The following is a 144,179-nucleotide window of genomic DNA, read 5'->3' on the forward strand; positions in this document are numbered from 1 at the left end:
TTATAATGTTCTTTGTAAAACTAACATAGTTATCGTACTGTGTTTTGCATAATGTGTTTCAAAATTTCAAGTTTCGAATGATTTAACATTAAGGAACATACTCAGATATTTTCCCATGTTCAGTGAAAGAAAACAGAACCATCAGACTTCCATCAGAAATCAACTCTTAGGAGCTGGCAATGTACCTTCACAGCAAAGGTGGCCAACAGCCTCCTGGTCTGGACTAGGAAGACCATCACCAGTAGACTGAAGGACAGGATCCTGCCCTTGTCCTCAGCACTGATGAGGCCACAGCTGGAGTGACCCAGGCATAGCTGGAAGCCACTATGATGATTAAGGGACTGGAGTATCTCTCATACAAGGAGTGGCTGAGGGAGATGAGATCGTGTGGAGAAGAGAAGGCTGAAGGGGATCTTATCAAGGTGGATAAATAATGGATGGGGGAGCAGTAAAGAAGGAGGAGCTATATTCTTCTCAGTGGTGCCTAGTGACAGGATGAGATGATATGGGTACCAACTGAAACACAGGAAATTTTATTTATTTTACATAAGAAAAAGCTTTTTTACTGTAAAGGTTATCAAACTCTGGAATGGGTTACCAGAGAGGTTGTGGAATCTCCATCCTTGGAGATATTCAGAACTGGATTGGGCATGGCCATGAGCAACTTGCTGTAGGCGACCCTGCTTTCAGCAGGGGATTTGGACTAGATGATCTTCAGTAGTTTCTTCCAACCTCAACTATTCTGTGATTCTATGATCTGTCTATCGTCCTGTATGGTGTTTATAACAACAGAGATTCAAACTTTTAAAATAAAGGGAACATAGTTTTGCAGTCTTTACATATTCACAACTCCTGCATGTTACTTCTCTGCATAATTCCAAGATCTGGCTCATGCTGTATGTTCAGTATATACATATTGTTTTTCTTGTCACTGTGATTCTTATATATATATTTGTCTGCATGTATATATGGATGTGTAATATAAAGAAACATGAAGGATATTCCTTATATTTCAAGAGAAACAGAGATTTGATATTGGTTAAATACAACCATAAAGATTTGCAGAACTGGGGCTTTTATTATCTTTTTAGGTATTCATTCATTCACTATATGTGTTCATATATGCATTCATTATCAACATTCACATGTATTCTTTACACATGTTATGATATTTCTACAGCATGTGTTACTTAATTCCTCCCTGAAATACATCCTCTTTCCTCAGTGGAATCTGTCATGATAAGCAACTCTAAACTAGAAACACTGCACAATGAGTTTCAGAAGCAAGAGCAAAAATAATCTCTTTTCAAGGAGAAATACACACGCACACACACACGTGCACACATGCACTAGTTCAAGAAGCTAGATACCAGTGATACCCTTGACCTTCCCTTTTCTCTTTGCATGCTATGTGATGCTTGAATTTTTTCATCTTTCACTGAATGTCTTTAGTTTGCTGTATATGGCATTAAAATGTGACTATCTGAATAGCTTTGACCTGCTGGCCAAATTTGTATTATTGAAGTGTCAAATTCATAGTCGTTTTGTGAAGACAAGGCAGAGGAGAAATACTTCTTAAATGGTCTGCTTCCACTTTAAAAAGTTGCATTCTATTAGAAAATCTGCATGAAATAATAGAAAGTCCCTATAAAAGTCTGAAATTCAACATTCAACAAAAGTTGTTTCTAAGTTAAATTTATCCACAAGAAAAACTACCTGAATCCATAGGATTAGTGTAGTACTAATTCAAAACTGAGATTTCCACAGAGTGAAACAAAGGTACAACAGCATAATTTAATGATCCAGTCTGCTTTGTATATAAGCCATGATGAATTAGGGTCTGAGATTCTCTCCACCACTACCTGATTTTTTGCTTATACAATGTTGCTTATGTACTTTTCTTTTTGATTAACCCTGACAGATCAAAGCCAACAAAAACACAATAGAAATAAAAAATACAAGACAAATGCATTGTTATTCATATGTTATTTTGTTTCATGTCAACAAGTCTATAAAAATCTGTGAAGTCGGAGGTTACAGCTCCAGTGAGGTTAGTGTTTGTTTTTTGGTGTCTTGGTGATTTTAGCATTTGGCAAATGCTGTACCTCAGAGAAAAAAAACTCTAAACAGTTACAATTAATACCTCCATAGTCCCTAACAAATTTAGTGACTATTCACAATAATCTGCATCATTGCATTGCAGTACACACAATTCCTCTGTTAAAAGAGTGGTTCAGAAAGAGAGGTTTAAACTCAGCCTAATATCCATCTATTCTTTTTAATCCAGTGACAAGCTAATGTGAAATAGAGAAATGGTTCTGAACAATTACCAGAATTTCAAGTTCTGTGTCCTGGATAAGTGACATCATCACTTCCTCATTTCTTTCCCTCTGAATAGCCTTCCTACCCCCTGCTCTTTTCTTTTTTATCTCCCCCCCCCATAGCTTCAATTGGAGACTTTGAATCCTGCTGAGGTTTAAGAACTACATGACAGTAGGATGCAGCCTGGATTTGGGAGACTATGTGCTTCCTGGAACACATGTAAAAGCCAAGTGACTTCTTAGATTATTTGGAGTTATAAGAAGGTGTGAGTTTTGAGGATATGGGTCTTAGGTATCTGAAGTGGCAATTAGGAGGCACTTCAGTCCTTTTGTTAACCTATGTGCGTGCTCCTCTCCAGATACGTCAAAAACAAATTGTATCAGGCCAGTCTAATCTCCTCATAAAACAACCTAATAGATCTTACAGATAGATGAAAGGTTGTAGATGCAAATATCAGAAATTTATTGAAATTTTTAACACTATTTAACAAATGAATTAAGGAAGAAGGTTTAGATAAAACACACTATAGGTTGGTATAGAACTGTAACCAGTTTTATTCAGGGCAATTATCACTGACTCAGAGTCAAAAGAGAGATGTACTAAGATAAACTTATCATGGGCCTGTCTTGGGAAAGATATTGTTTAATATTTGCTTTGAAGAGATGGATGATGGAAGAGACAGCATGGCTTATTAAATTCAAAGATAGTCTAGATGGAAGGGAACTAGCTTGTTGGAGGACAAGTTTTAATTCCGGATGGAGTCTTGACAAATGGGGATTTAATCTGAGAAAAATAGTGCATACTGACAAATGCAAATTAGTACATAAATACAGTGGAGTAAATCAACTAGCTTAGGATTTATCCTGCAGAGAAGGATCAGTGGGTTACCCCAAACGACTTCTAAACATAGTATCATACTGCTGCACAGAAAGTAAACATCAAATTAGGACTTTGATGTTAATGAATAAGTTAATGAATAGAAACAAAATATAAACAAATAATAATAGTTAAACCTGCAGAACATGTGGGTTCATCTTTTCACCCTACCCAGGAGTGGTAAGGCCATATTAGAATACTGTGTCCAGTTTTGGGCACCACATATCAAGAAAGATGTGGAGCAGTTGAACAGAACTGAAAGACATATGTTCAGTAGAGTCAAAATTCCACATGGAAAAATTGAACAAAAGGAGATTGTTTAGTCTAGGGAAAGGGACCACATGATGACATGATGCCAGTCAAATAAGTCAAAGGCAAGTGATACCTGCTGGTTAATCTGTTCTTCAGGCCCATAGTAGAGAAAAGAAGTAATGAGTGTAAACAGTAACTAGGAAGCATCAGATTAGATACTAGGACAAGCTTGGGTGGTTTGAAGTTTCCAAATTGGGAACTTCTTAGAAACAAGAATAATACCACTGAAGATAATCTTGCCTTAGGAATTTGGCTGGACTAGATGATCTCTTTAAAGCTCCTTCAGCTCATGATTGACTGTCTTATTGATGTCTAAATCTCAGCTACACTTTCCTTTTGCAAAAGCCTAAGTAATAGCAAAACTTAGACTTGAAAACTTCTTCATTTTTGTTAAATGTTATCCAAATCACAGTAATACTGCATATATATAATAGGCAGTGCTTACTTCATCTGTTGCTCTTCAGCCTCAGCCATAGCATAACTCATCAGTTATGAAGACTGTGGCTAGATTAATCTCACCTACCTTCCTAAGTCTATAGTATAAACATCTATATCTGAGCTACCCAAACTGATCTCCATTCATAGTGAATAGAAAAGACTAGGCAATTCATTTGACCTGTTTTGGATGTCTATATTAGGGTGAGATGAACAGAAGTGCTATTCCTCTCTGCTGACTACATGAAGGCAGACTAGATGCATAGCTCAGGCAGGGCAGTTACATGGCAAAAACGCTCTCATTTTGTCAGATAAACTCCACCAATGTGCCAATTTCTGTGTTCAACCATCTCCACACAACAACATTAGATGCACAACATTGCTGATTAGCAACTATTTGAAAGGGAAAGTAATAGAGAGGAGACATCACTCCACCTCTCAATGAACTCCTACACCTATTAATAGAAGATAAAGCTAGGACATAGCATTCATAAATTGTGCTGAAGTGACTGACCCCATGAGAAAGCATGAATAGTGTAATTTGAATCACCATTCAAATTATGTTAAAATCAGATAATGTATATGTAAGGTGAGGGCCGATATCCTTCAGCAGTGTACTGATGTTTATTTTAGATTACAATTCAACTTCTACTGAAAAAGATAATATTTCTTCCCTGGGGCAGTCCAGCCAAGGTCTTAAGACTATGTCCATGAAGCACCTGAGGCTGTATATTCATTATCAGATTGTTGTATTTTCAATCATTACAGAAAATTGCCTTTAAAGGTAGAAGCACTCTGTGTCACTTCTAGCCCTAAGGGTTTTTTTGGTGGAAAATGGCAGCCTTTGTTATTTCAGTATATTCAGTAAAACTGTGTTTTGCAATTGAGAAAAGAGCAGAATGCATTTTCCGACCTCAGTTTTAGGGGGACTTTAACCCTGCTCATCTCTTCCAGGTCAGTTTTCTTCTACTGTGAACGCAACAATTGTGTGAAAAGAAATAAAATTGAAATTTTACCAAGAACTCACATGGTATTACTATAAATTCCTCCTCCTGAAAAGCCAAGCAGCCTGACTGCTTCTATGACCCCTGAACTTCCTAACTCACCCTTCTCCCCTCTCCTCACTTCCTCCCTCTTCAGCATTTTCCACTTTTATATTTCACTCTTCTTGTATTTGTTCTGTTATGGGATTGCGTTTGCCACTTAGACACCATGCTAACAGCCAGAGTGGGTGAATCCAATTAATAGAAGCAGATGTAAATATTACTTCTGGTTGGAGTGCAGCTTCTCACCTGGCTCAGGCTACAGTATGTGTGCTACAAGGTGAACACTACGACTCTATGCAAATACCCCTAAAGCAACCACACATCCGGGCCATGGCTGATGAGTGAGATCAAATGTTATTTTTACAGCCTGCAATACCAACTGGTCCCATTTTCCTGGATCCTGCAAAAGAACCTATATGATATTACAGGTAAACAACACTGAGTTTCTGTTTCCCAGCAGAATCTGAGTTCTGATCTGAGAACATCTGAGAAATGAGTTGTCCAGTGAAGTCCAACAGTGTTGAGAGTTTTTAATGCATGAGGATAGGTTTCAAACATCATCAGTATACTAAATGATACATTTTCTGATACTAAATGATACATTTTCTGACAGAAGCAGATATCTCTGCAAAACAGTACAGCTGTACTCCAGAAAAACTCCCTCTACATACAAATCTGACACCAGTAAAGCACAAAAGACAGAACTGCCGGTAATGGTTGCATAGCAAATGAGATTTTTAATGCTTTATATTAAACAAGCAAAAAGCCAAACTCAAAAAAGCCCCTGTTACGTAAGACAAATCCAAAAATCCCTAACATTTTGTCAGAAAACGATCTTTTTTTTCCAGGATTACACTGATTGCAAAGCTAGAAACAAATGGAACAAAGTAGCATAAGAATTTTCATCTCACAGCTGCTAAACCACAGCTGCAGACTCCTCCTGTGGCAGCCCACATGCAATTTGTGCATCTTTCTAACTGCCACGTTTGGTGGTCTGACCTTTAAAGGAGATACTGGAGAAGGAATACTCTGTTGTCTACCTGACAGAGGATGGCAAAAATGCTGAAAATCTTTTAAGGCTGCAGTGTATCCCAAAGATAAATTACTAGCTAACAGTTTGCTAGAGAGAATAAAAACTCTGACAAATTAAACATATCCTTAAAACTTCTACAGCCAAATTCTGTAACATTACTGCTCATGCAAAGAGCTTTTTATTAGTATTAGAATATTACCTATTCCATTAGGTATGGCTAATAGAATGACTTTATTATTAATGTTTCTTCGTATTTTGCATTAGGAATTTTTATTCCACTTGCATGTAGTTTTTCCAGATTATTTTTTTCAAGTAATGGCTTGACATTTTTCCATGCCCTAATGTCCAGCATTTTGTCTTTAGTGTAGTCAAAAGATGCTAATGCTTCTCTTTAGGAACTGCTAGGTTCTTTTATCCATTGGACAAGGACTTGTCATTTGAGAAGGAGGTAGTTTTTTTGCACTGTTTCATAACTTTGACTCAAACTTGGGCAAACTGACTGCCCAAGGGAATAAAGACTGCTTCTGCTTTACAAGTTAAAGGTGAGTCAGTTTGATTGAGCCTCTCAGACTATATTCAGGCTAACAAATTAAACATGCCTGGTATCTGGTGCAGACACCAGCTGGCCTGGCATTGCCCGCATTATTATTCTAGTTTCTTTCTCCCTAAAGCAAGGGTGCCTCATCTCAGCTGCCTGCTGCAAAAGGTCCCTGGCCATGCTAACTTCCAAATTGTGTGAGTTATTTGTCAGTGCTAGTCAACCCAAGGCAAAACTAGGCCAGGGACTCTTCTAATCACCTGATCATGTAGACCACTGAGTTTCTGTGCCCTGAGATTGTTTAACTAACTAGTACAGCTTTAGCCTCAGAGGTCCTGCCAGATTTTATCCRTGTGTCATCCTCACATTCAAGCATGCTCTTGCCTCAAGCAGGCTCTCACTGTTCCTATATAAGATTGAACTGCACATGAACGATCCCCACACTTTTAGGCCCAGACTTACCAGCAGAAAGCCAAATATTACTTGAAATGTACTTGAAATGTCCTTTTGCCCTTCCAGAAAACCCTGCTCCCCACTTGGAGTCCTGGCATTGTGCAGAAAGCTACCCCCTCACCCAGTTCATGGAGGGGTAACTACACACTAGATCTGGGGGGGGGGGGCTCTGAGCAAGATGGAGCAAAGGACACCATGAGAGGACATCACCAGGAGATGGAAGAGGAGTATTCCCTCCTGAGAAGTCCCAACCTGTCCCCATCATGTAACTGAGTAGCTTCTTGATGCTACTCTGTGTTCTATTCAGGATGCTAGAGGAGGGAAGATCTTGGTGGAAAAAAATAATCGATGGTCATATTATCAAAAATTATTATAATTCACACATAGAAAGGGCAAATCCAGGTTTCACAGGAGAGCTTGATTTTGCCATAGTTTGCCTTTCCAATATTAATAATATACTTTTGGAACAGATTTTCTGACTTATTTTTCATTTAAGATAAAAATGCACATGTGTCTGTAGGGGTGTACATTAAGATATATATACTTACCCACATGCAACTGCAAATGTGTATGTGCATTTGCTAGTGTGTACAATAGTTTTTACTCCTAAACTTTTCAATTTGTCCTTTGCATAAAGTTATTCTTTCCCTGTTCAAGGATAATATGAGTGTTTTGGGTAGTATGGCTTTTGTTAAATCTCAAGGAAATACCATTTAGAAACAGCAAATTTAACTAAAGAAATTTTGCAGTTAAATGGTTTAAAGGTTTTTTGCTTTTTTGTTTCAGATAAAATTGTCATCGATCRTCCTTTACATAGCATTTTGGAAGGATGGAACTATTGCATTACTTTGTACCTGCTAGCATCACCAAATTACAGCAGTGGGAATGAGCTGCTGACCAGGGTTTTGCTTTAATATAGAAAAAAATGAGTTTAAAGCAAAAACAGTTTGTGGTTAATTACAAACATAACAATAGGGATTGAAACTAACATTTTATATATGATACCAGACATAGTGGAGAAATTTGACACACAGTCTGTCTGAAGATAAAATTAAGGACTCACTGATGGTTAAATTTGTAAGGAATTGCCTTCAGATATGCTACTTGAACTCTTGTGCTAGTTAGGTATCAGCATCTGTGCAGCTTCAAAACTGAAGAAGCCAGTATTCATTTTATTCGTAAAGGAGACTGTCCTTCAACAATGCTTCCTGCATTTTTGGTAAGGAAGATGTGTCAAATTAGTTCAAAACTTTGCAGAGGTTTTCATATAGAAATATAAATGACGAGCTCTAGTGTGCTAAGAAAATAGAAAGGATTTGGAACTCTTTTAAATATTAAGTAAATAAGATCTTCTATAAACTAATTAATATAATCTAGCCTTTGCTTTACTGTAGCAATATGAGAGATTCACAGATAATAGGTCAGATGGACTGACTCAGGCTGAATGGCATGATCTTTTAATACAGAGTTTACTTTAAATTTTGTTTAATCATCAGTCCTCATACTTCAGTTAYGAGATTTGGATATACAGTAGGTACTCATTCTGTTGCAACAATATAATCCCCCTCCCAATCTTTAAAATGAATCATAAGTACATTTTAAATAAAAATCTAGCACATAAGATTAAAAATAGGGTCAAACTCAGGATAATTAATTTTTTTGTCACATCTGGCATTCAGTAATTATTTCCATGTCTTAAAATGCAAGAGTCCAATTCCATAAGAAATGGATTATCCATGCACATATCAGGAGGCAAATCCAGACGCTTCCCTAATAATAAAAACTGTCCTTTTATCTCGTAAGAACACACTTCATGATTCCCCACACTCTGCTGTATATTTTAGTCTCAGATGTACTGATGAAATTGCAGCGCCACGCTGAGGACACGGGTTAACATCGCTGTCAGACAACAGCACCATCTCCTGGCCTTGAACTGCCTTCATTTTTCTTGAAACATTTCGACATGTTGGTCATGATGCATTTTAAAAAGCCAGCAGACTCATGTGCATCTGGATAGTAGTTAAATACCATATGATGCTTAGAGTCTTGCAGCACTAGTACTAGACTTCGGGAAGTATTTCTGTTTCAAGGAAAGAAAAAAAATGGCCACAGCTAGGATTAAAATTCAAAATTATCAGTGGCCACATGCCCATTAAGGGAGCAATTACACAAACTGCATGGTTATGCCTGACTGTTTGAGAGAACTGATCTCAATGAATAGCAGAGGTTAGTAATACAACTGATAATCATTCAAATTACTGCTACATTAAAAACAGAGAAGTGTTCTCCCCACTCTCCCCTCAAGGAAATGATGTATTTTTTTTTTAACTATGCAAGGCTGTTATTCAGGCACTCCTGTCTCAGCCCTCTGGTTCCTCTTAGATATGGCTTAGGCCATATGTAGATGTTTATTTGCACTTCTAGGTACTTCAGTGCCTCTTAAAATCTGGGCTCTAAACTATTAAGTATCCTTTTACCAAAATGAATGTGGAATTTCTCTGCAGATGCAGATTTTTGGTGACTGGAAGGTTAGCATCCATTGCATGGTCTGGATAATATAGGGATGGGGATGTAGCTCTGATATCAGTTTACCTACAAGGGCAATGTGTGCACAGGGGCATCTTGGAGATACCCCCAACTTCAGGTTCACTTGGGTCCAGATAACTCAGCTAAACATAGGCAGATGATGGATCCACAGTGAATTCACAGCTTTGGTGAAAGGGAGCAGATATTCTCAGCAACAGATCCTATCTTATATCAYCTCCATGCTATCTCTGTAGCTCATCCTCCTTAAGACTGAAGGACATTATCTTACCTTACTAAATTCAAAGACTCCAGATTTGATTACTGTCCTTTCTGAGAAACTCTGGATATCTCACTTTACAGTAGTTTTCTTCAGATGAAACTAATGGTGTTTTACACCTGTGCAGCAGAAGCACTTCATTCATCAGTGTTGGGCTCAAAACCCTGCAGGCAAAATGGCCAAGACTGGCCTGAACTGTGGCGTCTTACTGCTCATAGAAGACATTCTGYCTGAGAAATATAGGTTATTGCAGTGCACTGGAAAAAAAATTAAGCTTAAACCAAGCAGAGCTCTGTTCAAAAGCAGAGCTACTGCTTTCAGGAAGGGCTAGTCTGCCACCCTCATTTTCACCAAGTCCAGCGGTGCTGAGGACAGCCAACACTTCCGTGCTAGATCCCTTCCATATGCTCATCCTGCCTCCAGAGCTCCCAGAAGCAAAATTCCCTATTGTCCTCTTGGCACAGGAATGCACAATGCACTGTGAAACAACTATAGAGAAAAGTAAGTCCATCTGCTAACCCCAATTTCCAGTCCTAGCCAGCTGCATGAAAATATAAATAGCAGGGTTTTGACTAATTCAGTTTTCAAAATCAGCGCACAGCCCCAGCAACAGAGCTCTCCAAGAAGTGCCATGTTGCTCAAGCCCTGCTATGGTTCCTGACAAGTTTCCAGCACCAACTGCTTGGCAACATCTTGTCAAGCATTTTCTGTATACYCTCACTGGGAGCTGTTTGAATCTTGTAGGCTAAATACTGGGTCAAGGCTGTCAAGGCTGGTAGGGACTGTGAAGGCACAGCAAAAAAGACCTGGAAAAAATTTGGATTTAATACAAGGTCTTGAGTGATTTTGGAATGGCCAACCTTAAAGACGCATGAGGAAGAGGAGGAGACTTAATGAAGGTGAACGAAAATGGCTTTGTGGGTCTTCTACCAACTCAGTTAGCTACATATAGCAACTGTGGCTGTGCTGTCTGCCATCATGAGGCAGCAAGAACCAGAAATTCTATCATCAGATGAATAAGAATTGCGAATTAAATGTCACAGTGAATATCTGGATCTTTTCACATGTACTTTAATTGTCTAATTAATTCCAACATTCAAAAGTGCACAACTCCACTGCAATTACTAGCTCTTTTCTGCCTACTCAGAGCAGTCACCCCCATCCTCAAGAAAAGCAGGTCTGTGCCAGTCCATTTATCTAGTGCTATCTATAAATAAGATGTATCTCCTCTCTGAAGAACCTCTCATCCTGAAAACCTTTATCCTTATGCCTGAAGAGAGAGCCGTGTAAACTGAGATTGACACGGTAGTCTATGGACTTGAATGCTAAATTTGTACTCACTCCTGTAAGAATTAAGGAAACAGGGCATTTCATAGGAATTTTGAATGAGATTATGTTAAAAGCTTTTGGTTTCATTATCGTTGCTGTGCCACACTGATAACGAGAAAGATATGCAATATTGCATGCAGCAGCAACAGGAAAAAAACCATGCAGTGGAGTAATACAGACTTATTGGAGCACATTTTCTATGACATTGACATGGTACATCAGGATATATAACCTGATTCTGCTCATTAGATKAATGCCAAAAGCAATAATCACACAGGCACTGGGAGCTGCTTCTGCACTCCTACAAAAGCTGCACTCATTTGCTTTCTAGCTGTGGCTACCAGCCAGGTTAAATGGGCAGCTTAAAATTGTTAAACAATAAGCTGCTTCTTCAGTTGTGAGAATCTCTTTTCCCACAGACCTTCAGTAGCTCCTGGAGCCATTAAATCAAAAGCCTGATCCATTTTATACTTATATATGGGAACTTGGTCATATTAGCTTCATTTGTCACTTGGCTTGTGTYGAGCTTTCAAACCAGCACAACAATATTTGAGAATTGCTGATAGTGCAATTCCTGTCTTCCTTATTTCTTAAAAATTGTTTTGCATTATGATAAGAAAAAATATTAACATAAAAGTATTTTGATGAACCGCAGTAAAAAAAAACATTGCTCTCTCATTGAGCTAAAACTTTTTTTCATCGGATTCACAAACTGTATTCATTTTATGTAATCTTCTTGGATTCTGTAGTTCAGCTTTTAAAAATCATTACCCTGCCTGGCCCCTGGCACTATTTCTCCACATCTGATCAGCAAGTCCTGAATACATGCATGTGTGAAAGGGTTCTTCGTGCTCCAGGGGATGTTGAAAATACAAGTAGCTATCAATATCCATTTCAAGCTAATGAAAACACCATCTCTACAGGGGCTGAACAAGCTGATGATTGGTTGTTAATTATATGGGGCAAGTTCAATTGCATTTCCCTGCAATGGGTTATATCTGTTTGGCCATGATATCTAGTTGATTTATGCACCCATTTAATTACATTACAGCCTTCATGCTTGCAAAATACAAACTCTTATTAAGTGAATAATTCTGAAATATACTGGTTATCTCATTTTTAAATGCTTATGTGCCAGTTTTATTATATAAACTCATAATGCATTTTCATTGTATATTTATGCAATAGACACACCAAAATACAAAGACCATTTTACCCTGTGCTTTAGTAGCTGATCTCTGCATTACAAAAGAGCGGTTCCTGGCCTTCTCCATTTCTCTCCCCCTTTTCACCTTACCTTTATAGCTCTASCAAATGAGCCATCTATGACCACTGCATTGAGTTCCTCTTCCCAGCTCTTTCCCACTTCCATTTAGTTTGATTCCACCTCCCTTTTGAAACTTCTCTGCCCAGGGTTTTTTACAACTTTTTTTTGGAGAAAGAGATACAGTTGGCATCATCTGCCTTTATATCTCTTCTGCATTCATCATAGTGGCTAGCGTCTTTTTTCTTGATATCTCAGCCTACTTCCATTTTTCTAATCCCTCTTTAATATTTCCTTCTCCTGTTTGGCTCATCCTCCTTTCGCCTACACTTCAGTACAGTTTTCTTCCTATGCTTACTTAATTCATCTCATTACTCAGAGTCCATTTCAGCTTCTAACCTGATGCCTTGCAGAGCTACTGCTGCTTGTTGCCTTCCTCCATTCAGTCTTGCATCTCAGCCAGTTTCTCTGCCTTATCTTGGATAGAGGACCAGCGTCTCAAACTTTGTTGTCTCAAAACTGAATACTTTATCATCTTTCCAGTCTCTCCCCCTGATCTGTATTGCTTGGCACAATTTAAAGCACTATTGTTACTGATCTCCCTCTAACACTTCCATAATCTGGTAGTCATATTTGAGTTTTCCTTTACATTTTATCCRAGTCCAAATATTTCTAGTTCTGTCAAATCTCTCTCTATCTCTTGGGGAAGAAAAGTTATCATCCTGACACTAATTGGAATTCTTTGAGGTGTTTTTTTTCCCATGTATTTCCATACTTGGTAATGTGGCTCCTTTGCCACTGCAGAGTCCAGATTTGTTATGTTTCCAAAGCATAACAAAAGAGTGCCAGGCTTAGTAGTAAAGACTGTAGGAGTGAAGGATGCATACACTCATATGACCAATTTGAAGCAAGAGCCATGAGAGCCACCCTTTGCTATAACACATGGTCTGGACCTGTTCAGGTGGTAAATAGTGATAATGGTTCAGCTGTAGTTCATCTTCCCAGAAATCATTCTATATTACTGGGAAAACATTTTGATTTTGATGATCTTGTCATCATACCATCAAGCTCTGCCCCTTGCAGTTATGTAGGATCTGCTCGGAACTGGAGTCTGAATAATGTTTTCATCTACTCTTTTAAGACCTTTATACAGCTTCGAAAGCTGACTACAGTAGCTGTATTCAGTGCTTGGAAAAACAGTTCCATTCATTATCATCCTTCCTTSGTTTTTCCAGTACTTTTTAGGTAGGCAAATTGCCATCAGTGTTTTTAGTCTTAGTTTATCTTTGCAKCCTGCTGGATCAGTTTGAACTATTTTTTGTTCTATGTTCTTTCAGGAATTGTAATTAAAAAACATATAATGTTAGAAATACTTTTTTAATAGGTAAGTCCAGGAGATGAGGGTGCTTATTTACTCGGATTCCTCGACTTAAAATTTGTCAAAGTGCTACACTATAAATCCTATCACTAATATCTATGGGCCCAGTTTGGAGAGGAACATGTGACCTGGGCGCTTTGCAGTGTCAATAGACCCCCCCCCCAAAAAAAAAAAAAAATAATAATAAAAAAAAAAAGAGAGTTGGGATTCTGCTTCCTATTCCACACCTTTAAGGGCAATTGGAAATTTTATAAAATTCTATGCATTGTTGGTAACTCAGGAATTTCTGATGTTACCTATAGGTTTACACTTAATACCTAGGATATTCGGTGATAGAATATCACTATCAATATAATCATTAAAACATTCTTATTATACCCAGGTGTTCTTGCAGCCATTTTATCTTGTTGGAGGTACTGACAGGCTATTTTTCAGATATATAACATGATTTATGCCCTTTCTATTAGATGGAAACTTATGTCACTGGAGTAATCACGGTTTCCAGTCTATCTTTTATCAATGCCATCAGCTTGCTCACCAGCCTATTGTTCCTTCATCCCAGGACTATCACATCGTTGTGGTATTATCTTTCCCTGGAGGGGGCCAAATTGCTTTTATTGCTTCCTGCTTGAGCAACTGCTAATCTCTTTTCTGGAGCTCTTCCAATAAGAGGGCTAGACTTCTGACACAACTAATTCAAATCACCCTTGTCAGGATTAAACAGATCAAAACACCTGTCTCACTTTTTCCAAGGTCATAGATTTGATTTCCTTTAGAATCAGTGATTTAGAAGCAAGTATGCTTTAGGTTTGAAATGCTTTGTGTGGTTGCTCATTTATCCTTCTACGCTGATGAACTTCCCCACATCCTGAGTTTTCTGATAYCAGACTGTAATCATTGATAGCTACAACCAGGCTATGGGTGTTTATAAGCTGTAAATTTCATTGATTTCTGTTACTATTCAGAATGTAAACTATCCAGAAGATGTTAAATTCATGTTTCCCTGAACTGATTTTTTAGAGCATGGCTCCAAAACTGGTTTGCTAACATGAGCAGCTAAATCATCCCCTTACTTTTCAATATAGTGTTGGGTTGTCTAAGCTTTCAGGAACTTAATTTGCTTTCATGAAGTTTTGTTAAACCAGTACCTGAACTTTATTGATGAATACAGAAGTCAAACCTTCTGGGGTCAAGAGCTTAACAGCCGTCACAAGACAAATACACACTGTTCACAGCCTTCACCAATTTACTATTGTGACTGTATGCCCAAAAGGTGCTAAAGGGAAGCTCACATTTCTAAACTAATAAATTAAATTCACTTGAGATCAAACAGTAAAACTGCTACAATGAACCAGCGTTCAGTTACCTTTGAAGGCAATGCCTGCAGCCCAAGACCRTTTGAGCCTCTACTTTTCCCACCTCGGCACCTCTCGGAGTTATCTTTTGTATGGCACACTGGTATTTTAACTTCATTCAGGTCAAGCCTGCTACTGTCCTAACCAGTCACTRAAAGATGGTATTATATATACAATGCCATGACAGTGATAATTGACAAAACGTGGGACCTCATTACACACTGCTGACRTTTGTGTGAGGATTCTTGCTTTTTAATTTAGCATGTGTCATTATTTTGAAGTACTTTATTCTTGCCTTGTGAGTCAGGCTCCTGTTGCTGTGAGTTGATGAACTGAAGTTTCAATAGCAGCTGGTGGCTTTTCAACAGGAYTTATGTGGCAATGTGTGAAGGAAAGCAGTTGTGGGGAAGGACAAAATAGTAGGGGATGAAAGGAAAAATACAGTGAAACTCTGTCATAGCTGAAAATACAGGGTTTTGTGGACACCAAGAGGCAGCASATAATTGTGTGTATGTGTGTGAATGTCTGAGATCAAATTTTTGAACTCTCAGGCCTGCTAGTTGCTAACTATGGCTGTCRTGGGCTGCACATAAATTCTGATAACTCTTGGACTAATCAGAAGGTACATGAAACAGAACCACCAGTTCACCACTGGTCATGCTTTGTGCTTTCRCCCATCAACTATTTAATTGGGAAAATGCAGGGCTTGAGCTTCTGGAAAGAAGAGGTGGTACCAAAAAGAGATGTTCCTGAAAAGAGGAAGCACTCCACAAAAGGACTGAAAAGGTGGAGATCTTGGCTGGAGGAAAGATCCTGGAAGTGGGGGGAGATCCTGGAGATCAGGGAGATGGACAGAGACAAATGCTGGGGGACGCCYAGAGACCTTGAGGAGATGTCCGAGGAAGGGGACAGAAGAAGAAAACCAGAGCCTTTCTCATGACTGCTGAGAACCTCTCATGATTCCACTTCTTCACTACCTTGTAACAGCCCCACAAACAGGCCCTTGAAGTCTCCCTGACCTTACAAGAATCCCACTATTTTTCTCCCCAGTTCACCCACACAAACCCCCAGAGAGCACAGCTATCCTGCTGCAGCAGCAGCAGCTGTGCTGCTATGCCCAGCCTGCCCAGGCATCTAGGAACTGTATCATTGAAGCAAACCATATACCTTAGCTTCTGCTTTCAGTTTGTGGTGAGTATTTTTTATATGTCCAGCCCTTGATCAAAACCCCTTTAGTTCTTGTTGAAGCACGGGAAAAATTAAAGAAGCTTCCTCCTGCTGAGGAGGCTGTTTACAATAAATCTCTCAGGTAAGTGGGGAGCTGCAAGTTTTAAGTCACTCCATTTCCTCTCCTAGTCTGTAATGTGCCTTATTACTCTTGCCAAAAGTATTTTAGTGACGGGCCTGAGTCTGATAGTTAGCTGCCACTTAATAGAATTGTCAAAACAAGAGAGAATGACTTATTTTCTGGAAATCCCTATCTGTYATCATTGAGTCTTGTGGGAGGACAAAGCTGAACTGAAAGAAGACAGCTAACTTTTTTACAGAACTTACATTAGATGGGATACGCCCTACCCTATGTTTGTAATAACACATTGGGATCTCATGAAGCCTCTCTGAGCTGCTGTAACATAAATAACAACAGCAACAATTAGAAAAGAGAAAAAACACAGATGCAGAAGAAAATGAAAGCCTGCCAGACAGAATTATTTTGAGATCTTTTTTTCAGAACTGCCTGGATTCTAATGGTCCAGATTTCCTATTAAAAAAAAAAAAAAAAAGTGTGTAGACTTAGCTACTCAGCTATTTTAAATCAGTCTGGTCCTACCAGCTCAGTGGAAGCAAGTTGATATGGACTAGCTGAAGATCTGCTTTTGCTACTAGAAGGATAAAAACATGATGAATTTTCTAGGAAGAACTTCTCTGCTGCTCAGTTTCATGACCACTGTGGGCCAAAGGCCCGAAGAAACTGTGCTTTGAAGTGATCCAGCATTTGGCTTCAGTGACAAAAGCTGCAGTCTCAGATATTAGGTCCACTAACAATGATGGTATTTTTAAAATGGAGAGTGTGACTTATTTGATTATCCATTTAGTCAGAATTTGATTGCTGAATACTCTTTAGAATAAAGTATTTAAATCAACCCAATTCTCTCCGGATGTAATATTAACTACCATTCAATAAAAGAGTGGCAATTACTTGGCTCTAAATTTGTTTTTTCTCCCTACAACAAAAACATTTTAAGGCATCACACAAGTGTACATGCAGCAGTGGGCAGGAAGTCTCGCTTTAGGTTTGGGCAATCAGCCATTCATCTGTTCTTTGTTTCCTCAAGGTTGATTCATTTCATTGTGCTTTAGTGGCAAGAAAGTCTTTCCAGGAATAAAAGTCTTTTATTCCTAATAAACCCAATGTGAAGTTCTTAACAGATGTATCGCAGAGCTCTATAAGTAACTTCATTTGTGATAGAAAAAGTCTTGTCTTGATAACTAGGAATTTATCTCTCTGCTCATTTTCTCTTCTGTTGCTCACCTAATCACAGGATCACAGAATCACAGAATGGTTGAGGTTGGAAGGGACCTCTGGAGATCATCTAGTCCAACACCCCTGCTCAAGCGAGGTCTCCTAGAGCACATCGCACAGGATCACATCCAGGTGGCATTTGAGTATCTCCAGAGAAGACTCCACAATCTCTACAGGTAACTTGTTCCTGTCACTCTCAAAGGAAATAARTTTTTCCTCATATTCATTGTCCRTATTCCTCCTGTGTCCTTTTCTTTAGCACCCACCCCTGAGTGCTGTTAAGGCACTAGTACTTAAATGTACCAGGGAGTATAATGCTTACATCAAACATACATAACTTACATCTGGTATTCCTACATCATATATTCTATATACCTGGTATGCATATAATACATTTATGTCCCCTGACTTGTGCACTTTTTCCTGCTTATTGCCACTGTTAATTTATGCCTTCCTAAATCAAAATATTTTGGCTTTCTTGAGATACACATTCTCACTGTAATCGTACAGATGTTCATGATCTCTTTGAAAAGTATACTTTAAATAAATGTATTTAACAGTACTAATTTCTTGTGTCACAAGCAARTAAAGAAGATATGCAATTAAATTCCTTAAGAAACAGATTATGCCCTATGAGTAAAGGAAGAGAGAGAGAGAAAAAAAACCCAATTTCTGATGATCTAACCTGTGGCAAAACTCATTGCTGATCGCAAATAGGGCAAAAGCTGAGCACAACACACTGGCCACAAGGAAACAGTTCATGTCACCAGGACCTCCCATGTCCTGTCTTTGGCTGTGCAGCATTTCCAGTGCTTCAGAGGAAAGCAGGATATTCTCAATGGTTACCACTTACAATTTTATCTTATTTTCTGATAAATTCTGCAGGGTTTGCTATCTCGCTTTCTGGTAAGTGTGGCCATTGCTCACCTTGGAATAAGAAAAATACACAGATGGGTTTTCTAAGAAAATTATTTTCTGGGTGGGGCCAGAAAATATGATTGGGTGGCTTTGGGCTATTTTGCTTAACGCCATTATTATTTGAGGGGAGTAGTCTCCCTTTCCCCCCACCCTGTTTTGAAGGGTAATACAGTTGCTACAGTTGTAACAGTTGAGGCAGTGAGCTTAATAAATGAGGAATAAACGTTACTTATGCTCTCGGATAAGAGAGAGCCAGGTAGCAGGTGGTGGCCCCCAGGCCAGGAGCACAGGTGGGTTTGTGCTGAGGCCGCACGGCCCCGCCGTGGCTCTGCAGCCTCAGGAGCCTTCCGTCAGCAGCCACAAACTCGCTGAGATCAGCCCAGAGGCAGCATCTCTGTCAAGAGAGCAAAGAAACTCTTGATGAGTTCATATGAAACCAACAGGAAYTGGACAGCTTCAGTTGTTTGCTCAAATGCAGCATTAGGAAAACTAACAGGTTTCAAAATCACATTAAGGCTTAGCAACTGATGAGTGCTTTCAGCCCTTTTTCCAGCTTTTTGAGAAATTATGACTAAAAATATGTATATGCATATTTTAGCAAAAATATACATACTCCAGATGCTGTTTCAGTATTCCTGTTGCAAAGGTAGGGGTGCAATAGGGAATTGCAATATCATGTTACTATCACTCCACCACATGCAGCTAGGCTATTTGACATTTACATTATTCAATTTATATTTCAAGGTTATCTGTTGCTTCATTCAAGAATACAACTCAAATATGATTTGGGATATCACTTCAACCTTCAGCATGTGTGTCTCTTATTAAGATCTCAGAAGGTGAAAAATCAGTACTGGAAATTTTAATGACATCAACAACACTTCCTGCAAAGATGATGCATAGACCCATAACATAATTGAACTAGGATGCCTGGGGTTATTCAATCTGGAGAATAACTTTTCAATGAACATATTTATCTAGCCATCCAATATAAAAACATTTGAGCTTTAGAAGATTTGCACTAATGCATTTTCAGTTTGTTGCGTGTTGTTCATCGGGGACACTACTAGATTTAGAGACCTCTTCTATGCAGCAACATGTGATGCACAGCATATGACTGTGGCCAGCCTGCTATGCGTCAGCAATGTCCTCCTGTTTGGTGCTTCCTGTATGACACAAGCTTTGTCATGATTTAGGGCTATGATTGTTTTATGTAGCCAGGACAAATAATCCCACATCATTTTAATCTCATATAACATAATGGTGTCTTCCTTTCTGAAGGGCATTTTCCCATTGAAAGTATACTGTAGTGTTAACTTGTTTACAAATTACAAAAATCCTTGATGATATATTTAAAGGTCCTTCACAGATGTCTAAARTGTCTCTATCAGAATTAAACAAAATTATTCTGTTTTTTAAATATTGTGCTATTGAACAGCACAACGAAATAAGACATAAATCAGAATCTCTTTATCACAAGGTCAATAACACTTACTTATTGATTGTGGCACAAAATATTCAGAGGATTCATTTTCAGTACTAAATTTGATTATCTGTCCTATCATTAGCTAACAAAGTAAGCATTTATTATGCACAACAGTATGAATTGCCAGGAAAGTCAGCACAACTAACCAGTGACCTGACTTCTGAAAAAAGTCARTGCTTATTCAAGGAGTCAAAAATAACCACTACAGAAATGCATAAACAATACTTAGGAAGAAACACAGCTCTTCCCACCAGAGCGTGCCCCATCTGGACTAACACGATGAGGCCAGGGGTGTCTGTCACCTGCTCTTAGCCTTTAGTCCAGTCCACTTGGAATCAGTTTTTGCAAGAGTGATTTAGTGTGGATTTAGGCRTATAATTCTGCTAAAGTCCTACTTTGGCAATCTAATTTCTTTCTGCCCTGGACCAGAGGGCCTGAATGCTCGCCAAGGTGAGAGCTTCCTGCCAGCCAGAAGGATGAGAGCACATCTGAAGTGGASGTCAGCAGTTGCCTCTTTCTTTTGAGCAGGTAAGCTATTCCCAGGCTGACAGAGGTACTGTGTCAACTAACTCCTTGGAAATAAATGCAGCAGTTTCTTTCCTTGTGCTAAGGCAGAGAATGATTCAATAATGCAAATCTGCAGTTAGTAAAGATTAAAATATGGAAGTGAAAAACTACAGGAAAATGGCAAGATAGTGCCTGGCAGACCCCAGAAACACGTACGGCAAGTCACCTATTGCCATGTACAGGATACCTGGCTCGCCAGCAGGAAGAAGGGCTCAGTAGCTGAGAAGGAATGCAACCGCATAAAACACTAAGCACTAAATACCTGAATATGTAAGCAGTTGCCACGAAGAGTCTGGGAAAGTTTTTCTTTGTACACACACTGTGACTAAACACAGCACAGAGGGATTTAATCTCTCTTTACTTCCTCTTCACTCCTCTCTTCCGCTCCACGCACGCTGAAATGCATGAGGAGTTGCTGGAGCTCCGCCAGCCCCTGCTTTGGCAGAGACCCCTGTGCCACCAAGAGCAATGCAGAGCCTGCAGCGAGGTGGAGGAACATTCTTTTTAAGAAGAAAAGCATGAAAGATGAGGCCAGCAGAGAAAAAGATACAGAGTTCCCAGCAACTAGGTATTCCTTAAAATCAGCCTTGCAGAGCATTTACTTGCTAAAATAAACCTACCTTTCCACATTTTTTATAACAGACCAGTTAAGTCTCATGTATCCTACCTCAGGCTCAAGCAGCCAGTGGCTGCTGCTTTTCCTCTCGTCCCTGTCCCAGCAAATCCTGTGATTCCCAGGCCCCCGGGCAGCGCTGCAGCCCCTCTCCTCCCCTGGGTCTCTCTGTCTTCATCCAGCTCTGCAGAGCGTGTATGGATGTGCGCGTGCACACGAGCGCCTGCGCCCACCCGCGGGCGTCTGCACAGGGTGCCATGGGCTGAGGCAGTTTCCATACGCGGGCTGTTCTCAGGGTGCCTTTGGCTTGGTGTCTACCAAGGCACCTGTTCATTTGTATTTGCCAGCCTGAGCAAAAGGTGCTAGGAACCTGGGTTTACTCTCCATTTCTTTGTCTGCTTGAAGAAATAATTCTAACTTAGTCAGTTCTTCATAAAGATACCAGTTATTTAAAGCACGTAATGAAATATTTATTAAAATAGTGGAGTGGTTGCAGCAGCAGTATTCATGGGAGCCACTTCCAGCAGCTGGCCCACTACTGACCAAAAGGTTTTGTACAGAGTTTTGAGACGGAAATGTGTAAGTGGAAGTACACAGAAATGCACTTCAAGCACTCACGTTATTTTACTGTCTCCTCGATAACTATTGCTCTAGGGAGTGTTTTCCCAGCTGTGGAATTTTGAGAATTGAAAACGCATGGACAMGCGTAGAGAAGAGCCAACTTCTCAGCATTGAGCATAGAATTAGAGGAAATACAACCGTTGTTGTTGAGCTGAGACATAACTTATGACAAAGTTATTAGTAAAGTTATCATTTCCGTTCCTATTGGCTTCACTTTACCTTGTCTTTGGTAGAAATCAAYCCTAAAAATTTGCCATATTTCCGTTGATTTTGAATTATAGCAATCCACATATTTCATACATTAGCCTTTATTTTYTCAGCTGAAGTAATTAAAATTTTCAGATTCAGTATGTGTGTATTTTATGTAACTTTAGGTCTCACATGGGAAGTTTACTTGAAATTAAAAAATGAATTACAGGAAAAGACTGATGCTAAATGTGGGAGCAGGCTGTATTGAYTGTCATAAATAGATCTGGTATTTAACAGAAATCTTCTGATGCTATATAGCCTTTTTCTCTGAACATCTTACTGAAAACCTCATCTTCCTGTGATGAATAGATCACTCTTGAGACCTATCTTACAGGATGCATTAGAAGAAAAAAAAGAAAGAAAGAAAGAAAAAAGCCTGTCAGGCAACCAAAACCAGAACCAAACCTGCAGAAAACTTTTAGATTGGTGACAAGGCAAAGTAATCTTATTCCTTCTGTCATCTTTTACAGACAAGATCAAATTTCAGTCATTAGAAACAAAGAATTTTATCTACAATTAGGAAGGATGCTACAGTGTTTCTTCCCAAGCTTTTGTGTGTAAGATTAAAATTTAGACTTTCCTCTGGAAAACATGGGCTATGCTTCTGCACTGGTTCTCTTATTTTGTTTTCATTATTATAGATCTTTAGTGACTAACTGACCAGTAATAATCTCACTAAAAATTACCACACAATTGAAGTGTTCTGCTTTTTCAACATTGGTAGTACAATGTTAGTATTCCGAAATACATAATTCAGAAAAGAAAGATCACTGTTCTGTGACTTGGCTGTCTCTAGCATATAAACTAGCTGTGGAAGTTATGACCCTGTTATGTTCCTGCTGGAGGCTGCTGTCATTAGTGGAAAAACCCTGACACTTTATTAGACAGTCATTCAGTAAAAAAAAAATATTCATTATGCAAACCTCTGCCCAAAGACCAGCATAAAAGACTTCTGCCACAAGCAACAGTCTCAGCTGGCGTAAATTAACACAGCTTTGCTGGCTTTGTCTCCATCTGAAAAATCTGCCCTCAATTCCAGATTTCAGCTACTCTGCTCTCATCCCCAGCAGAAGAAATAATTTAAAAGAATTAATTTGCTAGGCCTTCTTCGTTATTAAACATTAACCATGTTTACTCCCATCTCTAAGCTCAGACTTCTTACAGCTATGTATTTTGCGTGACACTGATACAAAACAATTTTTCCTTGTAGTTTGGTTTAGACCTTGACATAACATCTTGACAACTTTTATTTTCTTACCGTCTTAGGCTCTCTTGTTTTATTCCATCCATGCAACAAGCCTTCTGCTACAAAGCTGGGCACGTCCCATGAATCTCTTCCCCTCCACCTCTGCTGGCGTTGCRCAGACAGCGTGATGCTAATCCCAATGGGCAGAGCCTCTCTGCTCCTCCGAYGAAAGGTCCTGACAGCCTTGGACTGCTACTGCTGGCAGAGCTGCTCTGAAGATAATACTGTCTGACAGCGTGAATGGCTCRGGCCAGATCAACGTGTTGTTTCTCCATCTTTCAGACACAGGRGACTCCTCAGGTTGTGATATCAAAACCACACTGTTCGTTGCCCRAAAGGTGATGGGTAAGTGCTGTGCTACTCGAAGGGGTTATAGCAGTAACCCTTGGATGCACTTTGAAAGGAGAGACTTATAAAAGTCTCAGGCTTACAAGGCAGAGCAAGCACAGCACTCATCTTCACTTCCACTGTGGTGGTACCAGTGGTGACCCAAGCACATRTTATATGTGCCAAGCTATTCCGATCTTCGTGCTTTGAGACCTCAATCCTTTCTTCTTTTACACAGATAAAGCACAATCCTGGCAAAGTCTTCATGAGACCAAGTACCAGACCAAGTTCAGTGAGAGGAACTGCTAACGAAGGCAAGCTGGAAACCTGCACTTGTCGCAAGCTTGAGTGCGTCACCTTTACTTTTGCAAATTCAGCTGAGAGCAATACATCGCTTTTTTCTAAACACAGGCTGAGAGTTTGGAGTCTTTAACAAGATCTGAGCTAACTGGCTACAAACAAACAAAATCAACACCTTTTCTTTACCTTTACTATTTTACAGCTGCTAAACAGTGGTTCATATATACACTGGTCTGGGAACTGACCAAATAGAAAGGTACTCAGCTTGCTAATTCATTCCTTTGGTGGTTCTCCAGCTTTGATCTTCAACATCTTGTTAGGTAACCCACAGAGCAGCCTCTGCCATCAAAAATTGCCATTTCCACGTACCTTCGGTATTCTGGGACAGGGTGAGSTGCTGTATTGTGTTCAGGTCAAGCCTTCCCTTGCTCACAATCCTACACTTCTTACCAACTTACTTTTCAAACAGTTAAAAAATTTGACCCAAGCATCTGTTGTAAAATAGCCATGAAAAAAAAAAAAATCTTGCAGCTGAATAAAAGTTTCTGCTAGATGACTGGTTCACTAAAAGTTCGAGGTATGTAATTATACCTAAAACTATGGTTTCTGGATATCTGTAAAATTAAAGCTCCAGTATTCATTTATGGGAGGTGGAACTAACCACTCTTTCTCTTTCTTCCGTATGTGGCATTTCTAGAGACTGTCAGATGACYGAACAGTTTTCCCCTCCTTATGGAACATGAAAATATTCCAGTCTCTGTCAGCTTTACTCTCTACTCAATCTGTCCTCTGACTAGGTCTGAATTTGTTTCTATTAACTGCCCCTTTTTCCCCATTAATTTTCCTCAAGTTCTTCAAAAAAACACTGATTTCAGTATTCCAAGTTTGAAGATCTCATCATGCAGATCCTCTCATTTACCAAATAATTTGCAGGGCTCCCTTGTATCTTCCTGCAATTATCTAATGAGCTTGGGAAATCCCCACTTTCCTCACTCATCTTAAAGCAAAGCACTGTGTTTCCCAGATATAGTTTTATCTTGGCTTCCAGAAGTAAGGAAACTAAAACAACTGTCCACCTGAGCGTTTCACTCAAACCTATGAACCATTTTCAACTAAATATTATAGAAGTCTCAAGGACTAATCAAGGTTTTTTAAGGCTTTTGAAACAGTAGCTGGATAGATTAAAACAAAACAAAACAAAACAAAACATAATATTGCCTGCAAGGAAAGTTGAGGAAGCATTAATCTATTTTATGTTGTTTGTCAGCAACAGCTAATTAGGTCTATGTGCAGAGGATTGGGCAGGATGGTGGTCATGGGCCTCCAGACTAGCAGAGCTCCTGCAGTTTCCTGCATGGACAAGGGAGGTTACTGCTTGGGAGGGTAAATTAGCTGATAGAAGTCAACAGAAAATAAGGTTTTGACAGCTTTGATCATCACAAAGCTCATTTTTGATATAAGAAAAGTAGCCTTTGGCAACTTTCTTCTTTTGTGCCTTCAAATACCATCCTTTTGCTCTTTCATTTTCTGGGTCCAGTTTCATTTTCATTCCCTCTTTAAAAAGACTAGGGCCTGGATATTTTTCCTCTTTTTCACTTGTATCAAAAATGTAATAGAAAGCCAGGCACAATTAAAACCCAATTTAGACGAGTGGCTTATATTATTACTTGATGTCACGTTTGCTTCAGCTGACAGGGAAACAACACTATCTTTTAAATTTATTTTACCTGAGAACCTCAGGGAACAGCAGAACAGGATGAAAGCCTGGCCAGCTCCTGCGGACAGGAACTATCTACTGCCCTCTGCTATTCTTCAATTTGTAACATATGCAAATCCGTTACTTGCAAGCTGGCTTCAATTTTATCCTGCTGGTTTTCCCCAGAGGGCAAAGCCAATGCTGCCAAATTCACAGTTGGGCAAACTTCTCCAACCCCTAAATGAAGGTACCATTTTATAGGCATTATGCATGTTTTGAAAGCTTTATCAACTCACCTATGTTTCCAAACAACAAASAATTCTGTGTATTTTTTTGTTATCAAAGATTGTAGATCACAAGGGTCAAAACTGGCTTGTTTGCTTAGAATCACGGTGCATCACATCTACTATCTGTCAAAGTCCTGTTGACGTGTATTTATCCTGACAGTTTGATCTAAAGTTTCCACCTCACATGTACAATGAGCAGCAAGGGAAAACACTAACCCCGTCACAAGTACAACGGCCAGTTGTACTTGTGCATCCCGGAGAGYGTCGTGCAGGGCTAGATTCCTACCAGCAGCACATTCAGTTATTTCTGTCTTCTATGATACCACTCATTGCTTCTGCCAACTCTCTGAAATGTTCTTCCCTAAGGTGGTAGAAGAAAGGGGAAGACTGAGAGAGAGGGAGAGACAGGAACACACAACAAAGTACAATTACCTTTGAGAAATACTTGAAAATTCCATCCTCCTCCTGCTTCTTTCCTTTTTTTCTAACTCTTCTTTCAGAGAAAAAAAAATGCTTTCAAGCTATACACTATATTTCATCATATATTACTTCTCTAGGCCTCATCTTAAATATGGGTCAGATTGCAAATGAAGAGAATTTAGTTCACAAATCTTTTGCCACTTTGCTTCTGACATGAAAAGCACATGGAAACTGTATTTTCCAAGGAACAATGTGAGAAGATCACAAGAAAGGAATTTTTGTTGGGCTATCCTCTTCAGTTCCCTCTGGATTTGTACGACGACTTCAGTAAGAATAAAACCAAAAGCAAAAGCAAATCATTAGAAGGAAAATCCAGTGACATTATGCATTAATAMACTTTGGGGAAAAATCACAAAGGAATGTGTCTAAGGTGCATCTCCAAAAATAGTTATCATACGAAGTCTTTCATTCCAACAAAACTGCGGGAATTCAGATCCCTCTCTCTAGGAATTACCAAAACAGAAACAATTGTATTTCATACATCTCAATCAGCGCATATTGCTGGAAAAATCACCATACACCTGTACAGAAAACTAGGCAGCTCAGTTTTTGAAGGTGCCATAACTGTGACTAAGCAGATGACAGAGGCTGGAATAGCCAGAGGGTTTCAATTACAGGGCTAACTTGGTGAGCCAACAGCCTGGCTTCTGATAAAACCCTTCTTTCATGTATCATAGCCAAACATCCATTTTTTTTAATGTATTTTCTGAATCCACACTTCTCCTTTAGTCTTCAGAGTAACTGCGCTCCTGCCCTGTCCGTTTCCATTCAAACACAGAATAGACAAGATATGAAAAGAGCATCACACTGGATTTCCTGTACCGTAAGCGATGTTTCTCTCACTTTAYGTACTGTTGAACATATTATTTAAAAAATGAATGCTCAGCATTTTGTATGTCAGGCAATTTCCTCATTCACAATCCTTTCTGATGGTTCTCATTTTGGAATATATACCTTTATTTGTTCTTATTCACTCTTGCAGGTATGGAACATGTCCTTCCTCTTTGCCTTCGCCCTTGCTATTTTGACTAAAGCATTCATGGAAGGAAATGTAAATAGCACCTAATTTAAATGGGAAATGGTCAGAGACATTCACATTTTTTCAAATGGCATTAAGTAAAGATATGCAACATCTTGAAAATAATACAGTACATAAACTCCTGCAATATGATGGGAATAACTTCTGGCAGAGTTGTTTCATGTTTTTTCCACTTTTACTTCTTAATTATCTGATGTGATTTTTACTGCTAATGTAAACAGAACAAACAGCGAAATTTTAAAACCACATTTATTTTTAATACAAAATCTGTTGCACTATTACAGAAGTGAGCCTGTATGTTTACCCCCACTTGAACAGATTATTCAGCATCTACTATCAAATAAGGGTAAAATTATACTCTTTTACCAAAACCATTGACAAATCTTATCAGAAACGTTCTCTTTGTGCTTTGTAGTCAGTGTTKGCATTACTCATTTCTTATTTTTGCTCCCATTAAGAAAACCGATCAATGGAAGGCTCAGAGGTGCAAAAGAAGCTTCTTACAGCTAACTTAGATGTGTGATTACTGCAGTTGTGCTTTACCTACAAAATATACATGAAAGCTGCAAGAGGTACTACAGTCTAATGTAATGCACTGGCAAAAGCTCTGAGTGGTTTAATTAGGAATCTGCAGTAAATAAGTAGAACAGTTCACTATTTTGTTTTCACAGCAGAAAAAAAATATGTATTTAAGTAGATGCTTTAAAATACCATGCACACCATTGGCTATAGTACTTCTTACACAGTACAACATAAGATTTCTTGTTTTATTTGTAACATCTAGAAGCATATAGCATCTACATTTAAGTGTATTTACAAATTCAACAAAATATCTACATATAAAAAGCTTACTTAAAATTAAACTTGATGCAAGTTATGAAAAACCAATTTATTGGCAAATGAAACTGAGCATTCCTTCAACCATAGGTTGTTATAAAAATTTATATTTGGAGGTAAACATTTGATTGATATAATATGTCAGAAAATAATTTTGTAACTGATAAAGGTAATCTTTAACCACTAAACTTTGTTAGCACTTGTCAGATTCCTTGAATTCTGTGGTTCCCAGTGGTAACGCTCACGTTGCTTCCAGGTGTGGATAATTCCAAAGATGCCACGTTCATCTGGCCATGATACAGAGGGAAATGCACTCTTGCTGGTGTAGTCGGTTGGTTTGCTTTGGAATAATTTATTTTTCAAGAGTTTATAATTTTGCTGTGCTATTAAATAATTTATTTCTGACTTTTTTTTTCTTAAGAAATCTTCTAAGGCCATGAAAACTTGTTGTGCTCTGTCTATAAAGTGAGTATTTTATTTTCAAGGGGAAAATATCATACTGCTTTTTGTGTAATTTAAAACATTGAAAACCTTCCATTTTTYAGCACAACAGTTTCATAACACTTTTTTTTTTTAACATTGTTACTTTATTTGGCAATGATAGTAGTCCACTAATCACAGTTTACTGCACCAACTGATTGAATAGTACAGTGCATTATGGAATGCATATTGTAAAAAGGCACTGAATGTATTTTGCCCTGTGTTTTCTGGAATAGTTTCTCTCATTTTAAAGCATTTCTTTCAGTGACTGTACAAATTCCAAAATGCATTGCAATGCGTATCTTTCATGCCCTAAAATCAATCCAATGTATTTTGATGTAAAAATAGAACACTGTACTGCTGTAACACTTGATAGATTAAGAAGGCTGTAAAGTAAGAGGAGCAAAGAGCAGATAATAGGGTCTCATTAAGCATCAGCAAATGCAAGTGTCATACTTAAATCATTTAGCAATTATATACTGTACATACTGTTCCTAACTGTCTTACAAAAAGACATATGATAGCTAGACATTAAGTCACCAATTTCACAACAATGTCCACAAAGACATTGAAGTTCTATATAATACTACTATAACACTCTGACAATGAAAACAAATTCATATCCAGGGATTCAGCTGAGGACTGCATAACAAATTACCAAACCATAATTTATAGTGTACACAAGATTATCTGTGAATTGTGTAGCATTTTTTCCATGCATTATACTGTATTTTCAACAGGAAATATTATTATCAATGTTATTTTTGTGTCAGTTTCTTTAAAAACGATAAAGTGAGAATACTCAAGCTTGGAACCAAATTCGAATTTCTTGTTTTGATTCATAATAACATACTACTTAATGTGTGTCATTATACCGTATAATTAGATTGGCCTGCATATTCTCACAGCATAAATATCTGGTGGTGAGGACCTCTGTTACCTGCATGTTCATATTTCAAGAAGGAGGATGTACAAGTGCTTTAAATATAACTGAAGATACTGTGACAAGGGGACAAATTCTTTGATTACACAAAYGAATTCATGGCATTTACAGGAGAAGGAGCCTCAGAACTTTCATTTCCTTCTACAGGTTCTTTCTCTTTTTTACCACTGTATTGTCCAATAAAGGAGCCATCCTCATTGAACTGACCATTTACACCTTCTCCATAGTCAACTAAACTATCATCACTGTCTTCTTTTTTCACAGTCCTGTCTGAAGGTGTCCGGCTTCCTTTTTTTAGAGGTTTATGGTCCTCTGCATCACTGGAGACACACACACACAGGCACCAAGAAAAAAAAATTAATGAATATATTATTTATTCAGGCAAAATCAGCCATGCATGCAGAGTTTTAAAAAAAGCATGTGCACAGCCCTGTAACCCTTTAGCAATCCCATATCATATTGTAGAGACAAATCAATATGATGCAGCTGACATGAACACATGGTGTAGTAATGGTTTAAACAGAGAGCATCTTCAATGGAGGGAGGGGATTTTCGTGGTTTTTCTTTTTTTTTCTTTTTTCTTTTTTAATCGTGCATGATATTTCAATGGTAAGACTTGTGCCCTTGGCTTAGAAGCAATTTAGATGTAACTGCAAGCATTAAAATTGGGTTGTGAAGTTACATAAAAAACTATTTGTTCTTCAAAGAAAATAGCTTATAATGTGCTGTGAAGTTAGTCTGTTAAACTTCTTAATTTCTTTGACTCCTTGAATGTGAATGAAGAATGAATTTAGTTAAATGAAATATACTTTTTTTAAAACTAGTAAAAAGAAAATAAAAGTGCTGCATTTCAAATAATTTGTTATATAATGCAGGCCAGACTTGCAATTTTCAACCTTACCTTTCAAGAGACCTACATATTCCATTAAAAGGGTGCAGAAGAAACAAATGAAAATAGCCTAAGAAGAAAAGCAAAGTCCATATCCTGATAGTGATCAGTATTTTATGAAGCTGCTCTTAAAATTGCTAAAACATTTACTGTGTACAGGTAAAGCAACAATTTAGCTTATATTGGCTAGAAATGAGCAGTTATGAGCATGCTTAGTTTTTTTTTGGCAGGCATGAAGAAATGCTTTACTCTATTTGCTAACCTCACCCTGATGCTACTTCCACACTTTCATTACTTATCTGATCAACCTCCCTACCCTAATCTTCAACTGATAACATGTTCTAGCAATGATGATTATGATTTGGAGGACAACAGAAAAAGGAAAGGAAAGATAGGCCAGAACTTTACAGTATATGCAAGATCATATAGATTAATTAATGCCTATCTGAGAAGCATTTCACTAAAAATCATTACAACAATTTTCTGTTAAGCTGCTATTTCTCATAGATATTTCATCACCTTTTTTTTTGCTTTGGAAGATACTGAACTATTATATCCTAAAAAGATACATCTCTAATATGGATATACTTACAAAAAGAAAAGCGTAACAGAAGTTTTATTTTTCTATATAGGAAGAGAGAAATGGTAGGAATATAATCGTATTTCCATCTAAGAAAACCGTCTTGTTAAAATTAAAATACAAGAAGTCAAAAACTCTGAACTTGACTGTCAGTTTGACTTTGTGGCATGAGAATAAATATTGTATCACTGATCTTCTGTGCCCACTGGTATTGCAAACAGACAGTGTTTAACACTTACAAAAATTCAACTCCAAAATGCCAAGCCTCTGGAAGCAAGGTGAAAATGTTTGTAATAGTACAAACACAACTATCTTGCAAAGTATTTCTTAAGAGAGATCATTTTGGAAGGACATTGCATTTAATAGGTCAAAGAGAGAATACAGTATTTAAGCATTGTAGGTATGAATGCTCTTGTCAGAGAGAAATGTAGTTTGTCCGTCGTCCTCAGAGTGCATTAGAGTCATTAGAAACAGGCTATACAAACAAAATGAACACTAAGCCCTCACTTTCAAATAGTAGTAGGTTCTGCTCCCAAAGAGAAATGATCTGCAGTGTTCAAAGCTTGCTGTATGAGAGCGTCTAGTAAAGAGTATTGTACATACAATTTACTGTTTTACACCATAAGTAGGAATGAGAATAAATTAAAATTGCATTTGTATCATATTCCAAATTGACAGAAAAATGTGCAAATATTTTGAAGTATGATCCTATCCAATGTAATTCAGTAGGCTGGAATATACGATAAATAAAAAGTACTTCATCAATATTTTAAAATTATTTAGACATCTTTGTGTTTAATCCAAAACAAAACTAAAGGTTAATTTATAAACTAGATAAATCCGGATACAGGAACTTTTACTTTGTGTTGCTCTTACAGTTTTCTTGTTCACATTTTTTGTTTATAAATATTTTGCATTGGTTTCTAAATAAATAAAATTTATTTATAATCTAAACAAGGAAGAAATACAGTTGTCTGCATTGTATCTGTGATTTTTCTATATTTTAGTAATGATGCAGATTCTACTGTCTGTATAATTAAAAAACAAACAAACAAAACTGCAGATTTACCTAGGTGTACCTGCATGGATGTGACTACTGGTGTAACTGCACACATAGAGCAGATAAAAAAAAGAAATCAAGTTTGAACCTGGGGATTCCCTCCCTTCTTGCACCACAGAAGTCCAGAGAGAAGTTCTGCCCGGACTCTGGTGGTAAAAAGAGAAGTGGGATTACCCAGAGAGCTTTCCACTTGTTTAGGAAGAAGAAACATATGCCACCGCACCATGATTCTTTATCAAAGTGGACTATGATTGTGACTCCTGTACTAGATATGAATATAGAATTTTTGATGGAAGCAGAAGAAATTGAAGAAGAAACAGTAAGAAACAAATACGAGAGAGAGAGAGASAGASAGACAGACAGAGGCAGAGAAAGTSAAGACACCAGTGTTCTGGATGGCAATTTTATAACCCTCAGGGTGCGAAACAGAGAAGGGTCCCTGGTGCTATGGAGAAATAATGGATTTTCTGTGTGCCGCCAAGAAGCAATTTGAAAAAGTAGCTGGATTGTCTCATTGTGAATACTGAAGCACAAAGAACTGTAAAATACTGGCTATGGAACACATAATACTACACTGAAGAAACATGTTAAAGCCAGAAATTCTAATATATCTTCTCTGAGGCTTGCTAATCTTGTTTATGATCTTTCATAAAACTGTTCCAAAATGCAATCATGATAGATAATAATTTCTTTTGGTTTTTGCCCGTGGTTTTGTTTGCTGACTTTTATACTTACCTAGTGCAGTATTTGGAATGGAAAATAAAGTACAAGTTGGATTGAATATAATTACTATGGAAAATTTAAAAGTATTTTGAAATATATCACATAACTGTGCCTACAATTAATAGTGAGACAGTAAGTACTGGGAACCAAACAGGAGGTGAGTATGTGTATGAAATCTGCATGTAGATAAGACAGCCATGAAAGTTAAATCCAGCGATACTTTTACTATTTGTTGTCTTACAGATAAATTTCATATTATTAGCTTTTTAAGGATGACAGTATCTTAATGAAGACTGATATTTACAGATAATCAGGCCATTTCAGTAACTTGCCATTTTAGTAAGAACAGTGTGTTTAATATTAAAGTATACTCTGAAAGCATGATTTAAATATTTTTCATAAATTATTGCTAATATATGAATACATATTTCTTTTTCTTCTTAACTTCATGAAACAAATAGCAAACTTGCAGCTAATGATTAAAAGATATAAAGAAGTAGGAAGGTGATAATGGCAAGCATAAAACACAAATTTACTTTAAAAAACAGTACTTCTATWTCACAAGCTTATCACAGTTATCGAAAATGTGTTACCTTCAAATTTTTCTTCCTTCACCTTTCTAATTTTTCTTCCTTAGAAATGGGTACATGCAGCAACCAGTCAGAATGGGGAAGACAGCTCTATGATGCTTTTGCAGTCCAGCAGGCAATTAGTTCCCGCTAAACTTTGCCACATTAATAAACATGCAAAACAACTCAATATATGGTTAGCAATATACTACTTTTCCTTATAATACAGGTGTCGCATGAAAGTAACACAAAGCAAAGAAAATCCATTCTGGGCTACGGGACAAGAGGATGCGGAAAAGACCTGTTGGGAATATATTCCCTTCTTCTGTACCCTCAGGTCAACAGCCCAGAAATGTTTAGGCATAAACATTCACATAAAGCTACAGAAGTACCTTAGACTATGGCTTCTCTGTAAATTTTAAGAGGAACTCTGCTTTAATACTGAACATGTTTTTGCTCATGCTTATAAGTTGTTAGRGATCTTGAAGACAGGTAGATGAAAAACTCTTTCCCTGTACACCTATACTTTTTTTTCCCCTATGTGTTATGATTCAATCCAGGTTTCAGAACTGTTTACTATTTCTAATCCAGTTAAGATATACACACATCTATATTAGTTTTTTCCAAGTAGCTTGTGTCTAGCATCTCTGCAATACTGATCTTCAGTCTTAGCAGAAGCTGTAAAAACTGGAATACTGAGCTCTTCCTCTAACTGGCAATAGATTGAAAAAACTGTTTGTCAAATAATCTGACTCTCTCCTTGTGAAAATTCTAAAGAAAAATTTGCTTGAGATAAAGTCAATCAAATTTTTCATATTTACTATGTCTTCTGGACAAAAAACATATAAAATGAAATCAATGGAATGATTCAAAAAGCAGCGACATGGACGTTCCAGAATTAAGTTAGGAACCATCAAAGAAAGCATGTGTGTGTGAATGAGGACACAGTAAGACTGCTGCCAAATCCAATCAGACTATTCAGAGGTAAGACTCCTCAGGCAGTCTATTGACATTATTTCTTGTGTTAGAAGCAACTGAGCTTAGATGGAGAGTGGTGATGGCACAAGTTTTTGGCAGATCCTCCAGAAACAAACCTGTGTAGCAGTAAAATTTGAAAGAATACAATAGAGAAAAATACTATTGCAGCTATAAACTATATCCACATTGTTAATCAACCTAGAGAAAGGTGGAAGAGTAGTATATTACTTAACAATCTCAAAGTTGTCCACCAACCATTTCCAGAGCATCTCTCAGAGTAGCTAAGAATTTCTTGGAAAAAATACTTTGTGCATCAAAACACTTGAGAAAAGAGGCAAATGAATTCAGTTAAATGTGCAAACAGCCTGTGCAATGACACTAGCAGTCCTACCACTGTAGAGGCCTTGTCCTATTTGACCTTCCTGAGCACATTTCACAGACTTTATCTTATTAGAAGAAAAAAAAAACATAGATATCATGTAATAAAAGATGTGAAAAGCTTCCCTTTCATATCTCCCACAAAGTTTAACAAATTCATACTTGCAATCTCTCCCCATCCTCAAATCCAAAAGTCTGAAGATGTCTGAAGATAACTTAATTTCTCTTGATTCTTGTCCCAGCACAGAAATTTATTTAGGCTGATAGGTAGACCTGTGCTGACCTGAGCATGAGCTCTTTGTCTTTATTTTTTCTTTAAACAAACATTCATTTACAGCATTTCTTGCAGTGGTTTGGTATAATCATTCGCTGTTCACAATTAACTTTATCAATCTTCTATAACTCAAAACCATTAGGATTATAATGCAATTGCTTTGCTATGAAACAGACTTCCAGAGGCACTGTTTTCCCTTGTTATGTGAAGTCCCAGTTACATCTCCAGCCACAGGAGGATTGTGTATCCAGTTATTCAGTGGTTTCCAAAAAAAAAAAACAAGTTTCCTAAAGCATTATTTCCTTCATTAGACTGATATGGCAGAAAAATCCCATGTTGACAGGTTCTGCAGGAAGTATGCTCTCAGGTAAAGAAATACAGCTGAAGAGTGAAAAACTTCAAACAGGTCCGGACCATGTCAGGAATACTGGGAAGCCTACCGACTGAACATGAAAAAAGCTCCCCCTAAATCTGAGAGCTATGACTTTTCTGGAAAATGTTAATTAGTGGCAAAATTACTTAAATCTTACTTTGAAATGACTGATTTCCTAAGCATTGGGCTTACTTGCCCAAAAATACTGGTGCTTTTTCACCATAAGTTTCCAAATCTCCCACTTTTCCCAGTTCCTGAGAAAAACAGAAGCAAGTCTATATTGTCAGAAAGTTCCTCTTGATATCTCTGATGCCTCTATGCAAATGAGATGTCCTTCTGTAGTTGGTGTGAAAGGACTGTGAGACCTTATACTTTCCCTTCCCTCCTTTAAACTTAGGAGCAGAACGGAAAGAGCTCAGACAGCTGTGAGGATAAGAAAACAAAGAGCTTTCAACAGATCTTTTTTTCCTCAGATGGTAGAAGGAATGTCTGTGCTCTGAAAAATTCTTTATGATCTTTACCGCAGATTCGCCAAATAGTTTGCCACCTGTATATGGTAAGGACAGCAGTCGAGATTTTAGATCTAGTGATGAGGTCCAAGGCCGTAACCATATAGCTCTCCAGGCTACTGTGAGGCAGGCCATATTTTTAACTGTGAGTCTTAGAGAATCCTCAGCTGCATCATGGATGAAATTAGCTGCAATTTTACATAGCCTACGTGTCCTCTGCCTGGCAGTGGATTGGACCGATTTCTTTTTGGCTCTGTCTTGTTCCTCCTCCAGCCATACTAGCAAGGCTCTTGAAACATAGGTGCAGTAGATGGATACTCCAAGTTGGGCCGCAACTAGCTTGAAAGACCTTTTGATTGCTTCCTCAACCTTTCTATCAGTAGGATCTTCAGGCAGAGCATCCACATTAGCAGGTGCAGAATCTCCAGTAACCACTGCCCTGTCCACCTCAGGCAAGGCCCCCCACAAAGCAGCTTTATCTGCTGGAAGAGGATACACCTTATGTAGGACTGCTGGGGGTTCATGTTTTGCCTCAGGATTACTCCAAATCCTATGGACAAGATTTTCCACTGCTGAATGGATAGGAAGGGCATTGTCTACCTTGCCTTCTTCAGAGGGGATGGGCAGCTCCTCTGAAGGGCATTCAGATTTGGAAGATTTCAACATTAGCACTCGCTTAATGTGCTTGAAGAGGTAATTCTGATTCTCTATGTCAAACTTACGCACGTGATCCAGTTCCTCTTGGTCGTCTGTAASGGACTGAGATGACACCTCCACATCTTCAGAGGATGACTCCAAGGCCTTGTCAGCCTTAGATTTGTCCTGTCTAGAAGCCATTTGTTCTTTTAAACTGTCCACACAGTCAGACTCAAAACCTTGGGAACTGTTCCCAGTTGCTTCTAGAGGAACCACAGGAACTTCTGTAATTGGTACCCTGGGATGCTTTACTGAATGGGAGCTAGCTTGTGCCACAGAAGTTATACTTTGTCTGGCTGCTGTCAGTGCATCCTTTAACACAGTAGCCAACTCAGGCAATATTATAGATCTTACTATCGTATTTTTTTCAGATTCGGAGAAATGAGTAGTAGTAGAAGGTCTTACCTTCTTGTGGTAGGAACTTTGAGAGTCTTCTGAGTCTGAGCTGTAGTCTGGGGTCTGGTTGAAACACTGCTGGAGAGAAGAACGTTGCCTTGCCAGTGAGSCACGAACTGAGCGGCAGGCGAGCCGCTGCTGGAAAGGGGAAGGCTGTCCTACCTGAGAATCTGAGCCCTCCTCCGACCCCATTATCTGTTGCTTGGAAGCATGATGTCTAGAGCCATGCCTGTATTTCCATTCATCTGACCTCTTTTCCTCTTGGCAGAGGGAAGCAGAGACAGAACTAACCCTTGTAAGCTCTGAAGGCTGCCTAGCCCTCCTCCTGGAGWAGGAGGTCTCTGATCTGGTGCTGGAGTATTGATCCCCTGACCTTCTGAAGAAGTTGGATCTGTCAGATCTCACAGAAATTGCTTTGGTAAAGACAGAGTCTGCTTCAGGAGATTTGGCACAGCTACCTTGTCTTTTCTTGTCCATTTTCTTTACTGTCCAAGTAGACATGGACCTGAAGTGATGAAAAAAGTTCAAAATACTCGAATTCCTAGACTTTTCAAAAATTACTTTTTCTTTTTTTTYCTTTCTTTCTTTTTTTTTTTAAGCGAAAACCTAAACCCTTTTTCCTCAAAGAAGCACTGCATTGTGACTAGTGCCATATGAGACAGACAAACTGGGAACTGAGTGTCTGCAGTGATGCTGGGCTGCAGAGAGGATGCCATGATATCTTCTGTAATCTGACTGGTTGCTGCTGCTGCCCTGTCTCTAAGGAAAAAAGAGGAAAGCCCAATACAGACTAATTAAACAAAAAAACCATAYAGAAAAGAGGTTTTGCATGGTAAATAGGATGAGCTTCTTCATATGAACAACTTTGAAAAGCCATGCATGCAACTGTCCATATTCACCAGACAAAAGGTTGATAAATGCCTTATAAAATCATTTAATGATGCACTAGATGATTCTATAGATTAACTGAAGCCATTTAAATATGGAGACATACATTCAAATTTTGCTACAGACCACACATGAAAACAGGTTGAATAGTCTTATTCTACACCTGAGTAAATATGTATTCAAGCCACACAACTTGTACAACTCTGTAGATCAGCTGAAGATCAGTCTCAGCTAGTGAAAGATCCTGATATAGAAAAGCAGAGGAGCCATAAAGTAGAATGCAAACTGGACTACCTAGGAAATCTTATAAAATACTCATGTACATCTGCATCCAACCACTGCTTCACACCTCTCTTTTTATCAGATAAATTTAATTACCTCATACATGCTTAAAATAAAATACTGCAATAAATCACTATTCTGAACAACAGATTTTTTTTTTAATCAATAAAGAATTGAGAGAAACTGCTCTTTGGTATTCAAAACTGTGAACCTCTTCCAGCCTTACATAAAGAAACTACAAAACAGAGTGAATTCTTCTTAAAAAAAATCAATGAAAATAATTTCTTTCAATGCACTTTTGTAAATTTTACAGCTATAAAAAAATAAACTGCCTTTACAATTTTTTGACACAGGAACACACTTTAAAATGTTTCATAACACCCAAGTAAAATATAGTGGCATTGACATATTTAGAAAATAACAACATTATTTCCTGAGCTAATCAAAATACAGCAAATAAAATCCTTCTTTGTTAATAAACAACCGCACCCATATTTGTTATATGAACAGAGTTGCCAAAGTGTGTTTTCTGTGTTGCAAGGAGATTCAGTTAACATATATTTAGGATAAAGGAACACAACCAGGAAAAAAAGCTGGTGGCATGCTTTGAAGTAGCTTGCTATATTTCTTRCACAAAAAAAAGATGAAATAGAAATTTGTTTTTCTTTCAGGCCGTTCTCTCTTTATTTAACATCTCTTTTTTGCTATTGGATTAAGTGTTAGTATTGTTAGCTATTTGAAATTAGCTTATTTTCCAGGCAGTGGAACACYATGTTGTCTTTATTAATTTCTATAAGAAAAGTATTTTCCAAAAAAACGCAGTTATGTGCCATAACCCTAAGGATGCAAGCATGCATTATCTGAAAAGCACATAGTATCTGATATTTAATTATCTGAAAGATGGGCTTGTAAACAAAGATTCCTCACTTTCAGACACTTTCGAGTTGAATTTGGACTTCAACTTGAATTAGTGGACAATCCTTAGAATACATTCTAAGCTCTCTCAATTCAGAAATCTTGGGTGTTTAATATTGCTTCTAGCGGTCTAACTGAAATACCATCTACATATAGTACGATAAAACACTGAATACAGAATATTTGTCAAGAGTGAAAAATGTTACAATTTTGAATTAATAAGTGAGTTATTATATGAAGTATATGTGTGATATGAGTAGTGATCATGACAAATCACATCAGCTACTCACCTGTATTCTCCAAATGTTCCATCATCTTCTTTCATAGGTTGTATTTCTGGATCAGCATGTGCATCCTCCTTTTCCTTCACTAAAATATTTGAAATTGGAATTTTAATCATTAAATTGCAAGACTAGAAAGACTTAGGATCCTAATTTCACATACTGATCACATTTGGCAGGAACATATTTGAGTAAAGCCTGTTCTCTGAACTGAAGTCTTAGGCTGTTACATTTTTCATTTTTAAGGAAAAAAAATCTCATAATTAGTTACAGAATTTTATCTTAAATCAAGTTAAAAATATTGCATTTCAATTGGCATTAGTAAAACTTCCTTTCACCTCTAGCATTAAAGGGAGTTTTCTATTAAAAAGCCTACTAAAATACTTAAGTTATTAATAGAATTATTGTTTATTGCAATCTGAATAATTTTGTTTTACTTATCCATACTCTCTACTCACTCYTGATATTCCTTTCATACTGACCGATAAAATTGAATCAGTATCACATATGTTCACTGTTAGTTTGTAGCCATTCTCCTTTCACATTATGCAATGCAGTAAAGGTTCTCTAATAGACACTCCAGGGGAATATTATATCGTATTTTAAAAGTTACTAAACTTGGGAAAAAGCCTTTTAGTCTGTTCATTCCTTCTTTTATATAACATGATCAAGAGTAAAACAAGAATGCCTACACTAGACCTAAATTTAACATAATTGCGTCCCTTACAGAACTTGCAATTAAATACATCCTCCTGATAGGTTTAGTAAACTTGTAATCACTCACTGATAAGAATGCAACTAGTCCTAAAAATACCATGTATTTTTACTAYGTAAAAATACACAGTCTTTTGGCACTGAAACCCACTAGTCCCTGAGAAAACAGTTGTTTATATAAAATACATATTCCTATAAATTGAGACTGTTGACAAGAGGATAACAACRTATTGACTTCTGGAATTACTGTTAACAGTTCTCCTCTGTGCCTTTGCATTTATGTTTTTCTAGTTTTCATTCAAATCCTTTCCTTGTTTAAAAGATAATTACATCCAACATATAATCCAACATATAATCTCATAGTCCGGTAATTTATACACTTAATTTGCATATAATTAATTTACATATCATTTTTTAAGATAATATGAGTAATTACTGATGGTATTCTCCAACTGTGAAATGATGACAATGCATAACACCTTGAAATGTATCTGGCTGTTAAAATTTCGTATTGAAAAGCTCAAGATGAGATGCTAAAACTAAGACAAAAAAAGTATAAATAGTTGTGCTTTTCATTTGTCAGTTCATCTGCAGAACAGGACATTTGCAATGACACCAGAAATATAATTAGTTCTAGAGTCACTGGTACAAATGGATATAGGCTGACCCTGGAAATCTTATCAGACACAGCTGAAGTCCACCACAGTAAGAACTTCCACAAGCTGATGACGTTACCAGCATCCAACTGCCTTCTACACTTTTACTCTAGCTATGTTTTACCCTCTTCTGAAARATGGCTCACTCCAAGTCTTCCTCTGCTTTTGTTTTATCACTTCACTTATTCCACCCTCCTTCTAACTGTCCTTCTCATTTCTCTCAACTAATAGTCACTTCTCCTATACCCTCTCATTTTCTCTTAACAAACTCCAAATATTAGGAAAAATAACTGAAATTTCTTCAGCCTATCATTCAACTTTTACATAACACTGCATTCCTTAATCATCTGGCAAAAGCTTTTGGGTCAGAAGCTTCCCTTACTTTATTTTTGCTGTACTACAATTCTTCATCTGTACCATAAAACAATGAAATAGTTAGACTTTCTGGGCAGAGTAGGAGTCTTTTATTTATCAAGGTGATTTTATCTTCTTGTAAAAATCACCTGATATGTTAAGTTCTGCTATGAAAGATCTACCTATACACAGAAGAAAATCTTTAAATGCTCACTAACACTAGTTTTCAGAAGTGCTAATTGAAATAAGGCATTGATCAAAAAAGTGGCAGAAATTAAAATATAGTATGGATTTTTTTTGTATTTGTATAAGCATATCCATTGTGTTCATGTTCAAATTGAAATTATACACTTAAAGTTAAGCTTGAGTTGACTTTGACAAATATTCCAATGCCTGGATACTTATGTAATTTTCCAAACTTTTGAAGTCTATAGTACTGGACAGAAAATTTCATGAAATTATTGAKAAAAGATATATAAGACACAAACACATGAATGTATACATATACGTCTTTTACAAGAAACACATCCAGAGGGATTGGAGTTTTGATAGAGGAGGCACATTCTATAGGTCCTATCTTTAATTACAAATTATGAAACATATTTAGCCATTGCAGGGCCTAACACTCAAATAAACTATAAAGAAAAACCCTTCTAAAAGAAAAAAAAATCCTAACCGGAGGGTTAAGACTTCAAATTTAGCTCCAACAACACAGAGCTTGAAGAAGACATAGATTCTGAGTAAATCCAAATTTAAGGAGAGTAGAATATTTGAAACAAAATAATCTATGAAGGCAATTTTCCTATGAAATGCTGTTTTCCCAGCACATTAAATAACAAGGCAGGTATGATCTGGCATGTTTCCAGGCCTTCAGACTAACGAAATTCTAACTCAGCTCAATTTAGTGAGTTAAACCCATTTGTGTTAGACTTCAGAAACTGGGGCATATAGTACCTGCTGGGAGAGCCCTGTATTCCCAAACAAAGCATCAACCATGCTAGGGCGGTAATGTATAATACCCCCCTCCAGGAAAGAGGGAGATACCCTTCTTACACTTAAATAGATTGTAATTTTCTACCAATAGGCAGATTGCTCCCAACAAGCCTACCAAATGACAGGATTGATCTCCCATATACATAATGTAAATGTCAACCAGCAACAAATCTAATTTCTTCAATAAAACTGAGATCTGTCCTACTARGATTACCAGCAATTTTTACTTGTATTATTATATATCATACCTGGATATTTGCCACCTTTATTCCTCCTTATGAAGCAAACAATCAGTAAAATCAAGATAAGAAGAGCCACAGCACACATAAGACCAATGAACCATCCTTGAGTAGCAATGTCTACCTGCCGACTTGCCATTGCTGCAGAATAAAAGAAACATGAGATTTTTTGCTGCATTTAGATGTCAGAGTAATTCATATAAAAGCCAGTATCCATTGTTCATTAATTACACAAGAATAACACAAGAGTAACACTCACTATGAAGATCAGTAATAAGAAAAAACATGGTACTACATTTKGGGAATATTTCCATTATTTAAAATGTTTGCAAGTACAAATACACAGAACTTCCTTTTGAATATATAAGCATTCTGCCAACTTAGTTCATCATTTATGCTTCGCAACTATTACTACTGCTTTGCACATCCCACATTGCTTTTCACAAATCTCAAAACTATTCTGAACCATTTTACACTGATTAAATTACTGGAATGAAATTGCAATTATAATTAATACAAACATTTGGATTGCATTCTCAAAATGAACAAAAAGCCAATACTCATTAGCTAATGCACATCCATTAGTCGAAACAGGGCAACAGATGGGTCATTCAAGACCTTAACATTCAATTTCAACTAGTAATCAACAACAAAGCATCCTTTAAAGCCTTATTAAGCATTATGGTTTCTTCTTCTCCTCAATCTCATATCTCATCCTACAATTTTCACGATTGCCATGATTCAACATTACTGTATGACCTTGCACAGTGTGACTGAGAAGCCCTTCACTGGCACTCTTTCTGTCCAGATCTTGACTCTAGTTGGAAGATAATGCAAGTGAGAAACAAACTACAGAGGAAACACTATAGTCTTTAACAAGGGCAACAATTCTATCTATGAGATTTAGGGACAGGAATCTTACTGTTAGTCTCCAAGACATTAGGTAGAATTTCCTGGTGAARCCTATTCCTACTGTCCTATTTGGAAACCCACTACAGAAACCTGACCTTAGGATTTACTGTTGAGATAAAATCGGAAGGGTGAGGGGAGTGCTACAGATAGAAGTCAACAAGAAATGGGAGGAAGGTGGACCTCYGCCCAACCTTATTAGTTCGTTCTCTACCTTTGCCTCTAGCCCCAAATCTCCTAGRAAGTGTTGCCCAACAGAGCTCTCTCGAGATGGGGAGATAGAGACAAAGATCCTCTTYCCACACGAATACGGAAAGTCACATGCAAAAGGCTTTCTATGCATACCTCACATGGCCTTTTGGTTCAGCATTGTTTTTTTCTGGCTTCATGAAATAAGGTAAGATGGATCGCAGTCAGTAAATTACCCAGGATTTTAGTAAGGGTCAGAAGTGCTTTGGATATCAGCTTAGTGGACACTTTGCACTAGGATGAGTTATACTTTACACCTTCAGTCAATCTCTTTTTTGGTGTCTTTGAGCACATTAGCTCTTACTGCAAAACATATTTCACCCAGATCTTCTCCTTAAGAGAGAACTTGTCCACTCAAGTGGTGGGGACAATGCGAGTACATAGCCATACTCCCAGAAACGTCGAAGTCCCAGAGCCCCATAAAGATTTTCACCTCTCTTTACAGAAGATACATCTTTAAGTGAAAGCTCATGGTGACATGTCCCAGAGAAGCTCTTTTCAATGAAGCATTGACAGTTTTCTAGCCCCAAGTCCTGGTGATAGAGCTTAACTCTCTCCCCTTCCAAAACTTGGACTCTTGGGAAGAGTCACTGGCTGGGGTCATCCTTTGAACTACATGGGCATTGTTTGGCAGACAGCTGACTGGCACTGGGCTGGCAAGCACACTAACAATAAAATATAGTAATATTCAGTTACGGGCCAGAATTTAAACTCCTATCTCAGTCTCACTTCACTTATCAGTCATGTATCTCAGAGCCTGGGATTGACCTAGTCTGGAAACATGGGCTGTGTGTGGTCCTAGACCCCTGAGGATTTTCCATGGGCTGTATGAAAACTAAAAGTACGTGTGACATTCGGAGATAGTACCTAGTCTCCATTCTATATAGAAATTTCATAGAATTACTAGGCAAAAATTAACTCTTTATTTTGCTGCCTATTTTTGTCTTTATTGAGCACAGTTATGATTTGATTTTCAGTTAAACAGATAATAAATTAATGTGTTTGGTTATTATAGGATTACATTTAGGAGATTTCTCAGACATTGGTAAAGACTGTGCTTTCTGATATTTGATAAATTGTTTCCTATATTCCTGACAATTTAAACCATTTTTGTATAAAAATGTCTAAAAGTTTTTTATATATGTGTGTGTATATACATATATATAAAGGCAATCTTAAAAAACAAAATCACAAAGGCAATCTACCTCTGAACTATAAATCAAATTAATACAAACTTTTGTTTCCACATTAAGGTTAAAATTATTTTGATTTTTACAAACGTGTGTTTATAATAAGGCATTAAAGGTTGTATAATAAATACTATAGCAAGACATAAAAGCACATTTAACATTCAAATGCAGTAAAAAGTAGCATTGAGCAAAACAACCCATGCATAAAAATAGGCAAGGTAGATGAGAAAGAATAAAGATGAAAACTTACTTATGCAGCTTCCTGTATTCTTTAACTTATTGTATTTCCAGCAGGAAAGGGTTTCTACAGCCTGTAGAACCCAGTGCTACTTTAAAAATGGCACATTTCCTGCTCACTCTAAACAAATTATCTGCTTCAGGCAGAAAGACATTTATTTTTGTAAATGCAGAAGCTACTAATGCAGGAATCAAAGCAATAAACTACACTGGTAGGCTCAAAAAATAAAACCATACACTATGAAGACGCTCTACAGGAATGCTTGCTGAAGAAAAAGTTTTGATAAAAGCCTCATATGCTAAATCTTGCAGTTTCCTTCCTTATTAGATAATTTCTTCCTAACTGGAATATGGACACATTCCATATTCCAGTATTTTGCTCTTTTGTCCATTTTGTTTTTTTCCCCAGTGTTTTAACAGCTTGGATCTGGGCTACAGTGTGATACAACATTTTTGTGCAAGAAATATGCTATGTATATCACTAGGGTAARAATCACAGCACTGTGCATCAAACCCTTCCTTGATCAAGATCAGAGAAGACTACCTTTAWACTCCCTTCCTCCTTAACTGCTCAAGGGCGTAAGACAAGGCAACTGATTCTTTCAGAGGTMTGTACAGGACTGCTTATCTACCGACTCAGTATTTTCTGTTCAGCAAGGTGCTTCTGGGGATGTTCCCATTTGGCTTGTTTTGAATTATACTACAGTCTTGATCCTTTGTTTACTGCTGCTTTGGACTTTGGATGTATGTTTGCATGAAGTTTTACATATCTGCTTTTATATCATTAGCTGTTCTAGGCATAAACAACCTCTGCATTTAGCCCATACATATTGCTTGGCACTATTATTTGGTACCATATTTTCAAAGCTTTCCTATAGCAACATGATACACTGTGAACAGAAATGGAACAAAACAAAGCAAAAAATTATGATTTTAGAAAGTACTCACTTTCAAACTGACATATTCATTGCCATTGTTATCTGATAATTATTTCATATTGTTCAGGCATATTTTCATATTTAAACTACTTTCTTAAATCATAATATTCTGTATTTGGTGAGACTACTGCTAAATAACTATGCACGGGCCAAAGTGCTTGGAATGAGCAGAAGTGGCTAGCAAATACACAACAAATGGCAACAGCTAACCAAGAACATGCTATGTTGGCAACAACATATTTAGCATAACATCAAAAAACTCCCAATAAAGCCCTCTCTTAGAGTTAAATGAAGAAGTATTACTAATTTGCTTATATTTGCTATAGAAAATATACGTAAAGAACTTGAAACAGCAGGCAGTTTGTGAAGTAAATATTTACACGAAACCAGTATGATAGGAAAATACATATTTATAACTAGAAATCCCGTAGCAGTAGTTTAAACAGATTACAGGAAACATGAAATTGAATCTGCACTTCTGATTATGTAAACATTTTAGATCAGATTTTGGTATTGAAAGTATACATTTTTTAAATACAGTAGTCTAATTAAATTATTTAAAACACAAAGTGGAAGCAAATGAAATAGTCTATCTCCAGTGCACAGCACACAGAGTGTGGGCAGTGAGCATCTTGCCCCTAATACAAATAACAGACAAGCAGAGTGTGTTGAAAGGATGAAAACATTCATAACCTACAAAATAAATATGCTGGCATTTCTAGCAATTCATAAAATAGTTCAACATTGCTCTAAAAAAGGAACATATACAGATGTCAGCTACAACATCTCTTTGCCAGAAGTCGTTCAGTATTTCAGCGCTCRGTCTATCACAATTCTGACTACGATACAGAACTGGTATAGTGTGCCTCACCTGGACCTGTCTCAAACACATCCTCTGAACTCTTAAAACCAGACAGGCCCTCAGCACCAACCCGGACTTTATATGCTGTTCCTGGTGTTAAACCCTTTAACACAAAGAAGCTTCGAGAACCATTTACAATTTCTTTTTTCCAATCTTCTTTGCCTACAAAAATTTTAGGAAAACAACATATTGGAATTTTATTATCTATGTGTTACTGAAAGCATCTAGACAAAATACTACCGATAGTTAGTTGACTAAGCTATTAGTTGGTTGAAAGAAGTAATTACTCTCTCAAAAATAGTAAAACCTTATATAAAATTATAACTCAAAATAATATATTGCATGCAATATCAAGACATTATACACGAATTACGAGAACTAAACATTTGTTCCATTGTACTACAGAAATTCTATTTTCATCTATTTTCTGAATTTTTCATGAATTTTCAATTATAGTAAACATGAAAATAGATTTCAATCACTTAATTAGATTACGATTCTAGTAGTTAGTCARTATTTATTTTGGTTGACAAGTTCGACTTCAAAATCTGAACACATCATACTTCCTGAACATTCATTCTCTTGTATCTTTTTCTAATAGAGTCTCAGCTACTTTTCTGAACAATATCCAGAAAAAAGCATTTATATTCCAATTTTTAGACTGACCATCTTTAGTCATGATTTTAGAAGGACAGTGTATTTGAATAAAAGTATTTTGGTTTTATTTACTGACTTTCTATGTTTGAATGATTACTAGGACTAAAATAAAAAAGRTATTAAAGATTGAAAAATATATCAATAAAAACATGCAAATTCATTTATATCTTTTTAAAGTTTAATTTTACTACTACAATTGTTCCACTTTGGTCTTTTATTTACTYTTTTTCAAACTGAAATGAACATAATTAAGAGAACAATTATATCCTGTTTAATTATAAGTAATCATATTTTCATACATGTAATTACTGCATGATAAACAATTTAAATCAATTTGTGTTTTTAGAAGTTCATGTTCAAAATAATTGAAAAAAATACAAAGGAATAAAGACTGATAGCTGCTACACATTGATGTTTATTACAATTAAAATTGAGTTCTCAATAAAATTAAAAAATAATTCTTCTCGACATTTAAGAGTGATCATGAACACTGGATCAATTTAGGACCACATTTACTACCAAAATATTTTAAAATGTATCTGAACACTTAGAATAATTTAATGAAATGACTTCTTACTGCCTGCTACACCATATTCAACATAAAAGCTCGCATGATCTGGTCCCTCATACTCCCAACTGATATTGGCATAGGTCTCAGCAGCAGCTGTTGTAACATTTCTGATCCTTGGGTAAAGTGGTTGCACTGAATACACAATAGAAAAACAAAGCAGAATATGAAATTGTGACTTCATATATAAAAAAATTGAATTTAAGAATCTACTATGCTAATTTAGACCATATTCAGGGAAAGTATARTATATGCATCATTGTTTCAATTTTGGGAAATTAGTGACTGAATTAGTATATATGGTAATTCAATCATAAACAGTTACTATACTATGAAATTAGAAAGTAGAATCTCTGTACTCTACTGAGCATGCCCTAATTCACTAAGATTGCCAAATACTTAAAAATTCCTAATTGCCAAAAATCTTCAAAAACATTATTTCTATTCATCTGAAAGTAAAGTGCACAGCCGAAAACTGAAAATATTCTAAGGGTAACAGGCAATGGCAGGAGAGGATGGAGGGTATAAGGGAAGTACACTTCTCCCTTTATTCCAAGWGTCATTGAATGCACTGCAAATGCCTCAGCTGCAAGCCCTTTACAGGATTTTACCTCTACTGTATCGGTAATGATAAAAAAGGAAGACAATACCCTTATAGAATGTTGGACGGACAGTATGCATGACTGGGGAGGTTGCAAAAAGGGTTTCTGAATATCCTTCATGATCAGAGATAGTAGGAAAGAAAAAATAAAGAGTAAAAACACTTTGCATCAGAAAATAACATTTAAGTAACACAGTAAAACCTTACCTGTTAAGTGAGTAACACATGCACAATCTAAGTTCATGCAGGATTCAATCAGTTTTACTTGTTAAAATATGAAATGGCTAATTCATACAATTCATTCAATGTTTTCATTTGAAAACAAACTGATTTTTGTGTGTACTTTTACAGAATATTCCTTCAATAACATTAGGGATTAACTGCATCTTAAGCATTYGTTCACCTATCAACAATTTCCTCAAACCCTAGAATACCAGATTTACTCCTTGCATGTTTTACTTTTTGCAGAGTAATCATAAACATCTTGAAGAGCAAGTGTTTTTTGGGTAGACACTATACTCACAGGTGGAAGGGGTCAATTAGCCATAGAATTTTATTTCTTGGCTCCAGAAAATCAGTTAAAATAGGATACTAACCAGGGATACTAATATTACAGTTCTTTATGTGGTGTTAAACAAAGAGAGAGAATTACAAGCCTAGAATTTCCAAGGGCCACTTTTACTCACACTTGTGTGTACATACAATTCAGATATAAATAAAAGGGCCTTGTCATATGAGTGATGTCACTGAAAAAATATTAGCATTTTTAAACTTGTATTTTGAAGACTAGAATTCTCAGCTGAGATTATATAAACCCTTTCTCAGAAAAAGGCATGTATTTTTATTATATACCTCATTACTAAATCAGTCTATGAAAAATTGATCTGTCAAAAATCTCAGGTACAGTTAACTACACTGGTGATGAAATTCACAACTAAAGACACAAAACAAAACTTGAAAAAGTTTGAATTATGACCAGGTAAAACTAATAAAACTAATAAAATTAATTTTTAATAGATTGAATTTGTGATGATCCTCTTTCAACTTGTTGATGAAAGCTTTCTTAAAATGTAGTASTAGCAAAATATCTGGAAAGCTAGTATGAAAATATTCTGACTTGTAGTATGCAAACCACTGGAATGTAAAAGGCTATGTATTTTAAGGTACAGTGTCTTATTAACATTTTCTTTCAAGAGTAGTATTTTACACAAATATGCACAATGTCCTTATCTCTGAAAAGCCTAATATTACTGAAAATAGATTTTAACAGTCTACCGCAGATACAAAGCAGATGTTCCTCAAAGAGCAAGACAAAATTATTTTTTAACGAAAGTGTCTCGTTACTGCAGTACTTTTTGCACCAGACATTTCTATCCTGCTAAAACCGTATCTTTTATGYTGGAAACCACATCAAAAATGCTTTTCAAAAGACCATAAAACACCAGAGGTGGAATTCTCACTTCAGTAAAGTCAAATAATAGAATTCCAATGGCTTCATATATACTAGGAAATAAAAGAGGCAAAGCCCTGTTCTCAAGCCAAGTGGTGCTGCACAGTTTGTATCCATGTAGTTAAATTATTTTCTCAAAAAAAWCCCTCCTGTATATAATCCACTAAAACAGAGTAAACAATAGGAGTACAGTGCCCAGAAAACTGTAATTTCTTAGTCTTTTTAAAAASACCTAAATAATAAAAATTGCATCTTAATAGATGAAATCTTCTTAATTGATAAATAATAGAGGATATCATCTTAATAGATGGATACATTTGAAAATGTTTTCTAGCAATTATAAATTTTCACAGTACTAGTTTACCAACTTCATTCCACTAATACAGATTGAAATGATGAATGAGAACTAAACTTACTATTCCCACCTTTGATGTTTGTATCATTAAAGTGTTTTTTTGTCTGTTATTCATTGTAGGTAAGTTGTGCTTATATGCTTTACATATCAGCCCAAATGCTTTTCACCAACCAAAAATAACAAAGAATACATTTATTTACTCTTTAAAATGAYCTCAGCAAAAATGAAATAGAAAACCACAGATTTAGGAAAAAAAAAACATTCAGATTACTAAATCAACAACAAAAACACTAAGAAATACCAGAGCCAGGGTGGTCTATGGAGAAGCTAATATGCAATTATATACAGTATGGTGACTTAAGGGATCCTACTTCTCTATGCCACTTCAAGGTAGTGAGAAGAAGGAATAGCAAATTCTAAATTTAGAAGGGTGCAGAGTCCTAGATCCTTCTTCATTTGTGCTTTGGAACAGGTGTACAATCAGGATCTTAGTATTTTTTCTGTGCAAGAAAGCTACAGGGTTGAAAGCTAAATATAACTTGTTCCATTTCCTTTCATTAAATYATGTTTTCTCAAACCCGTATGTTCTGATGTTTTGCCTTTGTCTGCCACAAGACACAACTGACTCACAGCAGAACTATAAGACTGATATTTGTCACCAGATGGTAGAGCCAGGAGAAACTATTAACAGTAGTGCAACTCTTGCACAGAAAGGTCCCAGAACTCCACCTAACGTCTCCCTCTGCAAGCCCAGGCACTTGTGGATGAAGTAAACTACCTTGTCTAGTGCAAAAGACTCCAAATATACACAGGTGCTGACACCCCTTGGCAWATTGCTCCAGTAAATAACTACCTTTCCTGGAAAAAATGGCATTTTATCTCCATCTTTTTTCTTTTAACTCAGATTTCCAGCTTCTTCTCTGATTAAACAGTTGTCTGCTAGATTTAATACCTACTAGGTAGTAAGTTTCTTTCAGCATATGCAAGTGCATGTAACAAGTTGGGTTTGAAAACTGTCTTCATTCTCTTGGTGTCTTAGTTTCCAAATCCTCTCAAGTGGATTTATGCTTACATTTCTCAGGTGTACTCTTACCCGATTCTTACCAGTAGCTGTTTGTACAGTTATCCTTGTGTAATATTTTGTCAAATTTAAGTTCTATTTTTTATTATTGAAGACAGTACACCAATGAATTTGTTCGGTAGCATATCTATTTTCAAAATCATCAATTTTGTTGTTATTCCTMTTTTTCACTACTGATCGGTCTTATTTTCCCAGCAGGCCTGCAAAGTTTGTTTTTAATCTGTTCCATGTGCCATATTTGCAACATGAATTGTGACACATGTAACATGTAAGACATGGCTGATGAAAGCCTGAAGTCAAAATAGTTGTATTCAAAGCTTGTTGCAAATTTTTCCAGCCTCTTGTCTTCTCARTCTAATTACACCACTGATTACAGATAACCTTTTCTTTCTTTGGTATCTTTCCTCACACTCTTCACAAATGCAAGATGTGTAATTGYCAGCTGGAAGAAAGTCTCAGTGTGCAAGTGTCAGTTGCCAAAAGGGAGAAAAGTTTTGTGTTTGGGAGAACTACTTTTATTTTMATTTTATTTATTTATTTATTTAAATCAGAAAAGCACTATGTTCTCTAGATTTGTTATCAAAAAGACTGACTCTAAAAAAGGTGGGGTTGGATTGTTAGTAAAATACAATTTTTACAAAAAAAGCTTCTTATTCAGCTACCTCCAGAAAATTCAGCTCTGTTTACCATGCTGTGATGCAACRCAAGATTTAGTTGGCATTTCTCAGCAGTTTCATTCTGGTAGTGAGATATGTTATACAAGCATTTGCCAATCGTTGAGAAAGAGACCTGTGTCCAAAGTAATGTTTTTCTTCTTCTTCTTCTTTTAATTAATTCCTATGCTTCTTTAATGCTTTTTGTATATTTAACCTTACATCCCTTTCAGGAACACAGTTCCTCCAAATAACACAGTTAGACCTGGGCTGCAGATTCAACAAATTTTAGTAGGATAGACATGAGACATGACAGGATTTTAGCAAGGATATAYTCTCTCTCAAGAGAGATCAAAACTTTAGCAAGTTTCATGGGATTCACCAGATCCCCATGAATAATGGCAAGTGATAAGTACACATTYAAAGGATAGTGTCAAATGAGAGAAAAGCTCTGAAGAAATATACCATAAAAAAATAGGTAATCCACATATGTAATGTGGAAAATAAATTCAAATGAAAAAAATACACAAGAAAAGATGAAGGAATAAGGTAAGATATTCTGCTAGAATCTGTAAGACAAACATAGAGGGGTTTTGCTTTTGTTTGTTTGTTTTTTAATCTACAACTTTTACGTTACAAAATTCAAGCCTCAAGACAAATACAAGAGCAAATTCCATATACTGGCATTAAGAGATGGGTAATTTATTTTTTATATATATATAATCAGCTTCTTACTCTCTAATTTCTTCTCTTGCATCTGGCTCATACTTGTCAGACAGATGTCAATACATAGAATCGGTAAGGTTGGRAGGGACCTCTGGAGATCATGGTAGTATCAATGCATACTGCTTATATAATATTGGGTATATGCATTGCATTTTACCTAGACAGTTTTCAGACACATACATTTAGAATACAAGTCACTAAAMCCATTTTTTTTTATTTGTAGTGTCATAATTTTTATAAGTCATGCATAGTATTACAGAGTTGGAAAAGGAAATGTAAATTGGAGTATAAACAGTGTAAGAGGGGAGCTTGCCCATATTCAGCAGAAAATACTATGTCTCACGATTTACTAATCTAGGCTTGTGAGAGAATGACATGAATGTCCCCTGTCCCATTAAGTTACCCTGAAATGTAGAGCCTAAGAGAAGACCAAAACTCAATTCTTTGTCATTTGCCAAGATCCACAGTATTTCAGTCATTTGATGCAACAGCTTTTCTAGTCCAAAGAATCTTTTGGTTAAGACAGTGGCCACCTTAAATGAAGACAGTAACTTCTTCCTTATCTTGTCTCCAGTTTGCGGTAGTATTCTGTCCCTCTAAKTTTTTTCAAGGTGTAATGAAAAATGATTCCTTTATCCAGACCTTTTATCCTTGTCCTCATATTCCACATTTTCATCTAAATGGTTATTTTACCTTATGGGAAAAATGCAACAAAGCTTGCTTCTCTACTTACTGATCTAGAAAAAATTGAGATTTTTTTTTTAAAATATCTACATCAGTGCAGTCATTATGATCAGAGAAACTCAGGTGGGGCTAATGTTAAGAATGTCAAGTGTAGCAGTCAGCAGTCTTGGTTATTTTTAAAGTAACAAAAGACTAAGCACACTGTGTGCATGTATGTGCGCAGGCACTTTTGTCTATATGTATAGTGCCAAGAAACGGAATGTATTTCAGACTACAGTAAGAATACTGAGACACCACAAGATTCTTAGACGTACTGTTATTTGCTTCCGCCCTCTTTTTTTTTTTTCCACTCTGAGAAACGTGTCTCAAGTAGCATACTTAGCCCAAGTTTAAATGATTTGAACTCTTCCAGGACTTTGTGTCTAATGTTTCTGACTGGTCCTTGGTAGGCTTTCAGAGGCAGGTACAACACTAGGCACAGAAATTTGACTGAATTTTGGCTGTCTGAATTTGGATCCTATTGTCTTTTTAGCCTCCAGAATGAATGAGCTTAACTTGTAAAAAGAAAGGATAACTGCATCACTCTAGTAATTCCAGTTGCTCAAAAACTGAGATGATGTTTTTGATAGATCACAAAACAGTTGTAAATATCTAAATTTCATATTCTATTTGGTGTGGCTTTGGGTCCACATTAATAAGAATGGATTATCAAGTGCTCTGCTGCACTTGACAGAGGAGAAAAATTCACTGCTGGGTATGGCTTCTTCTTAAGTAGGCTGAGTATTTCTGTCTTCTAAACCTACCTACTCACGGGACCAAATAATTTGGCACTCGATCTTAGCAATATTATCCTCCTTTTCCTTCCTGGTAGTCCCTGATCAGTAGTGAAACAGTTAATCATGCTGACACAAGTGACCACTGAGAACATTCATCTGAAAATTGAAGCAACTCAGATGTCCTAACAGATGTCATGCATTGCTTCCATTCTGTTTACTGTTGCAGAGTTTTCATTGCAAGTATAAGAGCTAGATAGTTAAAGGAATACATGAATTCTTCGAAACCATAAATGGAACGGAACCAAAAGGAGGCATCTGTTTAAGTTTTCAGAGAACCTAAACTGACAGCTCTGAAACATAAGCTGCTCCAACTGATCTTACAAATAAGATGCTTTCTTCTAACTAAGGACTGTGATACAGCTATAACTAGACCTCAGTTTCACATAGAGAATCCATTTTTCCTTGCATGAGTTTTTATAGCTAGCTACAAATGATAAGAACTTAATTTTCATTTTTGTCACAATGTCCAGGACTACACCCAAGTTTTACTGTACTGTGCTGACCTACCAGCTACCAGGGCTGATTAAAAAGCAGCAAGAAAGACTTGTCATTAAAATATACATTTACCAGAAATAGATTAGAATATTCTGATATTAAAATCTCCTTATATACACTTAGGTATAAAATACATTTATACATTATATATATATATACACACAGGTATCATAGAATCATAGAATCAGTAAGGTTGGAAGGGACCTCTGGAGATCATCTAGTCCAACCTCCCCRCTCAGCAGGGTCACCTAAAGCATGGTAGACAGGGTTGCATCCAGGTGGGCTTTGAATATCTCCAGAGAAGGAGATTCCACAACTTCTCCGGGCAACCTGTGCCAGTGCTCCGAAATTCCCCCTCACGGTCAGGCAGAACTTCCTGTGCTTCAGTTTCTGCCCATTGCCTCTTGTCCTGTCACACAGGACAACTGAAAAGAGTTTGTCCCCGTCCCCTTGACACCCTCCCTTCAGGTACTTGTACACATTGAGAAGATCCCCCCTCACTCTTCTCCTCCCCAGGCTGAAGAGGCCCAGCTCTCGCAGCCATTCCTCATAGGGCAGATGCTCCAGCCCTCTGATCATCCTCGTAGCCCTGAGCTGGACTCTCTCCAGTAGCTCCATGTCTCTCTTGTACTGGGGARCMCAGAACTGGACACAGKACTCGAGATGAGGCCTCCCCAGGGCTGAGBAGAGGGGCAGGATCACCTCCCTCCACCTGCTGGCAACACTCTTCCCAATGCACCCCAGGAGACCACTGGCCTTCCTGGTCGCAAGGGCACATTGGGCTCATGGTCAACTTGTCATCCATCAGCACTCCCAGGTCCTTCTCTGCAGAGCTGCTCTCCAGCAGGTCAGCCCCCAGCTTGTCCTGGTGCCTAGGGTTATTCCTCCCTAGGTGCAGGACYCTGCACTTGCCCTTGTTGAACCTCAGGAGGTTCCTCTCCGCCCAACTCTCCAGCCTGTCCAGGTCTCTCTGAATGGCAGCACAGCCCTCAGGTGTATCAGCCACTGCTCCCAGCTTGGGATCATCAGCAAAACTTGCTGAGGRGGCACTCTGTCCCCTCATCCAGGTCATTGACGAATAGTTTGAACAGGATGGGACCCAGTACTGAGCCCTGGGGGGATGCCACTAGCCACAGGCCTCCAACAGGACTCCTCACCACTGAAGACAACCCTCTGAGCTCTGCCATTCAGCCAGTTCTCAATCCACCTCACTGTCTGCTTGTCTAACCCACACTTCTTGAGCTTGCCTAGGAGGATGTTATGGAAGACAGTGTCAAAAGCCTTGCTGAAGTCACGGTACATGACGTCTACTGCTCTCCCCTCCTCTACGCAGCCAGTCATTCCATTAGAGAAGGCTATCAGATTGGTTAAGCAGGATTTCCCCTTGGTGAATCCATGCTGGCTACTCCTGATCACCTTCTTTTCCTCCATATGYCCGGAGATGACATCCAGGATGAGCTGTTCCATCACCTTTCCAGGGATGGAGGTKAGGCTGACCRGCCTAYAGTTGCCTGGGTCCTCCTTCTTGCCCTTCTTGAAGACTGGAGTGACATTGGCTTTCTTCCAGTCCTCAGGCACCTCTCAAGTTCTCCAGGACCTCTCAAAGATGATGGAGAGCGGCCTGGCAATGACATCTGCCAGCTCCCTCAGTACCCGTGGGTGCATCCCATCGGGGCCCATGGATTTGTGGATGTCTAGCCTGCCCAAGTCTCTAATCCTATCCTCCTCAAGCAAAGGAAAGTCTTATCTTCTCTGGACTTTCTCCCTCATGTCCAGGCTCCGGGATTCCTTGGGGCTGCCCTTGGCAGTGAAGACTGAAGCAAAGAAGGCATTCAGTAATTCTGCCTTCTCTGTATCCCTTGTCACCAGGGCCCCMSCCCYRTTCAGBAGYRGGCCCACATTTTCCCTAGTCCTCCTCCTGCTGCTGATGTATTTGAAGAAGCCCTTCCTGTTGTCCTTGACATCCCTTGCCAGACTCAATTCCAAGTGGGCCTTAGCCTTCCTCGCTGCATCTCTACATACTCTGACTGCATTCCTGTAATTCTCCCAAGTAGCCTGTCCCCTCTTCCACACTCTGTGTACTTTCTTCTTCTCTCTGAATCTGGCCAAGAGCTCCTTGCTCACCCATGCAGGTGTCCTGCCCCTTTTGCTGCACTTCTTACTCAAAGGGATGCACCACTCTTGAGCTTGGAGGAAGTGATGTTTGAATACTAGCCAGTATTCACTTGTATGAGTGTAATTCTTTTATTCAAATTATTCAAATTTATTTAAATTCTATTATTCAAAATACCTAATAATCAAGTAGGAAAAATATGTATAATACGGTTCATGCTGTTTCTTTCAAGTTTGTAAAGAAATGTCAGACGGAATACTCATGCACAGATACGAATTGAGATTTTTATAGTCTGAGAACCTGAAACATGGATGTTCATAGGTGTTAACGACACCTCTGCAGTAAAATGATACATACATATCAAGACACCTTTCTGGTTCATAACTACTTAGAAGTCTTCAGGACTATCTTTATTTCTCACAATAAAGTCATCAAAATGCATAAAAACTGTGTGCAAGAATATGAATAATATCACATTTGACAAGAGAACCGTATCACAAAAAACTGAGCATTACTAAAGTCGAGAAGAAAAATGATATGTTTCAATCAATGAAAAATTCTCAAATGTACACTCACAAGATTCATGAACCTAAGAAAGAGCATGAAATCATCGGCCTGTGTATTCAATTTGATACTTGAACTGAGAAGCACATAGAGGGTGTTGTCAGTTATCTGTGTCCTATGCACAGTTGCCTTATAAATAAAATAAATGTGATCAAATGGATAGCATTTATCAGCAGTGAGAATCTACTTCTTTAAAAAAAAATGCACATGGCACACACAGTAAAAAAAAAATCCTTTCTAAAACTGCCATTTTTTCCACCCTGGCTAATCAGTGCTAGTGCACCTGGACCCTGAATATTTATGACAGTGACATACATCTGTTAAACGTTGAGAAATAATTAGACTTTAGTGAAGCAAGACTAATGAATTCCCCTGGAACTCAGTGGCAAAATAAACAGATRAAAGGTATTAACAAGTATTTTGGATTTTTATCATATATGTTTCCTCTCAGTACTGATTAATATTTTGTATACTAAAATACAGTCCTCTCCTTACCACTGCAGTCTCCCCGTTAGCAACACTGCAAAAATCCACACATTAACAAATCATGCAGTTTTATTTTACCTTTGCCTGCACCTACAGCAGGACGGAGAATACCAGCTTTAATGGAGGAAAACAAAAATAGGAACACTATATAATTAGATACAACACCACAGGGAACATACATACATAATTTCATTATAAACCATAAAAGCATGCAGACTGAATAAAATGTACTAATTCAAATAAATTAGAAACAATACACTTATGCTGAACATTGACAGACTATTACAAGACAAAAAGTTAATATACATGCATTTATTAAATTTTATTTTCATGCTTGTTAAAATTCATGGTTTAAAATAAATACAGTTCATATACAACCTTAATATAGCATTAGAGATATTGTACTGCATATCAACCTAGCTATGGCAATTGCAATAAACTGTAATTTTACTAACTATGAAAAACACATGAAAAGATGGTAACAAAATAGGCTTTTAATATCAAGATGTGCAAAATCATAAAATGTTAATGTCCTAAATTTCCCCTTGATTTAAATTACTTTTCTTTTATTGAATTTTCTTACTTAAATAAATAACATCTTCATCAAAAAAATGGACAAAATCTCAGATCTATAGTGGCTACAAATGTAAAAATCAACAGTGATAAAATCAAACACCAAAATTAAGATTCTTTAAACATTACACAATATCACCAGTTCTCTGAGGCCCGAGATGATAAATTTATTTCTGCAATTTTTCAAGTTATTGCCAGCTCTGTGGTAAAAATTTAGATCTTAGAAAAGCTATTGCATACTTTAAAAGAGAAATAATTTTCTCAACTAGCCATAAAACTGCATCATTTAAGTATTTTTGTTGTGACCAGAAGAGGTCATCGAAGCAGAATAGGTGAATGGAGGAAAACCACTTAAAACGTAAAGTTACATGAAACAAACTTTGAAAGTTTCTGGATACCGTCAAGTCTAGAAAAGACAGAATCTTAGATCTCGTAGGYTTATATCAAATGAAGAGGTTTTATGTGTCTTTTGTGCTTCTGCTGCAGTAGAAAACCTTTGCACATCTTTTCTTAAAAACTATTTTAAATCTTTCATTAGTGCACACTAACGTTACGAAAGCGCTAGAAAAACTTTTAATAGAGACTATTTCCTCAATGTACCAAAAAAGTAGTAACATTTTAAATAAAACTCAATTTTTTTAAAACTCACTGGATTGTCTTTATACATACCCATCTTACCTTCATCCATAATTGTTACTGCTTCCTCAGTTATCTGACTTCCTGATCCAACTGATGTTTGGGCATTAAAGTAAAACTTGTATCGTGTGCTGTAATTTAAATTTTTTAATATCAAGCTGCTTTCGTTGGCAGGTATTCTTATCTCTACCAAGGGACCTAATTCATGTGTGTTGTTAACTGTTATTACAAGAAAAAAAAAACAGAGTTAGTTAGAAAAAATACCATTGTGTTCAATCAGGTTTCATCTTTTGATTTTGCTTGTTTGTTTGCTGAACAGTGGTTCATTTCAGATAATATGAATGATAATTTACAATTTCTAAAGAAAGTCACGTATGGGGTAAATAGGATCTATGCAAGGGGCAAAAATTTAACATGGAGACAAGAAATACTTACGTGTTTTTTAAGCTCAGCTTCCACTCTTGTAAGAAATGTATACTGAGAATATCCACGGGTATGCCAGCATTTGGACACAGCTGATAGCAAAAGCGTTCAGACACTGAACATCTGAATCCTAGATAACTGAGTCCACATCAAATCATCTGAACTAATACACTTTTGAAACACTGGTAATTAATGACTCTGAATTAACTAAGAATAAATTCAGTATGTTTTGGAATAAAAATACTGACATGATTTTCTTATGCCAAAGAACACAGGAAGTTGTTAAGTGGAAAAAGAATAAACTGCCTGAACTTATTCCATGTACAGGAGACTCATGATTTCAAGCGTCACTGCTGACAAATTTCTGGGCACAGCAAACAAACAGTGGCATGTGGATTCTAAGGAAATGATTAGCTGAATGGTAACAATGCATGTTTAATTTAAAGCTTGTACMTTTCTGGTATCGGCAAATGGTCCTGTGATTAAAGATTCTTATAAAACTACATTTATTATTTTTTGATCTGAAAATTAAAAGACTATGAAAATTGGAAAAGCAGATAGCAATAGAACTGGATGTATTTTGTTCTACTTATAATAGTATTTTCTTCACAGCTAGAACATAAGCTTTATCAGTGGTAGCATCTTGCTTCTAACTTAGCTGTCAGCTATATGTAGGACTTTACCTCCATTTTTCTGTGAAGCATGGTTTGAAGAAATGAAAGAAACAAAAATATCCTAAACATGTACGTGAGCATGTGAGGTTTTCCAAAAAGGCTCATCTATACTGTCAACATACTAATCTTTTAAAAATTAGCCTCTACAATGCAAATTATAGGAGTATTATACCTTTTGCACATTATAAATTTAATATAATTTATTTTTAAAAGATAGATTACTATTTCAGATGCATGTAGCCCAAGACAGAGTTAGAGATTTATTAACAACTTACTTGGCTGAAACTTCAGTATATATGATGTCAAAACACCGTTTGGATGAGTAGGTGAACCCCACTCCAGAGTCAGAGAGTCCAATGTTGGATTAGTAATCTTCAAAAAGGAGGGTGAACTGGGAACTTACAAGAAGAATACATAGTAAATACAAAGCAGATGACCTTAAAATAGCTCAAGAATTATTAATTATTAAGAATATGACTATACTAAGACAAGACGCTAAATCAGCAATTACATTCTTAGCCTTCTGTTTCTGAATATAGCACACTATTTATTCTCTAGCTTTTTCATTTCGTACCTCCTTCAGGGGTCTTAAATACTTTGTCTGGGCTTGCAGGTCCTTCTCCTTTACCATTAACAACTCTAACATTTAGCTTGTAAGAACTATAGGGCTCCAGTCCRGGCAACATTCCAAAAGTCTTATTTCCCCTGAAAGTCAGGATCTTTTTTTCTACATGCCTCCTACTCCTTCTGGATAGACTCTGCACTTTCCAGTAGTAAACCTAAAGACAAAAGAAAATCTACAATGAGCATAGAGGTGTTTCAATTTTGCAAATTAAAAATTCCATGAATATTCATGAATTATGGGCAGAAACAACTGAAATTTTAATAAACTCAGGTAAAAGCAGCATAGACCTTTGCTGTGCTAGAAACAGACCTTGTCCACAAATGATCATGTCTATATGAGTGGATAAAAATCAGCACTTGCCAGTTTTGCTTATTAWCAGTTTGACACAATTTCTGGTTTGAAGCTGCACTAGTACCTGATAGCTCTCATGCTAGCAAGCCCATCTGAGAGGTATTCATACTGTCCGTTCTTGCACTAAGGTGCCTGTATAGCTTCTAAAGCAACCTGCACTCTGCCACCTTGTTACATAAATAGATGTCATGCACCTGGCCATGCAGCTATATTCCTTGTGATGTGGAAGTCAAGTTGATCTTCTTAAATGTGAAAGAAGCAAAATGATTTCTCTAGGCTGGAAAAACAGACAAGTTATGAAAGGACTTTGATGTTACAATTACAGAGTGACAGGCAGGAAGACTGCTTTTATATGATAAGATCAGAGTACAAAGGTGACTGATTTCGGTGTCCATTTTGCTGATTCAGTTTCCCAGAAACTCACAAGTAATTACTGGAATCTCCTTGACTACCCTCTCTTTACCACTCAGTATCCCTACCATAACTTTTGGAAAGACAATAGCAGTTGTCTTTAAAAAGACTTGTGTTGTGCCTAGAAATGTTACTCTCAAATATACCATTATTCATTTTTCACAGGATAGATTTTTGTGTATGTATGCACATGTGATTACACATGAAAACTGATAAAGTAATATAAATGGGTAAAATCACGATTCCATTTAGGCCAATTGCTTGTGTCTACGGCTTTTTCTATATTATTAATGATCTTTAACAGAAATTTGGTGGGATTATGAGCATTAGCATTGCTGTAACTGGACTAAAAATAAACATTAATTTCATTAAATTCTAATTCTTTGATCCTTGTATAATGTATGTTCTTYTGATTGCCCATTTGTATATGTAACACCATGCTGATATGCACRTTCTCAGCAGGGTTTATCATCTAGGGCAGAGCACTATGCTAACTACAAATACCTATGCCAGCTCATRCAGAAACTACCGCAAATATCTCTCACAGTGATATTCTGTGCCAGGAAGCGACATCCACGTAACAGGAGTTCATGTTCATTTGGTAACCAGATGTTAGGCACTCAAGTTTGGGTTCAACATAACTGCACTCCAGAATGCTAGTCCTCCATCTTATGACATAAATTTCTTTTTCTCTAAATCAGGCCTTGCATTTAAACAGAAATAGTCCAAATTAGCCTGTAAAGTAACCTAGTTCAGCCTGTGTTACTGATTTGTATGATTGGAATATATTTATTAGTACACTTGCAGAGAAATAGAGAAGTAATTATATTATACTTTCTTCTGTTATTGCATATGTGGTCACAGTGCTCTCAACATTCCACCTTCCCCTCTGCAAGAAGTCTACCATGGTCCTGCAGCTTCCACTCTTGAGTTCCCTCAGCTGGACTTCTAGTGCAACCTCCAAAGCAACTCATTTCGTCAAATTTTTTCTGATCTCCCAAGGAATTAAATTCCCCAGTTTCTTACTCTGAAGTTCTTCTGTCTCCCATTCTGTATTATTTGCAGCCTTTTGTTTCCAACATAGCCTTCTCAGTTATCAAAGTCAGTACATTAAACTTACACTAAACTTCTTTCAATTATACACGCATTATAAACCTTCTGCAATTTCCTACCATTCCCTGTTTTAAACCRAGCTTTTTCCTGGCCTCTTTTCAAAAAGACAAAACATCCAGCATCAGCTAGTAAGTTGCTAGTTAGTCACAATTAAAGATACTGTTAATCATACAATGGCAAAAGATGAGTGATCTTGACATTCARTAGCATCAGACCCAGAAGGGATTTCTACAGCAACCATTTCTCCTCATCCTCTAAATACCTTTTTGGAAAAAAGATTTGTAATAGTGTCTTCATTTTTTAATCTATATAATGAGTTCCAAGTCAACTGCAAGCACATCTGTTTTTCTTCAATAACTATATCATAGAAGACTAATACTAAAAGGTTGAAAATTTGCAGAACTTTAAACTGAATCTTATCAATGTTGTTCATGGCAGCAAAACTCGTTAGTTCATTGGAAAGCATGAAGAATCCTCTTAGATATCAGTATGCCAATATGGATATAATTTCATATATGAGAGTGATCTATTTTAATAGACAAGGAACTTAAAGCTTCTGGTTTCACTTACTTTGTACCCCTGAAGATGCCCTCGGACAGTTTTTAGTGGAACTGGGTCCCAATGCACCTTTGCTAATGTGCTGTTAAGAACATGAACCTGCACATTGCTTGGAGCAACCATTGGCACTGTGTRGAAAGGATGTAATAAATACCTAGTTAGAACTCGACACCATATGAATATACTTTTTCAGAAAGATTCTTTGCATTTCATTCAAGGAGTAGTTTAAAATGTTGCTCCTATTTGTTACACAGCTGACCTCAGGATTAATACTACAGTGTTTTATAAAGCCYTGTTATCTTCAAATTACTTCAATTTAATTTAAAAAGTATCTACTATCCTCAATTTTCAATATTTCAATATTTTAAAATCCCACCTAGGTTATGTATTTAGTTGTTTTTTGTTAGTAAAACTGAGTCACTCTAGGAAACTTACAGTCTTCCCCTGAATGTCCAATCACCTCTGAAGGCTCTGGAGCATATCCCAGGTCATTTAAAGCCTGTACTTTTATCTCATAGGGAACAAAAGTTGGTGTACCAGACACAATATACTTAGATACATTTGCAACTAYAACGGAAGTCCATTCATCATCAAAATCTTTCTGACGCCAGCTGACTTTGTACTGAAGCCCGGGTCCATTAGACTGAAAACCTTTTAAAGACTGAAATGAAAAGAATAAATGAAATTGTAAAAAAGATTTCCTTTGTGACTTTAGTTTTTCAGACGCTTCAAAGTACTTTTAAAACAACTGCACTGAAAATTTATCACTATGTTTTATGACCRAGAAACACTGCTGAAATTCTCAAGCTATACTATTTAATCTTGACATGAGTATAGTTCAGTTGCTTTTCATTCATTAGTAAAAATCATGTAAAATGGTTTGAATAGGAGACTGGCTAATCACTGTGCAACCGTATAGTATGATTTCAGTATAAATATCTTCTTTTCAGATATTTATTCAGAATTTAAAGAAGGAAACACAGACCTATACCAACTCCATATAAACCATGTTCCCTAGAGAATGTTTCTTCCTTGGGGTGGGAAATTGGTTTTATGCGACTCTCATGAGCTCCTGTCGTGATGGTAAGGACAAGACAGACACAAGGGTCTGTAGCAGAAGAATGCAAAAAAAWTTATTTTAACACACAAGTTGAGGAGAGATTTAAGATTTTACTTTGGAATTTAATCTAAATATAAGAGTCTGCTTGAGATAAACTACAATTTACACATTCAAGATTTTCTACATAAGCAGAAAAACATCCAGTATTACCAAATGAATGACTTGTCTTGGAGAAAACAATAATCACTCAATGAAAATATGGCATTTTGAAAAAARTATTTTTTTTGATAATACATTCATCTTTTCCCTGAAAGTGAACAAAGGAAAATGTTGGATTTTTTATTCCTTTTCAAAAATGTTTCCAACAAGAAATAAATATAGCTTATCATGAGGTATTCACAGTTAAATCAGTGTTATTTCTCTACAAGAAATGCTACTCAGACTTAAAAGTAAACCAAAAAAACCCCAAACCCAAGCTTACCTCCCATGTTATCACCAAATTATCAGGTTCTGAGCCTATCCCTTGGACATTGGAAGGATTTTCATCAGGGTCTAAAAATTAAATATTTACATGTGAAAAGGATGACTTCTGTGTGYGTTCCAAGCAAATTCACTGACATTCAAAATATAAATCAAACATTCACAAATGGGAATRCTTATTTACTTGCAGCTTTTGTCAAGTATTGCTCAGATGGTTCACTCGGCTGACTTCTACCAATCTCATTGACAGCTATCACACGGAATGAATAGTTGACATATGGAGATAGCTTCAACTGTACTGTTGTCTGAGTCCCAGGAACTTCTGTCTGGTAATGCCATACCCCTGGTTCATGCAGYCCATCTTCATACTCGATAACAAAATCTATGAACAAAAATTGCATCCGCTTTTTTGTCAAAATCTTCAATACACTCCAAGATACGCAGAGTCATTTCTAAATGAGCTAATCAGAACAGAACAATATAATCAATCTTTTTTAAACATGAAAACTGAAATCTGAGAACACAAAACTCACCCAAAATCTACAAATTGGATCTCAAGAGTAGYGCTTACACAGAAATGTAATAGAAACACTCTTTTTATTATTTAGTATTCTTACTAGCATAGCAAACTGTCAGGTAACATGCTATTATAAGAGCTCTCTCTCAGGTACTGGATTTAAATGTAACAGGAACATGTGAACTATCACAATGAAGTGGAACAATGGAATTTTGATGTAAAAGCAGTATTTTGCTCTTAGTTGTATGAAGCTRACAATAAAGTATCTATACAATACTAAAATTACTTGAATATTCCATTTTCCCTAATAGGATCATTTTAGTAAAGAACTATTTAAAGTCAAGAATCAATACTTGAGGGAGGTTTTTGGTGCAATATTCCGTATTTTCAAATTAAACCAAGGGGTGTATGCACAGCAACTAAATTTCTTGTGAGTTCTTGGTGTGAACGTTACTACGATTGCTGTCAGGGCTTTGTGCTTCAATCCTGTAGAATATCCTCTGGGATAAATGAGTTTGTAGAACCTCAAAAAGATGATCATTATCAAAGAAAAAAGGGCATTTTCTTCAGCTGYGGAAGACCCAAAAAAGCCTCTTGCTCTTAGGTATTTTCTGCAATCCTTAACAAAAGTTAGTATGATATAGTAAAGAAAGGGGAGAAGAATGTGTAGTCTAAGTACATTCCACATATCCTTAAGTTTAGATATTTGAACTTTAGACCAGCATCAAATGTCTGTGGTGCTATGTTGAAAATTTTGCCCTATCTCATTTATAGATAGGTACAAGAAGCTGGAATATGACTTAGAATATATCTTCTTTGTACTTCTAAGGTAATTATGAAGGGCTTCTTGAAATTGGTTTTAGAAGAAAATTGATGATAATATATAGAAATCATATTCATCTAGCAGTGATCCACAACTATTTGAGGATCCAAGATGTCTAACTAGTACTAAGTATAAGCTTCTGGGCTTAAAGCTGGAAGATTTAATCCTGATCTGAGTGGGAGGAAGGATGGAGAACTGACCCCAAATTACTGAGTTAYAGTTGTTTTTCAGTGCTCACACATAAAGGTTTTGGGATACAATGCTTTCTTGATGATCCTCTTCATTGAAAGGTTATATATTTTATATTAAAAAAAAAAAGACAAGCACCATCAAAGTTTTCATAGTGTTTCTTGCTTCCCTTGGCATTTTGCCTGCAACTGTAGAAGAACAATTCATATGAAATGTCAAAGAAAATTATTCTACTTGAGCTTTCAGATAAATTCTAGCATGTAAACTGTATTACCTGTGTAAAAGGATCATTCATTGTGAAGTGCTATCCTTGAGTCTTGACCTATACTTTGAAGTGATAAGAGCTGCAGTAAGAGGTTTACTTTTGAAGCAAATTTTTCTCRCAGGCACTCAAGGAACCAGAGAGCAATTGGAACTGTATTGTAATTAAAATCAGCATTATTTAATAGGAGAAGTTCAAATTTCAAATTTATGTTTCAGAGTATAATATCTCACTTCCAGAAAAACTCTGACATGAGTCAACATCATCTAGTACTATCTCTTATGAAGAGAGGATCTCTTTCTCCTTCAGAAGCACATAGGAGTAACTTTCCATGCACTTAGTAAGTTTACTTGGTATGTATTTGTAAGACTCGAAGTTGTCAGAAAAAGCTCATGTCAGTGCCAACTTCTATGTTTACAGTTGGCTAGGATAGTTTTTTGGATTAAAAACCCAGCTTTCAGGGCAGAAAATAAATCTTTCTGCTTGACTATATAGTAGAGAACAATCAGCAAATTTAGTTAGGTAAATAAATGGTAAGTGTAGTGAATGAATTTGCCATTCTTATGTGCTACACACAATATTTATCTCAGAACTCATTGGAATCTAAGAATAGTTAATTTTAGAGTGTTACAATAAATACAGACAAACATACTTGTAATTGGACTGTTATTTTCATCTCCTGGGATCCACGAGAGTTCTATGCTTCTTTCAAGCTGACCTGTCAATTCCAAATCAAACGGTGGATTTGGCCGAGCTATAAATCAAATGAACGCAAAGTAAATACTCAGACCAGAATATGTAGTTTCTTCTACAAAACAATCTTTATATTCAAATCAAAACATTTAAAATAACATAGCAATGCAGATCTACTTTAATTATGTAAGCATGATTTAAYGACCAGTAGCATGCAATTGTTATAAAATGAAGAAGAAATGATGTATCTGGAAACTTATTAACTTACTAACTTAAAAACAAGACTATGTTCGATTTTATCTACATCTGATTGAATTGTAAGGAGAAGCAAAGAAACATGAAATGCATGTTTAGTGAATATGAATGGTAATCTATTGTAACTAAAAATAATAAAACATGAAAAATAAAGAAGCACTGACATTAGAGAAGCTGTTTCAGAATCACTACAAATATCTTGCATGTGAATTCAAAACAAATGTAGTGCAAATAGAAAGTAACTGGTAGTCACTAAGCAATTTATTTTCTGCGGGTTTTTTAAGAACCCTAAAATATCAAAGGAGCTGTTAATGTACATCCTCATCATGTATAAAGATATAAACGTCCATTCTAAATTGCTGAAAATAATTTATTATATGAATTACTACTCAAAATCAAAACTAACGAGTAGGTTCATTTAAATATACATAAGCATTTAAACTGAACATGATAGAACTTATATAAATGTGCTCAAGTTACTCATACTTTAAACTGTTTTCAGAATCAGGCATACTATGTTGTATCTTCAAATGTAAATTCAGGAAAATGTCATCAAATTAAAGACTGTATGTGACCAATAGTTTTTTTTTTTGATAGAGTAACTTTAATTTAAAAATCTATATCAGAAATTTCATCAGGCACAAGTTGATTAGGCAATACCATCCTATCCACTTCTACAGTGAAGTAAAAATCAAGACAAACTATGAAATAAAGTACACCACACCTATAAAGTTGTCTTTGAAGGCAGTAGAAAAATATACCATAATTTGTATAGTACAAGATYTTTCACAGTGAATTAGCTTTAAATCAAGATGTGAATTTTCCTTTTGAATCTTTTTTTTTTCACATTTATAACTAATTTGCGTTACAGCGTTCAGTATGGAAAAAAACCCACACCACAACCAACTTTAATTAAAAATAACTGAATTCCGCAAGTTATTTATTTGCTAAAATACAAAGCTTTGATTCTACAATTCCAAAGTCTAGTACTCCAGTAATGAAGCAGTTGRTAAAAGAGAATGATACTACACACACCCACACACACACAGAAACACAGAAGGAAAAWAAAAGGAAAAAAAAGATATTGCAGTTCGCAATAGGCAAATGAGAAATAGGTCTTTCAGATGATGTAGAAAGAGAACTTTGCATTAGTTTACCGTAAATGATAGCTGGAGTTGGGGGAGCAGCTGAAAAGAATATTAATATAAATGGTTTAATCAGTTAGTAGCTAAAGAGAATATTGCAGATAGTTAAAGACTACAATTAATAGAGGAAAATATAATTTAATTGACTTTAAATCATATACTGGTGATTTTTCACTGAAAAGAGATACAAATATTCTTTAATATTTTATCYAATTTCTTTAATAAAATAAACAAAGTAACAATCTTTTAAAAATCTGTAAACAAATATTAGATGTTTGATGTATGTCACTCCTGAATAGGTATACGATCACAATGTAATTTTAAAATACAAGTGTACTTGACTTCAACTTTTAGGTTGAATATCAGTTCAACTTAACTTCATTAGGTAAGAATCATGCAGAAWATTATTTAAGACTCTTACAGATTGTGAGCAGGGGCAAAATAACACATTCTACCAGCATTTGCAATGATAGAAACTTAACATAGARAACTAATTTACAAAGGAAATCCTTGAAAAATCCTAAAGTCAAGCACGCCCAGTCTTTCTGCAGCAGAATTTAGCAGCCAACAAAGTTCTTGTGATAACCTGTTTATGTTCAAATATTTTATCTTCTTTGTTATCTCAGGYGTGGTATAAATAAAAACCTATGCAGCATGAAACTGTGTTATCTGAACTGTTTTATAAGTTGCTGAGTCAATGGTGAACTTGAGAGCAAGACTATTATTATTTTTTTTAATGTAATGCATACAAAGAGGTGAAATTTGCTTTGTTCTACCCTAGCTACCAAAACTATGKTTGCATTTTTCATCTCAGATCTAATACTGTTTCCAAATTTAACAGAAATTAAACACAGTTCTGCTATTACAAAGTTTTAGAGTATTCTTACCAACAACAGTAAGCACAGCACTTGCTGAAACACTGTCCAGAGTGGTATTAATTATGCAAGTATACGTTCCATCATCTTTATCAGTTACATTCATAATGGTCAAGTTGTCTTTACCAACTAGAAACCTGTAAATACAATAAATTCAGCCACTGATTTTTCAATAACTGGTACTTTTATAGGAAATTTGCATAAAAATATTGTTAAAACCCTGGTACTTGTGTATTTCAGCAAACATTTAGAGATGAATGTAAACTACGGGGCTATCACAGCCTTTTCTGCATTACTATTAACCATTTTCCCACAGTAACTTCCTCTCTTTCTCATATGTTCTTATTTCCAGATATGTTTAATCTATTTTTAATTTTCTGCTATCTACAGCAAAATATTTCTTCCATCCAGAAGTTTGGCTTCTTATGCCAATTATCTTCTCCTTACAATTGATACACATTATCAATWTGCACATTCAAAATCCTTACACCTCATTTTATTTGAATTCTATCTTAATACTGTATCCATAATAAAAACGGCTTTTAGTCACCAAATACGTGACAGTGATGATATTTATCGATATTCTTCRATACAAGTCTTTCAGAAAAGACCAGGAAAAAAAGCAACCACAAGAAACTGGAAAATAAAAATAAAAGAAATTAATTTGTCCATACCTTTCGTCATCTGGCAGCTCTCCATTGTCTTTCAACCATATGACTGTTGGTATTAAAGTAGGATCATGTTTTATTGTGCACTCAAATGAAACTTGGCCAGCTCTCTGAATCACTTTGTATTCTGGTTGTTTAATTATCATTGTTGGATCTGAAATTTAAGATCACTATTAGATATTTTAAAAGTCTGAAATTCTGTATTAACCTGTGATGAAACAATGAGTCATTTCTTACCTTTCACTTCCAACTGCACCTCATTTTGTATCTTTCCTAATTTATTCCTTGCTACACACGTGTATGTACCAGTACTATCCTTCTGAGCCACCGGAATTTCCAAGGTTCCATTATCATGGAAAACGTATTCATTTCCACGCAAGATGCTACCTTTCACTCCCTTAAACCTTTATATTAAAAGTAATATCATTATCCAACATCATACTTTAATTCTATCAAATTTCATTGTCAGAAAACACAAATTTGGACTACAACAGAATCTAAAGATGCTAAAGACAGAATCACATACTGAAAAGAAAACTCTGTAGGGACAACTTAACTGTTGCTACGTTAAGTATGTATTGTATTAACATCAAATAAAGATAAATACAATAAAACAGTTCTAAAGTTTTAAATATTTAAATATAGATATGATTGCTTTTTTAACATATTTTAAACACAACAATAGCTTACCATTCAATTTCAGGCTTAGGTGAACCAAAATAAGCACAATCTAGCAATGCAGGAGTATTTGCAATGACTTGATACAGTTTACTAGCAGGAGTTAGAATTCTTGGTGGCTCAGCTGAAAAGACAAAGATAATCTGCATACAGATACAAAGATGAAAATACAAGATACTAAGACATTAAGAATGCCCTTAAGAATTATATGTTAACATTTTTCTGATCTCAGTCCATGTCCAAATATGTTCTGCTGCCACTAGCCTGAAGAAATTYTAGTATAGGAGAATTTTCTTGTTGAAAAGAAAGCTTCCTCCCTGATTACAAGTAATAGTGATGTGCACCAAGACAAACAATTTCATTTGGAAAATTTTAAACAGAATGTATTTCAAGGAAAGGAATTGTTGGGTACAGTCTGAACTATACATTCCTAAATCTGTAAGTAGGAAGAAGCTAGAATGTATATTTGGTGAAATATCTGCTTTTTTTGAAAGAAATCTTGGATTCAGAAGGAGTTCTTTCATTTAAAAGACAGTGATCCTCAACTGAAGGACCTGCTAGTTCTTTTAGGAATTGTTAAGAGTTCCTTCTGCCTAGAATTTTGCTACTAGTTTTATTAAATTCAGAGGAAAAAAAATAGAGAGTTCATAATATCTCCTACCTAGAAAAGCACTCTTGGAGGCCTCTGAGACAAACGCATAATCACATCCCTTTGCAATAGCAATTTACAAAATCTTTTCTATGATGGAATTTAGCTGAATCCTCTTTGGGGCTTATCTGAAGAAYGGATCTTGGCAGAAGGAACACTTAATAGACCTAAAGAAAGCTTTGGGCATGCAATCTCTGCAACAGGAGAAAACAACTGAATAGTGTGAAGATTAAAAAATGGAAAAAATTGCTTCTTACCCAAAACATTCACAAACGCATTTGCTAGCAGGTATCCATATTCATTAGAAGCATTGCACTGATAGACAGCACTTGATCTTTCTTGCACATCTGAGAAAATAATGGTGTCACCATCCACCTTTCTGCTTGGATCTTCTGGGGCAACTGTTGGTGTTAAAAAGAAAAAAAGAAGGTTGTTTTGTTTAACTTGTTGTTGGATTATTCATTTTGTACTTGTGAAAAGAAGAAGCAAYGTGAAGGAGGCTCTTTATTTTCCTGGATGACTATTTACTCATTAAGATGTGAATTCCAATGTGCTTAAGCAAGTCCTGTCAGTTTTGCTCATATTTAACTCAGGATGRAAGAGTTCACATTTTGTGTGTATGTGTTTTCTTTTTTAAAGAAGTGAATTCAAGGTCATATGTTGCATGCATTTTGAAGGGAAAAAACTGATATGACAAGTTTCAGGCAAATAGAGACAATACCTAGAAAAATAATTTTTCCATGTCAAAGAATGACATTGGACCTTTAGAATCTTCTGTGACTTAGCTTTTCAAATAARTTGTTATATGCATAAATATTTCTCCAAATATAAAATTAGCCTTACTCAGTTCAAAACTATCTCAGAGTAAAATATAAGTAAGTTTAATTCTTTAGCATAAAATCAAGAAATGAAGAATATTCATGAGAGCAGTGATAGTAATTCAGTAGGTGGCACTCTTTCCTTTGAGTAAGTAGTAAACAATGCCATTTCCTCAACTGTTCTGTAGTAATGTGAGCTGTATCCCAGGATAGTTAAGAATATAACAGAAAATAAAATTCTGAGATACTTCTGAAAAATAAAGCTGCTAGTTTTAATATAACTAGATGGAGTTACAGAGGTAAAACAGAAGAAAAATAGCTTGAAGTAGCATGAKGCATAAAAATGCAAATAGTTTAATATTTTAAGTAAATATTAAAATAATATTTTAGCAATGCATTATTAATATTGAAACATATTTCACATTAATATATCAATTTTATTAACAAGTGATAACTCCTTAGCTTCAGACAATATATCTATACTCAACTGTGAAGAAAGGAGAAAAAATTTTCCTRTATTTTCTCATTTGGATTTAGATATCTACTACTGAATCCTGTAAGAGGGAAGAAACTGGATGATAGGGACTACAGTTCTGAGCTCCTTCTTAAGGATATTTCATCTTGATTGAATTCTAAGGCCTTCTTACATATAAATTAGCTACACCAGTTTCCAAAAAAATACCTCAAGAATAGTCTTTSACTCTATTCTTTTACTCCATCTTAAACCACTTTGAGTTCAAATCAACATCATCAATACCACAAACCTAAAAATTCAGAAAGGGAAAAATAAGAAAAAGAAGGAACTACCAGAAATTTAAATGCTTAACTTTTCTCTGGGCTTCTGGACTTCTAGCACTTTTTTATTCCCTTTTGCTTTACTTCCTATTGTGTTCTGTGTTTCATATTGCTTCATATTCCATTTACATGCCACTTGCATTAAGAGATTTATGGTCTGAATATAGATGGAGTAGCCTAGCAGACTGGCCAATCATCTGTGRTAAGTGGTCTGTTTCTGCATATAAATCACTGTTAAATGGAAAATACTTACAACCATCCTCYGCAAAGCACAGAACTTCCCACGCCCAAGTGGGCGCTCTGAACCCTGTGCTACTCCCGGTCCCTTGCTCTAGGTTTCCATCCTTTCTTGTCCACTGGGTCTTGGATCGTTTTCTGCCTGACAACTTAGCTTTAATGACTGCACAGAATACCTCCCTCACACACACTCCCATACATAACAACTTATACAGGGCTGCTCCTTTCGGGGAGATGGAAGCCATTAATTAGTTCAATCTTCTGCAGCTGAAGATGGAACCAGATCTTAAAGAAATAACCTAACCATTAGATCTTCTCTTCCCACTGTTGCAGTTACAGWAGAAAAAGAGAAATCCCTCTTCAGTCCTTTGAAGGAAAATAGGTGGATGCTTGTTTTCAGAAAAAAAAAAAGAGTTTCAAGCTGTGGATCCTTAGAGGGAAAATATGTACCTGAGAAAAGTACCAGGTTAATCAGTGTTTCCATTGGACCCATCTAGCTATTTGCTTGCTGAACAGCAGTGCTTTTAGAAAGCTGCCTGTTGAGATCACTGTCCATTACAGATTGTTTTCTGACACACTTAATTCTCCCACACAACATAAACAGCATCTACATGTCTTCATCCATGTGCTACACTTCATCTTGCATGGTCAGGCCCCAGAAGTTAGATTGTTATATCACCCAGCTCCTTTACTGATCTTAAACATTCAGCTGACAGCTATACTCAGGCACAGCTTACTTGATTTACTGTCAATTATTTGATTTAGATTTTCATACAGGATGCTTGTCATAATTCTACCATTACTGTAATTCTGTCTAAGTTTATGCATAGATAATAGTGAAAGTAAACTTGCGGCTGAGACCAATCATGGCTCAAAAACATGATTTTCAACAACTTTAACTTCAGAAATAGTTCTAAAGACCCTGCTATTGTGAAAAAAAAATAAGAAAGTAAAGACAATTGTTTTTTTTTCCTTGATACGAATTTGGAAACATATGGTCCTTGTCTAGTGATGCTCATGTATGCTTTTCAAGTTCTCAAAGGATTGCAGAGTCACCTGTATTACAGTAACTTTTGCTTTTTTTTTATTAACCAACAAACCAATAAAGGAGGGAGGAATATTTTAGCGTGTAGTCATTGAGGTGGCTTGATAAGAAGGTATGTCCCTAATGAAGAGACCTCTTGGTTTACTATAAAGTCCACGAATGAGCATCCAGTTAACTCAAAATAGGAGATATTATGCAAGACAAACCTACCCTCTCAAATCTGTGATCAGACTGCCAAAATATCATATTATATATGTTACGGGATGTTATTTATGTTATGTGTTTTTTTTTTTTCCTTTTTAGAGGAAGTTGGAGAGAAGAGGAAGGAAGGATAAGGTGAAGAAAGGGAATTTAAGCAATGGTTCATGGAACTACAGATGTATTTCTATCCAGATGAACACCGACTTGGTGGTATATGCAGAAAGGCTGTAGAAGTTCTGAGCAGGCAGAGGCTCAGGTTATGCTTTCAGAGTTGAATACAGGCAGGACAAAAACAGATAGTGAAATAGCAAGGGTGAGCATAGTGCAGCAGACATACTTCAGAACTATACAGTAAAATCAAAATTGAAACTAAGTAATAAAAATGAGACCTAGTAAAGTAATGCAGTTTTGCCTTACTCTACCCCTTACAGTGAACTGTCAGACTTAACTCTGGAAGAGATGGGACATGGAAAAAGATGTCCTCTTCATTTTTCTAGTAATCCAACTTGCTTCTCAGAAAAATGTTTTCCTGAGATTATTCTAATCCTTGTTCCAGGGCAATTTTCTGATTTTGACAGTATTATTAACCCCAAAGGGACAACAGAATATTACCWGCATCTTCTGTCGCTATTCTATGCATTAGCCATAACTGTCGTTTGACTATCTTATGCAGAATACAAAAGCCTCTGATACTCAGTTTTATGTATCTGCTACAGTTATTAGGCCAGATGCATAGTTCCAACATAACGATAGCAGAAGCAGTGTATAAATGTCTGCCCTGACAGCTCTCTCCTCCTTGAGACTGAATTCCTTGGGGCATCAGAGTCCAGCAGATTTCACTCCACCCTCCCACGGCTGTGGTAACAGCTTGTGTGTACACCCACAGAGAATGCAATGGATGACAAATCTCTCAGCCAGGGATTATCAAGCCCTTTCATGAAGGAAATCTAAGGGCTACTGTTTTTCCTTTAAATTCAATGTGATTACTAATGGAGACTAACTAAAAACTACGATTTAATGTGAAATGTGATATAAACAAGCAAAGGACATGTTGAAAGAAGATAAATAGCACCTTTCAGTGCACRACTTTGTCTAAATCTAAGTGTGTGTATTTAATATTTAGTAGCTCACCGTGAACTATAAACTACTGAACCAATAAATTAGTCCTTTGTGCAGTATTTGAAATGCTTTCCTGAAGTCCAATTATGAGAGTGTTTCCCTTCCCCAATTACTCTGAGTTGTTACTTTCTTAAGAAAGTCGAGATGCTTTATGCATGGTTTCCCTTCTGTAAAACCATGTGAACATCTAAGCAGTTAAACACAACGGATTATGAAGCAATATAAATAATGCAGAACTTCAGCGTTAATTGAAGCACAAGGCAAAGTGGAGTCATGGCCTGAACTTCCAATTGCTACTTTCCAAAAGTAATTCTAATTGACCTCAGTGGGACTGTGTATGTAAGCTCAAATTACTCCTGTGAGTAAACATTATATGGTTAGGTCCTTATCGCTCCCGGATGKCTGAAACAGCTTAAATTTAAAGTAAGTTTTTTCTTTTAAATATTACTGTTGATGAAAATGAAGTAAAGACTKAAAAGGAATCTAAAGATCTTCCTTCAAAAATGCTTTTACTCTCCATAATACAATCTGGCAAAATGCACACCTTTGCTCTGTTTTCACAGATACTTAAAATACATTCCTTTTCTAATTTATTTTGGTATGAAGCTGCTCTTCATCTTTCCTCCCTTTTCCTTCTTTCTTTCCTCTTTTGCTATTTAAGCATCACCTTTTGACTGAGACATGGAYGAATGGCTTTTTCTTCAACATTCTCCCTTCCTTGTCTGACTCTATTATGGAAAAACAAAACCGGAAGAATTAAGCATCTCCCAGTTGTGTTTTCCAATAGAAAATTAAAGTATTGCAAACAGATTACTGGGCCACAGGAGGCACATTGTGAGACACATGATGACAGCAGGGCTTTGAAATTCAAATGTAGCTCTTTTTCTTTGAAATGCTGCCACGGGTGTAGCGCTCTCAGCACTGCCCTGAAGCTGAAACAGCTGCTTTAGTTTCCTTTTACAGTTTACTAATAATTCAGTAGAAAGAACAGGGGCTCAATTCTATCACTTAGTAACAAGTGAACAAAAGGGCAGACTGTAGTTAGGAGTCTCCAGACCAGCTTCTGGTAACTCAGAGCAYTACAAAATCAAAAGATTCATAAGAACTGCATCTTACTGTGCTCATGCTGCTTCTCTTGCTTAGATGCCCTGAGAGATTCAGCGTACTGGAGCATCCAGTAAACTTTTACTTAAATATTTAAAGTGGATAAGACTCTATCAGGGTCTAACTGCATCCAGGCAAAAAAGAAAAGTAATTATATAAAAGATAGAAGACCACCCAAAAACCCAGAAAGGAAAGATCAGGACAAGTACAAAATTCAGTTATAAAATAGGCATTAAGATATGCAGAGGTCTGATATTTAAATGTATATATATATCTCCTCATTTTTTCCCCCAAAGTTGTATATTCTTTCCTTCCAGTTCAGTTTCATCGCTCTTGTATCCAAAATACTTTGCATATATCTTGTTCTTGTTCTCCTGTTGCTACTTCCTAGATCATCATTGCAGAGAATTCTCCTCCGTGTCCTAAACTCCATGACATTTACTTCATCAACATGCTTAAACATCTCCTGAAACTCAGTCTTTCAGTTAGTCTTTTATACTTTCAACGCACCAATATTTTAGACTATATTATCTCTAGCAAGGTAACAGGGTAGATTGCTTGGTTATTGCTTCATGAAAGAAGGATAAAGGTAAAAGGACCAAGAGTGATTTTACGGTACCGGCTGTGTTGAGTGCCAAAAGAGCTGACAACACACTGAAGTTTTCTCCAGCAAACCCTTTTCAAGTTATATTACACTATGTATAGCAGCTGTCCTGTGTCTGCCATACAGCATTGCCAGTCATAACTCTTTATCAATTAAGTGACTCAATGACCAATTCAGGGTTGCTGTATATGGATACAGGGAACCAGTTGTTTCACTGTCTTGGCCTTTCCTTTTCTTCGACATCTGCTTGGCACAGATTGTTTTCTAGGCAGTTGCTGACTCATCCAATCAGTTTTGCTACTGATTTTTAGGGCTGAAGCCTTGACGGCTAAAACGTATTCTAAGCTGTAAACCTTGCAAAAGTACATCCAAACACCTACCCTTTTAGGGTACCTTTCCAACTCTCAGATAAAATTAGCTTTCCACCAGGGCAGCAAACGAGATGGCAAACATGACTGCAAAAGCAACACACTGGTAGAAATTCYACTCCCATGATATCTCTGTCAAAGGAACATGGCATAGCTTGGTGGCTATGATTGGTACACCCAATATGATATGGTTGCACCCATCCCTGCAGCTATATCCTCAGCAGAACACCAGATGGGATAACCAGGTGTACAGTCACAAACTCTAATGCTCTCAAGCACATCAGAGGCATATTTTCTCTTTCCATCTTTACCAACTCCAGCATTTTTACCACCTCATTTATAATTTAGTAATAACCATCAGGCTAAAACAACTCATATTGACTTCATTTATATTAAAAAATACATTTTAAATGTATAAAAAAAAGACAAAATTATAAAAACATTCCTCCTATTCCCTTATTAATTCTCCTATAAGATAATTAAAAATCTTACTTGCTATGGGAACGCCATTTGTTAACCAGCTTATATGAGGCTTTGGGTTGCCATTAGCTCTGCAGATCAACATCCCATCCTCTCCAGGAGACAAGACCAGGTTTCTGGGTGCTGTTATCCAGTATGGGGCAGCTGGGATTAGGAAGAGAAACATAGCAACCTTTTTCCAAAATGATATACAGAAAATCATATAAGTCACCGTAACAATAAAATAATTCAAAAAGCACATATAGCTAAACACTTGCATTCTTATTTTTTTATATCTATGATACTCAAAAATTAACCAGTAAAATTGCACTTTGGCTAAACGGAGTTATTGATCACCTACTGCACTGAAAAGGGGGCAGCGGTTTACTTCCAAATTCTGAGATATAACAAGATTCTTTGCTTTGTTTAAGGGTGTTATCTGCTTTTAATCTAATTTGCTTTTCCTAAAGAAAGCTAACTACAGCATATACAGCAGACAGAGTGGTGTTCTGATTAAATTCAGAGATATCCATGGTTACAGTATTGAGTCTGATAGAACTGGAGTTAGGTTAGATTATGCAAATTGATTTAATGTCAAGAGTGAAACCTAGAAATCATTGAATTCTTCATCTCTCGGAATTGAATCGGTGACTGCAGTAGGGCCAGATGTTTACCTAAGACAGTTGAAAGATACACAGGTATCAAAATKAAAGAAACATTTTCCTGATCAAAAGGCCTTCATCTATGCCAGCACCTTTCGTATAATAAATCACCACAAATAGCATATGTTATCACATGTTGCAAATACATTTCAGATTTTAGATTGATGGATAGATGCAAATAAAAAAATCAAACTTCTACTATTAAATAGAAGGTAGAATTTGACCACAAAAGCATATTGGACTAGAAAAAGATCACATTAATAAAAATGGATATTTAGCATGCCAAATGAACACTGCAGCCGATTTTAAAAGACTAATTAGCTCTAATCCTAAATATTTTCTTTCAGGATGTTCAAAACAAATATTTACAGGCCATATTTAGACCAACATATTGTGTTTTTAGAATTAGTAAGATATCATAATTGGATACAAGTGGTAAAAAACATGAAAAGATTAAGAGAGAAAAAGGAAGAAGACTATAGCAACATGAAACAAATAGACAAATGAGAAAAATATAGCAGAGAAAGAATCAGGGCTATATTAATGGAGAGCAAAAAGGATCAAGAAAATAAAGAGGAACCGAAGAAAAAAGATGGAGAAGAATATTAAAAAAAAAAAAAAAAAAAAAAGAAGACAGCCTTAAAAAAAAAAAAAAAAGGGAAAGAAGCAGTTTTATGACACGTAATCTAAGGATCTAAAGTAAATGTAGCACAGGTACAAACTAAGAAATTATTTTACAATTATTACAGTATGGTCTCAATAGGAGAACAAATTAAAAAGAGAAATGTATTAGAGAAGTCCATCAGATAACAGAATTAGTTGGTTTAACGATTGTTTTGTCACTTCTTTTTTTAAATCATTATCACTCATTCTTGCAGCTATAGTTCATCCTAGAAAGCTTTTCAAACAGAATATGTTCATTCTTGTATTTTGGATGTTGATGCTATTAAATTAGGGATTATTTGAGTATTACCTTTAACAGTTACTGAAATGACATGGTGAGTAGAACCTAATATATTTCTTGCTATACATTTGTAGTTTCCAGAATCAGCTTCAGAAACATCTATGATCTTGAGAGTTTTCTTAAAGTTTTCAAAAAACGTTCTGTTGGCTGGCAATTCCCCACCCTCTTTAATCCAGCGGATTACTGGTGTGGGTCTGGAGAAGCAAAAACATAGATCATATTTAGGGACCAGGGAAAAAGGAAGACTAGGAGACCATTCATTTTTCAATAAATATTTCAAAAATAATTGTATTAAGAGCCTTTACCCACATTCTGGGGCATGTCCAGCAAATCTGCAAAATATGCCAGCATTTGTTTCTAGGAAATGACAAGCCTCACTAACACTGTCAATAGCCATCTGTTTGCAGGCTCAATAATTATGGAATACATTTGCCTGCTGATAATCTAGAATCCCTGATAGCTAACAAAAACCATACAAATACAATTAAAATCCTATTGCACTTATACAATTTTCTTGTGGTAAAATGATGCTCTTAAAAGTTAGCTGCCAAATAAGTTTGCARTCGTCTTTCACTTGAGCAATACCCTAATATTCCATGATAATCATAAATTTTACAGCAGTGCTATTATCAGACAGAAAATTTTCCTGTGAGAATTAAAGAAAAATATCAGTGCTTGCTCAGGTATAATTACCTGGCACTGCAGTGTGTTTAAATCTTGGCTAAACTCCGTGTTGTCCACGGAAGTTGAGAGTTATCCAAACTCATGTAGATATACTTCTAAAATTGTAACAAATTGCAAGCTGTTATTTACTGAGTAAAATGTTCCCTCTCAAATACTATGATTCAAAGCAAATATTCCGCAAGAAATCTAGTATCGCATATTTTATAACAGAGACACATAGGAAAGCTGAATTTAAATCATGGTATCAATGATTTGAAATAGTTGCTTTAGACAAGTAGAAGAACTGAATCTGGCTCCTTGTGGACATCTGTGTGAGCTTCCCACACTGCAATATTTAAAAAAGAAAACGACATGAAGGAGCTTGGATCACTGAATATTTTTATTGCAGGGTTATGAAAAAGAACAAAAATAAACTATGGACGAAGATTATCAGAGTTGATTCTACTCCCACTCATAGGTGTGGTTTTGCAGTAGTGCATGATGCAAAGACACTTGAACTGACTAGAGCTGGGACGGCAGCAATGCATTTATGCTTGTATCGCACTGTGTCAAGCTATGCCTGAGCATGCCTGTGGAGTTTACACAGGTGAATACATCTGCATGATGCTCTGCTGCATCATTCACAATTTTGGGCTTGCCTTGTTCCTCAGAAAGCTCTGCATCACATGGCTTTGTGCACTGTAAACACACTCACAGTGATGAAATAGGTACTAAAAGATTTTCCAGTTCTGCATTAGTGATGCACACTTCCCTRATTTCTTCTTGAGAATGAAATGGATGTAAGATCAAACTAGTTCATGAAGTTAAACTACTACTCAGTCATTTTCTACTTGCACAATAACGAGCAGAGATGAACATGGATTACATTGAAGAAACAAGTACCAATTAAACTCAATTACAGTGGGATGTTAAATACAAGGAGTTGAAGGTATGTTCTAATAACTCCCACCTAACTGATCTCATAATTAATTTTTAGCAGTGTGAGAGTAGCTTTTTTAGATTAGACCAGCATATTCTTATTGATTTTAATACAACTTGAGGGCTAACGATGGTAAATTTAAGAGAATAAAAACAGTGGCTTGATTCAGGCATTCTAGTAGAGCATGATGACAAGTCCTCAGTGTAATTCAGCAGATGTGTGTCCAAGATAACCCTATGATGTTTCTTGCTTATGTCCTGAAAAGGAACAGTAGCAAAACCTGAATCCTAACTATAAGAGGYTGGTGATATCAGAAAGCAGGGGCCACAATATTTATGTTGTTAGTTTTAAAACCTACTGATGCCCACATAAGTGGCTGACTTTAAATCCATTCTATTTTACATATCTGTTTCTGAGGCTGTAATACTGTCACTTTAAAACACCTAGGTTCTTACAGCGGTAACTTTTTAAGTGTCTCTGAATTGTTTCTGTGTTTTTTTTATTTTTAATTAAAGAAACACTGGCTAAAAAGTAACTCACAATCCTGCTGCAATGCACTCCAACAAAAGCACATTTCCTCTCAGTTCCACTTTGTTACTTGTGCTACCTGTTGGTGTTAGAAGAACTGGTTGCCTCTCTGTAACTGGTTTGGCTGGAACAAGAAAAAATTAAAATAATGAATTTCTAAACTTTATTTTAATACTGATCAAATGCATACAGCCATTCTCATGTTTTGGACGGAAATATTGCTGCACAATGTCCATTTAACTAAAAATCATCATGTTACACAACGGTCCAACAAGTTAGATTTTTGACAGACATAATATAATCGTATCTCAGCCTGACAAATGCTGTAATTTTGAACACATAAATGAAAAATCTTATATAAAAGAGGGGAGCAGTTGATATAGTTTTTACATAGGCAACTATGCGGCCTGAAGGCTGCACACAGAGCCCTAATCCTAAGCAGCTCCTATTCACTTCAGCAGAACTATTTCGAAGCGTGAGGAACAACCGATATGAGTCATACTGCAAGACTGAAAGCTACCAAAAGTTATGGGGCTTCCATCAAAACATAAATAAAGCAAGGTTATTGTGTGCARAAATATAAACCAAAGTGATAAAAGGGAGAATCCACTGTGCACTATGCTTTATTCATTATATTCTAGAGTGTGAAGGATGTCTCTTGCAAAGTTCAGAGATGTCTTCTCCTCTTGCTATATATTTATTCAAAGTATTCTCTAGTCTGATAATTATGAACTATTTTTCACAAGAAAAAAAAACATAGTCAACAGACAGCCAGAAATTGTATTYTGTTGGCTTCCGAAGTCTACTATATTTCATATGCCTTCATAAAAATMAGAATAATGGACTGTGTTCCATAAATACTCTAACATTCAACAGCAATTTTATAATATATAATTAACTGGTTTCTTGTAAAGTGCAGTAGTCTAAATCATTACAATAAATTGTTGTACCATCTAAAAAATGTGGGTAGAAACAAACATTGTTCTGTCTTGTTTATTACAATATAGGATTTACTGATAGATTAATATACACAGACCCTTAAAACAATTTTCATACAGTATGTACCCTGACTTCCTTAAAAACTAATACAGGTATGACTCTCTAAATTGGRGGACAAAAAAGGTAGAGTGAAGAACACTGCCAGTAGTCACAGGCAGTAACTAATTTGTCCAGTTTCTGCTCTGCAAAGGACCACTGACTCACATTATGAGATTACAAAAATTCAGGATTAGCTCTGGTATTTCTGAGCTATGAGACAACTGAATTGTTTTCTCTCCACTAATTGCAGTTACTACCTCAAATTGCGCTCAGGTAAATACTTCATGTTTGTTCATGAAAGAAAATTATTTTTATGCAGAGAATTAAAAAGATTCCATGCTCCTGCTACATTTTAGATATCAGTAAATTAAGGTTTAATATCTACAAAGCCTCACTTGACAAGGAAAAAGGACAATACACTTCATTAGTTCTATTTTGTTATCTGTCTCAAAGTATTAACTGAGGGGCATCTAAAACTTCAACTCATATGAAATCAGTCTTACTCCAAAGCTGCCTACTATAAACACATGTACACCTGTTGAGGAGGATTTCAGTCACAATATACARAAGACGACCATTCAGCTTAGATTAATGTAAAGATCAGCTCAAACAAACAAATGCAACTCCTTTTTCCCCTACGAAGTTAATTTTACAGATAGTGTTAAAGTGTTTAGATTTTAATTCATTCCAGTTTTACACTCATGAAACACATTAAAAATGAATGGCACATTCAAGAAATTATTAAATGTGAAATGCATCTGTTAAATACTTAACTGTTATTACTTATAATGCAGCATGTGATATTGAATAGTCCTAGTGATAATGAATACATCCAATTATCAGTTAAATTGGAGGAAAAATATAAACAAGCAACACGTTACCTAAGCAATCAAATAGATAATTTGCAAAATCTGTCCCAGTGTGTAAGGACTCATTTATTGTAAGATTTTTTTTTTTTTTTTTTTTTTTTTTNATGTTACATTAATATTACATATTTTAAAGGATCACATTGTGCAGTCCCTTTCTAAAGCAAATTATTATCACCAGTACTAATAAGCACCTTCATTAGAAACTGGAAAGGGAACAAAGGTAAGTAGCCATGGAGGTGAAGTTAGTTAACTAAATGCTACTGTGAAACAGGGAGTATCAGTGGGGACCATGTAACTCACCACCATAAATATCAGTGTCACTCAAATTAGCAGCTATAGTGTCATTCAATGAATCCACTGAAATAAACAGAATATCATGAAGAATGCATATAAGAGGGATAAATCAAAGTACTGGGAATCAAAACGTGATGATAAGGCCATGGTGAGTTAATCAAATGATCGATTAATTTGTTTCAATAGTTACGACAATAAATTGGTATTCTTACACATGAAAACCATTTCAAAACTGTTATTTATTACACTGTAATTTTTCATTTACTCAAATATTACAAAACATTTTTTCAAAAGAAAAAAGCCTAATAAAGTCAACAGCTTTTACAACAAATTATATATCAAGAAAATCGGAGATTACATTCCAAGGTTTATAGAGTAATTTAATTTCTTATTCAGAATTAAAATATCAAAATTACCTAGTGTAGAACTATTTAACTGTTGGCAAATAGCTAAGAATACTGGATAAATACAATGTTAGGATGTGATTAGGTACTGCAATACTTACTTGAAAGAACCTTTACAGAAATTGGTTGCTTCTGCTGTATGGTTTGTGTATGATTAAATCTTGCATAGCAGATATAGTCTTCACGGGTGTCTTCTGGTTGTACATTAGAAAAATAAAGGTCTCCATTTAGACCTTGGGAAACTCTTTCACTTTGAGGTAACCTTTGGAAAGCTAAGCAGAAACAAGAACACATTTATTTCAACTATAATACACACCTATTGTTATGACCTGCAGAATTTGTTCCATTACACTTTCTGTAACAGCTTATTTCTTTGCAACTTTCCTGTAGTCTTTTGGACATTTCTTCTGGAGCGTCCTTGTCTTCCCTTTCTTCCCCAATGTGTTAATTTAAAATGCACACTGAGATCTCCAATTGCTTTTGAATTTATGCTCTTGGGCTGCATTACGCTTGCTTTCTCATTTCAATTTCAATTCAATTTCATKGAATTTTAGCTTAGAGCGAAACTCCGCCATCTGTAGTAAGTCTTAGTAAGCACTGATGAACTGCTTATAAGAATTGAGACAAATACAGTAAATCTTCATAAAAAACAAACTTACCATTATCCATCCAAAAGATGATAGGTGGTGGTAAGCCAACAGGAGGTCTGCAGTGTAGCACTAGAGAATCACCTTCTCGAACTTGATTTGGTTCTAGTTTTTCTTTAGTCCACAAAGGGGATCCTATAGAAAATAATTTCAACACACACACAAACCATAGATTGACAAAAATTCCAGGATTTAAGGAAGAACTACACACACAATTCCAAACATACGGAATAACTATATACATCAAAAATTTGGGTCCTATAATATTTATTAAAGATTTAATTTTTACTCTTTATGTTTTCCTGGGAGAAAAKAAAGTTTTATTTAAAATATTTTTTACAACAGTGATTCACTGTTGTATAACCAATTTACTCAAATTATTTTGGCTAATGACTGAAACTTCTGCAACAGTTTCTCGAAATGCAAGAAAAAAGTGATGCACACGATGAAAAGAGAAGTTAAACCTTCAGGAAGTAGTATTAAAACTGATTTAATGAAATATCTGAGAACAATATGCTTTAAGCTGAGAAGCTTGAAAAACTGATCTGAAATTAAAATGACAGAAATATCAGTAGAAACAGTTTATCATTAATTAAATGAATTATATTAGCTTTTTCTCCTTTTTGGTCCCTATCTGTTCTATGTTAAAGCTACTACAAAAACTATGAAGTATGTGCATCAGAAAAAGAGAATAAAGATTGTCCTCAACAAAGATGTAGTTAAAAGATTTACAGTTTTCTTTTCTAATTGTAATGTTGTATATACTACCCAATTTTAAACATTGTAGGTCATCCAGATGTACCGAAAAAAAAAATCAGAAAAACATTCTGGGTATTTAATATTCTAAGAAATTTTAGAGAGCACATGCAATATTTTATTAACTGTATAAAATACAATACGTTCTAATCAGACCACTTTGATGATTAAAAGGTTGTCTTTTTTTAAGAGAGGGAAAAAAGAGAATAATTAAAGCAAAATGTCCCTAAGAAAATAACCAAATGTAAGTTTTTCACATCCTAAGAATATTAGAGTTTCACTTACTGGATGGCCTTATGACAATATTGTTGGAAATGGCTGCTCCTCGTTCATTCCTTGCTGTACACTGGTATATGCCTTCATATGCTTCTGCCTTTCCACCGTTCATAATATTTATGACAAGGGTTCCTGAATTTGGTTTCATTGTTACCTGTGCATCTTTATCTATATCAAAATGAGTTCCATTGCGTGTCCATGAGAAGCTACAGTAACAAAGGCAAAAATAAAAAATTGTTTCTTCAGTAGCTTATGGTAGATCACATGGAGAGAAATAAAAAAGCCATTTTTAGTAACACACTGCATTTTTTCCTTCAGTTTATAAATAATATTTGCTCTCAAATTAAATCAACAAAGGAAGTAATAGAGTGCTTCTTTAACAGATCTGGCAATACTTTAAAATAAAAGGTTTGGGGTAACCTGGCCATTTCAAAGTCAATATTTTTATTTTTAAAAATACATAAAAAGGTTCGAAAGATAATTATATACTGAAAGGAACTGCTTTYTTTTCTACTAAAGATGATACAATAATGTCTGCTAGAACTGATAYTGCTAAAGCTGCATTAGCATTTCTGCTATAAAACCTGTTGAAAGGGTTTAGAAACTCGCCTTTAAAAATCTGCTCTGGGCCGAAATGTGTCCCAGCAGGAGACCACGTCKCTTAATTGATTTGGCCATTTTTAAGTTACTGAAGTGAATTAAAGCCTGAGTTGTGAGTTTAATTTCTTTTCACCACTCCAATKCAAACAACCGTGATTCATTACATGAAATTTTGCAGTCTGATAGTCCATAACTAACCTAGTAAGCTCATACTGGTGTTACTCAAAGCAAGAGATGTCTTGTAAAGGAGCAACTTGAAATGAAGACTGTTAAAACTCATTAAAAACTCATTAACAAATGTAGAAAGCAGAGATTCACAGTGTGCAACTTTTACTACTGTAAACACTAATTCCTGCCTTATACTGTACTTTTGGCCGTTAACAATGTAATGCGGAGCTAGAGCTCCGTTCCCCATGCTGTGAATAGCAGTTTTTGTACTTGTTACACAGCAGGTTCATACCCTTAAACACAAACTTGACCACTACATCTGATTAATGGTTAGCTTGTTACCTAAAGAATAAATATATGCAGTACTGGAAAAGTTCAAATTTTAGGTGACGTGGCCCTGATCTTCTGCAGTAGGAGGGCAGGACCAGACAGTTTGTACATTGCAGTGTGGGACTGTGGAGAAACAGGGGCCAACGAAGAGCACTGCAACACGGTGGCAGTGGTTTTGGGAGGACTAGAGCCCTCTGAGCTCGAAGTGTGAACCTATTCCCTAGGAGTCTGCAGGTGAAGTCACAGATTGTGGGGTTTCWGTAACCCTTAGCTACCAGGAACACTGAAGGATGTGGGGAAACAGCACAGCTTCAAATGAAAGCTGGCAAATGGGGTATGAAATCCTGAACTTCAGATATCTGAAAGTGAGAATCTCTGCTGGTCAGGTATATTAAACAGCCCAYCTATACGCTTTTATGCCAGCTCTCTGTAGTAAAAGTCACCCTGCTTTAACAAACAATTCACACTCACTCTGACTGAGAAAGTTTAGCTTCAGAGCTTTGAAGCTGTTCAAATTCCAATATTCATTTGTAGGACCAGATTCAAGACTAATGGACCATGTTACTTATTGCAATAAATGATCTGGATGTGATACCTTTAAAAATAGGCAAAACAAATTACAAACTATTTCACAAGAAGGGTGAAGCTGTACAGCAATAAGCCCTGACACATGACTAYGGTATTTGAGTCTCATGGACAGTGCTCACAGTCTCTTAGCTAAAKTCACCCCAAAAAGGAGTTTAGGAGAAACATCTGCAGAAACAGTACAGTGGTCCCAAAGCACACTGTAATCACCCAGGATTCTGGAGAATAGCATTATGCCTGTTGTTTTAAAACGCTGGTAAACATAGTAGTATTATTGCACTCCTACTATTAAAAGAACATTAAAAATCGTGASAGCATCATAGAAAATCTCTGTCTTCCCTATTCTGCTGCCCAGCATGATAATGATCATGACTCCAAGGCAACCAGATGGAATAATGCAGAAAAAAAAACCCTTTTTAGTCATAAGTAGAAGGACATTTAACAAGCTCTGTGTGAATCTGAACAAGCAATTATAGGCTAACCTTGCTAATAAGTTGTAGCTTACTGAAACATATTACTGAAAACACAGAGATGCACATTTCTGTCTTATAATCTCTGAAATGGCAAAGACAGAATACATCATTCCAACCGCTTTTTCCAATTCAGATACCAGCAAAAAATATTTGGAAACTCCCTATTTCATGGTACTGGAAACAGGGCTTTCCAACAGAAGACAATTAGGAATCTGGTGTATGCAAAACCATTTCTGCCAAAAATAAAACTGTTTTAAGGCTGTAAAATGCACCTGGCAAATCAAGGCTTACTGATCATTTAAACTGATAAACATATCTTAACTTCTTACAGAATAAAGTATTTTAAGTATCTTACAGTATTTTAAGATGAATCACACAGAATTGAGTGATTTAGAAAACATGAAATATACTACAAGAAAAAATTTCTCATGTCTCAAATTTGAGTCTATTAGGGTTAGTCTGAATTTATTCACTGTGCATATTTATTGAACATCATGCTAAATACTGGATTGTGATCCAATTCATAGAATAGTATCCTTTATAGTGCCATGGGCACTTACTTATCTCTATTAGTGTCATAATCTATTATTATGTCATTGGAGCTCCGAGGAGGAAAAAAAAAACAACTAGTTGCTTGATGGTACAGAAATGAGACTACAAGATGAGAAATATTCAAATTTGTATCACTTCCTAGTAGCTGTTTAAATTACAAAGGATTGGTGCATGCATGTCTGTGTCATGCAAGCACACATATATGCACTAACTTGTTCGCTTACAAAAGTTGTTATTTTCTCCTACTTTTCTGATGCTGTTAGGCCAACAAAAGCAAAATAAATACCACTAACCTTGGTGGTGGCTTTCCTTTTGCTTCACACTGTATTACAATATTCTCTCGAGGGTCAATAATGTAATCTTTTGGAGATTGCTGAGTTATTGTTGGAGGCTGAGACACTTCATTGTGGAATATAATTAAGAAAGAGAGAGGAATTTATTACTTTCAAARCATCAGCAAAAGCCTTGTAAGTGGAGAAAGCAGAATTACAATTGACAACAAAATCAGCAACAAGAGACTGGAATTAAAGTATCCTTTGTAATTTGGCTGAAACTCTCTACTCTCGCAAATCAGTGCAGTTCTACTGTACTGTTTACTACAGCAAAACTACCTTCAAATTGAGTTATACCAATTTACAGCAGATTAAAATCTGGATGAAAATGTTAATGAATACCATTTGCTATATATCAGATTTCAAACAGTTTTCATGAAGTCAAAGGACACTTCAATTCTAAGTCCAGTATATACATCTGAATAAACAGCCATGGGACCTACTTCCACACACAAAAAAAGATGTTTTCAACATACAGAAATAACAAAAAAACAATATATGTTATTTCTAAACATTGGATGTATTTCCATGTTCTCTATGCATGTAAAATTTTTACAAATTTATTGTGCTCAATAGATTGAACTAATCTACAAAGCATGCTCCTAGGAACTACTTTTCAGGAGTAAAAGCTGTGTTTGAATACCAAGAGGTAAGAAGAACCAGGTAAGAAAAAAATAGTAATTAGAAATTTATGAACAGAGTAAACATGTGAGAAAGGTCTAGTACTGATTTTCCTAAACCAAACCAAACCAAAACCCTCTAAACAGTCAATTTTCTGAACTGATCCAGCAGAAACAGCCTAGAATGAGCAGCATAAAATGAAATCTAATTGCCTGACAAAGTAGCCAGTGCCTTTCTGAAGTAATTTATAATCTATTACCATTATCTATAGACATATTTATAAAAAAATGTTTTTATGACATTAAGATAGTGATAAACGTGTCTTCCTCAATATTATTAATCTGTTTATCGGTTAGTATCAGCTAAAGGAACCAGCTAACAGCGTTCTTGAGAAATGTGCAAATGCTGTTAAGTATCCACCCAGCAATACACTCTGTGACTGYTCTGAGGTCTGTTTTACCATTTGAGCATAATATTTCAATCATTAGAGATTGCTGTGTTCTCATGTTGCATCCTTTTATCTTAGCCAGTAAAAATTGTAAAACTGGGATTTTTATTTTAAGCATCATTAAACATTAAATAAGGCCTCTGTTACATAGAAAGAGGCAACAGTCTGTAAATCACTACCCACATGAAATAGCCAGAAAAAAAAAGTCAGATTATGGAATTGTAATGTTATATAACAGCTAAGCAGAAAAAAAAACATGCCATGAAGAGCTAGATTTTGCTGTTCAGCCTCACTGCAGAGAGGGAAGTGATTAGAAGTGGGAGGGAACATTTTTAGAGGATGATGAATTTTCTGTATTCCTTCAGAGACGCACTCTGAAGGTAGTCTGCTCTCTCCCAGAGGCAGTTCTCAGAATCAGCAGGCATCACACGCTTACTTGGGAAAAGTAAGCGCACTGAAAAGAGATATGAGAGGAACATTGTGCAATGTACAATATATTCTACCTGATGATGCACATCAAAGACCTGAAGTCTTCACTCCTGCACTGTGCACYGCATTGCACTTAAAACATTAAATTTACTTAGCTACAGCTGAGTTACGAAATCCGTAACTTGACTTAATTAACTGCACACTTTTTCTTTTTTTTAATAAAATAAAAGTATCTCTAACTCAGACATGTAAAATAATTAAACAAATATCTTTACTCCTGAAAGTAGCCTCAAAACATTGCTCCTGCTGATATTGAATATGGATTTTGATGTTCAGACAGCATACAATTGAAAACCATAYACAATTCATTTTTTTACATCCTAGAATGATTTATGTACAGTAGTATTTTCTGCATGCACAAAACATTTAGCCACAGCAAACCAAATTATGAACAAAAWGCCAGAATCACACATTTTTGGATTGCAAATTAAATTTGCAACACAATCAGTACTAATTTTCAGCAGCACACAGTCTAATTTTTGTGGACAGGAACTTACATTCTTCTAGAAGTTTTGCTTTTATTCCCCCATCAGAAACAGCAGATGAATGGGCAAATGGAGATTAAAGAGAAACACTTGTTAGTAAAAAGAAAATTAGCATTTTGGGAGGGAAGGTAAGTATCACTGGCAAGTACATAGGTCACCATTAAAAAGAAAACATTTACCACTGTAACCCAAGCAGTGATTCCTGAAATTCCAAAGATTTTTTTTATGTCAGAAATACCACATTCATCACAAAATTCATAGTATGAGAAATTCCTCTGAAATATTGACTTTTTAAGGGCAACCAAGGTATGTGACTTTGGCCCCACAAGGACGAGAAGCACTGATACAGATGAGACAGGAAATCAGAATTAATGSAGGGCATTGCCCTCATGTTGCAGCCAAAATCAATCCACCCAAATGACCATATGGAAAAACAAAGGGAATGCTTCAGGCTAAAATTACTCTTACAAAGACATAAGCATCTAATTCTATTCAACAGACATGCAATTACTTTTGATTTGAAAAATAACTAAAAAATCCAATTAATCTAGGTTGTCACATATTTATTGCTTATTTTAAACAATTTGCAGACATGGCCCCTCGTCAATAACATTTTAGAGCAAGTCAAACTGCTTTAGGTCAGCTACATTTCTGGTCATACCTTACAAGCTTTGAGACACTGAAAAGCATAAGAACTGCTAACCTAGATGAAATCAAAGGCTGTTCTTACTATCAGGTCCCTGTGGTGAAGGTATAGGGAAGAGCTACAGAAAATACAACCTTGTCCTTTCCTTGCAGTGCTCTCCCAGCAKCCATTCTAATCACTCTTTATGAAAACAATAAAATAATCACAGATATAATTTTGGTTAACACAATCTTTGGCTACATAGTCATGTATCTAACCAGATCTGACACAGTTATAGATGTCATAGCAGGTAACATGTTCATTAAGAGTTATCATGACACATATAAAAGGGTTATTCATTATCATCTGTTGATGTATTGCTGGTTAATCCAGCTTGCAGTGCTGCTCTGCGCACAAGCTACCACAGAACTGAACAATTTATAAACATTTCTAAAGTGCAATAAGAGTTTAAAACCCTACTTATAGGCTGAAAAAAAAATTGTTCATCCTGTTTTTATAAGCCACTTACTGTTTTAAAGGCATTCAGAACGCTACCAGTTTGATGTCATTTAGATATATTGATCTTGCTACAGAAATAGGGATCAATGTTTTAAGAGGCTTGGAAAAATGTACAGGAAAAAAAAAAAAAAAAAGAAAAACTTCACCAAAGAAGTTGTGAGCTGTGTTGATGATTATTGAAGAAAAACATGCATGCATGGTAGAAAGGTATCAAAAATATGGGGGTAAAGAAAGCCATGCAGATTAGAATCATAGGTGAATTTACTAATTTACTAATTCATCAACTTCACAGCCTGATGTCCTCTTTTCTGGCAATTAGTTTTACAAATGAATAGTCAATGTGAGGTGGAATACAGCTCACTGAATTTTGAAAACGTGATCATGTTTATCTTAAAATGAAAGGAAAACCTGAAGCATGAATAAATTCATAGAAATAGCTATTAGAGCCAGATACAATGATACAAATTACAGTATCTAACAYAGTATTTCTATAGAATTTAAGTCCCTAAATACAATATTCCACAAGCTAACATCCCCTGCCTAATGTGCCTAACTCTAAATTTTCCTCACATTAACAGAGCTAGATCTAGCCCACTCTTGACAGGGATGAGCCRCTCAACAATTCACTTGCCGTTGTGCCTGACTTGGCTATGGAAACTGCTCATTCTTCTGTGCAGCAGGAATATTCTGATTATGCTTGACACTCAGCATTGCTAACAGGCCCTAAAAAATGCAGCAGCTATTATTTCTTCCTTGTCAACATGGAATGCTACCTTTAAGGCTCTGGTCCCCCAGGAACACAACTCTGAGTAAGACAAGAGAATTTCATACCATGGGATTTTCCTCCGTACAGGTGTTTCCTCACCAGTTAATCCCAGAGTTCCCTGCTCAGCCCACTTACTTTTATCTTAAAGCTTGACTCCAGGAATTTAGGAAACCTAACTCAGTAGTAGCTTAACTCAGTATTCTGGGTCAAAAAGTAAGATGTTTCCAGTGTCCCTGTTTTGGGTATTTGAATCTTTTACTGGATGTCACCTCAGCCCCTAGAAACTCTCTCGCTGGAAGATAAGGGTAACTGTTTTACAGCAACTAGGAAYAGCCCTGGTACTTTCAGTAAATTGACAATATGACCTTAGTGCCACAAAAAATTAGATTCTTTGTCCTTCTTCATTTTGATCAGTGAAAGTGTTAAATAAAGGCATACAAAAGTGTGATGTATTTCTCAGAATCCTGTTAACCTTTTTCAATTGACTAATGATATTTTATATGTACAGTTTTCAAAAATCTTCAATAAATCCACATAAATATTCATAATCATAGTGATCCGACCAAAGGGAGCAAACACATTTCATGTTTAGTTCCATGTTGGAGTTATCATCATCTTTTTGTATATAAATTATGAACTAATCTTGCATTACTCTGCACTTATTTAGGAAGTTAATACTTACAGTCTAGAGGTACATCCAATGCAGAAATCATTTGGCACAGAAAGAGAGCCAAGGAAGCTCTGCTTGCAGATGTGCTCTTCTTTTTCATCATGATTTTAGGCTGCACTAAGTAACTCACACTGGAAGAATGAAGTCCAACTTCATCAGACTAGTGGCTTGGAATAGTTATGTAAATATAGACAAGAAACCTGGTAAATAAAAATATGAGAACAACAACATGGAGACATTATGGAGACCTGAATGATGACATCTTAGTAATGTTATGAAGTACCTGTACTCTATTCATTATACCCAAGGATAAAAGCAGAGAACAGTAATTACATAAGGTGCTCCAATGAAATACAAGCAGATTTCAGAAGCTCTTAAGATCATGATACTTCCCTTAATTCCTAAGAAAGCTAGTGAATAGCACTTACAACCTTCTTGAAGTTTAGGTAGGCTTCTGATTACACACAAAATGTATAAGTGACATATGTTGTCATACTGAGCCCTGAAAATCAAAAGCTAATTAACTGGCACTACACTGCCAAACTCTCTTCTCTCCTTTCCTGGGCCAAGAGGTGGCAGAAATTAAATTTAAGGGAAAACTGTTCTTTGAAATGTTCTACATTTCCCCCCTCAAGCAAGTGTGAGAGATCATATCAAACCGAGGTAGAAGAACCATTCTGACACCTCCTTATTTCTACTGTATTCAGGAGTTGAATGTTGAAGGATTAAAAACTAGCTGGCTGTAAGCCCCATCATCATTACTGGTGACCTACCTACAAACAGCTGTAAGAATGAAGCTTTAGAAATCCAAGATAGTTCTCTTTAATTCCTAGRCAATACATTTTCAGTAGTTGGACAACAGCTGAGAAACCACTTTCCAGATGCCAGACTGATCAGAAAGTTCACAGTGACCAGCATTAATTTACCTTTAAGAGAGCACTTCCCAAGCCATGCATACAAACACAGAACACAATGCTATAAAGTTCACAAGGAGTAAACGTTGCAAAGAAGCAGCTGACTTACGCTAAATGAAGAAGATTACTTGTATTTCCTATGGCTACTTAAGCCAATTTATGCCAAGAATTTGCCTTAATATTTAGGTTATAGAAGAAATGATGTCTCCTAATTGCTTCTGTAAATGGACTTGCTCTTTGTGTAGTTTTCTGATCAGAGAAATTGGAACTGGAAAACAGCTCTGAGGTGAAGTCAAATCTCTAGACCTAGCATAGAACATCAAACTCACTGATTCTTACAGGCTACTGTAACACTGATGTGTTACATCTAACACTGATGTTTGTTTTTAAAAAAAATATTCCAACAGACTGAACTCCAAGACACATCCTGCTCAGATATCTTGGGAACTGCTGATCAAGGCACCACATGAAAGAAGGAATTGCTTACTCATATTCAAAGTTATCTACACTACCCCACACCRTAAAGAAGTAACTAAGTATTCCACGTAGCAGGTAAGAGAGACTACAAAACTCATCAGAACAGACGGTGCCCGAGTCTTAGTCTTTGTATAGTTACTWACACAAAGTGAAACTGCATGAATGGATAAGATTGTAAGCTTAACGCAAAAATACCCAGCAAGCGGTTAAAGTGTACAGCAGGAAAGCAGGGTAAGTTGATTCAGACTCTCTTAGTCAGAAAAAGAAACTGAACTTGGCTTTCCTACATTTCAAATGTGCACCTTAAATCATGTCAGTGAAATCCACCCCACTCTCCCACTTCCCCCCATTTGGYAGATGACATCAAAATAAATAACCCACAGAACCTACATGCATTTGGAGGGAGGCCAGGGGGAAGGGAAAAATGTTTCTTCCATCCCATATTAAGCACATAAACTAGCTGATTAGTGTCCTGTGATTCCTCTATTGTAAGTAAAGACAAAGGCTTCTCTTGAGCGTGATTTAAAGCACTCRAGTTGTTTTCCTGCACTGAAGAGCTCTTCAGAGAGCTGATTTCATTCCACTGACTGTAGCTGTCTGTTCTCCTTTAGTTAAGCTARGTTTTCACAAACTACTCTCCTGACCTTCATGCAGTCTTCTCTTTCACAACATCACTGCAAGTTGAGATATGAACTACATATCTGAACGACAATTTAAGAGATGCCTTCTCTGAACAATGTRTTTGATGTAGGATTTACAGGACAATCCTTAAAGGATTCTACAAGTGAACCGTGAATTTTATTACTTCTTCTACAAGCAGAATTTCAGTTCTCTTTAGGAAAATGCAGAGAACCTGATTATGCACTTTATTGTCTTGTTCTTTCATCAGGTAAAATGAGTATTAAATCCTACTGCAGTGATTTGAGAGGTATTTTAAAATTAAATTGCATTCTCTTTGAACAAATATAAATGGATACTTAAGCAGTGGTGAAGTAGGCTCATACATGTACAATTAAAATGATTGTGAAAATAATACCCTTGAGAAAAAACCTCACACTGTCTACCTCTGCTATTGCAGACACCTATTTAGTCTATCGCTCTGATGTCTGGATATAATATGGGAATTTAAGAAGCAATGGGAATTATAAAGCTGAGCTGGCAAATTGACTTTGTCATTCTTCATAGAGGCAAAGTGMCCAAATGTTTTGTGATAGAACATATTTAACTGAAAACAATTGCAAGTTTGTCAGCACAACTGGATGCGCTTGTTGAACATATTCAAGATTAAATCTGACATAATTTAGTATGAATACAACAGCTGCTGACTAGAACTAAACATTGTTGTGACATAATATCACCTGCTACAAAATAAGGCTAAGCATCAAAATAGAGATCAATGTATAAKCTTCAATTTCAGAACTCAGACTACTTATACAACAGACTGCCTTTTCCTACAGATAATTTGTCTAACATCTCATAGCTCAGCTGCTTTGTCCTACTTTTTTCATAGGGTAATGAATAGATTTTGACAGCTCATTCAGATGTCTATTCACTSATTTGTACAAAAGTCTGTATACCTACCTATCTCTTTCTTACATAATAAAATATCACTTACTATGTCTTCTATGCTTCTTGCTGAAATGTTAATTAGTGAGTAAAAACAAAAGGTCAAAAGTCAAAGCTATGGTTTAACGAACGACAGTCAGGATAAATATGAATGCACRAAGTATAATAATACTTCATCAAAAAATATAGTATCAAATCTCAAAGGGTGAGCTTTCTGTGTATTAGAAATGGATTAGAATCAAGTGAGAGACATCTACATTAMATTTTTTTTWAATTATTTAAGGATATGTTATGTGTCATGTCCTAGCTACAGAAAGACATAGCTGTAAGAGTAAGGGCACCAGTGAGCCTGAGGTAGAATGTTTGGTAGTGCCACAGCACACGGTTCATGCCAGTGATGTCTTTGCTGTGATTCACACGTCTGGACACTTTTGATCAGGAAAAAAAGAACAGAACGATGAAACTAGATAYTTCAAAAACAGTGAAGGAGTCGAGAAAAAACAGCATGCATATAGAAAGGAGGTGGAATCAGAGGGCTTTTCATACTACTGATCAAACGGGCCAGGATTTTCCTAGCCTTAAGAGCAAATCACACACCATGACTTGCATCCATACAAACTCTCTTCCCTTCTGAAACAAGGAAGCCTCATCCACACTCCCTGCATACTGGCAACAGTCATTGCGCGAGCTGTCCCTCGGGTCCCCCCTGCCCGGGCGTTGTCTGGGAGAATTATGGTTTGCCCAGGTCAAAACCAGCCAGGGAGAGTTTTAACAGTATATATGATCATAGAACATAGTATAATAAAATATATGTATTCTATGTATATTAGTAATTAGTATTACTAATCATTAATCAGTGCATTAATATCACACACTCTCAATGGACATCTCAAAGTTTCATCAAGGCTCCAGTTGACAGAGGGAACATACTTTTCTTGTGGCTACAAAAGGGGCAAAACAGCCTCACATCATCTTCAGCATAGGCACACTGCAACCTTGATTTCCTCCACATGCAGCTGCAATGTTTCTCTAAGAGCACACAAGTGTAAGAAAGTGCATTTACAATTATTTAGAGTAATGTAAAACAACAGAAAGTATCTTTCAAACATAATCTTGTTCCAAAGAGCTTTGATGTATCAACCATTAATATATTTCTACTTGATTAGATTATTCTAAGATATCAGGATCTGTATGAACATGAACTGAAATCAATGTTAGAAATGTGAAAGGGTTATAAAACTGCAAAAAAAACAATCAGAATACTTCATGCATGCTACAAAAAAAAAGAAATTCTGTTCTGTGTAGTCTTGAGTAAATTAGCAGGAAACAACTTAGACAACACATATAAGAGGAAAATTAATAATAAGTACAAAACTTTTCCTTTGCTTCATTTGTCTAATACATTTATTTTTTCTCACAACTAAAGACATGTTTCATTAGAACACAGAAAAAAATAAACATTTTTCAAGAAAATCTATTTTGGGCAACCTTATGTAGAGCTCCATAGAAACACTGAATAAAAGCATTTTAAAACGAGGTAAATGGATTTAATGACTTATACATAAAAAAGAGTATGTGCTAATAATGCACACATTTTATCTATATAATACTTCTAATAGAAAAAGCACAAAGTGCTTGCTTTTGAAGCTAACTACAATTCCCTTATCAATTAAKGACATCTTTGTAGAGTTTACGTATTTTACATAAAACTACACAAGTATCAATAATTTCATCAGAAACCTTTCTGAACAACCAGTTTCAAATTTATTTCTTTTTCTGCTTACCTAACAATTACAACAAAAGTTAGGTACCATTAAAAACTGATCAGAAACAACAATTTGAAATCTTTCAAATAAAAACAGCTAATGTACTTAGTGTCATATTACCTAAGTGGTATGGACAAAATACTAATAGAAACAATAATGTTATTTAGATATATTTATTTACCCTACCTTAGATAAACTTATACATCTTTATTCTACTTCTATGGTGGTAGCATGACTTTATAGACTAAGCACTCATTTAAGAGTCAAGAGACCTGAGTCCTATTCAAAACTCTACTCTTGTGTAATCATAAATTCAATTCAACCTGCAATGGTTTACTTTCTATTCCTGTCTTACCTAATAGATGTAAATTGTCCAAGTTATGGTTTATCTACAGTTAGGTGKTCTTAATCTACTTGACAGAGGACACACAGCTTTGGGGTGGCAGAGTACAGATGTACCATCAAAAATGCATACTCTCTGTACTCTCATTCCCCATTTTCCAAGCACAGACAGTAGCTTCCCTCTAGCCAGAGGATTCACATTTTTCAATATTTAAAAACAAAAATTTGGCTCACTTAGTCAGCTTTCTCTCACATTATGTCTATCTTTTCTTCATGGTTATTGCTGTTCCGCCAATCTGCAGATCACCAGCTAATTTCGAAGTGAAAAATTACAGCTGATACAGTCTGCAATGAAAATGCTAAATATCATGGGGCTTTACATTGCTCCTCATGAGAATGCCACTGGAGAACCACTTAGTCACTGATAATTTTTTATTGAGTCATATAATAAGACCCGCTTACTAGTTTGTTCTTCATTCAGGTCTGGTCTGTTACATCATATAGTTCAATTTATGTATTTGTTAGTGTCAGATRGTACTAAGTTAAATGTTTTTCAAAGTCTATTACATCAACAATGTCATCTTATCAAACATACAATTTTAGCAAATATTAAAAGATTAAAATCAAGTTTGTTTCACAAGCCCTACTTTCTATAAAACTATGTTGACTGGAATTAATTTCATTCATGGTCTTTAATTCTCTACCAACTGTGTCCTCAATCAGCTTTTTCCATATGTTCACTGTGATTTATATCAGCCTATATTTACCCTGCTCAATCTGCTTGTCCTCTCTGATTCTGGGCAGATCACCAGCTCTCTTCCAGCCTTAAAGAATGTATTAAAAATTAAAACCAGYGAACTAGAAATCTCCTCCACCAGCTTTTTTTGGACTCAGAGGTAGACTTATCATCCCTAAACCTGCTGATTTAAATATATACRTATTATTTAATATTCCTAAATAGTTACTACTAAGAGAACTCTTCATCCTAATAGATCCTGCTCTTTCTTCAAATGCATCATCCTACTTGTAATAATTAAAATCAACAATAAATGAAGAAAATGTTTGTGAAGTAGCACACAAAGCAGTACTATTCCCCTTTGTGTTCTTAAGACTTGTCCCTGTAAAATAAATCAAACACTCGTCTTCTTATTTCCTTCACGGCAATGGCTGACACATCTGCCATTAGAATAGAAGCCCTTTCACACATGCATYCGTACTAACTATGTATCTACACAGCTCTAGCATAATGGGATCCAGTTGCCTCTAATGCAACTTCTGTGTAAACCACTGAACTAGTATTTAAACAGTTTCATTATGCATCTGTTCATTTTTGTATCACTACTGAACTGCACTTGTACATGCTCATCTGACACTCTCCCAGCTGATACAACCTTGCACAAGGTTGAGTCCTCTGGCCTAGTTAGGACTAACAGGCTCCTACGAGGGCATGAAGGTCCTACCAAAGTACAGTCAGCAAAGGATCAAGTCCTGTAACAGCACATTATTAGGCTTAAAGAGGTGTGAATGAAGGTACGCCTCTTCTGGAAATTGTGCAAGTCATACCCCAGTCATCCATACACTGAATGGGAGACAGGAGCAAATACCTCAGTTCTAACTTAGAGAAAGGCAGTTATTCAGCTTTCGWCTTTTTCACGCTGACGCATGCGACTTGGATCTAGTCTTGTTCACTTGTTTTTTTCTATTTTCTTCTCTCATAATTATATTCCCCCTTTTCTTTTTGGAGTCATTAGTGTTGCTCTTTCTTGAATGCTGTAAAATCTTAYAGTTGCTAGCTGTAGCTTTCTGGTAAACTACTGTGAGCTCTGGATAGAGCTAAAAACGCAAGGATATTGGTACTTAAAAATTCCACACAGTAAGTGACTGCTCTAGAGTATCAGTGTCCTTGCCTAGAAGTGCTCAGAAGTGCAGAATAAGAAACACTAAGAGCAGGGTTCAAATGTCTGATTAAGGGCTTCAGGCAAGCATGTAAGATCAGTCATGATCCACAGACTCAAACAATCTCTTGAGAGCAGCCACTTATAGTTAGAGCAAGACTGATCTTTCCTTTTGCAGTTGTCCTACATATTCCCTGAGGACCTTCATATTCCCTATTTGGCCCTTCAGAGGATTTAAACAGAGGTAATCYTGGTCTGATAAAATTATAAGATGCTAGGTCTGGGACAGTTGCACAYATGACAGAGCAAAGCTGTAGCGCTCTCTCAAACAGGGAGATGGCTAGTAAGTTTAGATAATGCCAGAGTTCAAATAAGCAGGTGAATGGTATATATGTGTTTTRCTTTCTTTCAAAGACATGGTTAAAGAGCTTAAATTGAGCGCAACTTTGCAGATCTGCTGAAGACAATGGAAATACTCAGGAGGGAGTGAAAATATTCCTTGCATAGGTAGAAAGAGATACAATTTGGTTTGAGGCACATCACTAGAGATGGTAATTGAGAAGAAGAATTCAGTTCCACTATTAGATTTCTCAGCAAGTTAGAAATCTGGTACAAAACTAAATTAAGAACGCACTCTTACAGCCACTCAGATGTTAGAAATAGGTACTCACATGATGGTACTATCATGGTAGTTTTTCAGGCTATCCTTCACCATCTGTACAAGCATGCAAACATTGTAGCAGCCATTAACTTCATTTTCAGAAAGCCTAATTCATACTGGGTTTCAATAAGACAGAGGATTTCAAGTAGCCCACCTCTTTTCACTGAAAGGATTTGCACTAGAGCAAAAACACGCTTACTGGAAAAAAATATCTATGAATCAGACTCTATTATTATACCAAAATCCMAAATCATATAGTGCAAACAGAACCCACAGGAAAACTGCAGAGCAGGCAGAAGGAAAATGTACTATCAACCTGAAGGAGAGCCCTGAACTCAGTGTCTACAGTTCCTTGTAAATATGCAGAAGAGATGCTCAGCTAAAACGCTCTCTGAAATCTTAATTTCTTTGCCTAGGAAAAATGATGAAGGGTTTTTCTTTCTTTCTTTTTTTCTTTTTTTCTTTTTTTCCTTTTTTTTTTTATTTTTACCCATCCAGAATCCAGAGCAGGGGCTTCAAAGGGCCTATGAGAAGGTAAGACATTTTGTATTACTTTGGTTAATCACTTTCTTTATATCCCTGCAGTTAACTACCAGATGCACTGTCTTGTCTAGGAGAATGCCTGCAATGCTGGAGATCGTGTGAAAAGCTTACTGTGCAAAAGAACASAATCTGATTCAAAGATAGGGAAACTCCTCCTTTTGGGAAGTAGAGCAGAAATCACTAATATTAGCATGAAATGCCAAAATAGTTATGCTAGGGAGGAGGTCGCTCAGAAGAGGGACAGTGCTAGAAACTGAGGACTAAGGCATTCTGTCAGATCTAAAGCMCTAACAAGTACACTAACAAAGGAGGGTAAACAGTGCTGAAGGAACAAGCTGTACAAATTCCAGCTAGTTGCCTTGGGGAGACTGTCAGGAGATGGGGCACTGGCCACCTATATGCAGTATCTATTTAAACAAATACTGTTGAGGCACAGGAAAAATTAGCATGTTTGCTACTTTTAATTTTCAATCACTCTCCTAAAGGAGTTGCAATTACATCTGTTAGCTTGGAAATTCTTGGTATGCTATTACAAATTGAAATGAATATGAACTAAGAGCTCAGATTCAAACATTTCTGATCTTCTGATGCCTAGAAAGGACTGATAATGCTCAAGATGATTACAGCTGTGCAAATCAGGCCTGTCCCAGCTTTAAAGRGCAACACCAATTCATGCTGCTACTGTTCCCAACAGGAGAGTGTGACACTTAAACCAACCAACCCCTCAAAATCTGCAATATTGCCAGCGCCGTGCTACATTTCATAAACAGGCCATTTCATACTTATGCCTAGGTTTGCTATTCAGAAGCCTATATACAGGGATGACTAGTGCCCTAATAGCAGCCAGAAAGAACTAACCAATTTTTAGATTTTCTGATATTATCACTTCTCTAATTCAGTTTCTCTAGTTTCTTCTCACTCTCAAATACTTAAGAAAATGTTAAGTGCTAAATAGCTTACCACCTTCATAAAAACTGCCCACTGCAGCTGGCAACCCAAACTGTATAGATTAAGTAAAGCAGGGAAGGTTGGTRTTCAATTTATTTTGTTGTTGTTGTTGCCTTTCCTTTTTCTTTAATACTAACTTGGAAAGTAAATAAATATCTCCAGCTTGCTGAAAAATCTAYRGTAGTAGAAACTGTGGCAACTCTGYATCRGAGTACACAACAAGGCAAAGCCTGGCAAAGCAAGGATTGTGGCCGTACAACAACGCGCCGTGAACACCACCACCAACTCACGGTCTATCGGCATCATTAGGTTAAGAGGTGAGTTATTTGGCTGGCACTTGAGAAAACAGAGGAGACTTGATATCTGCCCTCAAGAGCTTACACAGGGGGACRGAGACATAATGAACTACAACAAGGGCAAATTCTTCCTGGCTACACTGCCAGGAGTTTTTCTTCCATTCCTGATGGACAGGGCACACAGTAATCCAGATGCAGCGTCTCCTATTTAAAAATATCAACAGTAATGTCAGTCCTCCATTAGGTGGCAGATTGACTCACAGAAAGGACAAGGTAGATGCTTTGCTGARTTTGGAGCTGGGGGAGGAGAGGGTGAAGGACAGCGGGGCGGGCAACTCATCAGGCAAAACATGGAAATGGGATTCAGAAGAAAATACCAAATAAATAGTATCTGTTGTGTTTCATTAGGTTGGAGTTGGGGGAGGAAGGTAAGAAGGAAAAGAAATGCAGACATACTTAAAAGGCATTAAGGTTGGAATTACATGTTAAAATTATGTACACGAAGTCAGAAGGATGTAGAGAAGCTGAAATTAAGAGATCCTAACAGGAAAATTACAAACAGAATAATCATTTTCCAGTAGAGTTTAAAGCACTGTCTGGAGGATGATGGGGGTAACCTCATCTATCCAATACACAAATGTATAGACYCAATGCTGTTATGCTATTTTAGTGGAACAGTCTAGAACAACAAATAYAATATATTTAAATTTATATTTACATGATTAACACCTCATGTTGCTCGTGTTATTCAACCAGATATGCCACTGGTTTCATCTAAATTCGGGCTTGATTAAAACTCTAAGCCTATAAAGTTCAATAATTTTTATTGCAGCTGATTCTTTTAATTCTTTTAATAACTCCTCCTTAGACATTTTCTTGTATCTGCATTATTAAAGACATAAAAAGGTAGTAATCCCACGAGGGGCTTATTTTTACATGTTTTACATTTATATAAATGTGGAAATTTTTCCTGCTGCTGTAATGTTAAATAGCATTAAATATGAGTATATTTAATGTATCAAAAATAAAGCCCTGCAGCTTAATTCTCATAATAAACCTTGTGCTTCTAATAAGAGTTTTAAAAATACCATTATCAGACTGAAACCTTCTAAATGAGAAGTGCTAACCTACATTCCCATGCTGCTGCCCTTTCATTTAAAATACATTTTATACATTACGAATATTTTACATTTGATGGTTACAAGAATCACAGAAGGCACTTAATACCACTAAAACAATGTAATTTTAGGTTCAATTTTACAAAGCAGTACTAGGATAAAGCCAATAATTGTTTGTAAGCCTGAGTGAGCTTTTTTATACAAATCATTAATTCAGACCTTTAGGGTAAAAGAAAGAAAAAAAAAAGGAAAAAAAAAGAAAAACTCATTTATTCATCAAGAAGTTTGTTCCCAGGCTCACATATAGCTTTCCCTGTGTTTTTTTGGATATGTTTGCTATTAATGAAACATAGAAACTTACCCAGACTTTCAAACCTGCTATATAAGTAAACATTACACTTTGATGTAAAAACTCACAAGGTTCACAGATTCATTTGATTCTCATTACTACTAAGGACATTAAAGAAATTCATTTCCTATCGCTACGTTTACTATTGTTTTCTCGGCTTATTTTCTCGGCCTTTGAAATCAAGATCTCAAATTAAAATAGCATACTTTACTTTGCAAGAATAGTAATTCATTTTTCTCTTTTAAATAAAGCTCAGTGCAGTTCTACACCATCACACCAACGGATGAGGGAAAACTGTTCTTCCATTCAAAGAATTCTACCAAATACTTTTGGTTTTATGTTATATAAATATTATGCTGCTTACATGATATCATCCCCTAAAATTAGTAACAAATACTGAATTAAAGGAAGAAAGACTTTTCAAGGGAAAAGAAAATAACATTGCAAGAGAAAAAGATATAACAAAATCCCAAAGTCACCAGGAAAAAGCTTTCTGAAATTCCACTGATACTACTGCAAAAACACTTTACTACAAAACTTGTAATCTAGACTGTRTATTCATAATAGCACACTACTAAGTATGGGGTTTTTTCCACATTTGAAAATAGATACCTTTAAACATACAAAAATAAAGAAGTAACTAGCTGTGTATATACATATATATATATATATAACTATTTCTAGTTATATAGTTATACATATATATACAAAATATATACCCCCACAGTATTTTTTATCATGCATTGAGCCATTCAAAGAAACACCTGTTTTTACACCATTTTTAGAAATTATTTCTAGTATATGGTATCAATTATTTTTTATATAATTTTAACATTTAATGCATATTTTTCATGCAAATATAGTACAAAACATGAACATTTGGGAACATCAACAACCTTAAACAGGTATTTTAAAAAGTGAAAATATATCATATTCTTAATTACGATTACTTCAAACACCTGGCTTGTCCTTATGGTTTTGATAAATTATCTTATTCTTTGAGGGAGTTTTCAGTCATTCCAATCACAGTTAGAATAACAGTGTATCAAGGTAGCCTGTCAATCAGAGCCCTCTCCTTTGCGTATCTTGAAATATTGATTCTCCAAATAACAAACAACTGCTCCCTTTACTCTCAGGTAACATCTGCAGTTGATTCAGCTGTATTAGCATAAAATTGTTCTGGATTTCAACATGTGAAGAACGCAAAATTGCTGTAAATCAACATTAAAGTCTAAAATGATTTTCTCAACCATGCTGATTTAAATTGAGAGAGACGTCATTGTCCACAGATTTTTAATTTTACATTAAATTGCCTTACTGCTTATACACCAGAGAACCATAATATAACTAAGACCAGAAAGTACTCTTTAATCTTTAATATAAAATTAAATTTTGCCAGCTTTTTAATTTATCCAGAGACTTAGCACCATTTAAAACTGTGCTTTGTTGTGTTCATTTTAATCAAATGTTATTTTAATTGGGTCTGTAAGGACATGCAGAACCTACTGCACCATTGGGATGAATCTAGTTTTTGATCTCCTACTCTTAATCTTTCCAGATCAACCTGATTTTTATTCTCACCTTTAACATCCCTTCAGGCATCATTCCCTAGGGTTCTACAACTTCAATTCCCAACAAATTTTCTCAGAAGAATACTCAAAGCAGTATTTCTGGAAAACTAGACTTCTGGAAACAAGGACCTCTTACAAAATCTTCCTTATGGCCTATACGAAAGTGCTGACACCTAAAATAGGACCCCCTGAAGTGGGAAATGCTGCATTGGGCATATGGATAGAGAAAGAGGATGGCAGACCTATGCGGCATGTAGGTTTGTGGTGCTTCCGAGAGTAGCTGCTGTGCACGTATGCTATGAGATTGGAGTACCTCCTTCCAGGAACGAGAGGAAAATGAAGGCAGGACCTTGGACGCCTGGTCAGAAAGGCACAGCTGCTCTCCGTTCCCTAGCCTGATCTCTCCTAAGCACATTTCTTTCCAGGAGGCAGACAGACAGCTGCCTTTACCTCCTCCCTGCAAACTGTGAGCTAGCCACCAACAAACTGGAGGAAGGCTGTTCTCCATACTGCTGGGAGCAGCAGACATCTATGAACAAGGAGAGTCATGAGAAAAAGTCTTACGAAGAAAAAGTCAGACTCTGCAGAAGCGCAATCCATTTCATGCTGAGATTTGCCTTCTCTCACCGTCAGAATTAATAATTAATAATTTTCCTTAGACCGGGCAGTTTCAACAGCTGAAATTGGTTGATGATATCAGGTGGTAAAATTAAGAGCACTTTTCCTCCCGATCTTTATTTCTTCCTTCTTTAGTGGGAAATTAACTCAGCTGGTGAACTACCAAATCATTGTTGTGAAAYATTTTCTAGACTAAACTACAAGATGTTAAATTACTTCATAATTGTATCCCATAATTAAGTTGGATTCCATTTGCCTGGTCAGCATTTAGACTAAATCTAAGTTTCATTCATCATCAGAGTAAAATTTAATGTAGAAAATTAACTTACATCTCTAACTGCATGAGAACAGTATTTTAATATCAAGTTAGATATTAGATTAGTTAGATATTAGTTAGATATTAACACTGAAGGGTGTGTGGGGGGGGTTAGTCTTTGTGGACTTGATTTGAGATTTGTTTTGGTCATATGAGATCCTGGAACAAACTACTTAAATAACGTTTYAAAGGGAACTGGATCAAGTTCAGGAAAGGGATTATGTCACATGGGTTGCCTGTGCAGCAGGCACTGGACACAACGACCAAGGAAACCCTTACAAGMTTCCTCTCCCAGAATGAAAAAAGCATAAACAGGTGACAAGATATTTAGGCTCTCATCTCCATACGGCATACGAATACTCTCCTCATAACSCTGAAAGGAAGAGAATCTGCAACTCCTTTACGGTTCACACCTTTAGTTTTTTCATTTCAACTGACAGTGGAAGAGGTAGGTAACTGACCTGTTTCCACCTCTTATTATTTATTCAAAAACGCTACAGGTTTTACACTGCATTGTAGGGGATCTCAAAATTCACACTCATGACTCATTTTAAATTTTGTTATTGGTTCAATAACTGGAGTTGGTAAAAAGGCATTTTTAGTTTATTGTAAGCTGTAAAAAGACATTAGATGGAAACTGTGGAGATGATAGAGATGGAGGAAGCCCTTTTCCCACCCTCCTTTAAYCTTGATAGTGGGTTCTCAGCATTAGGCTGGGACCAATCTGGCCACAAAGAATGATTAAGAAAATTTTGATACCATAATGCTTGCTGCTGGGTAATTTGCCAGGGCAGATAATAAGATTTCTGTTTAAAGCACATTCCTTTCTTCCTCAGTGACTGAGGATCGTGGCTATTTTTAACTTTGCAAAATGTATTCACATCAGCATATGCTGGGAAAAGCGTGATATACCTCATGTTTAATATCATAAACCAGAATATCCAGACACAAAGCCAACAGTTGGCATGACTGAAACACTTTGAACTTCAAACACATGCTTTCTCAAATGTTAAATCAGAAAGAGTTTACCTGAGTAATTGCACTGATTTAGCAGATATATTGAATGTCATGGTGAAAGAGGGGAAAAAGACTCAAAGACTTAAAACAGTTAAAATATTGTTTAAAACTGAAACCTTTCTAATATATTTGAGTCAAGATATTTGTACCAGAAAAAACATCCAGTGAAATCCAAATTGAGAAAACAAATACAATTAAACTTTAGTTAAGTGCAGAGTAAAAATGAAGCTAGCCATAAAATTCCCTTTGCTGTTATAACAGCATTAAGGGCCACAATTCCTCTTTTCTGCCAGCAACTACTACAGTCTCTTGACCAAAGTACTTTATTTGAAGATCCACTCAGGTACTTAATTTTCCAAACAACCTGAACAACTGAAAGTATAAAAACRGAGGTTCATGGACACCAGAACAACTATTCTTAAAGTCATTCCTTCTTAGAGTCACAATATTATGGAACTAACTAAACTTCCAAAATTAAAATAGGAAATTTTGGAGAAAAAAGTATGGCCATTGAATGGATAKCCCTAATTTTTTTTTGTAAAGAGGAGTCTGAACAGTTCTTCTATAATTTTTGCCTTTCCCTGAAAGTGAAAGGGTTGGTACTTACCTCAAGTTTGTGTGCATTTTTGCATTAGGCTTGTCCTGATCTAATGACAGGTTGCTGCCAAAAAGACAGGGGAAAATGGAAAGGTCCTGAGCTCCTCTCATGTGCCTCCCTGCACATTCCTGCACCCTCTCTCCTTCCATTTGGTTTAAGAACTGAAATATCTTCAATACGTTAGATCAGTTCATTGATCCAAGAGAAAAACAAACCTACACAAGAAGAAAAACAAACCTACACAAGAAAATATTAGCTTCTGACCTGACAGAGACCACCTAAACAGGACTACCTCTTTTGCACAGCAGCCTGAAATTAAATGAGATGACATGGCCTCCTCAGCAAGTTTGCTGATGACACCAAGCTGGGAGGAGTGGCTGATACACTGAGGGCTGTGCTGCCATTCAGAGAGACCTGGACAGSCTGGAGAGCTGGGCAGAGAGGAACCTCCTGARGTTCMACAAGGGCAAGTGCAGGGTCCTGCACCTAGGGAGGAATAACCCTAGGCACCGGGACAAGCTGGGGGCTGACCTGCTGGAGAACAGCTCTGCAGAGAAGGACCTGGGAGTGCTGGTGGATGACAAGTTGACCATGAGCCAGCAATGTGCCCTTGTGGCCAAGAAATCCACTAGTCTCCTGGGGTGCATTGGGAAGAGTGTTGCCAGCAGGTGGAGGGAGGTGATCCTGCCCCTCTACTCAGCCCCGGGGAGGCCTCATCTCCAGTACTGTGTCCGGTTCTGGGCTCCCCAGGACAAGAGAGACATGGAGCTACTGGAGAGAGTCCAGTGTAGGGCTATGAAGATGATCAGAGGGCTGGAGCATCTGCCCTATGAGGAATGGCTGCGAGAGCTGGCCCTCTTCAGCCTGGGGAGGAGAAGAGTGAGGGGGGATCTTATCAATGTGTACAAGTACCTGAAGGGAGGGTGTCAAGGGGATGAAGACAAACTCTTTTCAGTTGTCCTGTGTGACAGGACAAGAGGCAATGGGCAGAAACTGAAGCACATGAAGTTCCTCCTGACCGTGAGGTGGAATTTCTTCACTGTGAGAGTGACGGAGCACTGGCACAGGCTGCCAGAGAGGTTGTGGAGTCCCCTTCTCTGGAGATCTTCAAGGCCCGCCTGGACACAACCCTGTCTAACATGCTCTAGGTGACCCTGCTTGAGCAGAGAGGTTGGACTAGATGATCTGCAGAGGTCCCTTCCAACCTTACTGATTCTRTGATTCTATGACATGTCAAACTATACCCTCAGTCTAAATCTTCATAGACTGAGCTGCGACAATACCATAATAAACTATTCCTATCACTCCAAGACTACTTTCCACTGAGGCACTCATGGGGGGGACACTGCAAAAAACAAGGAAAATGAGCAGAGTATAACATCTGCAAACATATTCACGAGCAGAAGGTTTTCTTAAAAAAAAAAAAATTAAGATCCTAATGTCTTTCAGTTCCTCTCTTCTATGCAAGAGAAAGGTGGTCACCAACACCTGCACATTTTTTTTTAAAATCATTACAATGTCCAAAAAGGTAAAAAATAGATGTTATTCCAARACAATCTCCCAAATAGGTTTCACCACCCACCCTTTCACTTTGCTATAGAAGACTATTAACTTCTCAAAATCACAATCTTACTGTATTTTACAAGGGATTCTGACACGTTGCTGTTAAAATCTTTAAATATCATTTATACTTAGCACTTTTATTCAGTTTAATCAACTATTCAGTATGATCATTCTTTTGCATGGCTTTCAGCTAGGACATAGTTTCTTCATGTCCCTGTGATTTATGTCTATACCTTCTAGTATTCACAGTTTTAAAAAATATTATTCACTTCAACACTGCACTTGTGGACTTTAGCWGAATCTTAGACCATTCAAACATGTAATGCTTATAATATTGGGAAAGTAAAAGCTAYSTTTTATTTTGATGTAACTCACTAGAAGCCTTATCTTGTAATCAGCAATTTTAAAATACACACACAACACAATCTTTAACCTTCTTCCACATGTTYAGGACAAGATCTTGAATAAAACATGATCCAGAAATAAACAGCAAGAAGCATTCTTAAGATATACACAAAATATGTAAGAATGGGAAGGGAGATAAACTTCTCCCTATGTACTGAGCCTTTAAGTTGGTCCAAAATAGGCTTTAATAGCCTGAGATCATGTAAATAAAAATTCAGATTGGAACCACTTCACCTTAAACCCTAGGACTCATGTGGTCTTTGAATTTCTCTTGACTTCTTTCCATAATAGGGATGGAAGTRTGGCCTTAACCAAAGGCACCGGGACTGTTCACCACTTTCCTTCATAGAAAGGAACTCTTTTGACATATCTCATTTGCTTCTAGATGATAACACTTTTAGTTTATAAAAACATTCTGCAGCATGCCATAAACAAACATTCCTGTAGTCCTCTTACTATCAAAATCCTGCATTAAAATTTTTACTTCTTTGACCTCAAAAAAATTGTCAGGAAAAATCCTTCCAGACACAGCAATCTRGCTAACAAGAAATAATATTTTATCTAACGAATAGAGGATTAGTCGGACCCTCAAGCAAACCCACGGAATAAAACTACAACAATATTTCAGTCATGTTGAAGAAACAAAAAATTCAGGACACCTAGGAAGGTTACATAATGAGAAGTAGAATCCCATGAAGATTATGGGTTCCCATAGACTCCTCAAGTTCATCAACAGGAGACAGAAAAGGCCCTTTTAAGTACATTCTCATATGCACACAAGAAAAAGGAGGCAGCTAGACTTCAGCATGCCTAAGAATGAGTATTTCCTTCTCCAGGTCTCAACCATCCTGCTACCATTCTGACCAAATCTTCACCAGTCAGGCAGAAAAGGAAAGCTTTACAGGAGAATTCCCTGCATCACTACCAATGTTTTCTCAGAGGTGAGAAACAACACTTTCGCCCCACAGAGTACAGAATATGGCAAAAATAAAGTTCRTAAATAGGTATGGGAAGAAGAACAACTTTGTAAAATAAGGCCTGTTCATATCACATAACAGAACATGACCTGGAGGTCTCTGAGGGATGCCCAACTCAAGCTTACCAATGATGCAGATCCTAGCCAGCTTGGATCCTAAAAGAAGTGTTACCCTGCTGGACTTTATTAGTAAGTGGATTCAGTGCCATCCTGACAATACTATTCTGCTTACAGTTTTAGAACAAGTTTGGCCTCAGCCAACTCGGGTAACACTATACCAGCCCAGAAATGCCCATGGCATTATCTTGAAGCTACCAGAGGAGATATGGATGCTTTAATTTAAGCATATTAGTAGTTCAGGTGACTTTACTAGGAGTTCTTGAATTCTTGAAATTCATATATATGTTGACAAGATCAAGTTCTCAGTAATGTAAATAATGATGACAGTTCTAATGTTTAAACACATTGGTGATAAATCCTACACTTGTACTTCTCAGATAAAATTGCAGTTTCTGGGAGTGTCCTCTTCTGAGCACAATTTAACCAAATAAAATATTTAGTTTTTTTATTTAAATCTTGAACTTATTTCTGTTTTATTTATACCACTTCACATGTGTAGAACTCCACTAATCTGAAGGAATTACTCCTGATATATTTTGGAAAGAAGAACAGAATCAGGCCTGCTGTCCTCATACGCTCCCTGTTGGCATGTCTGTTTTGTAATAGCATGGCAGCCTGTAAAGCCCATATTCACCCCTTTTTCACAATATCTCAGCCACTTTCAGAAAACTGCAGATACATTCATAAATTTCACTGCACATTTCTGTTAGGAACACTAGCATTGACATCTTATTTTTACTATGTTTATGATTCAAAACATATCCTTGTATTTCTTCATAAGGAGTTGCAGCATTGTTCCTAACACATTCCATCAGGTATGTGAACCTTTTTAAAAAGCATTCTCTAAAGAAGTGTTATACACTGCAAACACAAACACAGTATGTATGTAAAAAGGAAAGTCAAATACTCCCTTTACTGAGTTTCTTATCCACCAGCCTTTTACATTTATTATTTAAATAACTTTTTTAAATTCAGGATCAAATAGTAACAATAAGTATAGGCAACCAATATAGACCAGGATATGCAGCGTCTTGCAGAATGATGTTATCACAGTACTGTATTTCATGTACATTTACCAGGATGTATTTTTATACACACTGAAAACTCTATATTTGAAGGGCTTTTTTCTCTAAAGATAGTAAATATATATATCCATATGACTAATAACAACATATATGTAAATACACACACACATTTTCACAAAAGTATATACTAAAATAATATTCAGTCCCTATCCCTATCAGCCTAGCAAATTGGGGAGCCTGTTGCTTTGATGACTACTCTCTTTTAAAAAAGTGCCTCATGTAGTTTCTGTGCCTACTTGCACCTGGCGTATATGTCTGGCAAAACAGAGTTTTCCCTTTGCACACCAGTTTGCAATTGATATAGAAATCATTAAGTTATCAAAAAGTTACAGCAGCTATTAAAAAGCAAATTGGTAAGTCGTATTTGAACTATTCAAATAGGTTCAATAGGGAAAGAGGTACTGACAAAGAAAGTAATCGACAGAACATTGCTTAGTTACTCTAGAATGCAACGTAGCGGAAGAATTAACTTAAAAGATTCTCCTTCAAAAGTCACTGAGCTGTATCACAAATTTAAACCTACTTCTGCTAAATAATCAATTAAACTGTATCTCATATTAAATAAAAATCTGTAAGGGAAATAAATATTTTCAAAAGGTTTTGACTACTACTCGCTTCATCTACTAATACACTTTTAAAGGAAAAACAAATTTCCAAAGCATTGTCTTAATATAGTAAAGTAAGAGCAATGTTGATTTTTCACATGCATGGTAAGAAGTATTTGGGTGTGCAGGTTATTCCGACATAGATATTTTTAAAATGCATTTAACTTATTTACCGGAGTCTGATGTGATAGTCTTTCAAAAATGAAACAGAAGCAGTGTTTGTGCTCAAAGCCTTATAGCTATTTGAGCCAGCACCTTGACTTAGAAGCTCACTTCCTAGACTTCTGCCAGGGCCGTGCAGAGATTCATTTTAGGCTCTATTGAAGTTCTCTCCTCCCTTTCAGTGTACGGTTGTCTTCAACTGATCAGATTCTCGCCTGTGCAAGTGAACACACACATGAAAACKATCCCTCTTCCAAAACTGTAAGAAGTCTTTATTTATTTATTTTAAAGTGGAAAGATATTTTTTTTTCCTGGGAAGATGWTTAGCTCTCCTATATCACTCACAAACAAAAAACTGCAGCAAAGACCATCAGTATCAAGCATTAACAGATGGCAGTAAATAACTATTTTGTACCTTAGTCAACTACTAAACATGAAAGAACTAAAAATTTTGTTGCTAACAATTASAGAAAGATGTCCAAAGATGCACACTACAGAAGGATGCACAAGAACTTCTGAAGGAAATATTCTATTAAACTTGTATTTCTAAACCTAATGTAATCAGAAATTTGTTATTAAATTTTCACATATGATCTTATTGAATACAGTATTCAATGGAAATCACAGTAATTTTATTTTTAATGAAAGTAAGTATATTTTTTAAACAGAGGTGAATGCAMTCATCTGGTAGTGAAGGCAGGTAGTCTTTCCTTTTTGCCATTTGACTGAGATTAAATGCTGCAGTGAGCAGAAACAAAAGGGGTTTTCTACAATGCCCAGAACTTTTCTATCCTTTTTCCCTTAGGCAATCATGATCTGCTTTGAGGGAGTACAAAACAAGGGAGAGGAAAGCATTTTTGATTAATCTACTGATTAAATTTTATTGGGTTTTTTTTTGTCAAGCAGTATAATTTTTATACTATTTTTTTCCACTAGAATAGGCCAATGATCTACACTACAAAACTAGTGTAAATTTTAACATGTGAAGGATATATCATCTTTCAAAATATTTGCACTGTTTAATTCATGGCTGTTTTGTGGCATTTCAAGAACTAATGAGTATGTGAGTATGCTGACAGATGACTAGATGACAGCTTTCAAAGAAGTATTTTTCCTTTCTGTGGTTAAACATTTGACAGTTTTCTTGCAGAAGTAAATTTTCTGAATAACATTTTATAGAAATTGAACAATAAAAATTCTGGTCCAAACTTGTAAAAGTCAAAACCACATCAACCGTAATTATTTTAGAAACTAAGTGGCCATCAACATTTTTTATATCCAATCTTTGTTTTGTTGTTCTAGCACKGTATGCTTTCATTATCTGTTCTTTCAGCAGCATTAAAAGGCTTTAGAAACTGCTGATATTTAGTCATTTACTCTTTAGTGAAGCCAGAAAGCTTTACAACATTAATGGACCATGTCACATATCAAAAGACACTTAGCTACTGCAAAAGAGGGCTCCTGATGCCAGACAGATGACATTAYTGAGTCATTAGAGTACTCTCATCTACTAATTTTCAGAAGATCCATAAGAATTCATGCATCCCAAAACATAAGCCTCTGTAGAGTAAATAGAAGATTACATATTCTTCAGTATGCAATATTTAAAAGTGTTTCTGCTTTGGATTCCACAAATCTTCTACAGATTAATCATCCAATAAAAGTTTGAAAATGGTGATGCTCCTTAAGATGCTTTCCTGAATATAATAGCTTCTGATTTCACAAAAGGCTTATATGTCTCTTTTTTTTTTTTTTTTACAACCTATAACTGGAGAATTTCAGTATTACAAATTTTAGATTTGATCTTTTGGAACAGAGAGAGCATGTACTCCCTGGTGTTTAATTAGAAGTCTGAAATCATCTGCTACATTTTACTAATTAATATTGATCCTAGCAAAGTGCTGAAATGGTACTCTATGCATTTTTTTTCTCTGATGACAGTGCCCATACAGCACAATCCAGTTTTATACTGATTTACTATCAAGTAAAGAGTTAGTAAGTCTTCAGCTCAGCCTCCAGCCTTAAGTGAAGTTATCCTTCTTGCCTCTGCCTAATAAGTTTAGGGACAAGGCTTTTAATTTTCCATCTTTAGACTCATACATTCATAAATCCACATGGGAAAAACTGAGCCATTATCCTTAATTCTTTTTTCAATTATATTGGCTTTGGGTCCACTATTCTAGGCCTGTGCCCAATTTAATCTCATCAGTAGAATATTACGGGTTCTGAAAGTTTATGGACAAATATCCTCTTCCAGCAAGCTCAATTAATTAATAGAAAGGATTAACAAGGCTTAAACAGGGAAAAGATCAAATGATCAGTTTAGCTGGCTATCACAGAAAGGCAGGCAATACCCATCAGCACAGAAAAATCAGGCAAGCTGACAGGCAATAATATTTTTTACTGGCTCAGCTATTTGAAGAACATCTTTATGTCTACATGCTATGTTGAGCTGTGTTGAAAGCCACAGTTAGGTCAATATTGTGTTGTTTCAGTCATTTCTTACTGYGAATGAATGGTGATGAACCATGGTATCTTAGAAAGCAAAGGTATTGTAACTGTTGTTTAGTGAAAATGTTCAAATAAGGGCAAAGCGTATTTGCTATACAAAGCGCCGCACTGCATCACAGAAGGCTTTTCATATCCTTTCATGGCCACTCTCCTTTCAAATGAATYAAGTTGAAAATAGCATATACATCTTTGTGTGGGTCTTCCTATATATGTAGACTATTACAGATGAAAAGGATTGACAAAAATCAACTAGGAAAGGCAATTAAGTCATTTGAAGCTTATTTCTTCAGTTTTCCTACAYSATTTATCAAAATGATCTCAGAGCAGACAATGAYAATGATTGATATCCTAACTCTAACGAGATCAGTAGGAATTCTGCTGTTGAATTCAGTTAGACAGGATTGCATCTAAAGATGTTTCTAAAACTGAGTAAGGAAGCTATCTGGTTGAATACAAGTACCAAAGGAGTTATACACGGTACTACAAAGCGGRTGCATCCTTGAAACCAAATCAAGGTTATGCTACACTAATGTGTTTTAAATTCAGGACAGGAATACACACTAAGAAATTTGTTATTCTGACAGAGTGCAACAGAATTCCTGATAGAGATGGTGCAGTACAAACCTCATCTTACAGACTCCACAGAGAAAATACTGTCACACACAGAAGATGTCAGAGGTAGTTATTGTACCAAAAAGACAAGTAAGGTAACTGCATGAATAACAGAGATAAATGCTGACATCTGTCAAGGTACAAATGCACATACTATATATTGCTCTTACAGTATGGCTGTGTCTTAAGTCTGCATCCTTGATAACCTTTTTCTCATATGCTTACTTCTCCTTGCAATATCCTTTCTTCTTGAAGATTGCCTGCAGCCCTAAATACAAATTTCACAGCCAAGAGCAGAGATCTCCAATGAACAACAGGCTCAGAAGAAGAGCTGAAGCTCTGAAAGAAGAGTTGTTGTGCTGCAAGAGAAATCACAGGCACAGGAATGTATTAAGAGCTGTTATAATCTCCAACTTAACGTTTGTAGTATTTGATCACTTATGCATTATTCCAGAGAAGAATATCTTATTTCTGACTGGCTAGGTCGTACAACACTGGAAGTTCCCACTTGCAGGAACCTATGCAACACTGGAGATATTCATCAGCTAGATGGTTAACAGTCTGAATGCTCCAAATACCATAGGCCCAAGCCACAAGATCTTGCCTGAAAACCTAGCATCAAAACCAGAAAAAATAAACCCAGGTTTTCCAGCACCAAATTCCATAAGGACAAAAGCACCAAATTCCAGAGCAGAATTCACACTGTTAATTTGGATTCATATTCCCTATCACATTAAACACGAGAGAGGTGTTTGTGYACGCCTACCTCGAATGACAAAAACTACTGAAAAGTTTAAAATTCTCTCTTTCTCCTAAGAGTTCTAAATACTATTACACTGGCATGCAACCAGAAATCAGAGCCTAAAACCTCTGTAACAGTCATAAGGCCATGCTGTGTGGGTATGAAAGGAGGAAGCCACAACACTGTGCACAGTAGTCTGGTAATGCAACTGAGAAGCAGAAGGAAACTTGGATTCTAGGCTTTTTCAGTCCAGACGTCCCTAAGCTAACAAAAGGCCATGATCGTGAAACTTCAAATCTATACTGGGAGCCTAAGCTTCTCTTGAAGCTTTGCCACCGTAGAATGAAGAAAACAGGAGTAACCACTTCTACTCATTACTTACAAAGAAGCAGCAACAACACTACATCACTGTCCAAAATCCTGGTAAATTTATGTGTAGGGCTGCCCTCTTCAAGGAATCAACACTCTGATACTCTAGTTGCTCTTCTGTGGAAGCCATTTCTGATGCTTAGAGTGCTCAGTCCTACTCAGTAAATACYAGATCCTGCTGCAGCTGGTTTTTGAGAAAGAATAAAATTAAGCATTCTTTGTGGAATTTTCAAGTAAAACAAACAGCTATAGTGACAAAAATATCTTTATTTGATTTGATACGGTACAATAAACTCAGAAGTTGAAGGAAGCTTATTGTGGTTCTTTCCCTTTTAAGTACTACAGGGAAGCTCTTTATATCAAAATGCAATTATATAAAATTCTCTCTAACTTCACCACCCCTTCCAGCTCCACTGAAGGCAATGCTTTAAACAAATAAATGGATACTATTTGAGTTTGAAAATGCATTATCTAAATGTCACTACAATGCTGGGAAAATTCAAGGACAGTGATGACTGTTTCAATCAGCATTTGTTGTAAACCTTTGATATGACTGCTTCTGTCAAATACATGGGCCCTTCCCCGTCGCACTTCCTACTTATCAGTACTGCAGCAACTTCATGCAGGCTACCTGCATGAYTATGGTAAGAACAGTTTGAAGAATCCAACTCAATCTTTTTCATAACTTACTTTGGGGATACCAGCAAGCAAGCATGCTCAACACCTTGAAAAGATTACTTTGGTTTTAAAAAGTGCAGCCATTGATCTAGTATCCTTATAATTTAAGAGTGAGTTGATAATCAGTCTTGTACATCAGTGTCAAAAAAATGAGTCAAAATGCCCCATCAGCCTTTCTAAACTTGTGTTAATTTTCAACTGACTAAACAAAGCATACTTTTGCGGTGAGCAAACTGATTTTACAAAAGCTTTAACTTACAAAGCTGATTTACAAAGTTAAAACCTGGTACCATCATACTTTATGAAAATTTTGAGAACAGCAACTGTATTTCACATTAGGTATTGTTTTAGGGAAGCTGTGTAAAGAAAAGAAACAGGATTCAATTGTTTAGTTAGATAAAGAACTCTSTTATGGTTCCCTTTAAATCCCACCTCCACTTTGAACATCTGCAAGCTGCAGAAATATTTTTTCTTACCAGTACTTTTTATGAATTCACCAACATTTCACTAATCAAAGTCTCATGTGTTGCATCTTAATTGGGTATGCTTTTCCAGGTTCCTCAACTAGCTCATTGTTTTGGTAAATATTTTCCACCATCCAAAAGAAAAAAAACTATAATAAGTTCCAGAGAGAACAAAATACTATCTTCACYCTTTTAACAGCAAGTATTGTGCTAGTTGAATCTACAAAATATGCAGAAAAATATCAGTAAGTTTGAGGTAAAATGTTAAAATATACTATAAGTAACTTAATACACTTATCTTCTATGAATTGAAATTATCCGATTCTTTAGCACTATGCAAACCGTCCAAGATGCTGTCTTTTAAGTATGCAAAGAAACTGGTAAAACAGTTGTTGTATGTTATTCCATATCACCATCCAAGATATAGCTGTATCTCAGAGTTTTACAACTGCTTGAAAGACATTAAAAGCCCACTGTTATTTTGCATTCAACTGTTCTGGGTGTGATGCTTCAAAAACTGCGCAGCCTGAGAGCAATCATTCCAGTCAGAGGACTGGAGAAACTTGTCTAAACAACCATAAACAAGTGGGAAGATAAGGCAGATGATAGTAGGTCATTTAAAAATGTCTACAGGGTTTAAATCTTCCTCCTTACATTTTACTCTCTTTTCCTAGCTGGATAGCATCCACTCCTGCCAGCCAAATATCTATTCTGCCTTTGAAGTACYTCCTGAGAATTTAATTGCCTAGTAAAATGCCAACAAAACTTTCAAGTTGTAGATTAGCCCTGAGAGCTGCAGAGGGAAACAGCTGGAAAACGTATTCACCTTTCCACAGTCAGTGAGGAGGATAAAGTTGCTCTCTCGGCCTCCAGTAACAAAAATCTATTTGCGACTAGACTAAGCTCACTGAACTAACAGGCAAATATAGGATTCAGCAGTTCTCACTGAATATAATCTGAATAATCTGAAGTTAAATTTAACCAATACTTTTGAGATTGGGATATTTATTCTGATAATTAGTGGATCTAGCTGCGTAAGCATTACAACTCATATTTGAAAATAAGTTTTTTGACAATTTAGATTTGTATAGTTATTACTGTATTATTAGCCTCTTTTACACTGAATTTTATCATTTGTGGCTGGTCCTTTAAATTGACTACTTATCATGTATTTCAAACTGCCAAGGTTCACATGATAACACAACACAGGAAAGAGGAGAGGAACATAAAATTGCTAACATTTTTTATTGACAGAAAGGTTTTAGATTCTCAGTTTTGTAGCTTTCTGAGATAAATAATCCTCCATAACAATGCAAATAGACTCAAAATTCCTGCAGCACAAGAAATGGGAAGGCTAAAACCAAGCAAAGTTTTTTCAAAGACAAACCAGATTAACTGAGTAATCTGAGTGAAGCTCCTCAGAATGCTGACACAATTGTACAATACTATAAATTATGCAGCTCAGCTAATTAAAGAAAATATCTCATCTGACAGGACAATGTAAATTGAAATAATACTGAATTGCAGTAACACCTAATATGATATGACTAATCTAGTTAATTTTTTTGAACTGCTAAAGAAAAAAAAGAAAAAGAATTCATTAAAATATTCATAATAAAATGTCATTAATGACTAACATTCTGTATTCTAATATAACAGTATTTTTCGCTTTGTAAACAGTTGTTTCCAAACTATATAAATTAAGATTTGTAAACACCAGAAACTGTTTACAGTGCTGGAATACATTACTATGAAGAGCTAACCTTAACTGCATTATTTAGCTTTTAATTCAAGGAAAGTATTTTGCAAACTAACCCACACTTTAATACAAAAAGAAGGTATCACTTAAGTAGCTCAAATAGTACTTCTCATATTTTATGCTCAGATCTTAATAAAATGTAATTTTACTGCTTTTCCCACTTCACTGGAAAGCTTCTCCCACTCAGTGCTTTGTAATGCCTGTATCTGAGTATGCCCTAGCAACTCAGTAGCTAAAAAAGCACAGAAAAAACAGAGCGCCAGGTGTGTTACTAAGAATAACAGATAAGTATGTTWTATCTTTAAAAATCTATAAATATAGTAAAAAATTTAGGAGAAACATGGAGATGAAAAAAAACTTTGGAAGAGGCATACAGATTGGAGCTATCTTTGTCTCTGAATTCTCCATCTTTTTTTAAAATACTGAGATATATGTACAGATGCAGGAAAAAGAAGGGGAACAGAGATCAAGAAAGGGTCTTTTAAACTGTAGTCAGAAAAAGGGTATCATTTACCTTAAAAGTTATATGATATTAATGAAAGCTACATTTCAAAAAAAAAGGAAAAAAAAATGGATTTAATCACAGTTTAACTTGTATTTTGAAGCTCAAATTTCAACCAAATTCTCAATTACTCTTCTAACCGGAAATGTGGTAACTTTGTTAAAACCACACTAACAGAACAGTTACATGACTAGAAGGCCAGTAGGACACATTCTCTTTTAGTCCTAGGGTTCCATACAGTCAAGTGTCTGCTGGGGTTTCTGGCAGTAAAACCAAACAACATGAATTAAGTTCTGAAGTCATGCTTTTATTCTACTCCAGAAAGTGTTATATTTGAAGAAACAGTTTCCTTATACAGTCTCTATATTATAATCTAGTTTGTTTGTTCTGAATAAAGAATATCATTTTTTGTGCAGAATATTACAGCCCTTCTTTAATAACTATCTGTGGGCTTTTCTAGTCTTCAAATTATTTCAGTACCTCTTTCACTACAATTTGCTACACTAAGATGCATTTTTTTAAGCATTAATTTCTGGTAACTGTCAATGTCCCAATGCCACGATCACAGTATTGGCTACAAAGCTGGAAAGGAGCTGTTTCCTTTGAACTGAACAGATGTACTCTTGAGTAAAATGGATATAGAATATTGGGGGGGGGGGGATGCTTAGGTAAGTTTTTTATGACTTCCCATAATGTAAGATCAATGGAATTTAAAAGTACATACCCTAGGCCAAATACAAACAAACAAAAAAAGACTCAGGAACTAGCTCATTTCAAGAGTAAGGTTAACTGATATCCATCGCTCCATGCAATAAGGCTGATACAGGTATCAAATACATAGAGCTCCAAAGAGCACTTCATAGGTCTACAGTTGTGAGAAGCACCCATTATGTTTGGTAAAGACAACGAGGAAGAAAAAGAAGGGACAGAAGAAGAGAGACAGAAAAAGAATACAAGAGACAGGGAAGTTCTGGGATCTATTACTGACTGGTTCTTCAATCCTTGAATGATATGCAGAAGGGGAGTAGGGGAGTTTGTTTCATAGCCCCAGAAAGCTTACCTCTTCTTCCCTCTATCCCCAATAAGTGTTATTAAATATGTGTTATTAATAGCTAAGAAATTCAATAAACTGCATATTTTCTTGCAGGAAAAAACTTTGGCATTTATCTCTCTCTTACAGGCATAAAGTTCATCAAGGAGAATCCCCCTCTTAGACTTGTCTTAGATGGAAACCAAAACCATATGCAATGAACACAGAAGTTCTTGTTTATATGAAGTCTGTCTACACACCACATCAGAACACATCTGYAGCATAGCACTGACCAGAAATGGAAGACATCAAATGTTTTAAAAGGTGTGTTTTAGGAATCTCATTTTATATCACTGAAAGTCAAAGAATTGAGAAAGAATATTTTATCAAAAAAAAGATCTGGTGCCTACCTATTGGAAAAATAGGATGACCATGGTCTTTTGCTAAACTAGCTTTTTAAACTTAATCTTTTATTGATAAACATCTCCAAATAGTTTCCTCCTCTATCTGTCCTCAGGCAGTTTCTTGCACCATCACACACAGCACCATAGGGTGGCTCAAGATAAAAAGCCCCATGAATGTCTTTGACCAGGCTTGAAGAGAGAGGAAGAGAACTATTTATTAATGCAGTCATTTGGCCAATTGTAGATGGAAAGAGAGAAAGGAACACTTGCTAGTAAAAAACGAAATCAAAATATGGAAGCAAAAATATCAGCTTTTTACTAAAACGAGAGGCTGAGGAAAGGCTCAGGATCAATGATCACAGGACAAGCAAATAGGTAACAACATCTAAATGGCTCATATACTTGTCTGCACCAAAAAGTTGAACATTAGTTATCTATCCAACCCAGCATCCAGTATGTTGCTGGGACTAAACTTCTCATTTTGCCTTGCAAATCACATCTCAAAGTGCTGTAAGTTATGAGAACCCTAGTAAGACCAATGTGACCAGTCATTTGAAGAGAAGTGGGCAGTGGAGAAGGAGTTAGAGCACACCAGTAGTGTTCCTTCAGCGTTACAAGAAGCACCAAGGAGCAAGGGTTTAATATCACTTATTTTCTCTGTACAGAGCAAGCTTTCAGGAGGATAAAACAGTTCTCTTGCATGTCAACTGCCTGTATGTGACTGTATTTTACGAAGGCAAGCTGAACATTAGACTTCGGAATAGACTAAGCAGTTACAGCTTTCTCTCCCATGCATTTCTTGACATCCAACATTCAAGGTCTAGCCAGTATGAGAACTACAAAACATACAGGTTAAGACCATATATTTGTTTCCACCAATCAAATCACTCCATTGTCTATYACACTGTCTATTTGCGTCAGCATACATCCATCACTTGAAAGGACTTTTTTACGTACTCCCCCTCCAAAGTCAGCACTCAAGTTGTAAGGTTAGTTTAACCAGAACAGTCTAATGTATGATAGAGAGCCATCCTTCCCCTTTTATAATGCCTGTTCTCTTACATCAAAGTATTGACAGTTATGCTTTACAATTACAGGAGAAATGAGAGGAACCAATAAAATGTCACAGAGAAAAGCTAGAACATCTCACTCACGAGGAGCAGGCACCTGTGCACTGACCCAATTAGACATTTAAACACTTGTCACTTTGGAGTTGGCTGGTTGTCACTCATCCAAGTAGCCTCAGGGGACGTATTGTATGGTGGCACTGCCTGACAGGAGAATTGGAGCTATGGAGGCAATGAGGGCACAACGATAGGGTGCCAGGATCCTGGTGAGCAAGAGCAGTCGCCAGTAAAGCCAAGAACCTTAGAGCTTCCTTAGCTTGGTTACCATCCAAACAGCTTTTCAAAACCTTCAATGGTTATCCTTTTTTTCAGAGCAGTCCAGTTTGAAAAACTTACAGTAACAGTCCTCTTTATGCAAAGCTACGTTTAACTCTTGAGTGACTAACAGAAGAACCACGTGAGAAGAAATATTTGAAAGATTAAAAAAAAAAAMMAAAAAAAACACCTCACTGGAGAGAAAGGACGTCCTAAATTATACTTTTAGTAACATCATCAGCATACAGTTGAGAAGTCAATACATTTCATTGCTTATTTTTTCCTTTCTCTGTTTTAAACCTATTATTGATGCTTTCAGACACTCTGTCTGCTTGAACACATAAATGAAGGATAAAACACTATGCAGCCATACACGCCTACGCACAATATAAAAAAAGTCTGTTCCACTAGACTGTACACAATACTGCATTCAAGATACCAAAATAAAATTTTTCTTTTAGGAAAGTCATATATTAAAACACAGATGACTATTCAGCAGCTACTAGTGACTTCAAGTAAGGATATTTCTGTTCTTATGTTGAAAGATTTATGCTACTCAAATACAAGAGCAAGGTGGGGGAGGGAAGAGATCAAAAAAAAAAAGAAAAGAAAAATCAAAGTTTATTTCAAAGGTTCTAAAACAGGCATTTTAACCTTAAGATCTAAACCATAGGACTGAAGAATTCATAACGCACCCAGCAACAAAACTGTGATCTATGCTTGAGGAAAAAATTTTTCAGTACAAAATATCCTAAGACTCTTCTAGCTTCTATTTTGCAGAGACTGACTTGCTTACTATTTGACTTGTCCTGACACCTGTTCTCTGCAGCTATGAACATCAGAGACAATTAAGCTTACCTTCAAATACATGAAGTTATGAAATACTTTTAGCTGCTTTTCTAGTTATATACTTGATTTGAGCCTTTCAGTTAGAAGTTGAGCTGACATTTTTAAATTTATACTACTCACAAACTGTTTACCCAGATAAACATGGAAGTGCAGCTAAATACAGAATACATTATATGACTTTCCTGTTAGTATGTAAATGTAATGCCAGTAGTTTTTCTTCTCATAGTTAGCATAACACATTAAAATTTAGCAGGAAAAAACTATCTTACCTTTGTATGAATAACTTCAGAGTAAGATGGTCTCTGCCTTTGCTTGCTTTCTTATCTCCTGTCTCGCAGGGCTTTATGTTACTGCCTGGCCTGAAAAATAATATATAATGTGAAATATTTATACAGGCCAGTAATAACATTCATTATTAAATTACAACAAATACATCAGATGTGTCTTGATATAGCTGCAATACTAAATTCAGTGTAGCTTAAGTAAAGCAGAATGGTATTTTACCAGGAATGTGGAGCTGAAGGAAAAATAAGAAACATTAGAAACAAAACTAAGATTCCTAAGTTTCAAAACTACCTACATTTATCACCCCAAAATGAACATAGCCAGTCCCATCAGACTGAACCAGATCACCCCCTACAATATCCAGGTTTTTTATGCTATCAAAAGAAAAACAATCAGTGTTTCTGAACACTTCAGAGAGACATCTTGACTGAGTCAGTAGGAAATCCAACCACGTCTCCTCAGGACCAAAGGCTATAGTGCTCTTTGGGAAACAGGAGCCTATGCCCTGCACAGGCTGCTAAAAAGATATCTGCCGGAAGAGGTCATAGCAGCCGTGCCTCCACTCCATGGAAAGCTCGCGTTCACAGCATCTCACAAGAAAGTGAGAGATCTGGGCTTATGGTTGATATGAAGCTGCCTGAGCTCCCACTTTCTAGGTGATTATCCTACATTGCAGTCCAGGAATGGAAAAGAACAACCTCCTCCACGCACCCAAAACSTCCAAATTAAAACCACAAAATAAACAAGGAAGGATCAGCAGAAGAGGTTTTGTTTGGCAATCAACTGCTACCTTGTTCCATTACTCAAAGGAATTCTTCTTTCAATTCCTCTCTCTCCTCTACCATTTATTACGTTAAGCGACTRTTTTAAATAGACTGAGGTTTTGTTGAGGAGGAGCTCATTTTGTTGCTTATTTTTCCATGTTTAAGTATGTGTGAAGTTGAACTTTCAAGTGAGACAGAAATTTTTTGAGGCTCGCTTTCAAAGCTTCTGATCCTACTTGAACCTAATTAAGAATTCCCAGTACAGTCATTTAGTTTACAGTATGTGTGTTCATCTGCAAAGTCAGCTATGCTTATCACTGTAAGCAGTCCTTATTTCAGTGAGCTGATGCTGGAGTGAAGGGCTAAAAGTAACAAAGGAACATCAGTTAAGCTACCTGTTATTATATATGTTGCACATTAAAATTTTATCTTCAGAAAAGTAATCATAATTTATTGTTCACTTTTATGGCTGCTTAGCGTAATACTAAAAGGTAAAGCAGCAKAGAATGCAAAATATTAATTTATATTAGTGATTCAGTAAGATCAGTTTATTTTCCTGTCAATCTGATAAGTGGTCATCATACGATTTCATTCAGAAAATTTTAAGAAGACATTTTACTGTGAAACTGCTCTGTAACCTGACAAAACCTTAACTGTTGATCAGAATTGTCCTGTAACTGTCTCTCTCAGTAGCAAAGARCACTTTGCTCATAAACGACTCTTTGAAATGCTCTTTCAAATCAACTTGTTGCTCTCACATAACAAAGCACTGGAAAGAATACGTTATCTTTGCAACTCTGCAGGTTTGGCACATACTATTTCTTTCACTGGCTTGGGTAATTCATGTGATTGCCTTCATCTTTACTCAGGCACTCAAATCCCTCCCCACTTCCAACTATATTTTCAGCTGGAGCAGCTGCTTGTAAACAGAAATGATCTCGATTAGCCTAAATCAGCTCTGAACTCGCACCCAGAACTGCTATATGCATGAAACAGTGACCAAAACACTGAAGTATGACTACGATCACGCACAGTCTACTCTTACATGAAGATGATGGATACATCTACCCTGCCACTCATKCTGCTTCCTGGCTCTGTTTTGGACCACCCATTCCAAGATAAAAGCAGAGCACTTTTTAGGGCATGTCCCACTGCAGGCACCACTCCCAAAGGGCAGTATTGATAGATAGCATAAATTTTGGTCATCCATCCTAGATAGTCCTACAGGACCACCTGACAAGTTGTTGCATACTTAAAACACTCCATGGACCAACATGCAATACACCAGGGTACACCATACACTGAATTATGCTGTGAAATTATCATTTTGGTGGGCTGCAACACAGCTTTTGCTATTTCACTCTGAACTAAAAGCACTAAATAACTCTATCTGAGGGCTGCAAGGACATCACAATACCCAGAGGAAACTCAGATTATGCAGGGTGTATTTGGCCAGATCTTGGAAGAGACTAGTTTTCTAAAACAGATTGAAATGTGGAAGCAGACCAGTCCTTGCCAATTAGCCTTCCTTGATGACAGAGATTAGTAACGAAGAACAGCAGTAACCTCAAGGGCTAYTTCTAAAAGGTAGGCATGGTCTTAAACCTAGGGGCGGCTTTGCAGGAGCATAGACCAGTGTTAACACTGGATAATTTTTCCCAGAGAATTCAAAGACTCATTTTAAAGAAAGGAGAGGAAGAGGAGAGGAGATAAACAGTTCCTCTTACACTTTTGAGCTAAACATATACAGCTTAGGAGGTACTTTATGGAATTACAATTTTTAATATTTTATTGAGAGAAAAGAAACTGCACCAGAGCAACTGTTGAACTGTTTTGAACTGTTGTGTGTGAAATGGTCAGAATATCAGTCTCTTTGGATGTCTGGACTACATTCATTCTGCTCCAAAAATAAATATTTGCTAGTTCTTCTTGACATCTGCTGCTTTAACCTATTTACAGTCTATGACCAGATTCTTTCTCTGTGAGGTTATTTTCTCTGATAGTCTCTTAGGAGGGAGCTTAACAAAAGCTTCACTTCAGCCTCAGCCTATGAGTTGTTCTGTAAAACATGTACAGCAGAGCACTTGAATGTCCAATAATCAACTCAGATATACATGAAGAAGTAAAGAAGCAATCTCAGTTTATAGATAATAYTGTATGACATTTCTTGCTCTTTGATAGTCAACATAAAACCTGGAATTATTCTTCCCAGGACTAACCACTTGAAGACAATACTCTGAATGTCTTGGTGATGTCATCCTATGGAAGAAAACAAGAAAAGTTCCAAAGTTCCATTTATTTTACTGGGACCAGAATACCCACTATATCCAAACCTGTTAATTAATAACCAGATGTTCAGCTTTCAGATTAAGAGGAGTAATTTACACCCTTATGAACAATTACAAGTATATGAGAGATCAAGCGGAGGACCAAAGGGCAAAGTTTAAAAACATATCTAAAACTAGCTTTTTTGATAAAAAAAATAGCCTAAAGATCAGATAAAAAGCGTTTTAGAATATATTAGACATTTGAGGGTTAAGTAACTTCTAGTTTTCTTCTTATAAGATTAGCTACTAACACGCTGTGGATAGGTAATGTATACTTTTTACTCTTCTACACTTGAGCATTATGCTTATTAACTAATGTATACTTAATTGTTTAAAAATTTGTAAAAAAGCTAAAATTTACATTGCTTTGTGGTTTTAAAAACATTTATGCTAATATATATTGTGTCAGTAGACTTCAGGTGAGCACAATTTAGAATGAAAAGAGCCAAGACRCTAATAAAAAATTATGCAAGAAGTTCAAACATAAAAACTCAAAACACAAAAATTCCATTTTCATTTTATAATCAGATTGACCACATGGTTTAGATAAAACATATTCCGTATAGTCATTAAAATTAAGATATTTTATTGTTCTCAATGTAAACTTTGAAAGTGGTAGACAAAAGACAATACATAGCTTTCATTAATTATGCATATGCATATAAATTCAGCACTTCCTTTTATTTTACAATGTCACAGAGTTATTTAATACAAAAAATTTTCACAAGGAACTGGAAAAAAAGTTTTGCTTTGTGACAAAAAAATTATTTAAGTATATTTAAGCACAGTTTTATACTATTCATTATTATAGACCTCTCCACTATTTGTTCTCATGTCATTCTTTCAGAATTAAGGACTGATGAGTAGCCCTCTGAAAAGGAGAAACTACCCTGTTGGTTGGTTGGTAATCCATCTTTCTGTCCTATCTATCTTATTTCTGGCAGTTGCTGACCCCAAATGATTCTGACAAACTAGTAATAGAAAAAAATATTCCTGGAAGTACACCAAAAACAATTGTTCAGTTGTCCATTTTTCATACACACATCCTCACAAATACACTTACTAAGGCATGTAGTCTAACCTAGATTATATTCACATCCTTTAAAACGATGTGCGAATTTTTCTTAAATTAGTTCAATGTATTATAATAATCAAAATACAATCTGAATTTCACTTAATGTATTGCAAAGTCATGCCTTTCCTCCCTAGATACCAACTAAATTATAGCTGTATTGATTTTAATTCCTAGAAGATTAACCAAAATCAAATGTTTCAGTAAGTTACACAGAAGAGGTTTACTCTCCCTTCCAGATGTATAAACTCCATTTCCAGAGGTGTAAACTCCATATCCTTACGTTTCCCCTGTTCAAACAAACCCATACGAAGGTACACAAATTGTAACTGTTTAAATCACTATTAACAGAAACAGAAAAGGAAAACTGGCTATTACCTTGTGCACACAGCTTCCTATTTTCCTCTTCCTATTTTCTTATTAGTAAGAAATAAGGATTGCTGATACCCTCTCCTTCACGTTGTAGTCTTGACCAAATTCTGCTGTTGCTGGACTGYGTGCAGCAGCGTGTACAGAAAAGAGCCGTTTCCAGCAGCCAGTCTCTTTGTCCTTGGACCTCCCAAGCTTCTGTGTGATCAGCACAGGCTTTGTGGCAATACAATACGGGTTAAACATTTCCCCGTATTTATTTAAAAGCAGAGCTAAATCTGCTTAGCTGCGTGAATCTTTTAGTAAAATGATGCTCACTGTATTAGGATTTTTTTTCCTGCGTGTTTGTTTTTAAGAGTAAGTGGCTTCTATCTAAGAAAAGAAAAAACCCCTACAATTCCTCATTATACACAGCACTTAAACAATGCAGCCAGTCAAATCAAAGATTTTTCTCTAGATCTTTTCTTATCTAGTATTTCCCCCTGAACAACTGTCTGTGGCTTGCCTCTTAGAGATCTCGTTTCATTTTTTCCTTTACATGCTACTTGATGAATTGCCAGTAGTGTAGCACTTGGCTCTCCATCGGTAGTGCCYGCGAGGCAGATTATTGCAAAAGCTGCTATTTATGTTGACAGGTAAAATTCCAATATAAGCAAGCAAAATTTATCCACACCCAGAAATAAACAAAAACATTTCAGAAGAGCTGAATGTGCTTGCCACCAATTTCCACTTCACATGAATCTCTCTGAACCACTTTTTCAAACAACTACGTTGAAGCAACACCGATTCAAAACAGTGGCCTTTTTCAGCTCTTGAAGAAAGAAACCCTATTCAAAACCTTTAATTTCTCTTCGGCCACAAAGGAGGACTTTTTTTTTTTTTTTTTTTTTAATCAGTAAAAATGTTTCTAACTAAGGGGTTTGCTGCTTTTTATAGGTAAAAGTCCAAGTATTCTGACAGCATTTATTAGCAACAGCATTAGTTCAGAACAATAACTTCATCTGCTCCTTTGAAACCTATTCTGTTTTCAAGGCTTGTTTAGAATAACGCTTTTCTTCACAAAAGCACAATCTGTACATAAGAATCTACTTCAAAGCAGATTGCCAGTGAGGTTCAGTAATGATTGCAACCACCTGACCTCTTCAACACAACCAAACAGAACCAGAGCATCTTAATTGAGCTCCCACTTCACATATATACCATGCTTCTAAAGCAGCAGCTAACTTCGCTGAGAATACGGGAACCTTACAAAAACACCGATTACAATTACAGGCGATTTGTTTTTGATCTGAAGGTTTATCATCAAATAATACAGTGTTGATTACGCAAAACCTCTGCCATTCAAAGTTATTTCTCTTTAATTGCACATTTACAGCTGTAAATTTTAATGACACCAGCTGACATGAAACATAAACAATTAGCTACTTACCACACCACAAATGCGGTACAATATTAATCTATTATTCATACTTAGTAYCATTTAATTCTTGCAAAAGCTCAATTTTCAAAATTGCTATTTTCTTAGCTTCAATCATTCCTTCTAAAATGAAGTCCCAAAYGAAAAAGACAATCTTCCTCGCCAGTGCAGTATTTTAACTATTTGTTCCCCTCTGCTTTTGACAGCATACAGTATTAAGAAATTAGTTTAAATAACATTTTTTTTTGTTTAGCTGAGTTTAAGGGGAGACCGTTCTCTGAATTTGAGAGATGAATGAAGAAGGGATGGGTCTGATTTTGTAGCCTGATTGACCAAGCCTAACAGCATTATTTCTGCACACTGCTTCACTACAGCTGTGGACCCATTAAACGCTAAATGCTTCTGGAGGCCCATTCCCTTTCAGCTTCCCACTGCGACTCGCACTTTTCAAACAGCAGCTACACAGTGGGCTACTCAAAACATTCAAAAAACAGAGGTGCTATATTTAATGGATAGCTCAAAACCCATAACAAAATGTGTCGTTTGACTGTCAGGCCAGCAGCTTTCATAGCGAAACAGATTCTTTGTGACGGAGAGCTACAAAAGAACCCTTCGAACTGATTCACCTCGCAATATATTTTTATTCTGAGAAGGTTTTCAGTGATAGCAGCTATTTTTTTTCAAGAAAAATAATCATGTCTGCCACTGAGATGCATGTATTTTCTAGTAATCATAATATTACCTGTGCAATTTGGTTTTACATCTTATTACTACCTTAGCCTCAGGAAGCTTTTAAACAAATATACCCATTAGCAATGTCATATTGCACAATTTACACACTAACAAAACTATTTTTAACCTATTAAACTATTTAAACTAGTTCTAAAATACAGCCGATTAACTGCACATACATACATTGCCCTAATTTCTCTTCTTCATTAAAAAAAAAAGTTCATACAGTCCCTTTACTATATTGAGTACATGTAAGCAAAGAAACATGGTTATCCATGTTTCAGTCTAAAAATAAAAGACAACAGTATAAAAACATGGCACTAAAGTTTAGTATAAATTGACTCCAGAGTTCTTAAATTTTCAAAGATGGTGACAGGGAAAAAAATCAGAAGTAAAATACTTTGCTAACATATAGCTTCCTTATAATGCTTTTAATGTGTACTTAATGTAAATACATTAACTTATGCAAAGTAAAATAGGGATGACTATGGACATGCAAAACAATACAACTATTTCACACAGATCATAGGATAAAAGAGCTTTTTGATRTCTAAAAAATAATTCACCTAGTAAACCTCAAAATTATGTTTAGGCTGTGAATGAAGTTAGCACCAGGAACTGTTTTCTGCAAGAACTAGATACTGAAAATAACTGTGACATGCACATACACCACACAGACAAGTTATTCCTTACTTTAGGATAACTTGCATGGCTTGTACCAGAATTTGGTTGTGCTAATTCACCTTAGGTAATTACCTCCGACCTTCCCAGCACATCCTAGGAGAACCTGCTTTGTTGAAAGCAGGTCAAGGCAGTACGAAGAGGTAAGCAACAGCTTTATGGAAATGCAAGAGACTTAGCAACAGATCCCCAAATGCTAAGACACAGGCAGGTGGACCCACAAGGCCACTCTAAAACATTTCAAAAAGGAAAAGATCAGTAGATGTGGACCATCTAATATCAAACAATAATGCAGAATAAAGATTGAAGAAATAGTTTTGGCATAACAAAATAGCTTCACAGTTAAATACATAAGAGAATTCTGTCCTCTGTATATCCTCCACTCCAAATATTTGGGTTGGAAGATGAACTTTAAAGAGTGACTATTAAGTTAAGTGCTATCCTGAAATTAAAATTATGAAGATCAGAATCCTCTGATGAATGTGATAGATGATTATGAAAAAAAACCTATTTTACCCTATCTAGATTACCAACTAACTACAAGATTAACTTTTTATATGAAAATTAAAAAACTTACAATCAAAAATTTAGCAGTAGGAAGTTTGCTGGAGATGCAAAATATTTAGGCATATCTAATATCCCTAAGGGGGGAAAAAAGTTATTTTTCAGTTATGTAAACAAACTAATAGTATTTATATGGAACAACAAGCTTGTAGAGATAGCTTGACAGTTTGAAAAGAAACATGAAAAAAAAGATGCCACCATCAGTAACAGAATTACTTTAAAATTTCATCCTAAGCCCTTTTACTGTTTTGAGCTGTTACTTCAGGCAAATCCATGAAGTTTCATTTGTAAGCCCATTGCCATCACCTCTTAACTATAAATTTGCTCTGTGTTTCTTTTCGTAARCATATATAGGGATATTATGCCAAACTTAGCCAATTATTCTTATTATAAAAATCAGTAGATTATRATAAGCAAAACAGGTCAAGTGATTTTAAGTGAAAAAAAGGAGAACACTGTTTTTACTCCATTTTACAACTATTTGTGATAGCATACAAATCAATCTGCATAACTTACAGGGATTATTTCAGAAAAAGGCATTTCCCAGAGTTAGTGGGTACTTCATCAACACAGTTTAGTTTACTGTTCTTGAGCTAGGGTGGGGAAGATTCTGCCTCTTTCAAGCATCCTGACACTACAAAATTTAGATCCAAAAAACCTACTTCATTTCAAAAATCACAATACCATATATGTCCTGGTTATCATTCCTAGCCTCCTTTCTCTCCTTTCTATTTTTTCCTAATATTCACTGTGTCAGCCAAAGCTGGCTATTTGCCGGCTGCAGAAAATCACTTACAGAAGGCTTTGGGAAGCAGACTCTCGCTGGTCTCAGCCTGTATAAAGATTCAGTAGAATCAGACTTTGTTCCCACACATAAGTTGCTTACACTGTTTAACGCACACAGAAGTCATCTAGGAGAGTGAAACTTCCCAGCAGTGACTCCAGCATGACAGACTGAGAAAAGCCCTCTTCAAACAACTCAAGGTTTATTAGTCTCCTTAATTCACCACCTACAGCTGAATAGCTTAGTGCTGCAGTACACTCAAATAAGCAGGTTTTCTTTTCCACTTTTGCATTACTTTTTGATGAGGATGTTACATAAAAAGATTCACAGCATTAAGTTCAATTATATCAAGATTTTCTCTAGTATTGCTCTCTACCCACAGGGAAAAATGTTTTGCCCTTTCTCTTTGTGCATGATGAATAGCCTTGACTTCAGCATGTCTCAGGTAGTTTCAATGAATGAGGCACAAAAACATAGTGTAAGCGGAGACAAATGCACACCTCCTGTGCCCAGGGTGAGGAAGAGATCTGTCAGCAGCTGCACTACCAACTACAGCTTCAGCTATAAAGCAGTTTGCTGATGCTGACCTGCTTACAGCTAATAAGGGGGAAAGGTACTGAACCTAAAACCCTCCCAAACACCTAGCGCATGCACCTACTGCATGGCCCAGGTGAAGCTGCATCAAATACACAACAAAGAGGAACTGAATCAAGTCTGAGGAAGAAAAGGAAGAGAGGAGAAGGAAGGAGATGACAGTTATAAACTGAGGTTGGATCTTGATTCCCCCCCCCCCCCCCCCCCCCCCCCCCCCCCCCAGGATTCTGGGGTATGAGAGTTTCAATCCATTCTCAAGAGGAGGGAAAAATACAAAACTTGATGCAGAAATATTTTAAGGATCTTCAAGCTGTCCAAGAGCTTTCTTTTTCTTGAAAAGGAATTTTTTTTGAAATTCTGCCTGTGATGTATATATATATATTAGCACCTAAGGCTGAAAAAGTGAACTGCCCAAAAAGGGACCTGGCTAGAACTGGGCCTAACTCTGTTTCTGCTGTTCCCCAGTTCAAACTCCTCTGTCACCAAGCCTAGAAGCACTAAATGCATTGGTGTCTTATATTTAACTTGAAGGCTCTCTAGCTAGCTACTGTTCCTCCTGTCACAATTTGAAAGAATTTAGCAGCTCTCTGCTTCAGTCATGCCTACACATTTTGACTGGTAACTTGAGACTAAGTTTATCCACCTAAATCTCCTAAAGGACTGTTTTTTAATAGGTGCACACAGAGCATGCCTAAGACACAACAGGACTAGGCTCCCCAAAGCAGTGGCACAGYTGTGATTTTCATTGAAACAACCACCAGAGAAAGACTGTATGGAAGCTCTTTCTCCTTTATGCAAAGCAGGGCTGTCCCTGATTAGTGAATCTTAACATTTTCTAAGTGGTACAACTTCCATAGAGAAGCAGGGAAGATATTATCTACCTCCTGTAGGTGACAGGCAGCGCACTTTTTTTTTTTTTTAATGTTTTTTCTCCACCCCTTTTCCCCCACACTGTCTAAAGATCCTCTGACATAATTATATATGAATTTTCTGTAGAGAGAACAGATCCCATAAGAGTTGAGGTTGGGAGGGACCTCTAGAGATCATGTGGTCCAACCCCTCCCAGCTCAAGCAGAGTCAGCTAGAGCAGTTGCTCAGGACCATGTTCAGGCATGTTTTGACTGTCTCTTAAGGAGACTGAGACTCCACAACTTCTCTGGGCAATCTCATTCAGCCAACGCCACATTAAAGAAGTGTTTTCTTGCATCCAAGAGGAATTTCCTATGTTTCAGCTTGTGCCCACTGCCTCTTGTCCTGTCAYTAGGCACCACCCTGAGAAGAGTCTGGCTCCAGGCTCTTAACACATTCTCATCAGATATTTATACACATAAGATCTCCATAAGCTTTCTCTTCTCCAGGATAAAGAGTTTCTTCTCTCGCAGCCTCTCCTTGTACGACATATGCTCCAGCTCCTTCACCACCTTTGTGGTTCTTTAGCAGACAAACTCTGGCAAGTCCCTGTCTGTCTTGTACTAGGAAGCCCAAGACTGGACCAAGCACTTCAGCTGTGATCTCCCCACTGCTGAGTGGAGGGCAAGAATGCCCTTGACCTGTTAGTAACACTCAATTACTGTGAATTAATTTCACTGATGACTGATCTGAAAGAAATTTGAACTGCTTACCTAGAAGCTAGAAAAAAAAAATTTTCAGGACCATTCATTCATTCCTGCAGTCAAGTCAGAACCAGAGTTTAATTGCATTTGAACAATTCCATATCACTAATGGAAAGAGGATATTTGATATTTTTCTTCATAATTATATTCTTGATTTCAAAGTACCATCTCTCAGACAATCATGTCTGTACAGAGTACACCTTGCTAATGTTTTGTAAGCTGTCAAATGACTTGGAGTAGCAACTAACTTTTCTGAACTTCCATGAATATACAGTAAACATTTCATTTTTACTCTTTTAATGGATATCACAATAAGCAAGAACCAGAAGTCTATATTGTCTTGTTCAATTCAGCTACAACAGAAAATGGAACTATAAATAAGGTCTGTGAAAGTGATAAATGACATTTGAATTCAATAATTAAATCATATGTTCTCATTTTTGGGACAAAAATCGTATCGATAAATGTGGTTTAAGTTTTCATTAAAACTTTGGTTCTAAAACACAAATCATCAAATTTTACTGATCTAGTCTATTTTCAGCACTCAACACCTCTTCCAATTAATGAAGTCTCTTGTTCCAAAGAATTATATTATCCCTTCTTTCCCACAAACTTCATGTCTTTTTCTAACTTCATTAGTATTTACAGGAAAAAATAAAGMTTGAAAATTCAAATCAAAGTAAATGATCTCAGTTATGCTATTTTCCAGATGTAGTCTGTGGATATAAACATATTTAATTTGTTTCTCCCCCAAATCACATACTGATAAACAGGCATGTTACTTTATCATCAGAGCTGAAAGCATACTGTTTGTCAGATGTCTCAGCTTCTGGCACAGGATGTGTTTTACATACTACTTGAATACACCTAACATTGATCACTGCTTTTAACTCAGTGGTCTTATTCTGTCTCCTCAAGTCAAAAGGAATCTTACGCCATCAAACTGGAAGTAAGACTAAATAAAGTTCTTGAAAATACATTAATCCAAATCAGTGATCAGGAAGACAATGTTACTAGTGGTGGGTGTATTTTACCTTTCTTGTTGACAAAGGTTTTTTGATTTACTTGCCTAAATGCAGTATGTTTGAAAACAGAGAACATTATCTTCATAAACAAATTTTAATGAGAAATTAAATTCTTGGGAGAATTTGGAGAGACTATTCAATACACACATACATGGAGCCATATTTTTTTTTTCATTTGAAGCAGGTATCTTGTAATGAATCACAGCATATTTGAGTTGATTTCTTCAGTTTGTTTTTAGACAGCAATGCACATCTCAAAGGCTTTCAGTACCTGGACAGAGAAATTAAAGAATAAAGGAATATTTTGGTTCAGAAGTTGTAGTGGGCCAAATGCCATGTTATAGAACCCCCAAATCCTGTAGGAATTCTGCAAGATATACTTGGAAATTTTCTTGGCAAATATATCCTATTACAAATAACTTGATCTTAAATAAGACATTCAGTAGACCACCTCCTGACTTGGTGAATAYGCTTTTAATAGTTCCTTTAAATCTAGAAGTTCTACAAATAGCGAAATAAAGATATGCTTTTACTCTGCTAAGTATTAGCTTTTTGTTTGAAAATATGTTTAAACATCTCTACTGTTTTTGTGTTCTTGTTGATAAATTTTACTTTACTTAAGGAAATATAAAATAGTAGCTGAAATAAAACTAACCAGTTTAATTAAATATTTTAGTTAGGAAGAGTTAAAGGATAATTATGTTAAAGTGAAGGTCTGAGACTAAAGTTGTATTACACCAATCTAGTAAATACCACCAAAAATATATTTTGTTCCAGTATTGCTATGGAACTGTTTTCCAAGTGGAAACCGGATTTTTTTCCCTTTACCAAGGCGTTGTAATCTCCAATGTCTAGGGTAATTCATCAGCACAGACAGTGTTGATACTCATGTACAGTTCTCTCTCATCAGAGAAACACATAACRGACAAGTACAAGAAGCAAGCAATTTTTAAAACATATTTTACCCTCAAAATAAGAGCAGCAAGAGATTAAGTGTATACACTTGACAAAGCAAAATACAATATAGGAACTGTTTTTATTCTATTTATTCTATTTATTCTGTTTTATTCTGTTTTATTCTATTTATTCAGTAGAATAAAAGGGGAAAAACCCTACGACAGTATTAATAAATATAGCCAACTGCAGGTTCCTTAAAATCATTTTATAGGTATATATTATTTGAGGGTAACACACAGAACACAAAYGAACTCGCTTTGAAGTACTCCAGTAACTTCTAAAACATGCAGTAAGTTAAAGGTGTGCTGTTATTAAATATTGAAGGTTATTTTGACTTCAAACACTGACAAGACTTCTTTTATCTAGAGTAAAGCATTTGAACTTTTTTTAAAAAAAGATTTAGGTTTAATACATTTGGTGCAAAACTTTCAACTTTTAGCTTCCTGAAAATATYTGAAGAATTTTGCCTTCATGATGGTTAAAATACTTGATGAAAATATCTCTATCAAAAAAATGTGAAATTCAAAGTATATTTTGTAAAAATAATCCCAAGAAAATGATGGTGAGTGTTAGATTAGATTTTTGATAGTTTCAGAACATAGTTCTGGCTATGTATTTAGACCGATATAGAATTAGTGTGATGAAACCTCATGCTGAGGGCAGTTCTGTTGTTAAAAGCATCTCACATTGGTGGGATGCCCGTTACAAATGCCCTGACCTTCTCAAGAGTAACTAGATAAATGATCCTGAACTTGTATTGATTTAGGTGACATCAGAGCAGAGCAATAGTACTTGTCAGATGGTGAAGATAATAAAATCAGATGGGCATAACACGATATAAAATGAAGTACCTGAATTATCTGGTAAATGAAAGTTACAAAATCTCTTTTATATAAATTTAAATATAAGGCTATTTTACAGGGCATTACAGACTGTTTCACAACACCATACTACACACTGTCATACTGCAGCATGATAATTACACAAGTTTCAAAAAAAAAAAAAAAAAAAATACAAGAGCTTAGGCAATAACATCATCACAGTAACAGATACTAGTGCTTTGCCCTGTTCTGCATGGTCCTACACAGACTTACTTGGCTCTGCTTTGTGTTTCCCTTTCTCCCTGTACTCACTCAAACTCAGCACCCTTTCCCCAGCCCTCATCTTCCGATCTTYAACTTCCAATCTACTCTTCCAACCAGGTATTTATTTTAACTGTCTACATCACTACAGTGGCCGGAGCCTCCAGATAAGATTCCTGCCTATCACGGCAGACACTGCAACACATCTGTGTGGAGAAGTGGTTCCTGCTTGGCAAACCTCAGTCTAAATTACTCTGCCATTCAAAACAGACTTGCGCCTACTGAAATCCCTGCAAAGTATATCCCCCCTTTCCTTTTTCACTTCTCAGAGGCAAGCAGCTGCCTAAGTCCAGATGCACTAGCTACAATAGGCACCAGTAGAATAYCTAGATCCTCCTTTTGCCTTTTTTAAAATCATTAGCGGTCTACAGTACTGTGCAAATGGACAAAAAAACGTTTTCATTTACTTGTATATATTTTTGCAGCAAGTATGTGTCAATAACACCTGTCAAAGCTACAGGATATGAAATTAATTTTCACCACCTGTTGAGAAGGTGAGTAATCCATAGAAGCCACCTGGCTACTCTAATAAAAATAAAATAAAAAAAGTAAAAATAAATAAAAAAAACCACCACACAAGATAAAAAAGGAAGATCAAAAAAAACCCACACAAGATAAAAAAGGAAGATTAAAAATAAATAGAAGAACACCCCCACATCYCTCTTCCTCACAATTTCTAGGATTGCTTTTGGCACAAGACAAGGGGAGAGAAATACTAACAAAAATACTAAACTTCCTCCAGAGCTGMTTTTTACCCTGGCTACAAGGTTGGAAAACCAACAAGCTTTTGTGAGCTGGCAGGTGATTAGACTGACAAAATCTGGGCTCTCCAGAAAGCCAGAGGGAGCTGAGGTTTTGTCTGCTTCAACTCCCCACTGACTTGCAGGAAAAGAGCTGACAGCGCATCCGCCACCACTACAAAGAGCGCGCTGTCACTACGCCTGGGAGCGGGGACCGCAGCAGTGCTGCAAAGTCCAGMTCAGGGAGACAAAAGTGAGAGATCGACCCATAAAACTACCAGGCGGCATCTGAAAACAGAAAAGTAAAATCTTTCCTGCTGGAAGGGATAAGGGATTCAGGCCTAGGAAGCGGGAGGTTCTGCAAAGTGTTTTGCTTTTGTTATTTAACAGTCACTGTGCATGTCAGTTCCTTACATGTATGCTTCTCCCACCCTCCAMTTTCATTTATATTTCATAAACAGCATAAGGCAGAAATGTAATCTTTAAGATGAGTTCTATTTCCATATCAATAATTAAATCAAAATTTCCAGCAGCAATTTAATCCTTTTCCCTTATGTAAGCACATCATTTATTACATCAACTTCAGCATGCTTGATCATGTAACAATTATAATGAACATGCATTAGAGACTAAAGCTACATCACACAAGTAATTTTCTAGTGTTTCTGTTGAGTGCTTCATTTTCCAAGTTTTCTAGTGTTCTTTTCAATAAAACCTTCGCACCAGATTTTCAGAGACAGAAATTCTATTAAATAGCACCATTATAAATGATGATACAGCTTAAAAGCATAGTTAGAAACTTTAGGTCTGTTACTATAAGCCTCTCTAGCACCTTAAAAAGGAGGAATTGAAAGGCAGGAATTTCTTTCTGTGAATTTACACCAGCAGAGAAAACAAATGCTTTGCAGTGGATCACACAACAGTAAAATGACAACCCCAAGATTCTGCCATCAACCTAGAAGCTYTTTAATGGACGCTCCTCAGAAGCCATAGATCCTTTTCTGCACATTTCAGCCTAGATGAACCTTTTTTGTGCGTTTGTATTCCTTCTCTTCTTACAGTGTAGGCTCCTTAGCCCAGTCTCATGCTCACCCCTATTCAAGCCTCAGCCTTCTGGTCCCTCAGGGTTTCTGCTCGTAGCCCCCTCTTCCCAGTTCTTCATTTTATCAATTCCACTCCACTCTTCCCTCCCCCACATACACATGCATGAACAAGCCTCTGGCCCTATAGGCCAACCCTTTTCTCTCCAGCCCTCCAACCTTACAGGCCTAATCTCTTTGCTAAATCAGCAAAGAGGTTCACTTTGAGTGAAGTCATTCACTTTGAATTAAAGCACATTACTCACAGAAAAGRCCAGAGCAGGAGCTTAAGCACTGAGCTGCTAGATCATCCACACTGTTTGGTAGTTTACTACATGGCTCCCAGAGGCCACTCCAATTAGGACTTTTCACTCTGGGGCCATTTGCAATAGACAGTATTAAGTCTTGCATAAGGCTGCATTAGTTGGGGCTCATCTGGCAGCCCCCAACACCACCCAAGGCAACTCCTATACTCTCAGATATGCCCTCACCCCAGGACACATGATATATATAACCCAATATATACTACAGAAGATTATCTTATGGGGCTGCAACATAATCTTCATGTTATATTAGACATTTTGAACTAAACATTCCGTGCTTCCTCACAAAAAATTAATTTAAGGCACAGGAATACCATGTAGAACTTAGAGGAGACCCAGAGCCAAATGCTATATTGTGTGGATGAGGGGAGACTGCTCTGGAGGGTGCAGCCCTGAGCAGCRCCCAGATAGCTACCTTATACTGCTTGGCCGGGGCACCAAGCACCCCTTCTCAGCTAGCAGTTCCAGTCCTAGTTTCATCAGCTCCACAGTTTTATCAGTTTCAGATCCTCCTTCCTCCTTTTACCTATTCTTCTCACTCCTCCACATTACTAGCTTTTCACTCTTYTGAATTTCTAACAAGCAGCATTATCAGTGTAAGGGAAAACTTCCTTTCACCCCAAGCCACTCATTCCTTGCCAAGCCCCAGACTTGGCCAAGCCCCCAAGAGCTTATTACTATAATTACAGAGAAAGCCTTCTCAGACATCTGCAGGTATGGTCTGGAGTGTACTTAGTGTAGATACAGTATTTGTTATAACTAATGTGTTACTACAGAAAATGAGCAAGCTGAAAGATASGGAAGGTTCTTCAGCCTAGCCAGTAATAGGCAAATTTCCAGGAAGATGGCAGAAAGCTATCTTTGTCAGAAAGGCAAAAAGCTTCTAAACAAATGAGCTGGTTTTTTAAACATTTTGTGCTCTGTCCTCATCCTCAGAAGTGACTAAAATACTCTGGYTGAAGTTTTCAAAGTGTGGCTTGCAGCAAACATTAATGTCAAATGSCTTTTAACAACAGATAGCACTAACTACCCCCTCACTTAATAATAAAAGATAACATGACAAACTGTTATAAATCACATTTATTTCATACAATATATCTTATTACTGTGCTTGTAAGAATTAAAAATACCTCAAAATATGAATGAATACTTAATAAAAACTAATCTCCAGTTTTGAATAGCATTCTAATTTTAGTTCAACATTGTATAAGTTTCTTTTGAAGGTAGAATTTTATTCAAGATATTAAACTATGAAAATTGTTCTCAAATACTTTTGAAAACACTGAAAAAAAAGACTGCAGATAAGTTTAACTGCTGCATCAATCCTAAGACAGTTCAGTAACATCTATTCTGGTTCGAGTGAGTAATACTTAACTTTCATCTAAGCATCCCACATTCCAAGAAGCCTCCTTTGAACAGTATATAATTCAGGATCCATAGGCATTAAAAAAAAAAAAAAAAAAAAAAGGCCAACACACACACACACCTTCCACTAAAAACTCACAGGGGAATCTAAATCTTCAGAGTAGCAGGGATCCTTAGAGCCTAAGTCTACAAGCTGTTCCATGCTCTCGGTTCCAGCTGAAAAGCAGTAATGCTCAGACCCTTGCAAGAGGCCCTGAACCAAGAAGCAAGCTTGATCAGCTCAAGGAAAGCTCCTTTCCCTGTCAGTAACAGAGCCATTTAAAAGAGCTTGTGTTCAAAAACAGCACACTGGAAGTAAAATTATCTTAGAGTGCTAGATCGTGACTTGGCATCTAATCAAAACACCAACCTACAYGATTCACGAAATAGAGAACTCCCAAGTGGCTGATCTTAACAAAGGCAAGCCTTCACCATATACCTACAACAAGATATTTTTAAAGATAAAATAAACTGTGCAATGTGACATTGTCAGCAAAAGCTTACAAGTCAGATTCCTGCACATATACCACCTGCACTCATTTTACATTATTAAATGAAATAGATCAATAATTAGAAACTTAAATATAGTTTACAGATTCAAATATGCAATAAACTCTGCTCTAGCCTTCAAAAAGCACTTGAAGATTGAATGTTTAAACAGGGTGGGTATTTAATAGCTCTGACGGCATTAGATATTTGGTTATTGGAAATATATATTTCCAAGTACTGCTGTAATTTTTCCTCCATTTCCGGTTTCCATATAAGCTAGACTCAAAACTCAGCTAGAGCAGTTTATAGCTTGAGAACATCCTACTCTTTTCATTTAT

At 36.3% G+C, this 144,179-nt stretch overlaps 1 protein-coding gene across 1 annotated transcript; it reads right to left on the reverse strand.

Annotated features, from left to right (window-relative positions):
* Positions 1-35,853: 35,853 nt before the first annotated feature.
* NRCAM (neuronal cell adhesion molecule) lies at positions 35,854-94,387 on the reverse strand. The gene is made up of 31 exons (XM_085318508.1): positions 94,280-94,387; positions 91,700-91,717; positions 89,606-89,711; positions 86,614-86,810; positions 85,585-85,707; positions 85,027-85,197; positions 84,528-84,584; positions 82,333-82,444; positions 80,199-80,383; positions 78,597-78,728; positions 72,071-72,214; positions 71,177-71,288; positions 70,724-70,890; positions 70,493-70,640; positions 69,831-69,955; positions 68,956-68,985; positions 67,503-67,604; positions 65,244-65,441; positions 65,061-65,131; positions 63,955-64,180; positions 63,532-63,647; positions 61,036-61,240; positions 60,737-60,859; positions 59,407-59,583; positions 58,234-58,269; positions 48,762-48,827; positions 48,121-48,246; positions 46,896-47,048; positions 42,511-42,642; positions 39,555-39,633; positions 35,854-37,684 (listed from the first exon to the last, which is right to left on the reverse strand). The coding sequence occupies exons 1-31, from the start codon at positions 94,368-94,370 to the stop codon at positions 35,854-35,856; spliced, it is 5,559 nt and encodes a 1,852-aa protein (XP_085174634.1). The 5' UTR covers positions 94,371-94,387.
* Positions 94,388-144,179: the final 49,792 nt, after the last annotated feature.

This window comes from Rhea americana, unplaced genomic scaffold, assembly GCF_003343005.1.
Source record: "Rhea americana isolate MKP2758 unplaced genomic scaffold, rheAme1 scaffold_54, whole genome shotgun sequence".
NCBI classification, from domain to species: domain Eukaryota; kingdom Metazoa; phylum Chordata; class Aves; order Rheiformes; family Rheidae; genus Rhea; species Rhea americana.